This window comes from Carcharhinus amblyrhynchos, unplaced genomic scaffold (genome assembly GCF_965287045.1).
Source record: "Carcharhinus amblyrhynchos unplaced genomic scaffold, sCarAmb.v2.hapA scaffold_89, whole genome shotgun sequence".
Classification (NCBI taxonomy): Eukaryota; Metazoa; Chordata; class Chondrichthyes; order Carcharhiniformes; family Carcharhinidae; genus Carcharhinus; species Carcharhinus amblyrhynchos.
In genome coordinates, this window is record NW_027649829.1 from 106562 (window position 1) to 249757 (window position 143196).

A 143196-nucleotide genomic window follows, 5' to 3' on the forward strand; every position below is an offset into this window, starting at 1 on the left:
CAGACAGAGCCGCGGAGAGAGAGAGATAGACAGAGAGAGACACAGCGAGAGAGAGACAGAGAGAGACACACAGAGGGAGGTGGAGAGGTTTAGGGAGGGAATTCCAGACTTAGGGCCATCAATGGTGGGGCGATGTGGGGGGAGTTACCCTGCCAGCAGTGTCACAGGAGGAATTCAGAGAGGTTTGATGCTTAGCGTTACAGACTAATCAACAGCCCAGCCCCTCCCTGAACCACTCCACTGTGTCACCTTGGTCCTGATGTGGGTATGCCGGCGTTGGACTTTATATGCTCTGTCTGAGGCCAGAACTCTCCATTCACCTGACGAAGAGGCTGTCCCCTCGAAAGCTAGTGAGAATATTATCAAATAAATAGGTTGGACTAAAACCTGGTGTTGTCAGACTTTTTACTGTGTCACCTTGGTCCAGCAGAGGAAGGGTTAACCCTCTTCCCCTCCCAGGGATTTCTCAGCCTCCTGTCCTGAAGCTGTTAACCATTTGTTGGGTTGTGCTGCAGAGGAGACTTTGGACCTTCCAGTAGTGAGGGCAGGGCTCCAGTGACAGTGTTTTCATTACAGACTCTGAAGCAGGCAGGGGAAATATGTGTGATAATGTTCAACTAGCACAGTCCACCAGAGGAATGGCCTCGACTGTGTACCCTCTTCAGTTAGTTCCTGCTTTGTATCAGTTTATCCATTCCCGGGACAGGGGGGTCACTGGCTGGGTCCAGCATTTACCCCCCCTTCCCGAATTGCCCCTTGAGAAAGTGGTGGGTGAACCCGCTGCAGTCCCCGTGTGGTGTAGGTACACCCACAGTGCTGTTAGGGAGGGAGTCCCAGGATTTAGACCCAGCGACAGTGAAGGAACGGCCGATATATTTCCAAGTCGGGACGGTGAGTGACTCAGAGGGGAACCTCCAGGTGGGGGTGTTCCCAGGTATCTGCTGCCCTTGACCTTCTAGATGGTGGGTTTGGAAGGTGCTGCCTAAGGAGCCTTGGTCAGATGCTGCAGTGCATCTTGTAGATGGTACACACGGCTGTCACTGTGCGTCGGGGGTGGAGGGAGTGAGTGTTTGTGGTTAGCGTATCGATCGAGTGGGGCTGCTTTGTCCTGGATGGTGCCGAGCTTCTCGAGTGTTGTTGGAGCTGCACCCATCCAGGCAAGTGGGGAGTATTCCAGCACACTCCTGACTTGTGTCCTTGTAGATGGTGGACAGGCTTTGGGGAGTCAGGAGGTGAGTTACTCTCCGCAGAATTCCCAGCTCTGACCTGCTCTGGGAGCCACAGTATTTATATGGCCGGGTCCAGTTCAGTTTCTGGTCAATGGTAACCCCCAGGATGTTGATAGTGAGAGATTCAGCAATGGTGATGCTGTTGAATGCCACAGTTAGAGTGTTGGTGAGGGTCATGGCCTGGCATTGGCGCGGTGTGTGTGTTATCTGCCACTTTGTCAGCGCAACCCTGGATACTGTTGAATAGATCTGAGTTGCAAGTAGAGAGATGGGAAATTTGAAGAATTCTGAGGCTTTGGTAAACCTGAACTATTTTCTCGGTCACTTACCCCAGCCGAGAGCCACTTCCCGGTTTCACTTCCTGCTCTGGCCTTCCAGCAAGTTCCCAGTCCTGGAAAGGGAAAATCCTTCTCTCTCTCTCAATGTTTCAATCCCTCATTCATGCAACCTGCACACCCTGAAACCAAAATCACCAGAACAGCTGATGATGTATCTGGGATCTTGCTGTGCTTGCGGGCCTCTTCCACATTGCAACAACGACCTCACCACCCCCCTCCCCCAACCCCGAAGAGTTCAGGTGGCCCACATGCTGGGACGCAATGAGACAGGGGACAGAGGCGCTAGGGCAATGCACGCATTCCATTGGACGGTTTGGTAGTTGGACAGTGGTGAGGTTTCATAGAATCACAGCGATATACAGCTCGGAAACAGGCCCTTCGGCCCAACCCATCCATGATGGCCAGGCTTCCGATACTCAACTAGTCCCATTTGTCTGCATTTGCACCCCCCAACCCCGTATCCCCCTAAACCTTTCCCATCGATGCGCCTGCCCAAATATCTTTTAAATGTTGCCACCCACCACCTCCTCTGGCAGCTCATTCCCTACACACACCATGCTCTGTGTGAAAAAGTTGCCCCTCTGGTCCCGTTTCTCACCTTAACCCTCTGCCCTTTAGTTTTGGACTCCCCTACCCTGGGGAAAAGACCCCAGCTCTTCACCTTATCTATGCTCCTCAGGCTTTTATAAATCTCTATAAACCCCTCATTCTCCTGACCCAGGGAAAGAATTCCCAACCTCTCCATGTAATTCAAGCTTTCCAATCCTGGAAACATCCTGTCAATCTTTTCATCCACCCTTTCCAGTTTAGTAACATTCTTCCTGTAGCAGGGTGACCAGAATTGTACACAGTTCTCCGGATGTGACCTTGCTAATGTCTCGTATAGTTGTAACATAACACCCCTGTACTCAATGCTCTGAAGGGAAGTGAACCAAATGCCTTCTCCACCACCCTGTCTATCTGTGACGCCACTTTCCAGGAACGGTATTCCTGCACCCATCAGGCCTCACTATTCAACGACGCTCCTACTGTGCAAGCTTTGACAAAGGATCATCTGGACTCGAAACATCAGCTCTTTTCTCTCCTTACCGACGCTACCAGGCCTGCTGAGATTTTCCAGCAATTTTTCTTTTGGGGGTGGCAAGGTGGCTCAGTTATTCGTCCATCACCATCGATGAGGACCTCGACACCATGAGTCATTTTGAGGCTGGTTGCGATGTGTCCGAAGATGACTGATCAGGGCCAATTCGGGCACGGAATGTCCTGGCACATATTGGACAGACTTGTGTAGACACTGTCGTTGTTGCTCTGGACTTGCGCAGCTCGCAATTAAGTTGTGCTTCAGTAATACACCTTGCTTCGTGAGCTTGACAGCCTTTGTGGATGAGGCAGCACCAGGTAGGGCGGTTTTGTGCCAGCGTTTCCCAGGTGGTCGTGTCAATGTCAAGCGACTTCAGGGAGGCTTTGAGTGTGTCTTTGTAACGTTTCTTCCATGCGAGCGTCTTCCAGCAGAGAGTTCCCCAAAAAGGAGCTGCTTGGGTATGAACAGGACACTGATGATGGTGTCGAAACTAGCGCTTGATTTGGATTAAAGTGAGGGAGAGTTGTGCAGCGTCAGCCTCACTCTCTCTTCCCAATTCCCATCTAGATCCAGTGGCAAGAGTCTAGATGGCTGGAGACAGGACGAGGCGCAGTGGATGACCAGGACGTCTGTGTCGTGTCCTGCTCTTCACGTTCCACGACGCTCGCAGAGACCACCTTCTTGACCATTGGACCTTCCATTGGTCTCGTCCACTCAATCTGCCGGACTCTGTCTTCACATGTTGGGATAGACATCTCCCTATCTCACCGAGGGTTGAGACCCGTTGGTTAACCTCACCTGGTTTAGCCGCCTTGTCGAAACCGTTGCCCGGGGTGTGGCCGCTGTCGCAGCTATGGGGGAGCCATGGGTGAGAGCTGAGTGCCAGGTGAGGACAAAGCGTGGACAAACCGCCCTGAAAGGACACGACATGTTCCCCCACCAGAGGTATTACCCCCTCCCTGACACCCCTGTATAGGCACGGTGGCACAGTGATTAGCACTGCTGCTTCACAGCACCAGGGACCTGGGTTCGACTCCCAGCTTGGGTCACTGTCTGTGTGGAGTCTGCACGTTCTCCCCGTGTCTGTGTGGGTTTCCTCCGGGTGCTCTGGTTCCCTCCCACAGTGCGAAAGATGTTCTGATTAGTCACATTGGCTGTGCTAAATTCTACCTCAGTGTACCCAAACAGAGTGTGACGACTAGAGGATTTTCACAGTAACTTCATTGCAGTGTTAATGTAAGCCTCCTTGTGATACTAATAAATAAATAAACTTTAAACACTTTTGGTTTCAGGTTCCAGCATCCACAGTAATCTGCTTTTATCCTGTGTAAATCCTGCCCTGGCTTCTCTTGCCAAAATGCAAGTCTTCCAACAATTTTGTTTTTCCTCAATATTTTCTGTGACGTTTTATGTTTTGATGCGGAGAAGCCGGCATTGGACTGGGGTGGGCACAGTTAGAAGTCTCACAACACCAGGTTAAAGTCCCAGAGGTTTATTTGGTAGCACAAGCTTTCAGAGCACTGCTCCTTCATCAGGTGCGTCACAGTGAGTCACACCTGATGAAGGAGAGGCACTCTAAAAACTCGTGCTGCCAAATAAACCTGTTGGACTTTAACCTGGTGTTGTAAGTTTTGTCTACAAACTCACTATGCTGTAGAATGTTATGTTGAGGTTGTATAAGACATTGGTGGGGTCGAATTTAGAGTATTGTGTGCAGTTTTAGTCCTTAATTACAGGAAGGATATTAATAAGGTTGGAAGAGTGCAGAGAAGGTTTACAAGGATGTTGCCGGAACTTGAGAAACTGAGTTACAGAGAAAGGTTCAATAAGTTAGGACTTTATTCCCTGGAGCGTAGAAGAATGAGGGGAGATTTGATAGAGGTGTATAAGATTACGACGGGTACAGATAGAGTGGATGCAGGCAGGCTTTCTCCACTGAGGCTAGGGGGAGAAAAAAACCAGAGGGCATGGGTTAAGGGTGAAGGGGGAATACTAGGAGGGCTTCTTCACACAGAGAGTGGTGGGAGTGTGGAATGAGCTGCCAGATAAAGTGGTAAATGCAGGGTCACTTTTAACATTTAAGAAAAGCTTGGACAGTAAATGGATGAGAGGGAGGGATATGGTCCAAGTGCAGGTCAGTGAGACGAGGCAGAAAAATGGTTCGGCACAGACAAGAAGGGCCAAAAGGCCTGTTTCTGAGCTGTAATGTTCTATGGTTCTAAGTCTGTGTGCCCATCTGTAGGTTAACTATAAGTTTGAGAATTATTGACAAATATATAGTAGAGATTTCTCCTCGAAGAGAAATGGGAGGGTGAAGGGGGCGCGGCCGGCGGAAGCCCATGCCTAATATGGTCGGTGACGAAGGTGGGGATTCCCCGCCCTGGATGATGATTTGGAGTGAATCATTTTCCGGAGGCAAATTTCTCGTAATGAGACAGAGTGACAAAAACTCCTTCCTCACTCCGAGCACGTTTTATATTCACATTGGCGAGATCGGCCGTTGGATCCAGCAGCAGAGAGCAACTCTGTAAGTAGTATTTTACAACAAAAAAAAATGAAATTTACATTGAAACTGACCTGGGCAAAAAGTTTAGAAAACTTTTAGAAAAGTTTTTTTCAGAAGTTCGCGCTGAACATTTTCTTAGTAATGAAAATTAGACTGCCAACTATCTTTCAACAATCTCAGAGGAAATATATTCTTCAGGGGGAGAAATATATTTTTCGAAGTTATTTAGAAGTTTGTTTTGTGAATGTTTGTGTCACTTTAGGGAGTGTGATACAGTAACTCGCTCCTTCGCTCTGTTTGAGTGATACATCTCCCCAGAGATGCTCCCCACACTTCTTTAACCTCAACATTTTCTGTTTCTTTATCGTTTTAATTAATAATTAATCTGTAATTAATCCTTGTGTTCAACGGTTTCACAAGAGCCCCCCCCCCCCCCCCACCTCACCCCGTCTCCAGCGGAACCGATGATCCTGTTACAGGAATCATTATAATTTCTGGGACAGGGAGTCACTCAGTGGAGGGAACAATTCATTTTCTCACCCCTTTTAGTTTGGGCCGTGTGATGTTGATGTGACGGTGCCTCATGTAAACCCGGAGGGGGGGGAACAGCACAGGGCGGGAGGGTACGGGGGGGGGGGTCCGGCAGCATTCTTATGATTAATTCATGGATGGAGAGGGGGGGAAAAGAATTTCGAGGATTAATAGAGTTGGACATTGGAGTGGGGACGGGGGGGTATGTGTGTGTGTGGGGGGGGTATGTGTGTCAGTGTCGGGGGTGGGGGGGTTTGTGTCAGTGTCAGAGGTGGGGGGGGGGTTCTGTGTCTGTGTCGGGGGTGGGGGGGGTTCTGTGTCAGTGTCGGGGGTGGGGGGGTTCTGTGTCAGTGTCGGGGGTGGGGGGGTTTGTGTCAGTGTTAGGGGTGGGGGGATTTTGTGTGTCAGTGTCGGGGGTGGGGGGGTTTGTGTCAGTGTCGGGGGTGGGGGGGGTTTTGTGTGTCAGTGTCGGGGGTGGGGGGGTTCTGTGTCAGTGTCGGGGGTGGGGGGGGTTGTGTCAGTGTTAGGGGTGGGGGGGGGTTCTGTGTCTGTGTCGGGGGTGGGGGGGTTTGTGTCAGTGTTAGGGGTGGGGGGATTCTGTGTCAGTGTCGGGGGTGGGGGGGTTTGTGTCAGTGTCGGGGGTGGGGGGGTTTGTGTCAGTGTCGGGGGTGGGGGGATTCTGTGTCAGTGTCGGGGGTGGGGGGGTTTGTGTCAGTGTCGGGGGTGGGGGGGTTTGTGTCAGTGTCGGGGGTGGGGGGGTTTGTGTCAGTGTCGGGGGTGGGGGGATTTGTGTCAGTGTCGGGGGTGGGGGGTTTTGTGTGTCAGTGTCGGGGGTGGGGGGATTTGTGTCAGTGTCGGGGGTGGGGGGATTTGTGTCAGTGTCGGGGGTGGGGGGTTTTGTGTGTCAGTGTCGGGGGTGGGGGGGTTTGTGTCAGTGTCGGGGGTGGGGGGGTTTGTGTCAGTGTTAGGGGTGGGGGGGTTTTGTGTGTCAGTGTCGGGGGTGGGGGGGTTTTGTGTGTCAGTGTCGGGGGTGGGGGGGTTTGTGTCAGTGTTAGGGGTGGGGGGGTTTTGTGTGTCAGTGTCGGGGGTGGGGGGGTTCTGTGTCAGTGTCGGGGGTGGGGGGGTTTTGTGTGTCAGTGTCGGGGGTGGGGGGGTCTGTGTCAGTGTTAGGGGTGGGGGGGTTCTGTGTCAGTGTCGGGGGTGGGGGGGTTTTGTGTGTCAGTGTTGGGGGTGGGGGGTGGTCAGGATAACATTGTCGCCCTCTGCCAAACTGGCTCACAAATAAAGATCCGGTGATGCGGGATGTTACGGCATGGCCCTCTGTGGGATCTTGCTGTGTATCGCAATGTTTACCAGCACGTTTCTGGGATCTTCCTTTGTAAATCTTCTCCGCACCCTCCCCAGTGTTTGGATAATCCTTCAATAAACAAAGCGACCAGAATTGTGTAAAGTTCCCCCCAGTCTGTTCTGAACAAGGTTCAAAACGGGTTTAACATGAAGTACAACCAGGAGTTTTACAGCAAGAACGAGGCCTTTCTGCCCATCAAGTCTGTGCTAGCCCATCAAACAACCAATCTATTCTCATCCCATTTTCCAGCACTTGGTCTGTAGCCTTGTTTACTGTGGAGTTTCAAATGCTTCTGACATGTTGGGGGTTCCTGCCTCTTTCACCCATTCAGGCAGCCAGTTCCAGAGTCCCCAAATCCCCTCCAAATCTCCTCTCCCTTTTCTTAAATCTGTGATTCCTCCGCCCAGGGGAATGATTCCTTCCTATCTATGTCCCTCTTGACTTTTTTTTAACAACTCAAGCAGGTTCCCGCCACCCCCACCCCCTCCACCGAAGTGCCCAACTTGAATTGGGCTTGCCAGCGATGCCACTGCAGTCGAACAGAGGGTCAGTGCTGAGGGAGTGCTGCACTGTCAGAGGGTCAGTGCTGAGGGAGTGCCGCACTGTCAGAGGGTCAGTGCTGAGGGAGTGCTGCACTGTCAGAGGGTCAGTGCTGAGGGAGTGCCGCACTGTCAGAGGGTCAGTGCTGAGGGAGTGCCGCACTGTCAGAGGGTCAGTGCTGAGGGAGTGCTGCACTGTCAGAGGGTCAGTGCTGAGGGAGTGCCGCACTGTCAGAGGGTCAGTGCTGAGGGAATGCCACACTGTCAGAGGGTCAGTGCTGAGGGAGTGCCGCACTGTCAGAGAGTCAGTACTGAGGGAGTGCCACACTGTCAGAGGGTCAGTACTGAGGGAGTGCCGCACTGTCAGAGGGTCACCAGTTCTCTAATACTGGACGGAGAGGCGTGTAAATACGTTCTAACCCCAGTCGATTTCTCACTCAGACACATCGGAGGAGGATGAGGGAGGAGATTGGAGCCGGAGTGGTCTTCCTGGTGCGCTTGGTCCGCAGACGGAGTGAACTGCAGCCGGACAAGATTGAGGAGTTTGGGAAGAAACTGCGCGAGGTGCTACTCCAGAAATACCAGGGACATTGGTACCCAGCCAATCCCAGCAAAGGACAGGCGTACAGGTAACCAAGAGCCACTCACTGTGTTGACCTGTCTCTGTGATGTGATATTCTGGCCATTCGGCCCCTCTGCTCCAGGCTGGCATTCCTGCCCCACACCAGCCTCTTCCCACCCTCCTCTCCAACTCCATATCTATCAAGGGAACAGTTTGGATATTGGGTCAGTGCTGAGGGAGTACCGCACTGTCAGAGGGTCAGTGCTGAGGGAGTGCCGCACTGTCAGAGGGTCAGTGCTGAGGGAGTGCCGCACTGTCAGAGGGTCAGTGCTGAGGGAGTGCCGCACTGTCAGAGGGTCAGTGCTGAGGGAGTGCCGCACTGTCAGAGATGCTGTCTTTCAGGATGATCCATTAAACTAAGGCTCCATCTCCCCTCTCAGGATGGATGTGAAAGAATTATTTGTAAGAACAAGATTGGGGGGAGGGGGGGGAATTGGGGTGGAGTTCTCTTCAGTGTCCAGAGGCCAATGTTTATCCTTCAGTAAAAAAAAACTATCATTGTGCTTTATCATCACATTACTGTCTGTGGGATCTTGCTGTGCACAAGTTGTGTGTTGTTTTTCCCCACAAAGGTGGCCATACTACCCCCCCCCACCCAAAAAAAAACCTCTTTAATTGCCTGAAATACTTTGGGTGGTCCTGTGTGGGGACAGGCGCTATCGAAATGCAGCTCTGCCTTTTGGCACTTGTCCCTGCAATACCGCCATGGCCCACGCAGTGGTGATAGTGCCCTCAGTGCGGTTGCGCTGTGCCATCTACTGGCGGCGCCCGTTATTACAGGAAAAGTAACAACAACTTGCATTTATATAGCACTGAACCAAGAGCAAAATATTGGTCTTGGTTGGGAACCTGAAATTTAAACAGAAAATGCTGCTGAGAATTTTTGCAGCATTTTCTGTCTGTTTTTATACATTGCTATTTATATTGTAAAAATGTTTCTGTGTTTGAGGATTTCGAGTCAGAATGTCAGCCAAATAGTCAGAATTGGAGGAGTGCAGAGATCTGGCAGGAGTAATTTGACAGATTTTGAGTGGAGGTTGGGATTAGGAGCTGCTGTCAGTTGGTGAGTGACTGGGGGGGTGGCGAACGGTTAGTTTGGGGTGAGTTTGGAAATGCAACAGTAATGTTGCTGAATATTCCATCAGTTAATTTTCCCTTCTTTCTGACAGGTGCATTCGGATAAACAGGAACCAGAAAATAGACCCCACACTGCTACTGGCCTGTCAGGACTGTGAGCTGGACTATAATCAGCTGAAACTTCCCAAGGAGATTACACTGTGGATCGATCCCAGAGAGGTGTGGTGTCGGTGAGTCTACACACAAATCAATTTGCAACAGAGACTGACACAGAAGCTTGTCTACAATCAATCCCAGTCTGAGTATTGTGTTCAGTTCTGACCAGTTCCCTTTGGGAAGAATATCAGGACCTTGGAGAGCGTGCGGAGAGAGATTTACCAGAATATTGTCTTTGACAAGGTCCCATATGGGAGCTTAGTTAGGAAGGTTCAGTCGCTAGGTACACATGGAGAGGTAGTAAATTGGATTAGACATTGGCTCAATGGAAGAAGGCAGAGAGTGGTAGTGGAGGATTGCTTCTCTGAGTGGACCCCTGTGAAAAGTGGAGTGCCGCAGGGATCAGTGCTGGGTCCATTGTTGTTTGTCATCTTTATCAATGATCTGGATGATAATGTGGTGAATTTGCTGATGATACAAAGATTGGAGGTGTAGTGGACAGTGAGGAAAGTTTTCAAAGCTTGCAGAGGGATTTGGACCAGCTAGAAAAATGGGCTAAAAAATGGCAGATGGAGTTTAATGCAGACAAGTGTGAGGTATTGCACTTTGGAAGGACAAACCAAGGTAGAACACACAAGGTAAATGGTAGGACACTGAAGAGTGCAGTAGAACAAAGGGTCTGGGAATACAGATACATAATTCCCTAAAAGTGGTGTCACAGGTAGATAGGGTTGTAAAGGCTGATTTTGGTACATTGGCATTTATAAATCAAAGTATTGAGTATAAGAGTTGGAATGTTATGGTGAGGTTGTATAAGACATTGGTGAGGCTGAATTTAGAGTATTGTGTACAGTTTTGGTCACCTAATTACAAGAAAGATATTAATAAGGTTGAAAGAGTGCAGAGAAGGTTTACAAGGATGTTGCCAGGACTTGAGAAGCTGAGTTACAGAGAAAGGTTGATTGGTTAGGACTTTATTCCCTGGAGCGTAGAAGAATGAGGGGAGATTTGATCGAGGTGTATAAAATTATGACGGGTATAGATAGAGTGAATGCAAGCAGGCTTTTTCCACTGAGGTTAGGGGAGAAAAAAACTAGAGGACATGGGTTAAGGGTGAAGAGGGAAAAGTTTAAAGGGAATATTGGGGGGGACTTCTTCACACAGAGAGTGGTGGGAGTGTGGAATGAGCTGCCAGATGAAGTGGTAAATGCGGGCTCACTTTCAACATTTAAGAAAAACTTGGACAGGTTCATAGATGAGAGGGGTGTGGAGGGATATGGTCCAGGTGCAGGTCAGTGGGACTAGGCAGAAAAATGGTTTGGCACAGCCAAGAAGGACCAGAAGGCCTGTTTCTGAGCTGTAACGTTCTATGGTTCTAATATTCCCAGGGATGAGGGGGCTTCAGTTCGTGCAGAGACGGGGAGAGGCTGGGATCGTTCCCCTCGGAGCAGAGAAAGTTCAGGGGGAGATTGAATCGAGGTGTTCAGAATCACGAGAGGGGAGGGGGGATTTGGATGGAGTGAATGAGGAGAAAGTGTTTCCAGTGACAGGAGGCTCAGTAACTAGAGGGGACACAGATTGAAGAGAATCGGGAAAAGAACCAGAGGGTGGGGGGTGATGAGGAGAATTTTATTTTGGACACACAGCGAGTTGTTGTGATCTGGAAGGCGCTGCCTGAAAGGGCAGTGGAAGCAGATTCAATAGAAACTTTCAAAAGTGGGGGGGGATGGGGTCTGGGTGTCTCTCGCCCGTGCGCATGCTGTGCTATGGTTTGGGGGCCAGGCGCGCACACTCTCTCGTTCTCTGTGCAGTGAGTTTCTCAGTGCTGTGTGTGGTGGGTGTGCGGGAGGCTGTTTTGTCACCACCGTGTCTGAGGTTCACACTAGGTCTGGTTTTCTGAATCTCTGTAGGTCTGGAGAGGGCAGTCAGCCCTTCACCGTGGCTGAGTTTGAACAGGACTCCAGGAAGCCGGGATCGCAGGACTCTGAGCACAGCAGTGAAGTGTCGTCGGAGTGCAGCACATCCGATTACCACTCAGACACCTCATCAGACGATGAGGAACATATCAAAGGACAAATGACCAAGGAGCCGATGGCAAAAGCTGCTGCCACTCCTCACAGGGTGAGTGACAGGACTATCGAGTATCTGGACTGGGGGTTAGGGGGAGGTCAGAGTGAACAAACTCTCAGCCACATTCACCACTTGATTAAACCTCCAACTGCCCCCATTACCCAGCCCAAACTGAGACCCATTCAACCATCTCCACTTGTCACTCAATGACCCCACACTGACCTCCCGACTTCAGCAACCCTTTCCCTGTAACCCCCTCCAGCCCCTACACCCCTCCCTATCTCTGTAACCCCCCCTCCAGCCCCTACACCCCTCCCTATCTCTGTAACCCCCCTCCAGCCCCTACACCCCTCCCTATCTCTGTAACCTCCTCCAGTCCCTATACCCCACCTTATCTCTGTAACCTGCTCCAGTCTCTATACCCCTCCCTATCTCTGTAACCTCCTCCAGTCCCTATACCCCTCCCTATCTCTGTAACCTCCTCCAGCCCCTACACACCCCTCCCTATCTCTGTAACCTCCTCCAGCCCCTACAACCCCTCCCTATCTCTGTAACCTCCTCCAGCCCCGACACCCCTCCCTATCTCTGTAACCCCCTCCAGCCCCGACACCCCTCCCTGTCTCTGTAATCCCCTCCAGCCCCTACATCCATCCCTATTTCTGTAACCTCCTCCAGCCCCTATACTCCCTCCCTATCTCTGTAACCTCTTCCAGCCCCAACACCCCTCCCTATCTCTGTAACCTCCTCCAGCCCCACCACCCTTCCCTATCTCTGTAACCCCCCCCCGCCAAGTCCCTACACCCATCTGAATCCCAGTAATCCCCTCCAGCTCCTACACCCCTCCCTATCTCTGTAACCCCCTCCAACCCCGACACCCCTATCTCTGTAACCTCCTCCAGCCCCGACACCCCTCCCTATCACTGTAACCTCCTACAACAGTATGGTGTACTGGCCTTCATTAATCGAGGGATTGAGTTTAGGTATGGTGTACTGGCCTTCATTAATCGAGGGATTGAGTTTAGGAGTCGGGAGGTAATGCTGCAACTTTATAAGACCCTTGTCAGGCCTCATTTGGAGTATTGTGCGAAGTTCTGGTCGCCTCACTATAGGAAAGACGTAGAAGCTATTGAAAGGGTACAGAGGAGATTTACAAGGATGTTGCCTGGACTGGGAGGCATGCCTTATGAAGTTAGGTTGAGGGAGCTGGGTGTCTTTTCCCTGGAGAGACGAAGGTTGAGAGGCGACCTGATAGAAGTTTATAAAATGTTGAGAGGAACAGATAGGGTGGATTCTCAGAGGCTATTTCCCCGGGTTGAAATGGTCGCTACGAGAGGACACAGATTCAAGGTGCGGGGAGGAAAGTACAGAAGTGATGTTAGGGGTAAGTTTTTCACTCAGAGGGTGGTGAGTGAATGGAATCGGCTGCCGTCAGTGGTGGTGGAGGCGAACTTGCTGGGGTCTTTTAAAAGGCTTCTGGATGAGTATATGGGGTTTTATGGGATTGGGGGTTATGGATAGGTCTATAGATTGGTAGGTGTTGATGTGATCGGCGCAACTCGTGGGCTGAAGGGCCTGTTTGTGCTGTAGTGTTCTATGTTCTATGTTCTAACCCTCCCTATCTCAGTATTGTCCTCCAGACCCTATACCTCTTTCTATCTCTCTAATCTCCTCCAGTCCCTACAACCCTCTGAAATCTCTGCGAATCCTCCAATTCCGGCCTCTTGAACATCCCCCAATTTCTGTCACTCCGCAGCCGTGCCTTTAGTTGCCTGGGGGGCCCTAAACTCTGGAATTCTCTCCCCTAAACCTTTCCAACTTTCTCTATCACTCTCATTCTTACTCTCGCTCTGTCTCTCTCTTTCCGGCATTTTAATGCAACATTAATCCAAGGCTCTACCTGCCTTTTTAGGGATCCCACAGTCACTATCTGGAAGAAAGGGAGGGGAGGTCTCCCTGGTATCCTGGGACCAATATTTATCTCTCAAACATCGCTTAAAAAGTGCTCTGGGCCATTGCTGTTTGTGGGATCTTGCTGTTGCAGAGGTGACTGCTGCGTTTTCTACTATTTAGCAGTGATCACACTTCAGATGAATGATTTCATTGGTTGTGAAATCTTTGAAGTGGTGACAGGCCCTGGAGGAATGCAGGTCTGAACACAGGGGACTGGGCTGGGGATGAAAGGGAGTTTGTGTGCTTGGAAATGTTGTTTAGTTACTTCAATTGATTTTCTTAGGTTTCCGGAAGTTTCTCCTTCCCCGCGGCCACCTGGCCTCAGTACCCTCACAAGCTGGTGCAGTACACCACTGCTTTCTACCAACCTGTACCCCTGGTCAGTTACTACCTGATGCCCAGACCGGACAGCGCATTGCGACCTCCGCCAGGCTTTCTCCTGCCTCAGAGGCAGCCACACCGTTCAAAGATGGGCAAAAGGCATAAATGACCAGCGTCCTGGCTGACCAGATGGATCGGATACCTCACCGTCACTGAGCTGTGACCAACCCTGTGCTTGACCACGCTGTACTAATACCTATGGGCAAGTCTGCAATCGTGTGTGCATGTGGGGGGAATATTGCTGTATACAGCACCGTGTGTGTGAGAAATATTGTTGTATACAACATTGTGTGCGTGGGAAATATTGTATACAACATTGTGTGCATGGGGAATATTGTTGTATACAACACCGTGTGCGTGGGGAATATTGTTGTATACAACACCGTGTGCGTACCTGTTCGTGTGTGTGTGTGAATGAGTCAGAGAAATATTGCTGTATGCACTCTGTGAGAGAATGATTGAAGAATATTGCTGTATATAACATTTTGTGTGAACGAGTCAGGAATAATTACTGTGTAATTATTGAGAAGAATAATGCTGTGTACAACACTGCGTGAATGATTGGGAGAGAGGAATATTGCTGTATACAACATTCACTGAGTGAATATTGCTGTGTACAACACTGTGTGTGTGGGTGAATGAGTCAGGAATATTGTTATATATAACACTCAGTGTGTGTGTAAGTCACTGCCTGTATGGTTCATACCATTGCCTGTCTGTATGTAGTTTATACAGAAATTGAGGCAGTTTCTGTATATAAATCTAAACACTCAGGGATATCAGAAAATATCATCTTATGTGTCCACATTGCCTAGCAGCTGTTTGTTATTTATAATATTTCTATTGGAGAGTGTGTGATATTAAATTAAAATAACCCAGAGTCACTGTTCATATGTACCTGTCAAATCATCATCTGTCTAATTTATGGAATATATATCATGTTTGTGTACATTTCTTATATCTCCTGATCACTGTCTACACCCTCCTGTTGAAATCTGAGCTTCTCTCGGGTACGAAGCTTAACTGTGATGCCTGTCATAGTCAAATAGCTCATCCACATCCGCCGAGTGAGGCTCCCGCGGGAGCCTGGTATCAGTGGAACGAACTGGAGTTCAAAAACATTGGGACAAAATCGAGGATTGAAATGGTTTTTAAAAATGAATATTGGGTAGTTTAAATTATATTTGCCAGGGTGGTACAATGGTTAGCACTGCTGCCTCAGTGCCAGGGACCCGGGTTCAATTGGGTAATTTAAATTTGCCAGAAAATGATCTGAAAGATTGGATTTGGGGAACTGTTTCCAGAGGTTGAGAGGCTGAGGAACAAGTTTGGATCTCTGGGAGTTTATTTTTTTTATTTGTTGTTCTCCCTTGATGTGTGACTGGTTATTCCAGGGTCCCTGTATTGTCCTCCCAGGCTGGGGAAGGGTCTCCCAAATCAGCTTGTTGTGTCCATTCATTCCAGAGGCTGTGTTAACACACTGATCCCATGGTCTGCTGCTGCCATTCCCCACTGCCAGCCTCAAACAGGGAGTGCTGTTCCCAGCTCAGTAATCATGATGCCAGTGTTGGACTGGGGTAAACACAGTAAGAAGTCTCACAACACCAGGTTAAGCTCCAACAGGTTTATTTGATAGTAAACCCACAAGCTTTCGGAACAGTGTTCCAAAAGCTTGTGGGTTTACTGTCAAATAAACTTGTTGGACTTTAACCTGGTGTTGTGAGACTTCTTACCCAGCTCAGTAACCCAGGGACAGCAACTCCCCAGTAGGGAGGAGAGGGAGCCCACTACCCACACCCTCATCCACTTCATGTCTCTCCAACTTGTCACAGATGTTAGAGCAAAAGCAGTGTCACTGCTCCTAATTTATGAATGGGGGAGGCTTTTATAAAACTCAGTATTTATTCACTGTCAGCTAACATGTTGAAGTGTTTAGTTAAATGGGGATTGTTAGCAGTTTATTCTCAATGTCTTACCCTTGTGTGTGTGAAGGAAATTGAACCACTACGCTCAAAATCAAATTTACCAGCTGCTGTTTGCATTTCTGTAAAGATTCTCACCGTGTTCATTGGCTGCGAGACCTTTTGGGATTATCGGCTGAGGGAATGTTGGTCAGTCATTGGTGAGAGAGATAAGGCACTGAACTCTCTGATCGCAGAGTGCTCTCCCGTAGCGCCCAACCCCACTGCCAATCTGTGTTAACACGGACAAAATTTAACATTTATTAATGCATGAAATTTAACCTCAAATAAAAACATTTAACTAAAAATTAAAGTTTATTCATTAGTCACCATAAAGCTTACATTAACACTGCAATGAAGTTACTGTGCATTTCTCCTAGTTGCCACACTCCGGTGCCTGTTCGGGTACACTGAGGGAGAATTTAGCATGGCCAACGCACCCTAACCAGCACATCTTTTGAACTGTAGGAGGAAACCAGAGCACCTGGAGGAAACCCACAGACATGGGGAGAATGTGCAAACTCCACACAGACAGTGACCCAAGCCGAGAATCAAACCCGGGTCCCTGCCACTGTGAGGCAGCAGTGCAAACCACTGTGCCACCCACAGACTACTACAAGGACAAACAATATTCATGTAATACAAAGTTAAACTTTGCATTAATGTTTTACTTTGTATTAATCAAACTTTAAATTTTAAGGACAAACAATATTAACACATAGGTTTAACTTTAATAAAGGAAGACCAATATTTCTAAGAGAGAATTAAGTTGGGTCTGTGTTGTTCAGCATAGTCCTGATGTGTTTTAAGGTTGAGATGTTGTATTGTCTGAAGCGGAAGGTTTGAAGTTGTAAGAATGTCTCCATCTGTTATGGCTCTGCAGTCAAGTAAGAAGTCTCACTACACCAGGTTAAAGTCCAATAGGTTTATTTGATAGTAAACGCCACAAGCTTTCAGGTGAGACGACGGAACAACATTCCAAAAGCTTGTGGTGTTTACTATCAAATAAACCTGTTGGACTTTAACCTGGTGTTGTGAGACTTATTACTGTGTTTACCCCAGTCCAACACCAGTATCTCCACATCATGACTGTAGTCAAGATGCCAGATGTTGGTTCAATAGGTTGGCTCAGGTTCACAGGGAGGGGGCGAAGGCTCCTTGTTCAGCTGGACTCACTCCTATCTTATCACAGGATCTAAACACTGGGTGCTGTGGATTTACTGATCTTTCCTGAGACTCTGCGAGTGATGAGGGCTCATGGTCAGCGGGAAGTGATTCTGATCTCAATGCTTCCCTCAATCACCACAAGGAACCACTGAGTAACTCTGTTGTGAATTAATTAACCCTCCCAGCCTCACTCAGTCATTGCTGGACAGTCCTGTTCCCCAGAAGGTTTTGTTCTCCAGCCGCTCCATCCTGATGCTTGGGTGCTGTTGTCACAAGGCCCCATAATTCACATTAACAGGTCTCCCCTGTCAAAAGGTCATCATTAGATGGTTCATATCGATAGATCGTGAATCTATTTTGATTCCTAGGAGAGAACAAACAGCAGAGTTCACAATGAAAATAATCCAACACTTTGGACAAGTGAGTAAAAGAGCTGTTCAGGAGTACAGACCCGTTAAATTCCACTCAACATCCTGGGTACCAATGACAGCTGGAAAATGGGTCACAGAATGATACGGTGATGGAACACAGAGTACAGAGGAAAGGTAGATTATAGGGGAGGCAATAGGCAAGAGCTGGACACTCCACAGGAGCTGTGCTGACCCACAGAGGGAGGGTCAGAGGATAGAGTTAGAGAACCCTGCAATAGTTCCTGCTGCCACTGTGAGGGGGGTGTGTGGGGATGGGTGGTGAGCACGGAGATGTGGATATTGAGTGAAAGAAGGAAATCCGACATGGCTTTCCCAGTGACTGAATCCTCTGATGTCCAGATTAAAAAGTGCAGGAGGAAATTGAACTACAACGTACTGCATTTATATAGCACCTTTTATAGAAAACCCAGAAATGCTTCAGGGGGAGATATCAAAGAATAGTCAGAATTTGGACAGGGAGGTTTAGGGAGGGAATTCCAGAATTATTATTTTTTGTTCACAGAATAGTGTTGCTGGCTAGGCCTGCATTTATTGTTCATCCCTAACGGTAATTAAGAGTCAACCATTGCTGTGGGTCTGGAGTCACATGTAGGCCAGACCAGGTAAGGTCCGCAGGTTTCCTTCCCTAAAGGAAATATAATATACTGCGAGGCCTGGATAAAGTAGACATGGAGCGATGTTTCCACTAGAAGGAGAAACTAGAACCAGAGGGCACAACCTCAGGCTAAAGGGACAATCCTTTAAAACAGAAATGAGGTGGAATTTCTTCAGCCAGAGAGTGGTGAATCTGTGGAACTCTTTGCTACAGAAGGCTGTGGAGGTCTTTTGAGTGTCTTTAAGACAGAGATAGGTGGGTTCTTGATTAATAAGGGGATCAGGGGTTATGGGGAAAAGGTAGAAGAATGGCGATGAGAAAAATATCAGCCATGTTTGAACAGCAGAGCAGACTCGATGGGCTGAGTGGCCTAGTTCTGCTCCTATGTCATATGGTCTTATGAACATTAGCCCAAAGCAGCTGAAAGCACAATGCCAATGGTGGAGCGATGGGGACTGAGGTGTACACAAAGTGGACAGAATTGGAGTGGAGAGATTTGAGGTTTGGGGGGTTGGCTCAGTTACAGAGATAAGGAAGGGGTGAGGTTAGAGATGAATGTGGAAACTAGAATGGGAAGGTTAGAACTGAATCAGTCAGTGAGGACAGGGGTGATATCAGACTAGGATAAATAATGTCATTAATGAGGGTTTCACTAGCCCTTGAGCTGAGGCAAAGACACAAATAAGTGACATGACAGGGGTGGAAGTACACAATCTGGGTGGTAAATATTGATGACAAAGATGCCGGCACTGGACTGGGGTGGACACAGTAAGAAGTCTTAACACCAGGTTAAAGTTCAACAGGTTTATTTGGTAGCACGAGCTTTCGGAATGTCACTCCTTCAGGTGAGTGAGGAGTAAACTCAACTTACAAGATAATGGTTGGAATGCAACTCTTTACAGGTAATCAAGTCTTAAACAGACGATGTGAATGGAGAGTGGGTTAAACACAGGTTAAAGAGTTAGTGGGATTTTGTAAGCCCAGGCAAGTCATGGGGGTTACAGATAATGCGACATGAACCCAAGATCCCAGTTGATGCTGTCCGCATCTGTGTGGAACTTGGCTATCAGTCTCTGCTCAGCGACTCTGCGTTGTCGTGTGTCGTGAAGCCGGCCTTGGAGAACGCTTATCAAAGATCAGAGGCCGAATGCCCGTGACAGCTGAAATGTTCCCTGACATGAAGAGAACGCTCCTGCCTGCTGATTGTCGAGCAGTGTCCTTTCATCTATTGTCATAGTGCCTGCATGATTCCCCCAATATACCATGCCTCGGGACATCCTCTCCTGCAGCGTTTGAGGTAGACAACGTTGGCTGAGTTGCAAGAGTATGTGCAGTGTATGTGTACAGTGTAGTGTACACTGGACATATCGCACTCTCTCTCCTGATCAAAGTCACTGATAGGGATTGTGAATATCTGAGGCTCCAGCACTGATCCCTGCAGCACCAGTTACATCCCGCCAACCAAAAATCACCCATTTGTTCCTCCTCTGTTTCTGTCCATTAACCAATCCTCAATCCATGCTATATTACCCCCAATCCCCTGAGCCTGTATCTTGTGGAACATGATGTGGAGATGCCGGCGTTGAACTGGGGTAAACACAGTAAAAAGTCTGACAACACCAGGTTTAAGTCCAACCGATTTATTTGATAGTAAACTCACAAGCTTTCGGGGTTAGTCCCTTCGTCAGGTGAATGGAGAGTTCTGGCTTCAGACAGAGCATATAAAGCACAGACAGTTTACAGATTCTTGATTAGAATGCGGATCTTTACACCTAACCTGCTGTTCAAGTCCTAAAGTGGCCGACAATGTGAGTGGAAGGAGCACTGATCACAGATTAAAGAGATGTGTATTGTCTCCAGACAGTACAGTAAGTGAGGTTTTGCAAACCCAGGCAAGTCACGGGGGTTACAGATAGTGCGACATGAACCCAAGATCCCTGTTGAGACCGTCCTCATGTGTGCGGAACTTGGCTATCAGTCTCTGCTCAGCGACTCTGCGCTGTCGTGCCTTGGAGAATGCTAACCTGTAGGTCAGAGGCCGAACGCTCGTGACCACTGAAGTGTTCGTCAACAGGAAGGGAACAGTCTTGCCCGGTGATTGTCGAGCGATGTTCATTCATCCGTTGTCGTAGCGTCTGCCAGGTCTCCCCAGTGTACCATGCTTCGGGACATCCTTTCTTGCAACGTATCAGATAGACAACGTTGGCCAAGTTGCAAGAGTATTAACCGTGTACCTGGTGGATGGTATTCTCACGTATGATGATGTCATCCATGTCGATGATCCAGCATGTCTTGCAGAGGTTGCTGTGGCTGGGTTGTGTGGTATTGTGATCACTGTTCTCCTGAAGGCTGGGTAGTTTGCTGCAAACAATGGTCTGTTTGAGGTTGCGCGGTTGTCTGAAACCAAGAAGTGGGGGTGTGGGGATGGCCCTGGTGAGATATTCGTCTTCATCAATGATATGTTGAAGACTCCGGGACTTCTGTAACCCCCGTGACTTGCCTGGGTTTGCAAAACCTCACTTACTGTACTGTCTGGAGACAATACACATCTCTTTAACCTGTGATCAGTGCTCATTCCACTCACATTGTCAGCCACTTTAGGACTTGAACAGCAGGTTAGGTGTAAAGATCTGCATTCTAATCAGTAATCTGTAAACTGTCTGTGCTTTATATGCTCTGTCTGAGGCCAGAACTCTCCATTCACCTGAAGAAGGGACAAAACCCGAAAGCTTGTGAGTTTACTATCAAATAAATCAGTTGGACTTAAACCTCGTGTTGTCAGACTTTTTCTTGTGGAACAACTTGTTGTGTGACACCTTATCAAATACCTTCTGAAATTCCAGATACATTCCTCATCCACTGGTTTTCCCAGTGGGATAAGACTTGCTCCTTTCCAATCCATGGGGACTGTTCAGCAGCGAGAGGATAACAAGCTGGAAGTGACTGGTTAACGCTGCTCAATGATAGGGTGGATTGAAGCATCCTCACAGCTCAGTAAATGGACAGTTCTAGAGTTCAGCAACATCGAACAAACATTATACACTAAAAACAGGATTCAATGGAAACAGTAGAACATTCTGGAACTCACCGTCGCTTTCGGAATATGTAAATCCCAATGCCAGCAACAACAAAAACAGCAACAAGAATTCCGATTCCCAATCCAACTCTTGTTCCAGTAGAGGGTTCAGGACCTAGAGACAGAATTAAGCCATTAACAGACTGGGACACACTCACAAAACTAAAAGCAGAGACTTTCAGTACCGAGTGGGCCAGATGCTCCTGTCCCAAAGTGCACGTTTTTTGATGCTCCCAGTTGGGAGATGCATGTCAGCCATTTCTCCCACAGCTGGAGAGGAGGCGCCATCAGGACAGTACTGGAAACAAGCGGGAAGACAGCTGAGTGACTTATATCTGTTTTTAATCTTATTTAAATGTTATTATTGGGCCCAGGACAGAATTTTCCAGGCCTGATAGCATCTCCCACTCCGCCAGGAGTATTTCACTCCTTTGGCGTTTAAAGTAGCTCCCCACTTGCAGGGAACTAGCCAGGAGACCCTGCCGGAGTGAAGGGGGGGGGGGAATAGGGCAGCGGAAGAGGGTGCCCCCAGGGCATGGACACCCTGGCTGTACCAGCCTATGCCCCCTGGCACTACCATTCGGCAGTGGCAAGAGGATGGGGCCTGCAGGGCAATTGGTGGGGGTGAGGGGTCCTGCTGGCACTCTGCAGATAGGATCAGTCAGGGCTGGAGGCAGGCTTGCAATCGGAGTGGAGGGGGGAATTGTCACTGCTGAGGTGGGGAGGCTGGCGGCTGGAGATTGCAGTGCTCCTGGGTGGGGGAGTCGGTGCTGGCCTGGGAATGCTTGTTTGGACCATGGGGTGTTGTGAGGAGCAGCACTGCAGAGGTCATGGGGCTGGTCAGCCTCAGCGCATGCACAGAGTTCTGGGATTGTCAGGTCAGGCATGAATAGGTCCCCCCCCCACCCCCCGAGCTTTTAATGATATTCACAACTGTGGCCTCTGCATTGCACAGAGTGTGGGAGATTCGAGCCTGAACTCCCACTGAAAAAACAATCGTGAATTACATCATTTTTCCTGCAAATTCAGCACCTAGAATTTTTTTGGGAGAATCGGGCCCACTCTTTCAGAACCATCCCTAATACAAACAGATCCCTGGTTAATTCTAGTCCTGGAGGGATGTAGGAGGTTAGATACCAATAATCACACAGACACCAGGCCATCCCAAAGCTTCTTGCACAGACACTGCTCCATAATGTAATCGATACATGCTTTCCAATAGAGATAACTGGACATTGAACGGCAGCAGCCCCCCTTCAATTCAACCCAACAGCATGCTGAAATAGAGGAGGGAAATGGCAAGATAGCCATTTGATTGCGTGGAGCTCTCAATCAATATTACTGATCTTTGACGCAAAATGGTGATACAGGAGTCTGGGATGTAGGGTTGATTCTGTGAGTATTACTATGTCACACAGCTCTCCCAACTTGGACATCAGTCCCCAGATGTTATTGAGGGGACTTTGCAATGTCAACCAGGCTGGGTGTGTCTGTGTTGTTTCCTGATTCGATACCTGGGTCACAGCCAGTGATCCCTTCAGTTTATTCTGGTTTCTCTGTCTTGTGGTTTCATACAAACTGATTGAAGTGTCTGAGCAAGTCAGAGGGCAGTTAAAAGTCACCCAGGTTAATGTGGGACTGGAGTCATATTTAGACCAGACTGGGAACGGACGACAGGTTTTCTTCGCTAAAGGGACATTAGTGAACCTGTTGGGGTTTTACAACAATTTCATGGTAATTTCTACATTCCCAGGCCTAATTATTAATTTTGAACTAAATACCAGACTGGAATTGAAACCTCTTACCTGTTACAGAGAGAAGGACAAAATTAGTTTGCTCCTGTTGATATCCCGCACCCGTCTCCTCATAAAACTGACACTGATACTCATTCTGGTCTGATTCCCTGAGGTCAGAGAGCAGGACTGACCAGTTTCCTTGTTCCAGTTGATCTTTGAACAGCTTTGTTCTGTCTCTGAACCGTGGATTTTGTTCTGTCAAATCATCGTTTCCATTTATGTACGTGTGTAAAAATTCACGTTTGGGAGTTCCCCAAGTCACCAGTAAGTCCGAGACTGGGACATTCCCTCTATAGGTACAGGGCAACACAGCCTGCTCCCCAGGGAACCCAGAAACTGGGACAGGCGAGAAATCTGGATAAGATTGAAAGTATTTATCCACAGATATAACCTCCCTGCTGGTACATTACATTCCAAGCTTCACATGGTTACACTGCAATGCTTGATTTACAAGAAGCACTGATCAGTACCTCACTGCTTTCATTTCATTAAGTTCAGGAATGTTCCATTTATAATGTTCTGTGCACAATTCAGCATTTTTTTAAGACGAAACGTCTCAACATCAAACTATGAAACAATTAAAACTCAAAATGTTCTGACAACTCTCTTTCTCCACAGGATCGTGTGGAATGCTGGATTACACCTGGGTAAATATTCTCTCGACTGACTTCACCCAGTGTTATACCCAATTTTTATACCCAGTTTTTCAACAGATGGGTTTGGGTAAAATTTTCCACACACAATTCCAGAAACACTAATGCTAGTGGGAATCAGGAATCCTCAGAGTTCTGTATCTGAGGGACAGGAAGGTGAGAAATAACAATTCCCAGTAGTTAAAGGATCAATTACAGGTAAGAGTGACCCACACCACTCACTCTCACACAATCAGTTACAGGTAAGAGTGACCCACACCACTCACTCTCACACAATCAGTTACAGGTAAGAGTGACCCACACCACTCACTCTCACACTATCAGTTACAGGTAACAATGACCCACACCACTCACTCTCACACAATCAGTTACAGGGAAGAGTGACCCACACCACTCACTCTCACCCAATCAGTTACAGGTAACAGTGACCCACACCACTCACTCTCACCCAATCAGTTACAGGTAACAGTGACCCACACCACTCACTCTCACACAATCAGTTACAGGGACGAGTGACCCACACCACTCACTCTCACACAATCATTCTTGGTCGGCATAGTAGCATAATTGTTAGCACTGCTGCCTCTCAGCACCATTGACCCAGGTTCAATTCCCGACTTGGGTCACTGTCTGTGTGAAACATGAACGTTCTCCCCGTGTCTGCATGGGTTCCCTCCAGGTGCTCCAGTTTCCTCCCACAGTCTGAAAGACGTGCTGGTTAGGTGCATTGACCCGAACAGGCACCAGAGTGTGGCAACTAGGGGAATTTCACAGTAATTTCATTGCAGTGTTAATGTAAGCCTTACCTGTGACAAATAAATAAACTTTACAGCATTTCAAACCTTCCAATGTTACTTGCTGTCTATCAGAATGATGCAATGTAAGCGCTGAAAACACATGCAGTAGTTTAGAAACAGATTTACCTGGTTCAATTGTGTTTGGTCCAGGTGTAGGAGGTCGCTCTAAAGAAAACATCATGTGTTTAGTATTGTGAGTGACACAAACTGCAGAAATGATCAAAGAGTCTATCGGGCTTTAGGGAAAAACATCCAGGGAGGAACTGATCAGGAACAGGGTCAGCAGAGTGAAAAGTCCAACGGGATTGCATTAACTGTGATGGGTAGAATGGAAGTTTTCCAGAGTTCCCCCGAGCAGGATCATTCCCAGACCACCACCACCACCACCACCAACCCCCTCCCCTCCCCCCACCACCACCGTTGGAGAGAATACTGGGATACACCTTCAAAGTAAGTGCACTGGCTCTTGTAAAGGCTGCCCAAGAAGTGCTGTAGACCCCACCTCCTGCACCCCGACATCTGGAGACAGATGGAGCACGTTTCTGGAGAGTGAGTGCAGCTTGGTGGCACCGTTAACTCCATCCATCACCCAGTTTGATAGTTCTATCCTCAGGGCTCAGCCAGCTCTGTCAATGGGTTATTACCGACACACCCTTAGTGATGACCAGTGAATTCTCCCTCAGCTGAGAGAGGGCAGTCAGTGATAATCAGCAGGAGGTTTCCAGGCTCATGTTTGACCTGAAATTGTGAAACTTCATGGAGTTCAGAGTCAATGTTGAGGATTCCCAGAGCCACTCCCTCCCGACTGTATATCACTGTGTCCCCACCTCTGGTGGGTCTGTGCTGTAAGTGAGACAAAGTATACACAGAGATGGTGATAGGGGAGTCTGGGATGTAGGGTTGATTCTGTGAGTATTACTATGTCACACAGCTCTCCCAACTTGGACTCCAGTCCCCAGATGTTAGTGAGGGGACTTTGCAATGTCATCCAGGCTGGGTGTGTCTGTCTTGTTTCCTAATTCGATACATTGGTCACAGTCTATGATCCCTTCAATTTTATTCCGGTTTCTCTGTATAGTGGTTTGATACAAACTGATTGAAGTGTCTGAGCAAGTCAGAGGGCAGTTATAAGTCACCCAGGTTAATGTGGGACTGGAGTCACATTTAGACCGGACTGGGTAAGGACGGCGGGTTTCCTTCGTTAAATGGACATTAGTAAACCTGTTGGGGTTTTACAACAATCCAACAGCTTCATGGGCACTTTTATTGGCACCAACTTTATCAGCAGGATTTTACGGCCTCCCTCAAGCAAGACGGAAATTCCTACCCAATGTCAATGGAGATTTCCGTTGTCGGAGGCTCGGCCGCTCCGATTCTGGTAGGCAGGAGTTCCGGCCTGTATTTCCACATTTTTATTCAATAAATTGAAATTGAATTCTGAAAGTGCGACGGTGGGATTTGAATTCACATTCTCTGGGATTATTAGTCCAGGTCTCTGGATTACAAGTCTAGTAGCATAACCACTGCACGACTGAACCCATAAAAATCAGAGGTTAAATACAGAAAACCTGAAACAGAAACCTCTCACCTGTGACAAAGAGATAGACGAGATGAGTTTGCTCCAGTTGATATCCTGCCTGCGTCCTCTTGTAAATCTTACACTGATAATGGGTCTGGTCTGACTCCCTGAGGTCAGAGAGCAGGACTGACCAGTTTCCTTGTTCCAGTTGATCTTTGAACAACTTTGTTCTGTTTCTGAACCATGGCTCTTGTTCTGTCAAATCATCTTTCCCATTGGTGAATTTGTGTAACATCTCAAATGTTGCTGTCCACCAAATCACCATTAAATCAGAGACTGGGACATTTCCTTTGTAGGTACAGGGCAGCACAACCTGCTCCCCAAGGAACCCAGAAACCAGGACAGGCGAGTCACCTGGGAAAGATTGAAAGTATTCATCCACAGATATAACCTCCCTGCTGGTACATTACATCCCAAGCTTCACACGGTTACACTGCGATGCTCAATTTACAAGAAGCACTGATCAGTACCTCACTGCTTTCATTGGCGTGGGAAGGTTAAAGCTCAGACATTGAGAGCCTTTATCTAAAACCAACCTGCACTGGATATTTGTAAGCACGGAGCAGCTGGACAACACTTCGAATCACATGTTTTCCATTTGTACACGTGCTGGGAGAACACATCAGGATATTGGTCACCTCCCCTTGGGAGAAAAATCACAGACTGGGGAGGTGGACAATGTGAGGTGGAACTCAGGAGCTGAAAACTGACCCTGAAATGTAAGTGGGTGGGGGAGGAGGTACCCGAGGATGTGGAATGGGGTTTGGACAGGTTGGGGGGGACAGTGATGGATGGGTACACTGTGTAGGGGCTGAGGCAGCACCTGATGCTCTGAAAGGGGCTGAGGCAATGTGGATCCTCACCTGTCTTCACCACTAACCTGTCAAACCTTGCTCCTCCTCCCAATACAGCCAGACTCTGCCCCCTCCCAGGACTCAAAGCCCACCCCCCAGTCCTGATGACTCCCTACTCCCCACACTCCATCTGATCCCAGGAGTGTCCCAGACTCACGAGTATACAAGAATTAGAAGCAAGACTCAGCCCTCAGGTGCTTCAAGCCTGCTGTGCCATTCAACACTATCACAGCTGATCTATGCCAGCCTCACTTCTGTGCAAAGTGACCACTTATTTTAAATCAGTGACTCCTGGTTCTAGATTCTCCTACAAGAGGAAATATCCTCTCCACATCTACCCTGTCGATACCCCTCAGCAGCTTAAGGGTTTTGATCAAGTTGCCTCATACTCTTCTAAACTCCAGCAGATACAGACCTAACCTCTCCACCCTTTCCTCATAAGACACCCAGCCCCTTCCTTTATGAGTTTAAACCTTCTCAAAGCTGTTTCTAACACATTTACATCTTTCCTTAAAAAAGGAGACACATACTATACACTATACTCTGGATGTGGTCTCACCAATGCCCTATTTAACTGAAGCATAACCTCCCTATTTTACATTCAATTCCTCTTACAAAAAACAATAACAGTCTATTAACTTTCCTAATTTCTTGTTGTACTTGCATATCTGCCTTTTGTGATTCATGCACAACACCCAGATCCCTCTGCAGGACAACAGCTTTTCTTCCCTAATGGGTCATAGAATCCCTACAGTGCAGAAGGGAAGACTACTTGGCCCATGGAGTCTGTACCAACTCTCCAACAGAACACCTTACCCAGGCCCTATCCTCGTAACCCTATACATTTACCCGCTAATCCACCCAACCTTCACATCTGGGGAAACTAAGGGGCGAGTCCAATCCAATTGTTTTCGCTGAAGAGGGTGGGGGATCTCATAGAGACTTATAAAATTCTAACTGGACTAGACAGGGTAGATGCAGGGAGGATGTTCCCAATGATGGGGGAGTCAAAAAACAAAGAAAATTACAGCACAAGAACAGATCCTTCAGCCCTCCAAGCTTGCACCAGCAGTCCAGAAGCAGGGGTCACAGACTGAGGATTCAGGGTAGACCATTTAGGACAGAGATGAGAAGACATTTCTTCACCCAGAGAGTGGTGAGCCTGTGGAATTCATTACCACAGGAAGTAGTTGATGCCAAAACATTGAATGTATTCAAGAGGTGGCTCCCCCATCATCAGTAACATCCTCCCTGCCTCTACCCTGTCTAGTCCAGTTAGAATTTTATAAGTCACTATGAGATCCTCCACCCACTCCAGCGAAAACAATTCTGACCTAGTTAATCTCTCCTCATACACCAGTCCCAGAATCAGCCCGGTATCCCCTGTGGGTGCCTGCTGCACAATGTTGAAAGTATTAGTGAGCAGTGGTATGAGGCAGATGGTCTTGGAGACATTTGTATTTGTAAGTAGCACAGCTCATCTGATGAATTTGGCCCTCTCTGTGTCGTGAACGTTTCAATGACCACTTGGAAGATGGCAAATGGAGTGCTAGTTCCTCCTGCTGATTATTGAACTTGTTTGATTTTCTTTTGCTCCTACAGAGACCATAACTGGAACGCAGCAAGCATAGTCTCTTCAAATGATGAGCAAAACCAATGCAAATTCCAGTGTAATTCTGAATAACAATACTGATAGAGTGTGCACTTCAAGTGAACCAGTTTGGTTTGCAGAAAAATGTCTTCCCCATCAGCTTTTCCCATGAGATATTATAATTTTAAAGTTTATTTATTAGTCACAAGTAAGGCTTCCATTAACACTGCAATGAAGTCACTGTGAAACTCCCCTAGCCGCCAAATTCTGGCACCTGTTCAGGTCAATGCACCCTAAACAGCACGTCTTGCAGTCTGAGAGGAAACGCACGCAGATATGGGGAGAATATGCAAACTCCACACAGACAGTGACCCAAGCCAGGAATTGAACCCGGTTCCCTGGCGCTGTGAGGCAGCAGTGCTAACCATTGTGCCACCATTTATATTCCAAAGTTATTCCTCCACCCCTACAGTTACTGATTGCAAGAAGCCTCCATCTTGCTCTTGCTAAATCGACGTTGACCTTGTTTTTTGACAATCCATGTAATGTCTGTACCACCTGGGAGCCAGATAATGGAAAACTATCTGGGTGAGAGTCAGTAGGTGAATATTTCCACTGGCAGCCACTGTTCCTTTATTCCAGCATTCCTTTAAGCTATTCTGTGTAAGCTGTCTCATCATAATAAATTCAAATGATGGAAGCGATTCTCCCAAAAAGTGCTGAATTGGTGGGAAAACTGGTCTAGATCATGACTGTTTTTTCAGTGCAGCTTGAGACTGAATCTTCCCAGTCTATACACTGCAGAGGTCACAATGGTGAGTCCCATTAAAAACCTGGCCAGGGGCCTATTCACAGCAGAGTCCATTAACTCTAGAACTCTGCGCGTGTGCAGTGGCCCCGATCTGTCAGACTCCCCAATTGCTGGCCTGCTCGGGACCCCCCCAGTGCTGCCCCCCCAGCAACACCCCTCCCACAGCCCAATCACAGTCCCCAGAACAAGTCCCGGGCCAGCCCCGAACCCCTCCCTCTCCCCATTCCAGACCGCCCAGATGTCGAGCCTCCCACAGTGGCGATAACCCCACCTCCCCTCAGAGGCAGACCCCCCCCAACAGGAGGCAGACCAACCCCACTCACCCCCACCCTACCAGGAGGCAGACCCAACCCCACCACCCCCCCCTCCATTCTCCGGGGGGGGGGGGGGGGGGTGTGGGGCAGAACCACCCACCCTCACCCTCTCCCCCCATGGAGTCAGGCCCTCCAACTCCCTTAGCTCCCCCCCCAATCACTGGCCTCCCTCCAGTCCAGGCCAATCCCCAAGTAGAGTGGCAGCGGGACGCCTCCCCACCCCGCCCGCACCAATCATCCCCTAGGTCCCACCCAAAATAGGCCCTGCTCCCTTGGCACTGCCCAATGCCCCATGGTGTCCCCTGGGCATGGGCACTTTGCCCCTTGGGCAGTGCCAGGTAGCACAGGCTGGCACTGCCATGGTGCCCATGCCCAGGGGGCACCACACCGCACCACCCAACCCCTTGGGGAGTTCCAATCGTCCCCCTGCACTCCAAAGGGGTTTCCCACTAGTTCCCCGAATGTGGGGAGCTAGTCTAATCCCCGCCAGAGTGAAATACCCCTGGCGGTGGTGGGAGATTATATCGGACCCAGCACAGAACTTGCTGTGGCCGATAATCACATGTAAAACAGATTTAAAACACATTAAAAAGAGACTGAAATCACTTGTCTTTCTTCCTGCCAGTTTTCAGCGTGGTCCTGACTGCGACTGTTCTCTGGGTCTAGGAGACATGCATAGGTCGGGAAAACGTGCGCGAATCCTATGAAATGGCTGGCATGCGCATCCCCCTACCCGACTGCCAGAAAATTTGCGGGACACGATGGGAGAATCGCCCCGTTTCTCCTTGGCACATCGGATATGGTAGTTTATCTGTCCAATTTAAAACAGGACCCAAATTATGATCAAAAATATCCATGTCTCATCTGTCTCTAATCTCCCTGCTTTGTACCTCCCACGAACTAATGACGAGTGCACAATGAGAAAGGGACATAGTTACATGGCAAGCTGCCCACACCAGCCCATCCGCTTGGCTTGGCCCAAGGTGGACTCAGGGCTGCCACACCTAGGCCCCTAATGGCCAAGTGCGTGCCTCAGGGGCTGGGCACGTAGGCGCCCAACGGGCTGAGGGAGCACACACACACGCACTGGAGGCCCTGTCTCCCCTCTGACTCAGTAAACCAGTTGGGGTTTTACAGATGGGCAGCATGATGGCACAGTGGTTAACACTGCTGCCTCACATCACCGGGGCTCCAGGTTCCGTCCTCAGTTTGGGTTACTGTCTGTGCGGAGTCAGCACATTCTCCCCGTGTCTGCATGTGTTTGCTCCGGTTTCCTCCCAAGTCGAAAGACGTGCTGGTTAGGTGCACTGGCCATGCTAAATTCTCCCTTAGTGTACTCGAACAGGCACCAGAGTGTGGCAACTAGGGAAGTTTCACAATAACTTCATTGCAGTGTTAATGTCAGCCTACTTGTGACACTAATAAATAAACTTTAAACTAAACAATCCAACAGCTTCATAGCTACTTTTATTGGGACCAACTTTATATTTCCAGATTTTTATTTAATAAACTGAATTTAAATTCTGACAGTGCCATGTGGAATTTAAAACAGAAATGAGGAGGAATTACTTCACTCAGCGGGCCCAAAGTGCAGTGGACACCAGAACACGAAACAGATTTCAGGAAATCGATAGGATTTTGATTAGTAGCGGGATGAAAGGTTATGGAGAGTGGACAGGAAGGTGGAGGTTAAGTGCCATGGTGGGATTTGAACTCATGTTCTCAGGATTATTAGTCCAGGTCTCTGGATTACAAGTCTAGTAGCATAACCACTGCACGACTGAACCCATAAAATCAGAGATTAAATACAGAAAACCTGAAACAGAAACCTCTCACCTGTTACAGAGAGATAGACGTGACAACTCTTCTCCCAATGATATCCTGTACTTGTCCTCTTGTAGATCTGACACCGATACTCACCCTGGTCTGACTTTCTGAGGTCAGAGAGCAGAACTGACCAGTTCCCTTGTTCCAGTTGAGCTTCGAACAGCTTTGTTCTGTTTCTGAACCGTAGTTCTTGTCCTGTCAACTTGCTGCCATGGATAAACTTATGCGTAATTTCAAAGATCGATGTGCCCCAGATTACTAGTAAATCTGAGACTGGGACATTCCCTTTGTAGGTACAGGGCAGCACAACCTGCTCCCCGAGGAACCCAGAAACTGGCACAAGCAAATCACCTGGAAACGATTGAAAGTATTTATCCACAGATATATACGCTGATACGTTACATTCCAAGCCTGCTCCTGCCTCCAATACAGCCAGACTCTGCTCCCTCCCAGGACCCAAAGTCAACTCCCCAGTTCTGATGGCCCTACTCCCCACGCTCCTAAAACATTCCCAGCTCAATTTGACGCCAAGGCTGTCTGAGAATCCTGAGTAAGAAGTCTCACAATACCAAGTTAAAATCCAACAGATTTATTTGGCAGCACAAGCTTTCGGAGTCTTGCTCCTTCATGAGGTGAGTCAGCTGTTCACCTGATGTAAGAGCGAGACTCTGAAAGCTAGTGCTGCCAAATAAACCCGTTGGACTTTAACCTGGTGTTGTAAAACTTCTTACTGTGCTAACGCCAGTCCAATGCTGGCATCTCCACAGCATGAAAATCCTGAGCTGAGGACCCCATCCCAGACCCATTGGACCCAATCCCAGTTCTACTTTGATTCCAGTGTCACCCAAGCACCCATCCCAGTGTCACTGAGTGTTGCGCAGTGTCCAGATCCCACTGTTCACATCACAGGGGTTAATGGGAAGCCATTAACTGCCTTCCTTTCAGCCCTGATGATCGTTGTGTGCGATGTGAAACTACCGTGTCCACTCCCTTGTTGGGTCCACTTGCAATACACGCAACACCTTAAAACAAGCTGTATACCTGATCCCCCCAACCCTTTAATCAGTGCTGAAATGTTCCAGCAGTCACAGCTCTTACCTGAAACATCAGCAACAATACTCATCAGCAGCAGCAGCAGGAATAGTCTGTGGAAGTTGTGTCCCTGCAACAAGAAAACTCAGTGACCCCCTTTACAACAGATTCAGTGCAGGGATGGGGGCTGTGGATGGGATTTCACAGCGGCTCCTCGTCAGGGAGTCCAATCCTGGTGAAGATGAAGTTCCCCCCCCTTTCACCCCCCGCTCTGAGACACTGACAGTACCTGCAGCTCCTTTCCATCCATTCCCCCAGATAAAAAGCTGAATCATGGAATCCCTACACTGCAGATGGAGGCCATTCAGCCCATCAAATCTGCACCGATTCTCTGACAGGGCACCAGGCTTCATTCCCTTAACCCCATGTATTTATCTTACTAATCCCCTAAATCTACACATCTTTGGACACCAAGGGGCAATTTATAATGGCCAATCCACCTAACCTGCACATCTTTGGGGTGTGGGAGGAAACTGGAGCACCTGGAGGAATACCACGCAGATATGGGGAGAATATGCAAACTCCACACAGACAGTGATCTGAGGCTTGAATTGAACCTGGTTCCCTGGCGCTGTGAGACAGCGTTTACTACCATGCCACCATTCCACGCTGAATGGGGGTGAGGAGGATGAAGGAAAGTTTCCCCCAGATCCCCCCCTTTCCCCCCAGCTCTGAGGCACTAACAGTGCCTGCAGCTCCTTTCCATCCATTCCCCACACAGGAATCAGCTCGGAGTTTCCACACTGAACTTGCGGCTCAGAAACAAATCTTGATATCAGGGAGTGGAACTTCAGACAAACACAAAATTCCTGCAGATTAAATACCTGGAGAGGTGAGGGCTGGGGGCAGCTCCATGCAGACAGAGAAATCATCCCTGGTCTCTCCTCCCTCTCCCCGCGTGTGACACTCAGATTGTTGTTTCACTCCAATCTCTTCAGGGGAAAAGCAGCTTTTAACCTGGCTTTTCTCGACAGAGGCTGGGACATTATTCCTCACTCCCCTGTCTCAGTTTGGGACAACTCGCATCCATTGACACTTGGAGACACGTGGAAAAGGCTCCAAGTGAGGGCGGATTCCGTAACTGGCCAATGGGTTGATTATGTGTGAGAAACTGTGTCAGTGACCAGTTACTGTGTCTGTAGACTTTGCAAATATAAAATGATGAAATGTCCCTATCGGCTGTAAGCCCAGAAACACAAAAATGCTCAAATCAAGATTAGCACAATGGTTAGCACAACTGCCTCACAGCGCCAGGGAACCAGGTTCAAGGTTGTTCACACAGATAAACTCAGAGTCTGGCTCCTGTATTAAAGGGGTTCAGTCAGATAAACCCAGACCCTGATTCCTGTATTAAAAGGGTTCAGATAGATAAACCCAGAGTCTGCTTTCTGTATTAAAGGGGTTCAGACAGATAAACCCAGAGTCTGGTTCCTGTATTAAAGGGGTTCAGGCAGATTTTGATCTGATTTGATTTGATTTATTATTGTTGCATGTACTAACACACAGTGAAAAGTATTGTTTCTTGTGCACTACACACACGAAGCATACTGTTCATAGCAAAGGAAATGGGAGAATGCAGAATGTAATGTTTCAGTCATAGCTAGGGTGTAGAGAAAGATCAACTTAATGCAAGGTAGATCCATTCGAAGGTCTGATGGCAGCAGGTGAGATGCTGTTCTTGAGTCGGTTGGTACGTGACCCCAGACTTTTGTATCTTTTTCCCGATGGAAGAAGGCGGAAGAGAGAATGTCAGGAGTGCGTGGGGTCCTTAATTATGCTGGCAGCTTTGCCAAGGCAGCAGGAAGTACAGAGTCAATGAATAGGAGGCTGGTCTGTGTTATGGATTGGGCTATAATCACAGCGCTTTGTAGTTCCTTGCGGTTTTGGGCACAGCAGGAGCCATACCAAGCTGTGATACAACCAATAAGAAATCTTTCTATAGTGTATTTGTAAAGGTTGGGGAGAGTCGTAGCTGACATGCCAAATTTCCTTAGTCTTCTGAGAAAGTAGGTGGGCTTTCTTAATTTAGTGTCGGCATGGGAGATGAAGACAGGTTGTTGATGAACTGGGCACCTAAACACTTGAAGCTCTCAACCCTTTCTACTTCGTCCCTATTGATGTAAACACGGCATGTTCTCCTTTATGTTTCCTGAAGTTGACGACAATCTCCTTCATTTTGTTGACATTGAGATAAATGTCAATCTGGAGGAACAAGGCCTGGCTTTGAAATGCTACATGAGGTTTGCAAGGCCTATGTTTGCTTTCTTTGTGTGAGTAACTTCCAAGGCGGCCACTGCCCAGGAACAGAGAGCAGCCTCTGGAGTGGTGATTCTAGCCAATAAAAATGGAACACCATCGCCACCAGGTGAGTGGATGCCGGTATTGGAGGGAGACCCTTGGAGCAACTTTGAAAACAGGGCCTGGATTTATATAATGCCTTTCATGGCAACTGGGCTTCCCAAAATGAATTGCTTGAGATTTAACCTTGTAAAACATTCACTGTAAAAACTCACATGTGAAGATGTCCCTTGAGAAGGTGGTGATGGGGCATCTTCCTGAACGGTTTCAGTGCTGTGTGGTGAAGGTGCTCTCACAGTGCCATTAGGAAGGGAGTTCCAAGATTTTGAGCCAGAGATGATGATGGAATGGCTGATATATCTCCAAGTGGGGATGGTGTGTGTGAGAGACAGAGAGGAGAACTTGGAGATGATGGTGTTCCCCATGTTCCTGTTGCCCTTGTCCTTCTATGGGAGACTGGAGGTTTTATTGAAGAATGTGGCAGCGGGAACAGAAGAGTCATAGAGTCATAGAGGTTTACAGCATGGTACAGCTTTGGCCCAACTTGTCCAAGCTGCCATTTTTTTTAACCCCTAAGCTAATCCCAATTGCCCACATTTGGCCCATATCCTTCTATACCCATCTTATCCATGTAACTATCCAAATGCTTTTTAAAATACAAAATTGTACCCGCCTCTACTACTACCTCTGGCAGCTTGTTCCAAACACTCACCACCTTCTGTGTGAAAAAAATGCCCCTCTGGACATTTTTGTATCTCTCTCCTCTCATCTTAAACCAATGCCCTCTAGTTTTAGACTCCCCTACCTTTGGGAAAAAACATTGACCATCTAGCTGATCTGTGCCCCTCACTATTTTATAGACCTCTATAAGGTCACCCCTCAGCCTTCAACATTCCAGAGAAAAAAGTCCTAGAGTATCCAGCCTCTCCTTATAACTCAAACCATCACGTCCCGGTAGTATCCTAGTAAATCTTTTCTGCGCTCTTTCTAGTTTAATAATATCCTTTCTATAATAGGGTGACCAGAACTGTACACAGTATTCCAAGTGTGGCCTTACCAATGTCTTGTACAACTTCAACAAGACGTCCCCAACTCCTGTATTCAATGTTCTGACCGATGAAACCAAGTATGCTGAATGCCTTCTTCACCACTCTGTCCACCTGGGACTCCACTTTCAAAGAGCTATGAACATGTAGCCCTAGATCTCTTTGTTCTGTAACTCTCCCCAACGCCCTACCATTAACTGAGTAAGTCCTACCCTGATTTAATCTACCAAAATGCATCACCTCATATTTATCTAAATTAAACTCCATCTGCCATTCGTCAGCCCACCAGCCCAATTGATCAAGATCCCGTTGCAACCTGAGTTAACTTTCTTCACTGACCGCTATGCCACCAATCTTGGTGTCATTTGCAAACTTACTAACCATGCTTCCTATTTTCTCATCCAAATCATTAATATAAATGAGAAGTAACAGTGGATCCAGCACTGATTCACAAGGCGCACTGCTGGTCACAGGCCTCCAGTTTGATAATCAACTCTGTGTGGCCTCAATCAAGAAGCCAATTTTGTAACCGTTTAGATACCTCACCCTGGATCTGGTGAGATTTAACCGTACGTAACAACCTACCATGTGGTATCACGTCAAAGGCCTTGCTAAAGTCCATGTAGACAACATCAACTGCACTGCCCTCACCTACCTTCTTGGTTACCCCTTCAAAAAACTCAAATTTGCGTGACTTGTTCTCCAACTGGTTCCCTCACCGTTCTCAAACTCAACTTTGCGAAGTTGGCCATTTGCCTTGACCTTTCACCCCGCGCCCCCACCCAGTTTTCAAATTTTAACCGTTTTTTCTGCCAACGGTTTTTTCTAGTGGCTGGGGCGGGGTCAGAGACAGCTGACCAATCAGGCGCCTGTCCCCAAACTAGCCGACCAGTCAGGTGTAAGCCAGATGGCCCCGCCTCCTCAGCACGCTCTCCTTTTTCCCTCCAGTCTCCCCCGGCTCAGGCCAGTGGTTGTTTGCCCCCCCGGGCAATATCCCAGCGATTGGTGGTTGTTCCGCCCAATCAGGTGTCGGGTCCTCCTGTCAATCACAGCCTCGCTCCGCCCCCAACGCGAGCGGTCCTTTGTTTTGCCTCTCCAACGGCTCCCGCTCGAGGCAGAATCAGCTGGCCAGCCAGGTGGGTACCTGGCCTCTCTCCACCAATTAGCGCTCTTGCGGCCTGTTGATTCCACAGACTGGGATTTCCATTGGTGGACGTTCGGACAATCGGAGCGTTCCCACGTGGCCCACAGTTGTTTGGCTGGCAGTTCAGCCAATGAGAGTGGAGGCCGTGGAACTGGCGCCGCCATTTTGGGAGTCGGTCTCAGTCGTTGTGAAGTGGTGAGTGCTTCTTGAGCTCTGGCGGCGCAAATGTTGGTTTCTGGCTGGGTGCTGATCTCTTTGACTGGTTAGGATCCAGTGTGGAGCGGAAACAGGGGGATTTATACATTAAGTGGAGCTGGTTGTGTTAACACACTGAGCCTATGGTCTGCTCTAATGCTGCCATTTCCCACTGCCAGCCTCAAACAGTGAGTGCTGTTCCCAGCTCAGTAACAGCAGCTCCCCAATGGGGGGAGAGGAAGCCCCTTCCCCACACCCTCGCCCACTTCATGTCTCCTCAGCTCGTCACAGAGATCACAGCAGACCAGTTTAAAGTTGGTTTATTAGTCACAAGTCGGTTTATATTAACACTGCAGTGGAGTTACTGTGAAAATCCCAAAGTCACCACAGTCCGGTGACTGGGTACACTGAGGGAGAATTTAGCATACCCGGTCCACCTAACCAGCACGTCTTTCAGATTGTGGGAGGAAGCTGGAGGAAACCCATGCAGACACAGGGGAAAGTGTGCAGGCTCAGCAGAGACAGTGAATCAAGGCTGGAATCGAACCTGTTCCCTGGTGCTGTGAGGCAGCTATGCTGACCAATTTGTAAATGGAAGAGGCTTCTATAAACTAAGCAATTAATTATTCAGTTAACATTTCTAAGTGTTAGTTGAATAAATGCACTGTATATCTCACTATCTTTTTGCACTGAAAATAAATCACTCAACATTCACAGGGTGATGTGTGTCTATAAAGGAGAGGATTCCTCTGATTAGGCAATTGAAAAAAGGACAGACTGACCCTGGCAGTGGGGCAAGGCATTAATCTTCACCCCCATTGCAGGGCTGGTAGTCCCCATAGTGGAATCCCCTGAATGGGTCATCAGCTGCCCTTGGGACCCAGAGTGTTCAGGTAGTGAAAACCCTGACACTCTTAATTCTCTCAAAGCCACTACACTGAACCCACAAAATAAATGTGAGCATAAGAAACAGGAGGAGACTTTTAAGCCTTTCAAGCCTGTGCCATCATTCAATAAGATTGTGGCTGATCCAACAATCACTTCACTCTCCTGTTTATCTTCATAACCCTTAACTCCCCTACTGATTACTGATCTCTGAAACCTATCCATCTGAATCTTGAAAATGTCTAAGGACACGACCTCCGTAGCTTCCTTGGGCAAAAAAAATTCCAAACAGTTGGGCCAAATGGCCTGTTTCCGTGCTGTATATCTCTGACTATGACTCCACAAAAGAAGAAATTTTTCCTCAAATCTGTCTGCAGTGAGCCCCTTATTCTGCAACTCTGCCCTCTGGTCCTACGCTCTGCCATGAGTGGAAACATCCTCCCATCATTTACCCTGTCTAACCTCCTCAGAATCTTAATGTTTCAATCATATCACCTCTCATTCTTCTGAACTCCAAGGAGTACATATCCAACCTGTTTAATCTTTTCTCATATGCCAGTCCCTCTTTAGCCACAATCATCCGAGTAAACATCCTTTGTACTGCATCCAATGATAATATATCTTTTCTTAAATAAGGGGACCAAATCTGCGCATAGTAAAAGTGGCCTGACTAGAACCTTCTGCAGTTGCAGCAACACCTCTTTAATACTTCACACTCCTTGAAATAAAAACCAGCATGACATTTGGCTTCCCTATTACCTGCTAGCTTCATGAACAAGGACCCCCATTTCTCTTTGTGCTTCAGCTTTCTGCAGTCTCAACTTCAAATCCATCTTATTCTTCCAAAATTAACAATCTCACCTTTTCCCAAATTGAATTCCATTTGCTTATTTTCAGTCCACTCCAAAACCTGTCACTATTTCTCTGGAATCTATTTATATCCTCCTTACCACCTGCCTTCCCTCCCCCTTTGTATCACCTGCAAATTTGGCCTCAGTACACTCTGTTCCTTCCTTGAAATCATTAATATGTATTGTGAAGACCTGTGGTCCCAGCACTGATCCCTGTGGACTACATTTATTATTAGTATACAGTGAAAAGTATTGTTTCTTGCACTATACAGACAAAGCATATCGTTCATAGAGAAGGAAAGAAGTGCTGAATGTAGTATTACATTCATAGCTCGGGTGTAGAGAAATATCAACTTAATGCCAGGTAGGTCCATTCAAAAGCCTGATGGCAGCAGGGAAGAAGCTGTTCTTGAGTCAGCTGGGACATGACCTCAGACTTTGATATTATTTCCTGACACAAGACGGAAGAGAATGTCTGGAGCGCATGGGGTCTTTAATTATGCTGGCTGCTTTGCTGAGAGTCAGTAGATGGGAGGCTGATTTGCATGATGGACTGGGCTTCGTTCGTGACTCTTTGTAGATTAGTGTGGTCTTGGTCAGAGCAGGAGCCATACCAAGCTGTGATACAGCCAGAAAGGATGTTTTCTATGGCATTTGTAAAAGTTAGTCGTAGCAGACATGCCGAATTTCCTCCTTCTTCTGACAGGAGAAGGAACTCCTTTTCGTGGATCTGATGATGATGTGATGCCTTCAGACTAGCCTTAGCACAACATTCCCAAATTTGGCTGGCAAAGTTGAGTTAAAACAAGAAGCCCAGAACAGGGGCCATGAGGTCAGAGACTGGATAGAATCTTTAAGATGGCAGACACGGTCCACGTGAGGAACTTCGCCGATGGCTGTCTGTGGCTTCCGGCAGTTAGCCTTAAAAAAAAAGGACTGGTGTGATATGAGGTGCAAACCAGGGAGAAAATCTTCAAAACACATCAATCTCCTCCATCACAGTGAACGGGTTCTACAGACATTCCACTGTCAGCATCCTTCACACCGGCCTATGGACAGGGAATTCCACCCACTAAAACCTTAAGAGCCAGTCTCCAGGATGCTGATGATTCCGGCTCAGATATGGAGACAGAGGCAGCGGAAACCCAGCCAGTGGTCACCCTGAGAATGAGCCTGTGCACTGGTTCTTCAGCACTCTGCATGAAATAGCTGTTCACCAACCCATTATACGTCTTCTGCCTGCCTCCTGGATTGACCCTACAAGTGGTGGAGACACAGAAGGCCCCACCATCTTGGGTAAGAGGGGTGTGATAACCCCAATGAGTTCTGGGGGAATCTGTGATTGATCTCCCTGTGAAGCTTGTTGAGTTCTCCTGACAACAGGCAATGACTTGCCCAGTTGGATCTCATTACCTAAGCCTTTTGGGTTAGTAAATTTGCAGACGACACTAAAGTCGGTGGAGATGTGGACAGTGCAGATGGATGTTGCAGTTTGCAGACGGACATAGATAAGGCACATTACCAATTAAAAATTTGTCCAACTCCTCCTTAAATTTACTCACAGTCCCAGCACCCACTGCTCTTGGGGAGCAAATTCCACAGATTCACACCCCTTTGGGAGAAGTAGTTTCTCCTCAACTCTGTTTTAAATTTGCTCCCCCGATCCTAAGACTTATGACCTCTCGTCCTAGAATCCCCACAAGAAGAAGCATCCACTCCACATCTATCTTTTATCACCTTGTGGGTGATCTTCTCTCAGTCTTATAAATTGCAGAGAGTATAGGCTTAAATTATTAAATCTCTCTTCGTAAGACAAACCCCTCATCTAGAGATCCAGACTAAAAATCCAGAAAATGTAAGTTCAAATTCCACTGTAGTACTTTCATAATGCAAGTTCACTTTTTATTTAAAAAAAAATGTGGAAATATAAAGTTGGTCCCAATAAAAGTTGTAAAACCCCATCTGGTTCCCTCACGTCCTTTGAGGGAAGGAAACTGTTATGATGACCACAAAGGTTACAAGGTATCGTCAGCCCATCACCCAGTGGGTTTGACGAATATGAGGTGCCTTATTGAGAGTATCCAATAGGAGGAAGGCAGCGTGTGTTTTTAAGCTTGTTCCTCCACTCAGGTCACGTTGTAGGTGCTGAGGTGAAGACTGCCTTGAGTGTAAACCCTATCCTTTGGTGTACAAAGGGTGTGAGAACAGAAGAACTAGCAGCAGGAGTGGGCTATCTGACCTGTCGAGCCTGTTCCGCCATTCAGTAAGATCATAGCTGATCTTTTTGTGGATTTAGTTCCACTTAGCTGCCCACTTGCCATAACCCTTAATTCCTTTACTGTTCAAAAATCTGCCTATCCTTGCCTTAACTGCTTCACTGGGCAGGAAGTTCCACAGATTCACACACAATACTAAACACATGATGTTTTCTTTAGAGTGACCTCCTACACCTGGACTGAACACACCTGTACCATGTAAATCAGTTTCTAAACTACTGCATGTGTTTTCAGCTCTTGCACTGCATCATTCTGGATAGACGGTGTGTAACATTGGAAGGTTTGAAATGCTGTGTGATATTTTACCAAAGAATGATTGAGTGACTGATGTGGGTCACTGTTCCCTGTAACTGGTCCTTAAACTACCGGGAATTGTTATTTCTGTTCCTGAGTCTCGCCATCCTGTCCCTCAGAACTGCTACTTATCTCAATTGAAAGGCATGTATTGATCACGTGTGTAAAGAGCTGTGTGGTAGCCTGGTATGTGTGTGAGATTATTGGTAACTAACCTCCCTGATCCCTCCAGGACTAGAATTAACCAGGTATCTGTTTGTACTGGGGATGATTCTGAAACACTCAGTGCTGAAGATCTCTGCTATTAGTTTTGAGTGTGTGCCAGTCTGTTCATGGCTTCATTCTGTCTCTAAGTCCTGGATTCCTTAATGGAGCAAGAGTTGGATTGGGAATCGGAATTCCTGTTGTTGCTGGAATTGAGGATTACTTAATCCAAAAGCAAAAAAAGGTGAGGTTTGGAATGTTCTGCGGTTCTCATTGTGAATTCTAGTGTTGCTTCATTACATTGGGTATTGTGGGAATGTTGTGTGCAGTGATACACTTTGAGCTGTGTGGGATTATCCAGTCACTTCCAGCTTGCTGTCATCCTTTAGCTGCTGAACTGAAGGTGAAGAGCAGGAATGTGTGGCTCCCTCTATCATACAGTTAACACACACTCACCCTAATCTCTGTCCCAAACAACTCACCAGCCCACAGCTAAAATCCCCTTATCCTTTCTCCTTTGATTTATCTCCACTCATTCAAAAAAGGAACTGGGGAGAGTACAGAACCAACATGCCCCTTCTGGGGGGAAATAGGAGCAGTATGGTCAGGGACCCTGGATCTTGGACAATTCAGGACTGAATGAGGAAGAAGAGAAAGGCTTTAACAAATCCAGAGGGGGTAATTCAGCTGCAGCCCTCGAGGAATATAGGAAGTTCAAGAGGGAAATCAGAAGAGCAAAAAGGGGACATGAGAAAGGACTTGCAAATAAGATTAGGGAGCATCCTAAGATGGTCCCTGTCCCTTCGTCAGGTGAGTGAACATTCACTCACCTCATGAAGGGGCAGCTAGCGCTCTGAAAGCTAGTGGCATTTGCTACCAAATAAACCTGTTGGACTTTAACCTGGTGTTGTGAGTCTTCCTATGGGGGAAGTGCCAGAGGACTGAGGACAGCGGATGTGGTTCCACTTTTCAAGAAGGGTGGCAGAGATGAACGAGGAAATTATACACCGGTGGAAGGGAAATATTGGAGAAAATTCTGAAGGAGAGAATTAATCTCCATTTGGAAAGACATGGGTTGATTAGGGATAGTCAGTATGGCTTTCTCGGAGTTCATGCCTAACAAATTTGATATGGGTGGCACAGTGGTTAGCACTGCTGCCTCACAGGTTCAATTCCTGGCTTGGATCACTGTCTGTGTGGAGCTTGCACCTTCTCCCCGTGTCTGCATGGTTTTCCTCCAGTTTCCTCCCACAGTCCAAAAATGTGCAGGCTAGGGTGATTGGCTATGGTTAATTGCCCCATGGTGTCAGGGGGATTAGCAGGGTAAATGCGTGGGGTTAGGGAAATATGGCCTGAGTGAGATTGTGGTTGGTGCAGACTTGGTGGCCTCCTCCTGCACTGTAGGGATTCCATGATAGAATTTGAAAATGTGATTGAGTTTGTGGATGAGGGAAGTGCAGTTGATGTCGTTCAGATGGAATTTAGGAAAGCTTTTGACAAGGCCCCACATGGGAGACTGATTGAGAAAATTAAAGCGCGTGGAATTCAGGGAACCTTGGCGAGATGGATCCAAAACTGGCTCAGTGATAAGAGACAGTGCAATGGTAGAAGGCTGCTTGAGTGACTGGAGGCTGGAGTCCAGTGGCATTCCACAAGGTTCAGTGCTGGGCCCCTTATTGCTTATTATATCCATAAATGTTAGAGATGATAATGTGGGAGGAATGATAAGCAGATGACACCAAGATTGGTAAGCTGGTTAATAGCGAAGGAGAAGGTTATAGGAACAAGGGCAGAGCAATGGCAGATGGTATTTAATCCTGTTAAGCACAAGGTGATGCACTTTGGGAAGAGTACAAGACAAGGGAGTATTTAATGAATGGCAGGACCCTAGGAAGCTCAGAGGAACTGATGAACCTTGGGATACTTATTCACAAATCCATGAAGGCAACAGAGCTGGTGATTTGATTTGATTTATTACTGTCTCATACATTGGGATACAGTGAAAAGTATTGTTTCTTGAGCACTATGCAGACAAATCACACCATCCATAGAGTAGATAGGGGAGAAGGAAAGAAGAGAGTGCGAATATAGTGTTCCAGTCATAGCTAGAATGTAGAGAAAGATAAACTTAATGCAAGATAGGTCCATTTGAAAAGTCTGACAGCAGCAGGGAAGAAGCTGTTCTTGAGTCAGTTGGTACGTGACTTAAGACTTTTGTATCTTTTTCCTGCCGGAAGAAGGTGGAAGAGAGAATGTCAGGTCCTTAATTATGCTGGTTGCGTTGCCGAGGCAGTGGGAAGTGTAGACAGTCAATGGGAGGCTGGTTTGCATGATGGACTGGGATACATTCATGACCTTTTGTTCTTGCGTTCTTGAGCACAGGAGCCATACCAAGCTGTGGTACAACCAGAAAGAATGCTTTCTGTGGTGTACTGTAAAAGTTGGTGAGAGTCGTAGCTAACTTGCCAAATTTCCTTAGTCCTCTGAGAAAGTAGAGGCATTAATGGGCTTTCTTAACTATAGTGTTGGCATGGGGGGGGGGGGCACCAGTACAGATTGGTGATCTGAACACTTAAAAACTTGAAGCTCTCGACCTTTTCTACTTTGTCCCAGTTGATGTAGACAGGGGCATATTCTCCTTTACGCTTCCTGAAGTCGATGACAATCTCCTTCATTTTGTGACATTGAGGGAGAGATTATTGTCGCTGCACCAGTTCTTCAGATTCTCTATCTCATCCCTGTACTCTGTCTCATTATTGTTTGAGATCTGACCCACTACTGTGGTCAGCAAACTTGAAAATTGAATTTGAGGGGAATTTGGCCAGTCATAGGTGTATAAGGAGTATAGTAGGGGGACTGAGAACACAGCCTTGTGGGGTACCGGTGTTGAGGATGATCGTGGGGGAGATGTTGTTGCCTATCCTTACTGATTGTGTGGTCTGTGAGTTAGGAAGTTCAGGATTCAGTTGCAGAGGTAGGAACCAAGGCCCAGGCCATGGAGTTTGGAGATGAGTTTCATCAGAATAATGGTGTTGAAAGCTGAGCTGTAATCAATAAATAGGAGTCTGACATAGGTGTCTTTGTTAGCTTGGTGTTCCAGGATTGAGTACAGGGCCAGGGAGATAGCATCTGCTGTGGACCTGTTGCAGCGATAGGCAAACTGTAGTGGATCCAGGTAGTCCGGGAGGCTGGAATTGATTCGTGCCATGACTAGCCTTTCGAAGCACTTCATAATGATGGATGTCAGAGCCACTGACTGAGTCATTAGGCATTAAGGCACGCTGCTTGGTTTTTCTTTGGTACCAGGATGATGGTCACCTTCTTAAAGCAGATAGGGACCTCAGATTGTTGTAAAGAGAGGTTGAAGATATCTGTGAATACCGCCACCAGCTGATCCATGCAGGATCTGAGCGCTCGTCCGGGTATCCCATCCGGGCCAGTCACTTTCCGTGGGTTGACCTTGAAAAAAGTTGCTCTGCAAAGTGACTTCAGATACAGATTCATCCAGGACTCTGTATCTAATGGTCTTTGCAAATTTGGGGACTGGATGGGATTGTGTGATCTGTATTTCACTATTCTGTGTGAGTGAACTTGGAACAACTCTGAAAACAGACACCTCAAAATATGTTGCAGCCAATTTCACTCGGGTTTTGAAGTGTAGTCATTACTGCAAAAATGGCAGCATCAGAAGAATAAAATGGGGTTTTTTTTGTGACATTTGTTGAGTGATAAATGTCCCAGAATACCAAGGAAGCTTCTCTGATCTGCACCAAAATAGTTTTGGGACTCTGTCATCCATCTCACTGGGCACTGTCCAGTCCACAGGTTGGTGCTGAGGGAGCACCACCCAGTCCCAGTCATTTCACTGACACATTGAACTGAGGCCCCATCAACCCAAAGAGATTTTAAAAATCCCACTTCGTTTACAATGAATCCATAGAATTCCTACAGTGCGGAGGCCATTCAGCCCATTGAGATTTCTCCTATCCCTGTAACCCTGTGCATTGATTATCCATCTAACCTGCTCATCTTTGGAGTGAGAGCACCAGAGGAAACCCACACAGACACAGGGAGAACATGCAGGATCCACAGTCAGTCACCCGAGACTAAAATTGAACCTGGGTCACTAGCACTGTGAAGCAGCGGCGCTAATCACCCTATCACCATGCCAGCTATGCACTCCTCCTGTGAATTCGATTTAAGGACCATCAGGAGACTTACTGCCTGTAGACAGCATTCACTGTGTTAGTGCAGTGATGGGCAGAGTCATTCAACATCTGACTGCAGATCCACTAATATCCACCAGTATCAGCACCGGCTTCTCTTTAATCACAGCTCAGAGTGAAAACTACACAGAAATAGAAACCCCCAAATGTCTGCACAGATGTCCCAGATGGCACAGTTAGCACTGCTGCCTCACAGCACCAGAGATCCAGGTTCGATTCCAACCTTGGGTCACTGTGTGGAGTTTACACATTCTCCCCATGTCTGCATGGGTTTCCTCCAGATGCTCCCTCAGTCTGAAAAACAGGCTGATTAGGTGCATTGATCTGAACAGGCACCGGAATGTGCCGACTTGGGGATTTTAACACTGCAATGGAGTTACTGTGAAAGTAATAAAGTTTATTAAAATTTAAAATCAATAAAATATTTACAACAGATTCTGAACATACACGACAACCACTGTTGGAGTAAAAACTTCAACTGCCTGGAATAAAGATATCGGGGTTATAACAGCTGACCTATTGCTGTTTGGAGGAAAGGGCAGAATTTTCCAGCCATTCACATGGGCAGGATTTTCCAAACCTGCTGCAGTGGCTCCAACTCCTCTGTCCTCACTTGCAGCAGCAGTGGGGATATGAACAGCCAGAAAATTCCAGCCAAGATTTCAGTGCTATAACAAGTCAGATCATTTGACTTCGATCCTGTATATTTAAATGCTGTTTTTCCATGTATCTGTATCAAAACATTGCTTGTGACATTGTGGAATCCTCCGTATGTGTTACATAACTGCCCCATGTGACTGGTGTTGTGAGAGAATGTATTCAACTCTGGACAGATTGATGTTGAGAACATCATTTGTTGTGTAATGGCTCAAACAGGTTTCAGCATGAACAGGCTGAGGTGAGGGTAGGTTCTGCTAAGTTTTTTGACTCTTCAGAGTAGAAAGAATGCCAGGCAGGATGTTGGAATGCTCCTCCTGCAGGATGTGGGAAGTTAGGGAGATCTCCAGTGTCCCCGACAACAACACCTGCAAGAGGTGCATCCAGCTGCAGCTCCTAACAAACTGCATTAGGGAACTGGAGCAGGAGCTGGATAATCTCCATATCATTTGGGAGAATGAGAAATGTATAGATAGTAGCTTCAGGGAGGTAGTTACGCCAAAGGCACAGAACACAGGTAATTGGGTTACCGTTAGGTGAGGCAAAGGGCAGGCAGAGCAGGGCTCCCCTGTGGCCATTCCCCTCCACAATAGGTATGCTGCTTTGGATACTGTTGTGAAGGATGCCTTACCTGGAACAAGCTGCGGCAGCTGGATCTCTGGCACTGAGTCTGGTTCTGCAGCGCAGAAGGGAAGGGGGAAGAAGAGGAGAGAGGTAGTGATAGGGGACTTGATAGTCAGAGGTACAGACAGGAGGTTCTGTGGTTGTGACAAAGATTCTCTGACGGTTTGTTGCCTCTCAGGTGCCAGGGTGAGGGATGTCTCTGATCGCGTGCACAGCATTCTGAAGTGGGAGGGTGATCAGCCAGATGTCATTGTACACATCGGTACCAATGACGTAGGAAGAAGAGTGTGGAGGTCCTGAAGACTGAGTATAGAGAGCTTTGGTAGGAAGTTAAAAAGCAGGACCCTGAGCATAGTAATCTCAGGATTGTTACCTGTGCCAGTGAGGGTAAGAGTAGGATGCTCAGGCCGATGAATACGTGGCTGAGGAACTGGTGTCGGGGGCAGGGTTTCAGATTTCCAGATCATTGGGACCTCTTCTGGGGCAGGTGCAACCTGTACAAGAGAGACACGTTATACCTGAACTATAAGGGGACCAATATACTTGCAGGGAGGTTTGCTAGTGTTATTGGGGAGGGTTTAAACTAGATTTGCAGGGGAACCAGAATGCCAGAACAGATAGTGAAGTGGGGGTGAAAAGAAATGATGTTAATAGTTCATGCAAAATCACAAATAGAAGGGTTGTGTGTGTTGGTAATAATCTTGAGGTCTGTCTATTTCAATGCCAGGAGTATTGTGGGGAAGGCAGATGAGCTGAGGGTGTGGATTGACACATAGAATTATGACATTATAGCCATTAGTGAAACATGGCTACAGGGGGTGCAGGACTGGCAGTTCAATGCTCCTGGGTTCCAATGTTTCAGATGTGATAGAGGGAGAGGGATATGGCATTGCTAGTCAGGGAAAATGTTGCAGCAGTGCTCAGGCAGGACAGATTAGACGGCTAATACAGGCCATACAGGTGGAGCTGAGAAACAGGAAAGGTATGACCACATTCATGGGGTTGTATTATAGACCACCCAATAGTCAGCGAGAATTGGAGGAGCAAATCAGCAGAGAGATAGCTGACAACAGTCAAAAACAAAGTTGTGATAGTTGGGGATTTTAATTTTCCACGTACAGATTGGGACTCCCGTACTGTTAAAGGTCTAGACGGGGTGGAGTTTGTAAAATGTGTTCAGGAAAATTTTCTCAATCTATATATAGAGGTACCAACTAGAGGGGATGCAATATTAGATCTCCTATTGGGAAATGAGTTCGGGCAAGTCTCGGAAGTGTGTGTAGGGGAACACTTTGGTTCCAGTGATCATAACGCCATTAGTTTCAACTTGATCATGGATAAGATAGATCTGGTCCTCGGGTTGAGGCTCTGAACTGGAAAAAGGCCAAATTTGAAGAAATGAGAAAGGATGGAAAAAGCGTGGATTGGGACAGACTTTTCTCTGGCAAGGATGTGACTGATAAGTGGGAGGCCTTCAAAGGAGAAATTTTGAGAATGCAGAGTTTGTATGTTCTTGTCAGGATTAAAGGCAAAGTGAATAGGAATAAGGAACCTTGGTTCTCAAGGGATATTGCAACTCTGATAAAGAAGAGGAGAGAGATGTATGACATGTAGAGGCAACAGGGAACAAATAAGATGCTTGAGGAGTACAAAATGTGCAAGAAACTACTTGAGGAGGAAATCAGGGGGGCTAGAAAAAGATATGAGGTTGCTTTGGCAGTCAAGGTGAAGGATAATCCTAAGAGCTTCTACAGGTATATTAAGAGCAGAAGGATAGTCAGGGATAAAATTGGTGCTCTTGAAGATCAGATGGTCGGCTTTGTATGGAACCAAAAGAAATGGGGGGGCATATTAAATGGGTTTTTTGCATCCGTATTTACTAAGGAAACTGGCATGGAGTCTACGGAAATAAGGCAAACAAGTGGAGAGGTTATGGAACCGATACACATTAAAGGGGAGGAGGTGCTTACTGTCTTGAGGCAAGTCAGAGTAGATAAATCTAAAATCTAAGAGTAGAGGTTGTATGAGACATTGGTGGGGTCAAATTTAGAGTATTGTGTGCAGTTTTGGTCACCTAATTACAAGAAAGATATTAATAAGGTTGAAAGAGTGCAGAGAAGGTTTACAAGGATGGTGCCAGGACTTGAGAAACTGAGTTACAGAGAAAGGTTGAATAGGTTAGGACTTTATTCCCTGGAGCAGAGAAGAATGAGGGAAGATTTGATAGAGATGTATAAAATTATGATGGGTATAGATAGAGTGAATGCAAGCAGGCTTTCTCCACTGAAGCTAGGGGGAAAAAAACTAGAGGACATGGGTTAAGGGTGAAAAGTTGAAAGGGAATATTGGGGGTGGGGGGAGGAAGAGTGGTGAGAATGTGGAATGAGCTGCAGATAAAGTGGTAAATGCGGGCTCACATTAACATTTCAGAAAAACTTGGACAGGTATATGGATGAGAGGGGTCTGGAGGGATGTGGGACTTGGCAGAAAAATGGTTCAGCACAGACAAGAAGGGCCAAAAGGCCTGATTCTGTGCTGTCATGTTCTACGGTTCTAGTCTTGCCGTCTGCTGTTCATCATGGATCGAGGGCAGTGTTGATGGAAGCTCGCCATTTGTTTTCTGTACAGAACCCATCATTCTGACCCACACAAGAGGGCAGTAATGACAATCTCTCTGTATACCCGAGTTCTATTAGACACGGGTAGTGAATGGTTTCACCAAACACAGTTCAAGAGGTGGCCAAAGGAGCTGTTGGCCTTGGACAGTCGATTGTCGATGTCCTCATCAACAGTAATACTGAGATGCTGTAAATAAATGCTGATTGGAAACAATTACAGAAGGGATTTTGGTATCAGTTTTCCTGAGCCTATGCTGGTTACCCAGACCTGTGCAAAGTGATCCATGGCAGTGAAAACTCAATGCTGCACAGTCCTGTTCCTCAGAAGGTTTTGTTCTCCAGCTGCTCCATCCTGACGTTCAGGTGCTGTCACAAGGTCCCGTGTTTCACCTGGACAGGTCACCTCTGTCAAAAGGACACTGTTAGAAGCTTCATTTTGATCGATCGTGAAGCTATTTGGTTTCCTGGAAGAGAACAAACAGCAGAGTTCAGAATGAAAAGAATCCAACACTTTGGACAAGTGAGTAAAGGAGCTGTTCAGGAGCACAGACCCATTAAATTCCACTCAACATCCTGGGTATGGGTCACAGGAGCTGCACAGTGATGGAACACAGAGTGTAGAGTAGAGGAGGTTTATAGGAGAGGCAATGGGCAAGGGCTGGACACTCCACAGGAGCCATGCTGACCCACAGAGGGATGGTGAGAGGAAGAGTTATTGTGTACAGTTCTGGTCACCTCACTAAGGATGTGGAAGCATTGAAGAGAGTGCAGAGGAGATTTACCAGGATGCTGCCTGGTTTGGAGAGAAGGTCTTATGAGGAAAGGTTGAGGGAGCTGGAGACTTTCTCTTTAGAGCAGAGGAGGATGAGAGGCAACTTAGAGGTTTATAAGATGAGGGAGATAGAGTGGACATGCAGAGGCTATTTCCTCGGATGGATGTAGCTGTTACTAGGGGGCATAACTATAAAGGTTCATGGCGGGAGATAGAGATCAATGAGGGAGATTCTTTACTCAGTAGTTGGGAAGTGGAATGCACTGCTAGCTATGATAATGGAGTCGGACACTTTAGGAACTTTCAAGCGGTTATTGGATAAGCACATGGAGTACGCCAGAATGATAGGGAGTGGGAAAGCTTGATCTTGGGTTTGGACATAGCTCAGCACAACATCAAGGGTTGAGAGAACAGTACCGTACAGGCTCATGTTCTAACTCTGCAATAGTTCCTGCTGCCACTGAGGGGTGTGTGTGGGGATAGACAGAGCACAGAGGAGGATATTGAGTGAAAGAAGGAAATCTGAGATGACATTCCCAGTGACTGAATCCTCTGATCTCCGGGTTAAGGGGGAGTTTTGAAAAGTGCAGAAAGAGATTGAGCAACTACTGACATTTATAGAGTGTCTTTAACAGAAATCACAGCAATTGCTTCACAGGTGCAATAAAGCAAAACACCAAAACTCACCTCAGAAATTCAGGCAGGAGGGAGGTTTTTAAGGAGCCTCTTAAAGTTTAGAGGGTGGGACAGGCTGTGTGGACAGTGAAGGGGGAGAGGTAAATTTATCCTGCATTAGACATACAAGGAGATGGTCCGTTATAAGCAAACAAATTCTTATCAGAGACTCTTGGAGTGAAATGTATTGGTGAAGGAGAGTGTAAATTGTAAAATAAGCATTAATTCTGTGAAATTAAATGGGAGGTCAGAATGTTGGCTAACAAGTAAAGAATGATTTTTAAAATGTGGAGGGAGGAATTCGAGTACGAGAGAAAGCTAACTGGAAATATAAAACAGATAGGAAGAGTTTCTGCAATTATTTAAAAATAACAAGTGTGACTAAAGTAATCATGGGTCCTCTGGAGAGACAATTTGGGATAATGGGAAACAATCAAATGGTGTCTGTCTTCACATGAATAACACCCCAGAAATAATTGTAAATCAAGAAGTGAATGGGTGGGAGGAACTGAAAACAAATACTTTCATCAGGGAAAGAATACTGAGAAAATGACTAGAACTAAAGACAGACAATAAATAAACTTAATTTAGACAGTCTGCAGGACTTGATGGGCTTCATCCCAGGATCCTAAAAGAAATGGCTGCTGAGATATAGATTCATTGGTTTTAATCTTCCAAAATCTCTCGATTCTGGAAAGGTTCTATCAGATTGCAAATTAGGGATTGTGACCCCTCTCCAAGAAAAGATAGAGACAGAAAGCAGGAAGCTACAGTTGAGCTAGCTTAATATCTATCACAGGGAGAACCTATTATTGAGGAGGTTTTGGCAAGGCACTTCGATATCTTTCTGTAACCAAGGCAGTCAGTGTGGGCTTGTGAAAGGGAAATCCTATGTGACTGATTTATGAGAGTTTTTGAGAAAGGATAAAGCAAGGTGGATTAAGGAGAACCTATAGATGCGGTGTTCCTGCATTTCCAAAAGGCAGTTGATAAGGTGCCACAAAAATGCTCATAAAAAGTGTTCCTGGTGTAATAGGTAACATATCAGCATGGATAAAAGGGCATTGGGCTGAGCAGGCAGTAGAGACAACTGGGTCATTTTCTACCAGTGGAGTGTCACAAGGATCAACACTGGGCCTCAACTATTCACTATTTATACAAAGAAGTTGTATGGAAGGACATAATGTATAGTTGCTTAATTTCTTGATGACAGCATATGTCCAACAAAGCAAATTGTAAGGAGGATATAAAGAGTTTACAAAATGATGTAGATCGGTGAAGTGTGTGTATAAATTGGTTCAAGTATAATGCGGGAAAATGTAATTTCATGCACTTTGGTAAGAATATTCAAACAGCAAGTTACTTGCAGAATTCTGGCACAGAGGGATCTGAATGTTCTTGTAAATGAATCACAAAAAGGCAGTTTCAGGTGTAGCAAGTGATTAGAAAGGCAAAAGTGGATTGAAGAGAAAATAAAGTTGTGTTACAATTGTACAGTATGTTGGTGAGACTACATGGAGAGAACTCTGTACAGTTTTGGTGTCTTTCACTCAAAAAGGATAATAATAGCATTAGAAACAGTTCAGAGAAGGTTCACAGGACCCATTCCATGGATGAAAGGATTATCATCTAATGGGGAAAGGTTTGACAGGTTTGGGCTGCATTCATTGGAGTTTAGAAACACGAGATATGATCTTACTGAAAGATACAATATCCTGAGGTGATTTGACAGGGAGGTTTTCTCTTGAGGGGGAGACCAGGACTAGGGGACAGTGACCAAGAATAAGCAGTCACCTCAGACAGTTGTTAGTTTGAATTATTTTCCCCAGAAACAAAACTAGCAAATGGGGGAGGGGGCAGGTGGAGGGAAGGGTAAATTATGGGAAGTCTAATCATTAATGGGAAGCAAAATAGCAGGTTAGCATGTGAGGAGATGGGTTCAACAACATGGAAAATTATAAAAAAAGTTAAAAGGAAGGAGGATTCAGGAAAGGTTAGTAAAGTATCTGGAACAAATAATAGGACAGTATGTTTGGGAAGGGTTAGGAATCGAACTTCAGGCACAGCAGATCAAGGGACAACAATGCGAAGGGGGACAGTTAATGAAGGACTAAGGGTGTTGTATTTGAATATATGCAGTATACAGAATAAGGTAAATGAGCTGGCACTGCAGATTGAAATTGGTATGATGTTGTGGGCATCACAGACGTGGCTGCAGAGGGATCAGGGCTGGGAGCTAAATATCCAAGGATATATCCCATTGAAAAGACAGGCAGCTGGGCAGAGAAGGCAGGGTTGACTTGTTAGTAAGAAAGGTTTAGGTCCATCAGCCATATTAAATTCTCCATCAGTGTACCCAAACAGGTGCCGATGTGTGGCAACTAGGGATTTTCACAGGAATTTCATTGCAGTGTTAATGTAAGCCTACTTGTGACTAATAAATAAACTTCAAGTGAAATTAAATTGATAGCAAGAAAAGATGGAGGGTCAGAAGATGTAGAACTCGTGAGGGTAGAGTTGAGGAATTGCGGAACTGCAATGGGAGTTACAGGAACAGAGAAATTAGGAGCAGAAGTAGCAAATTGAGCCCTTCAAACCTGCTCTGCCGTTCGATCAGATCACAGCTGATCTCTCCCTGATCACAAATCCACCTCCCCACCAGTTCCCCATGTCCCCTTATCCCTTTAAGATTAGAAATATATCTATCTCCTTCTTGAAACCATTCAATGATTCAGACTCCACTGCGCCATGGGGCAGCAAGCTCCACAAATTCACCACCCTCTGCGAGAAGTAATTATACAACGATCTCAGTTGTAAATTATCAGTTGTAAAGTATCTCAGTTGAGGCACTCCACTCGGGTCGGTGCTGGGGCCTCAGCTATTTACCATTTATATAGATGACCTGGAGGAGGGAACCGAGTGTACGGTGTCGAAATTTGCTGATGACACCAAGATTGGTGGAACGGCAAATTGCGCGGAGGGTGTGGAGAGTCTGCAGAAGGATCTAGATAGGCTGGGCGAATGGGCCAGGAACTGGCAAATGGAATTTAATGTTGGCAAGTGCGAGGTGGTCCACTTTGGTAGGAATAATGGTAAGAAGGATTATTACTTACGTGGAGAAAAACTGCAGCAGGCGACGGTGCAGAGGGACCTCGGGGTCCTTGTGCATGAGTCGCAAAAACCCAGCTTGCAGATGCAGCAGGTGGTCAGGAAGGCAAATGGGATGCTGGCCTTCATAGCGAGGGGGATTGAATATAAAAGTAGGGAGGTCTTGCTGCGGCTGTATAGAGCATTGGTGAGGCCGCAGCTAGAGTACTGTGTGCAGTTTTGGGCGCTGTACTTACGCAAGGATATTTTGGCCTTGGAGGGAGTGCAGAGGAGGTTTACTAGGCTGATGCCGGAGTTGAGGGGGTTGAGCTATGAGGAGAGGCTGAATAAACTAGGCTTGTACTTGTTAGAGTTTAGAAGAATGAGGGGAGATCTCATTGAGACGTATAAGATGATGAATGGGATGGATAGGATAGAGGTGGAGAGACTCTTCCCGCTCAGAAAGGACAGTAGGACTAGGGGGCACAGCCTCAAGATAAAGGGGGGGCGGTTTAGAACGGAGTTGAGGAAGAACTTCTTCACTCAAAGGGTGGTGAATCTCTGGAATTCTCTGCCCGTTGAAGTGGTGGAGGCTGCCTCGCTAAATATTTTTAAGACGCGGGTTGATGGGTTTTTGATAAGAGAGGGAATTAAGGGTTATGGGGAGAGGGCGGGAATGTGGAACTGAGCCACGACAGATCAGCCATGATCTTATTGAATGGCGGGGCAGGCTCGAAGGGCCAGATGGTCTACTCCTGCTCCTATTTCTTATGTTCTTATGTAAATCTACAGCCTTTACCTGTGACCTCTTGTTCGAGATTGTCCCATAAGGGAAACATTTGGTTGACATTTACTTTATCAATCCCTTACACCTCAATCAGATCCCCTTTCATCCTTCTCAACTCCAGCAAGTACAAGCCCAAACTCTTTAATCTCTCCTCACACATCAACCCTTTCATCCCCAGAATCATCTGGTGAACTTCCTCTGAACTGTCTCTAACGCCACCACATCCTCCCTCAGATAAGGAGGCCAGAATTGGACACAATACTCCAGATGTCACACCAACACCCAATACAATGGCAACAACACTTCTCTACTTTTATGCTCCATTCCCTTTGCAATAAATACCAACATCCCATTTGCCTTTTTTTATTACATGCTGCACCTGCACACCGACTTTCTCTGATCCATGAACACAGACATCCAGATCCCTCTGTCAGGATGCATTTTGAATCTGCTTTCCATTTATAATAATTTGCCTTTCTATTTTTTCTGCCAAAATGAATAACCTCACACTTATCCACATTAAACTCCATCTGCCACATTTTGGCCCATTCCCTGAGCCTATCTCCATCTCCAGGCCTCCAAGCAGTCGTCAGAATGTGGGGCACAAGACAGACCAGGAGATAAAAAAGCTGTGCAAGAAAGGCAAGCTTACAGTGATCACGGGGGACTTCAATATGCAGGTGAACTGGGAAAATCAGGTTGGGAGTGAATCCCAAGAAAAAGGAATTTGTGGAATGTCTACGAGATGGTTCTAAAGAACAGTGTGTGTGGAACCCATAGGGAACAGGCAATTCTGGATTTGCAGATGTGTAATGAGGCAAACTTGATAAGGGAGCTTAAGGTGAAAGAACCCTTAGGAGGCAGTGACCATAATATGATAGAACTCACCCTGCAGGTTGAAGGAGAAGCTGGAATCAGATGTAACAGTATTCCAGTTGATAAAGGGAACTATGGAGGCAGGAGATAGCCAGCGTTGATTGGGAGAGAAGTCTAGCAGGAAAAACGGTGGCACAGGAATGGCAGGAGCTTCTGGGAATAATTGGGGAGAGACAGCAAAAATTAATCCAAGGACGAAGCAGCATATAAAGCGGAGGACGAGGCATCCATGGCTGGTGTGGGAAGTCAAGGATAACATTAAAGCAAAAGAAAAAGCATACAATGTGGCAAAGATTAGTGGGAAGATTTTAAAGACCAACAGAGGACAACTAAAACAGAAAGGAGGGTAAAGCTAGCCAGGAATATAAATGAAGGTTGCAAGAGTTGTTTTTAGATAAAGGGTAAGAGAGAGGCAAGAGTGGACATTAGACTGCTGGAGTAGTAGTAGTGGGGAACAAAGAAATGGTGGAGGAACTGAATAGGTATTTTGCATCAGTCTTCATGCTGGAAAACACCAGTAACACACCAAAAATTCAAGAGAGTCAGGTAGAGGTGAGTTGGTGCTAGGAAAGCTGAAAGGTCTGAAGGTAGATAAATCACCTGGGGCAGGTGGACTTGACACCAGAGTTCTGAAGGAGATAGCTGAAGAATTAATGGAGGTATTGGTGGTGATCTTTCGGGAATCACTGGTGTCGGGGGGTGTCCCAGAAGACTGGAAAATTGGTTTTATGGAGGGAGGGAGGCAAAAGGTGGGAAATGACAGGCTAGTTAGCCTGACCTCGGTCGTTGGTAAGAGTTGAGAATCTGTTATTAAGGATGAGATTTTGGAATACTTGGAAGAGCATGGTAAAATAGGACAAAGTCAGCATGGTTTCATTAAGGAGAGGTCAAACCAGATGAAGCTGTTATAATTCTTTGAGGAGATAAAAAGCAGGTTAGACAAAAGGAGAGCCAGCGGACATTATCTACTTGAATTTCTAGAAGGCCTTTGACAAGGTGCCACACAGGATGCTGGTAACTAAGATAGAATCCCGATTGTACAGAGAAAGGCCATTCAGCCCATCAAGTCTGCACTGACCACAATCCTACCCAGGAACTACCCCCGTCTTCCTACATAATTACTCACTAATCTCTCAAACCTACGCATCTCAGAACACTAAGGGCAATTTTTTAAGCACGGCCAATCAACCTAACTGGCACATCTTTGGACTGTGGGAGGAAATTGGAGCACCCAGAGGAAATCCACGAAGACACGAGGAGAATGTGCAAACTCCACGCAGTAACCCCAGCCAGGAATCGAACCCAGGTCCCTGGAGCTGTGAAGCACCAATGCTAACCACTGTGCTACTATGCCTTTTATAAGGCTCTAGTCAGACCACTTATACAATATTGCGAGCAATTTTGGGCCCCGTATCTAAGCAAAGATGTGCTGGCTGTAGAGGGTTCAGAGGAGGTTCACGAGAATGATCCCGGGAATGAAAAGCTTAATGTACAAGGAGCATCTGAGGACTGTGGGTCACTACTCGATGGAGTTTAGAAAGCTGAGGAGGTGAATCTCATTGAAACTTGCAGAATAATGGAAGACATGGATAGAGTGGACATGGGGGAAGATGTTTCCATTAGTGGGAGAGACTAGGATCCAAAGGCACAGCCTCAGAGTAGAGCGGCGACCCTTTAGAACTGAGATCAGGAGGAATTTCTTCAGCAAGAGGATTGAGAGTCTATGGAATTCATTGCCACAGAAGGCTGTGGAGGCCAGGTCACTGAGTGCATTTAAGACAGAGACAGACAGGTTCTTGATTGGTAAAAGGATCACGAGGAAAAAGCGGGAGAATGGAGTTGAGAAACTTATCAGTCATGATGGCATGCCGGAGCAGTCTCAATGGGCTAAATTACCTAATTCTGCTCCTATATCCTGTGGTCTTATAGAGGACAGTGGAGGTAGGGTCATGGAATACTTCAATTTGGAGTTAAACAGATTTTTATTGATAAGAAAGTCATAGGGTTTTGAGGGCGGGTAGTAGTGTGAAGAAACAGGAAAATAAAATTGAGGCCACTGTCAAGTCGGCCATTATCCGGTCAAACGGTGAGGCAGGGTTGAGGAGCTGAATGGCCTACTCCTGTTCCTAATTTCTAAGCTCCTGTGTCTTGCATTAGCAGAACAAACTGTACACAGTACTCAATGTTTGGTCTGGCCCATGCTCCACTTAGATTTCAGCAAGACTTTTTTCCTCTTATTTTCCTAGCAAATTGCAATGAAGGCCAACATCCCATTTACCTTGTTGACTGTTTGCAGTACCTGGGTGTTAACTTGGTGATTTGGGTACAAATCTCTCCAAATGCCATTCACTGGCCTCTCAGCTTTTCCATTCTTCCAAACCATTTCCCACATTATATTCCATCTGCCACCATTATTTCCTGATGTGGAGATGCTGGTGTTGGACTGGTGTGGGAGATTCTCTCCAGCCGGTGCTGTGCAGTGTCAGTGGTACACACCAGTTCGACAGCTACCACCGACACTGCAAACTGCTGGCTCAAAGTGGAGAGGATCTCCAAGAAGATCGTGTATATCACCACTCACCTGATGAAGGAGCAGCACTCCGAAAGCTCGTGATTCCAAATAAACCTGTTGGATTTTAATCTGCTGTTGTGTGACTTCTTATTGTACCCATTATTTCCCGATTACTGAACTGGCCAAGATCTGTTTGCAACCTCAGTGTCCTCCTCACAGCTTACTCTCCCACTTTCTATCATCAGTAAACTTGGACATATCGCACTCTCTCCCCTTATCAAAGTCACTGATAAGGATTGTGAATATCTGAGGCTCCAGCACTGATCCCTGCAGCACCAGTTACATCCCACCAACCAAAAATCACCCATTTGTTCCTCCTCTGTTTCTGTCCATTAACCAATCCTCAATCCATGCTATATTACCCCCAATCCCCTGAGCCTCTATCTTGTGGAACAACCTGTTGTGTGGCACCTTATCAAATACCTTCTGAAATTCCAGATACATTCCTCATCCACTGGTTCTCCCAGTGGGATAATATTTGCTCCTTTCCAAGCCACGGGGACTGTTCAGCAGCGAGAGGATAACAAGCTGGAAGTGACTGGTTAATGCTGCTTAATGATAGGGTGGATTGAAGCATCCTCACAGCTCAGTAAATGGACAGTTCGAGAGTTCAGCAACATTGAACAAACATTATAAACTAAAAACAGGATTCAATGGAAACAGTGGAACATTCTGGAACTCACCGTCTGTAGCACTTTCGGAATATGTAAATCCCAATTCCAGCAACAACAAAAATAGCAACAAGAATTCCGATTCCCAATCCAACTCTTGTTCCAGTAGAGGATCCAGGACCTAGAGACAGAATGAAGCCATTAACAGACTGGGACACACTCACAAAACTAACAGCAGAGACTTTCAGCACCGAGTGTTTCAGAACCATCCCCAGTACAAACAGATCCCTGGTTAATTCTAGTCCTGGAAGGATGTGGGAGGTTAGTTACCAATAACCTCACACACACCAGGCCTCCCCACAGCTCCTTGCACACACACACTGCCCCATAATGTGACCGATACATGCTTTCCAACAGGCATAACTGGTCATGAAGCAGCAATCGCCCCCTCGCCCCCACACCCCGGCCCCACCCCCCACCATTTTCACTCCCCCTTAAACCCAAACACTCCACTAAAATAGAACAAGAACCTCCAACTAAAATCCGGTGGAAAATCTCGGGATTAGGTGGAACATCCGGCACCGTAACATTGACATGTCTGCCCTGAGCGAGACACGACAGGCAGGGGAAGGCCAGCTTAAAGACCAAGGTGGTGGATATACCTTCTTCCAAAATAAAAATGTTGTCTCTATGGTGTTGGCTTTGCCATAAAAAAACAGATGGGTCAGACGTCTCAATAGACCCACCGGGGAAGGAAACACCTCATGACTTTATGGCTCACTCTGCCCCAGAAACAGCTCATCACAGCCGTCTGTGCCTCCACCCCAACCCTAGACTTAAGGGACAAGACAAAAGAAAGAGTCCACTCCAGCCTTGACCAATCGCTGTCCCACATCCCAAAAGGAGACAAGCTGATTCTCTTCAGTGATGTCAGTGTTCGAGTCGGGAGGGGAACAAACATTTAGAAATGCGCGCTGGGTGGGGAAGGCGCTCCGAAGACAAACGCCATCTTCAGGAAAGCAGACGGGTCTGACTGTGGAAATTACAGAGGGATTTTCCTCCTCTCCACCATGGGAAAGGTCATTGCAACAATCCTCCTCAACGATTCCTCCCGGTGTCTGTACAGCTGCTCCCTGACCCTCAGTGTGGCTTCGCCTGTTAAGAGACACAATGGACATGATCTTCAGCACGCGACAAATCCAGGTAAAGTGCAGGGAGCAGCATCAATCTCCGTACATGGCCTTCTTCCATCTCACAAAGGCTTCTGATTCTGTCAACCGTGAGGGATCGTGGAACATCCTCCTCAAATCCGGCTTCCCACGGAAATTTGTCACCATTCTCCACCTGTTCCACAATGATAATGCAAACTGTGATCCTCACCAGTGGAGCCACCACATACCCAATACGTCCACAAACTGGGATCAAACAGGACTGCATCACTGCACCAACATATTCCTCGCAGCAACACTCCATCCCATCACCTTGAAGCTTCCCGCTGGAGTGGAACGAAGCAGGAAACTGTTCAAACTCCGACACCTCTAGTGTCTGCAGAGCCACAACCAAGAGGCCGAGCTACAAACCATCGTCAACACATTCACTGAGGCATATAAGAGAACGGACCTCAGACTAAACATCTGGAAAACACAGGTTCTCTACCAACCCGCTCTTCCTGTATTAAACTGCCCCCACCCCCCAACCATCAGGATCCACAGTGAGCCCCTGGACAATGTGGATCATTTCCCACATCTCCTCCGGCACGAGTAGATATCAACAATGAAATCCAGCATCAACTCCAATGTGCCAGTGCAGCCTTCAGACATCCGAGCAACAGAGTGTTCGAAGCCTGAGACCTCCAATCCAGCTCATGGTTACAGTGCACCCTCCTGTATGCATCAGAAACATGGACAATGCACAGCAGACACCTCAAATCCCTGGAGAGATATCACCAACACTGCCTCTGCAAAACCCTGCAAATCCACTGGCAGGATAGGTGAATCAATGTGAAAATCGCCTCCCGGGCTGATATCCCCAGTATTCAGGCATTAGTCACACTGCTGCGATGGACAAGCCACATTGTCCGCACACCCGACACAAGACCTGCTGAAACGAGTGCTCTGAGCTCTGCAATTATTAGTCTAGTAACATAACCACTGCACAACTGAACCCATAAAAATTAGAGATTAAATACAGAAAACCTGAAACAGAAATCTCTCACCCGTTACAGAGAGATGGACGAGATCAAATTGCTCCCAATAATAGCTTGTCTCCAGCCTCTTGTAAATCTGACACTGATAATCATTCTGGTCTGAGTCCCTGAGGTCAGAGAGCAGGACTGACCAGTTTCCTTGTTCCAGTTGATCTTTGAATAACTTTGTTCGGTTTCTGAACCGTGGATCTTGTTCTGTCAAATCATCGTTTCCGTTGACCACTCTGTGTAAGATATCACCCTTGGTGGTTCGCCAGATTCCCAGTAAATCTGAGATGGTAACATTCCCTTTGTAGGTACAGGGCAGCACAACCTGCTCCCCAAGGAACCCAGAAACTGGGACAGGCGAGTCACCTGGAAAAGATTGGAAGTATTTATAAATGGATAGAATCTCCTTGTTGAACTCCATATCTGAGGGACAGGAAGGTGAGACTCAGGAACAGAAATAACAATTCCAGGTAATTTAAGGACCAGTTACAGGTAACAGTGACTCACACCACTCACTTTCACACAATCATTCTTTGTTAAAATATCACACAACATTTCAAACCTTCCAATGTTACTCACTGTCTATCCAGTGAAACAACTGCAGAAACGTTCAAAAGACTCTAAATCATTTTAATATAATCACCATATCATAAATATGGAACATCTGAAATAGAAATCTCTCACCTGTTACAAAGAGATCGACTGAATCAGTTTTCTCCCAATGAATTTGTTTATTAATCTTGTAGATCTGACACTCGTACTGGCTCCGGTCTGACTCCCTGAGGTCAGAGAGCAGGACTGACCAGTTTCCTTGTTCCAGTTGATCTTTGAACAGCTTTGTTCTGTTTCTGAACCGTGGATCTTGTTCCCTCAAATCATCGTTTCCATTGATAAACTTGTGCAAAAATTCACGTTTGGGTGTCCCCCAGATTACAAGTAAATCTGAGACTGGGACATTCCCTTTGTAGGTACAGGGCAGCACAACCTGCTTCCCAAGGAACCCAGAAACTGGGAAATGTGAAAAACCTGGAAAAGATTGGAAGTATTTATCCACAGATATAACCTCCCTGCTGGTACATTACATCCCAAGCTTCACACGGTTACACTGCGATGCTCGATTTACAAGAAGCACTGATCAGTACCTCACTGCTTTCACTTGTGGGAAGGTTAAAGCTCAGACATTGAGGGCCTTTAACTAAAACCAGCTTGTGCTGGATATTTGTAAGCACAGAGCAGCTGGACAACACTTTGAATCACATGTTTTCCATTTGTACACATGCTGGGAGAACACATCAGGATATTGCTCACCTCCCCTTGGGAGAAAAATCACAGACTGGGGGGTGGACAATGTGAGATGGAACTCAGGAGCTGAAAACTGACCCTGAAATGTAAAGGTCGGATTTACTAACGTCGATCTGATCTCAGGACAGTCCCAGACTCCTGATTCCAGAGCTCAGGATCTCATCCCAGTCCTTTTCGATTCCCATCTGAGACCCGCTGGCTCTCAGGCACCCATCCCAGTGTTATCCAGTCACACATCCCAGTGTCACTGAGTGTTGCTCAGTGTCCAGATCCCACTGTTCACATCACAGGGGTTAATGTGAAAACATTAACTTCCTTCCTTTCAGTTCTGATGATCATTGTGTGTGATGTGAAACTACCGTGTCCACTCCCTCAATGGCTCCACTGGCAGGACACACAGCACCTTAAAGCTAGATGTATTCCTGATCCCCCCACCCTGTGATCAGTGCTGAAATGTTCCAGCAGTCACAGCTCTTACCTGAAACAGCAGCAACAACACTCAGCAGCAGCAGCAGGAGTCTGTGGAAGTTGTGTCCCTGCAACAAGAAAACACAGTGACCCCCTTTACAACAGGTTCACCCACTGTTCAGACTGATGATTGGACTGCCTCAAACTTCCAGTGCAAAGAATTGTCCCCTTGCCCAGGATTACGTGCTGAGAGACACATTCAAGCTTGGAACAGCCGCTGCCAGGGCACGATGGGGAAAGGTCACTTTGTAAAGCCTTTCAGCCAAGTCACTGAAGCGCTGTTAAAGATCTATAAACCCCGAGACTGTGAGTTTAATCCCAGTCTCGTGTCGGATGGCACGTGGGATGAGATTGTGGATTCTTGTGAAGAGTATCTCTGCTGGATTTAATATTTCAGTGAGGATTCCACCTGTGCCAGAGGCCTTGCTGTTTTTCAGCTTTCGGATGGTTTTTTTGCCCTCACGTTGAGCTGGGGTTGTGCTGAGATGATGGTGGGTAGTGTGTTGCAAGATGGTGTCAATGGCATTGTGTCAAATGCTGGATCCTGGTTACAGAGATCCTAAAGTGCTCTCCCCAGTGGGTGTTAACTGCCTCTCTGCGCTGCATTATTAGTGAGTATTGAAGTGCCCCAAAGTGCAACATGACCGATCGTTTGAAAAGAATTGTACTCTCTGTAACGAAAAGATAGAAATGTTTCTGATATCGTCAGCTCTCTGGAGAGAATGTAAATATCACTGCGATTTACAGTCTGACATGTTTTGTAATGTGTCTTCCAGATTTTAGATGAATAAATTATATTATTACAAATAAAAACAACTTTGTTTCTCCCTCTTTCTGGTTTTAATGAAGGGTGATTAATGTGAAACATTAACTCTGATGTGGATGTGCCGGCGTTGGACTTGGGTAAACACAGTAAAAAGTCTGACAACACCAGGTTTTAGTCCCACCGACTTATTTGATAGTACACTCACAAGCTTTCAAGGGGACTCCCTCCTCGTCGGGTGAATGGAGAGTTCTGGCCTCAGACAGAGCATATAAAGCACAGACAGTTTAGAGATTACTGATTGGAATGCGAATCTTTACACCTAACCTGCTGTTCAAGTCCTAAAGTGGCCGACAATGTGAGTGGAATGAGCACTGATCACAGATTAAAGAGATGTGTATTGTCTCCAGACAGTACAGTAAGTGAAGTTTTGCAAACCCAGGCAAGTCACGGGGGTTACAGATAGTGTGACATGAACCCAAGATCCCTGTTGAGACCGTCCTCATGTGTGCGGAACTTGGCTATCAGTCTCTGTTCAGCGACTCTGCGCTGTCGTGTGTCGTGAAGGCCGCCTTGGAGAATGCTTACCCGAAGATTAGAGGCTAAATGCCCGTGACCACTGAAGTGTTCGCCAACAGGAAGGGAACAGTCTTGCCTGGCGATTGTCGAGCGATGTTCATTCATCCGTTGTCGTAGCGTCTGCATGGTCTCCCCAATGTACCATGCTTCGGGACATCCTTTCTTGCAACGTATCAGGTAGACAGCATTGGCCGAGTTGCAAGAGTATTTACCATGTACCTGGTGGATGGTATTCTCACGTGTGATGATGGTATCCATGTCGATGATCCGGCATGTCTTGCAGAGGTTGCTGTGGCTGTGTTGTGTGGTGTTGTGGTCACTGTTTTCCTGAAGACTGGGTAGTTTGCTGCGAACAATGGTCTGTTTGAGGCTGTGTGGTTGTCTGAAAGCAAGAAGTGGGGGTGTGGGAATGGCCCTGGCGAGATGTTCGTCTTCATCAATGATATGTTGAAGACTCCGGAGAAGATGTCGTAGCTTCTCCGCTCCGGGGAAGTACTGGACGACGAAGGATACTCTGTCCACCGTGTCCCGTGTTTGTCTTCTGAGGAGATCGGTGCGGTTTTTCGCTGTGGCGCATCGGAACTGTCGATCTATGAGTCGAGCGCCATATCCTGTTCTTATGAGGGCAGCTTTCAGCGTCTGGAGGTGTCTGTCACGATCCTCCTCAACTGAGCAAATCCTGTGTATACGGAGGGCTTGTCCAGAACTCTCCATTCACCTGACGAAGAGGGAGTCCCCTCGAAAGCTTGTGAGTTTACTATCAAATAAGTCGGTTGGACTAAAATCTGGTGTTGTCAGACTTTTTACTGTGTTTACCCCAGTCCAACGCTGGCACATCCACATCATGATTAGAAGGAATAGCCAGTTCCAAAAGCTAGTGGCATTTGCTGCAAATAAATCTGTTGGACTTTGACCTGCTGTTGTGAGATACATCCAGACAAGAGTGGGATGAGATTGTGGATTCTTGTGAAGAGTATCTCTCTGCCGGATTTAATATTTCAATGAAGATTCCACCTGTGCCAGAGGCCTTCTTGTTTTTCAGCTGTCAGATGGCTTTTCCACCGTCGCCTTGAGCTGGGGTTGCGCTGAGGTTATTGCGGGTAACGTGTTGCGAGATGGTGTCAATGGCACTTACGGCAAAGGCTGGATCCTAGTTACGGAGATCCTCAAAGTGCTCTCCCCAGTGGGTGTTAACTCCTCTCTGCACTGCATTATTAGTGAGTCAGTGCTGAGGGAGTGCCGCACTGTCAGAGGGTCAGTACTGAGGGAGTGCCGCACTGTCAAGGGTCAGTACTGAGGGAGTGCCACACTGTCAGGGGGTCAGTACTGAGGGAGTGCCTCACTGTCAGGGGGTCAGTGCTGAGGGAGTGCCTCACTGTCAGGGGGTCAGTGCTGAGGGAGTGCCGCACTGTCAGAGGGTCAGTACTGAGGGAGTGCCGCACTGTCAGAGGGTCAGTACTGAGGGAGTGCCGCACTGTCAGAGGGTCAGTACTGAGGGAGTGCCGCACTGTCAGAGGGTCAGTACTGAGGGAGTGCCGCACTGTCAGAGGGTCAGTACTGAGGGAGTGCCGCACTGTCAGAGGGTCAGTACTGAGGGAGTGCCGCACTGTCAGAGGGTCAGTGCTGAGGGAGTGCTACACTGGGCGTTTATCTGACTGAGCTCCAGAGTATCCCCTTTAACTGATTTATAATTTAAGTGTAATTAGAGGATTAAATAGAAATTATTACTCTGTTATGTGTTTTGAGACAGTCGCTGGGATTTTACCAGCACGCCCTGCCCATCGATAGGCAGAACGAGCCGGTAAAATCGCACAGGAACTGAAAAATCAGGATCACACCCAATTTCTCAGCTCTCGTGAGTTTATGAGATGCGGATTTCTGGCGGGGTCAGCCTCTCACCGGAAATGGGCGTGGGGCTGGATAAATTATGGTCATATTTATTTGCATGTATTTGCCTTTGTGGCCTTGCTAGGCGAGGTTCTCTCCCTGGGCAGTGGCAGCCTGGTAGTGCCACCCTGGCACATTGGCACTGCCATCCTGGCACCTGGCCAATGCTCACCGGCCACTGTCCCCCAGCCAGTGCTAAGGAATGGAGCCTATGGAGGTGGGACCAGGTGCAGGGCCTATGGTGCAGGGGTGGAGCCAATGGGTGCATAGCCAGGGGCAGGGCCTGATCAGGGAGGGAGCGGGGTCTGCTGCGCACTCTGCATTGCTATTGGATCAGGGGGGAGAGGACATGATCAGTCTGGACAGAGAGGTCTGCATTTTGAGCATCGTGGGGCTTATGATCAAGTGCGGGCCCCCATGATTGCAAGGGGTTGGGGGTAATGGAGTTTGTTTAAGTTGCCTGCAGCAGCAGCAGCCTGACAGCCCTCTGTCTGTCAGACCCCTGCTGTTCAAATTGTGCATGTGCAGAATCAGAGGTCTGCACATGCACAGTAGCTCCTTCTGCAGGCTAGCTGCTGAATTAAGCCCAACCCAGTGCCTGCAGCAGCAGCAAGTAACAAACCATTTTTTTCTGTAAGATTGGGTGTGAAAACTCACCCAAGAAACGGATCAGGAACTCTCTCATTTTCACACTCGCTGGGCACTTAGAATCATTCATGTAAAATTCCGCTCAATGTGTCAATGATGAAATTCTATGTTAACTCTGAAATGAATTCAATGGGCTGAGGGAATTGAGATCTGATGCCAAGGTTGTAGTTGGTGAGGTTTCTGGATATGTTGACCATGGTTTCTTCACCCTGTCTACTGCTGTAAAATTGAGATGGATGCTCTGAATCACAGAAACTGTCACTGGCTATTTTTTTGCAGTGAGGGTTGGGAATGTAACTGATTACCGCACTGAGTCAGCAGGTAGAAAAGCTGGGTTAAACTTCAAATATTAATTCTGTTTCTCTCTCCACAGATTCTCTGTCTGGACTGCTGAGGAATTGCAGCATTTTCTCTATTTATCTCAGATTTCCAGGATCCTCAGGAGTTTATTTTGAATAAAGAGCTGAATGGGGGTGAGGATGAAGGAAAGTTTCCCCCAGTGACACTGACAGTCCCTGCAGCTCCTATTCACTCATCCCAGTCAATACAGGGATTAACACTGAGCCCAACACCAGAGGCACATTCACAGTCACCTATCCATCAGAAGTAGCCAGAAGAAACAAAGGTGCAAAGCACAGGCTGGGTGGCCCTATGTCCCAGGGACAATTCCTTCACCTTGTACCAGAGGGGATTGGTGGAGCTGGATCACTCCTGGTCTCCAGTTCCTCACCTTCCAGGTCAGAAGTGAAGTTTCCCAGGAATGCGCTTGGATCGAGATTAGAACAGTCTGGACCCACCCAGTGGAGAAAAGTAGAGAGGCTATTAACTTAGCAAGTCAGGAAGGGCTAATATGGAAAAAAGGGTGTCCCTTTTTAGCAATGTGATATACAAGGAAACCTCTAACAAAATGTTTTAACTCATTTACAGGACGGGGTGTCAGTGGCGAGACCAGCATTTATTGCCCATCTCTATTTGCCCCTTGAGAAGGTGGTGGGTGAGCCGCCTTCTTGAACCTGCTGCAGTCCCTGAGGTGTAGGTACACCCACCATGCTGTGAGGAAAATTGGAAATCATGAGGTACTTGGCAACATGGGGAATTTTTAAAAAGAGAGATTTTTAAGGCTGGGGATTCTTAACAATAAATGGCTGATAATCGCAATCTGTTATTGAGAAGTATGAGACAGAGTCTTATTCACTATTTACAAAGCATAACCTTTGAAAGGAACAGAACTGAATTAGCCGGAACCAGATTGCCCTGGTTGTTATTATTAACTGAAATGCAAATAAAAGCAGCTGCTGTCCACAATGTAAAAACCAGGCAGCTTGCTGAACCGGTCTGTTTCTGCTTTAAGTAAAATGTAAATAGAATCATCCTCCCAGTACAGGGAATAAGAGACAGACACTGATCTCATCCTCCAACCATCACCACTCTTTTTCCATCCATTTCCCATTGCCCCCACCCCATTCCCCCGGGTCCCCCACCCTCACACCCTTTCCCCCACTCTCCCTCGTACCAATATTGCTGTCCCTCTAGACTCTGCTGACAGTCCCTGCAGCTCCTTTCCATCCATTCCCCCGGATAAGGAGCTGAATGGGGGTGAAGATGAAGGAAAGTTTCCCCCAGCCTGGATCTGTTCTGGGATCTTTCTCTCAGGTATAACATCAACTGGGATCGCAACAAAGGGAATGGCTGGAACTGTCAGTGTCTCAGACCCCAAAGGAAAAGAGGTGGATCAGGGGAAGCTGTCTTTGATCTTCACCAGGATTCAGCTCTTTACTGCCTGTCTCTCTCTAAATTGGTTCCATCTCGGCAAGGATCCCGAAATCAGTCCCATTTCCAGACTTAAACACTAAATCCAAGACTGACATGTCTCTTGTAGCAGAGAGTCCATTTCAGAAAGTATTTCATTGACTCTGAAGCACTTTGAGAAATCTGGTGTTCCTGAAAATAGCAACATAAAACTGAGGAACAGAAATGTGCTGGAATGAACATTCACCACTGTATTATTAACTGACTTTTCCTCTCTGTCTGACCTGCTGTGTGTCAGCTTTATTTTAGATTTCCATTATCTCTAATATTTTGCTTTTCTGTTCAATGTTTTGCCTCAAACAATCACCAGACAGTGTGTTACATTAACAACAACCAGTGGCTGTTGATCACAGCTCCACTGGAACCTGTGCGGTTCTCCCTTCAATAATCCCCATTTCTCAGGAGCTGTACCTGAAACTCCCAGTGATCCGGAATCACACTGGATCCTCACAGTAAACACTGCACTCTTTAACTGTCTCAATTCCCGGGAAAAAATATCCACAGGTATCTTGTTCCCGCTCAGTTACGGTTATCCCTTTCAGTGTCCTTGAGTACCCTGTATTGCAAGTGATCCTTGTGGTGGATGGAAAGGAGCTGCAGGTTCTGTCAATAACTCAGATATTGGTGGGGAGGGAAGCAGGGGATGTTTAGGGAAAACGTTCCTTCACCTTCTGCAGGGTTTAACTCTATTAAATTAAAAGCAAAATACTGCGGATGCTGGAAATTTGAAATAGAAACAGAAAATGCTGCATAAACTCAGAGGAGCCGACGAGGGAGCGAGCTACCTTGCATCTGGTGTTATGTAATGAGGCGGGTAGAATCAGGGACCTTGTGGTGAAGGATCCTCTTGGGGAGAGTGATCACTGTATGGTGGAGTTTCTGGTGCAGATGGAGGAGGAGAAAGTGGGTTCCCGGACACGCGTCCTTTGTTTGAACAGAGGGGAGTACGGTAGGATGAGAGAGGAATTGGCGAATGTGGACTGGGGGAGCGCGTTGGAAGGTAGGTCTGCTGAGGAGCAGTGGAAGATTTTTAAGGAGATCTTTCTTGGTGCTCAGCAGAAATTTATTCCAATGGTCAAAAAGGACCGTAGGAGGAGAGGTAATAAGCCGTGTATAACGAAGGAGGTGAAGGAAAGTGTTAAATTAAAAGTGGAGGTGTTTAGAGTAGCTAAGAGTAGTGGGCGAGAAGAGGATTGGGAAAGGTTTAAATGTCAACAAAGATTGACAAAGAAATTGATAAAGAAGGGTAGGAGAAACTATGAAGCTGGGCTAGCGCTTAATATAAAAAAGGATAGCAAGAGTTTTTATAAGTATATGAAAAGGAAGAGGCTGGCTAGGGTGAACGTTGGACCCTTAGAGGATGAGAAGGGGGACTTAGTGGTAGGGGATGGGGAAATGGCTGAGGTCTTGAACAATTTTTTTGTTTCGGTCTTCACGGAGGAGGACGTGAATAATTTGCCAGGTGTTAGAGATGGAAAGGTGGTAGGACTGGAGGGTCTCAATGACATTACTGTTACTAGAGAGGTGGTGCTCGAGAGACAGGAGGGGCTGATTGTGGACAAGTCCCCAGGACCGGATGGAATGCATCCGAGGGTTCTGAAAGAAATGGCGGAGGTGATAGTGGATGCCTTGGTGGTTATTTTCCAGACGTCGCTGGATTCCGGGGAAGTGCCGGAAGATTGGAAAGCGGCTAATGTTACGCCGTTGTTTAAGAAGGGTGCCAGGCAAAAGGCAGGGAATTATAGGCCAGTTAGTTTAACGTCTGTTGTTGGTAAAATGTTAGAATCCGTCATCAAGGAGGAAATAGCGAGGCATCTTGAGGGGAATTGCTTGATAGAGCAGACGCAGCACGGTTTCGTTAAGGGGAAGTCGTGTCTGACAAATTTACTGGAGTTCTATGAGGATGTGTCTAGGGCGGTGGATAGAGGAGAGCCGGTGGATGTGGTCTTTCTGGATTTTCAGAAGGCGTTTGACAAGGTACCTCACAAGCGGTTATTGCAGAAGGTCAGGGGACATGGAGTTGGGGGTAGGGTGTGAGCGTGGATAGAGGACTGGTTGTCAAATAGGAGGCAGAGAGTGGGGGTCAATGGGTGCTATTCGGATTGGCGGTTGGTGACTAGTGGAGTGCCCCAGGGGTCGGTGCTGGGGCCTCAGCTATTTACCATTTATATAGATGATCTGGAGGAGGGAACCGAGTGTATGGTGTCGAAATTTGCTGATGACACCAAGATTGGTGGAAAGGCAAATTGCGTGGAGGGTGTGGAGAGTCTGCAGAAGGATCTAGATAGGCTGGGCGAATGGGCCATGAACTGGCAAATGGAATTTAATGTTGGCAAGTGCGAGGTGGTCCACTTTGGTAGGAATAATGGAAGGAAGGATTATTACTTACGTGGAGAAAAACTGCAGCAGGCGACGGTGCAGAGGGACCTCGGGGTCCTTGTGCATGAGTCGCAAAAACCCAGCCTGCAGGTGCAGCAGGTGGTCAGGAAAGCAAATGGGATGCTGGCCTTCATAGCGAAGGGGATTGAATATAAAAGTAGTGAGGTCTTGCTGCAACTGTACAGGGCACTGGTGAGGCCGCAGCTGGAGTACTGTGTGCAGTTTTGGGCGCCGTACTTACGCAAGAATATTTTGGCCTTGGAGGGAGTGCAGAGGAGGTTTACTAGGCTGATGCCGGAGTTGAGGGGGTTGAGCTATGAGGAGAGGCTGAATAAACTAGGCTTGTACTCGTTGGAGTTTAGAAGAATGAGGGGAGATCTCATTGAGACGTATAAGATGATGAATGGGTTGGATAGGATAGAGGTGGAGAGACTCTTCCCGCTCAGAAAGGACAGTAGGACTAGGGGGCACAGCCTCAAGATAAAGGGGGGGCGGTTTTGAACGGAGTTGAGGAAGAACTTCTTCACTCAAAGGGTGGTAAATCTCTGGAATTCTCTGCCCGTTGAAGTGGTGGAGGCTGCCTCGCTAAATATTTTTAAGACGCGGGTTGATGGGTTTTTGATAAGAGAGGGGATTAAGGGTTATGGGGAGAGGGCGGGAATGTGGAACTGAGCCACGACAGATCAGCCATGATCTTATTGAATGGCGGGGCAGGCTCGAAGGGCCAGATGGCCTACTCCTGCTCCTATTTCTTATGTTTCTTATAAGGCAGCATCTGTAGAGAGAGAGAAACATTTAACATTTTGAGTCTGTATGAGTCTTCCTCAGAGTTGGGCTTCAGAATTTAATTCTTTGCTGTTTTCCCAAAACATGATTGGGGGGAATGATCCTTTCTAGAACAATGGTTGTGGCCTTTGGAGACAGTGATCTCAGGTCCAGGATATCTCTGCAGGAGTTCCTCAGGATAATGTCCTCACCCCAACCATCTTCAGCTGCTTCATCAATGACCTTCTGTCAGAAGATGGAGATGTTCACTGATGACTGCACAATGTTCAGCACCAATTGAAACTCCTCAGATACTAAAGCAGTGCAGAAAGACCTGGATAATATCTAGGCTTGGGCTAACAAGTGGCAAGTAATATCCACGCCACACAACATCTGCAACAAAGAGAATCTAACCATTGTCCCTTGACATTCAATGGCGTTATTATTGCTGAATCTCCCACTATCAACATCTTGCGGGTTACCCTTAATAAGAAATTAAACTGGACTAGCAATATAAATACTGAGGTTTAAAGAGTAAATCAGAGGCCGGGAATCCGAAGTAACTCACCTCCTGAATCCTTAAAGTTTGTTCACCTTTTACAAGGCACAAGTCGGGAGTGTGATGGAATACTGTCCATTTGCTTGAATGAATGCAGTTCCAACAACACTCGAGAAGCTCGACACCATCCAGCATAAAGCAGCCCCACTTAATCAACATGCTAACCACAAACATTTACTCCCTCCAACCCCGACGCACAGTGACGGCCGTCTGTACCGTCTACAAGATGCACTGCAGCATCTCACCAAGGCTCCTTAGGCAGCACCTTCCAGACCCGTGACCGCTACCATCTAGGACAAGGGCAGCAGACGACGTGGTTTACTGATATCCAAGAAACCTGGGTATCTGACCTTTCATCCTTTACCTATGATTATTCCATGTTGAATTGTCCATTGACTGTTCTTTGATATCCCACGATAGTTCCCAGGCTATATTCCAACTGGGATTGGAGGAGCGTGCAGAAATAACCTTTCCATGTATACCTTGACATTTTGACAAATGTTTCAATTAGCTTCATCCCTCATCTTTTTCTTTCCTGTGATTTCTGTAATATTTTTAAGTGAGAGAGGCCTTTTTTCTGTTGTGAAATGTTTGGATGAAGCTCAGTATTAACGCCGGGGACATCAGGCCAGCTCTGTCAGGATGGGAAAGGAAAGCAAAGATTTCCTCCACCCACAGCTCTGCAACAAAAAAAACCTACAAACTGAACAAACTCTTTCTGGGTGTCACTGGCTAGACCAGCATTTATTGCCCATCTCTAATTGCCCCTTGAGAAAGTGGTGGTGAGCTGCCTTCCTGAACTGCTGCCGGTGCTGTAGGGATACCCACAATGCTGTTAGGGAAGTGGGAATCATGGAATACTTAGCAACATGGGGAGCTGGGGGCTTTTGTAAGGGCTGGCAAGTTTTAAGAGTAAATAGCTGATAATCGCAACTTCATATTGAGAAGTATGAGACAGATGTTCAATATTAACAGAATAAACAAACAAATTGTGGTAGGGCATTGAATCAACCTCAGCCAGATGGCCAATACGTCATTCAATAACGGATAAGCAAATAAAAGAGGCAGGTGTACAGGATATAAAACCAGGCAGCCACTGAACAGCTGCAAGAACAATACATTTATTCATTCAATCCAATTTCAGCCCAGTTCTCTTCCAGGCACAGACAGATGCTCATCTCACCCCCCCCACCCACACTGATCCCCCCACACCCAGAGGGGAAAGATACCCACACTGATCCCCTCACCTCCAGAGGGGGAAGACACCCATACTGATTATCCCCACCCACACTGATTACCCCCCCCCACCGTCACGGGGAAAGATACCCACACTGATCCCCCCACACCCAGAGGGGAAAGATACCCACACTGATCCCCTCACCTCCAGAGGGGGAAGACACCCATACTGATTATCCCCACCCACACTGATCCTCCCACCCACACTGATCCCCCCACACCCAGAGGGGGAAGACACCCACACTGATCCCCCCACCCACACTGATCCCCCCAGCCCCCAGGAGGGGGAAGACACCCATACTGATTATCCCCACCCAACTGACCTCCCCCCCCCCCACACCCAGGGGGGGAAAACACCCACACTGGTGCCCCCATACGCGTTATTTCCCCACCCCCCTCCCACACCCTGTTGGACTTAAACCTGGTGTTGTGAGACTTCTTACTGTGTTTACCCCAGTCCAGGAGCGGCATCTCCACATCATCACCCCCAACCTCACAGGGGAATGAGAGCCACAAAGATCAATCCCAATTTCACTCCTCCGGAGGGAGCAGAGACCCACACAGATCCCCCACCTTTCCACCACCAACCCCCCACCCCCCGGCTCTGAGACACTGACAGTCCCTGCAGCTCCTTTCCATCCATTCCCCCGGATAAGGAGCTGAATGGGGGTGAGGATGAAGGAAAGTTTCCCCCAGATCCCCCCCTTTCCCCCCCGGCTCTGAGACACTGACAGTACCTGCAGCTCCTTTCCATCCATTCCCCACACAGGGATCAGCTCGGAGACTCCACACTGACAACAGGAGGGAGAAACACATTCACTGTCACTCTGAGCATGAATGGTTTTCACGGGGCGGGACCTGAGTTAATTCACAGAGAGGGGGGGGTGCTGACCATCCCCGCTCTCTCCTCCCTCTCCCCGGGTGTGGGCTGAACAGTTTCCCGGGAGCCGGCACTCGGATTGTTGTTTCACTCCAATCCCTTCAGGGGAAAAGCAGCTTTTAACCCGGTTTTTCCTGACAGAGGCTGGGACATTAATCCTCACTCCCCGCCCCCCCTCTCCCCGTGTCTCTCTCTCTGAAGGGACTGATGCTTCTTCCCAGGTGCATCTCCCGTTCCCTCTCTGTCTCCCGGACTCCGAGCTGATCCCTGTGTGGCTTGATCTCCATGATCCAAGCTGACTGGAGTCGGTGTAGCTCAACTATTTTCCGTTAACATGCAATCTATCCACAAACCCCCAGCTTTATCAGACAGATACACTTGTTTTTTTTAGTGTGGGTTGAGTTCAGTTAAACGGTTCAATAGTTTCAGTTCACATTTAACCATTTCACTCGCCCCAGTTCTGACTATCAGTCGCACACATCCACAGTTCTCTTACACTGAAACACTGCAATATCATTTCTGCTCAGTTTCAATTCTGGGTTGGCTGTTCACTGGGGTGGGTGATTGATAACTGGAGAATAGAATCCCCCTAGGGGGTGTAAGGAGAATCCTGAGTGCCGGGTGATTTATTGATATGAAGAAACGAATGCAGTGGGGATATAGTTCCGAGTCAGGATGATTCAGAGTGGAAATTGCGGGTGATGGAAGGTGCCTGCTGGCATATTGGTGGTCACAGCTTTGGAAGGCGCTGGTAAAGGAGCTTTGGAGAGTTGTGTGTGTGGATGGTACAGACTATCTTTACCTTGCTTGCCATAGCCCCGTGACTGCCATGAGGTCAGCACTTTAGACTGCCAGCTGAGGGAGACAATAATCTCTCTCTCAAATGTCAACAAAATGAAAGAGATTGTCATCGACTTCAGGAAGTTCAGTGAAGAACATGCCCCGATCTCCATCAATGGGAACGAAGTAGAAATGGTCAAGAGCTTCAGGTTTTTAGGTGTCCAGATCACCAACAACCTGTCCTGGTCCTCCCCATGCTGACACAGTTGTTAAGAAAGCCCACCAACACCTCTATTTTCTCAGAAGACTAAGGAAATTTGGCATGTCTGCTACGACTGTCTCCAACTTTTACAAATGCACCGTAGAAAGCAATCTTTCTCATTGTATCACAGTTTGGTATGGCCAAGACCGCAAGAAACTACAAAAAGCCATGAATGTAGCCCAGTCCATCACGCAAACCAGCCTCCCATCCGTTAACTCTGTCCACACTTCCTGCTGCCTCGGAAAAGCAGCCAGCATAATTAAGGACCGCATGCACCCTGGACACTCTCTCTCCCAACTTCTTCCATCAGGAAAAAGATACAAAAATCTGAGGTCACGTACCAACTGACTCAAGAACAGCTTCTTCCCTGCTGTTGTCAGACTTTTGAATGGACTTACCTTGCATTAAACTGATCTTTCTCTGTGCCCTAGCCCTGACTGTACCGCTACATTCTGCACCCTCTCCTTTCCTTCTCTGTGAACAGTATGCTTTGAATGTATGTACAGTGTCAAAGGAACAATACTTTTCACTGTATACTAATACATGTGACAATAATAAATCAAATCATCTCTGAACAGTTCAATGAAGCCTCTCATTAAGACAGATACTAATGAATAGTATCAAAAATGAAAAATTGTGTCAGGAAGTGGAGAAAAATAGTTTTTTGAACCTTGGAAATTATGTAGAGGAGACACAGAACCCAGGGTCACAGATTTTCACTTACAATGGCAGAACGATGAGATTGCAACAGGCTCAATTAACAAGCCTGAACCAATAAGAGTAGCCATACTTTTAACACTGCTTTTCCCACTGTTGGTGAGGGACAACTAAAATGTGTACACCACCTTAATCTGAGTGATGAGCAGAGAAAACAGACTGTAGAGAATTTGAAAATCTTAAAATCACATTTTGAACATCGAGTGAATGCGACAAATGAACGATATGTATTCAACACTCAGGTTCAGAGTGAAAATGAGGAGTGTGTCCAGTACTTGAATGCAATAATGGAGAATCATGTGAATTCAAATAGTTAAAAGGTGATCTAAATAGAGGCAGACTAACTTAGACATGCAAGACCTCTTGGTGAGAAACCGACCTAAGGAAAGCAACAGACCTTTGTTGAAATGTGGAAGTTGTGAAATATCAGTTAGAGCACATGTATTTTGGAGCAAACCAGGAGATAAATTACGCTGAGAGACACTCCAAGCAGAAAAAGGGCAGGATGCAAATACTGCAGAGCATGGCAGACACAGGAAAAGGATTAGAGCAGAATAATTTCACACAAGTGTTTGGTACGAAAAAAGCAAAATGAACCAATTGAGTTGGTGGCCACCGGAGAGACATCAGCAGAAGAGTCTGATGAAGAAATATAGACAATAAAACTGATTATTTTTATATAGTCAACTCTAAAGGAGAAATGTTTCACAATGACGGCCGCAAAGGGAGAGTATCAAATGTACAAGAAATGTCAGGTAGACACTGAGGCATCGTGTAACATAATGACCTGCACAAATCTGTGTGAAGTGGTTCAATATGGCCATATGAGAATAAAGCCCTCAAGAGTAAGATTGAGGCATTATGATGATGTGATACATATAACCGAGAGGGCAAAAGTAATTTGGCAGGGGGCATGGATCTCAGTGTGGGGTGACGCACGGCCAATATAGAAGAAAACGTAAGTTAGTCTGGAAGGCAGCGCGAAGAGAGACACGTTAAGGCACAAGGGATTATGGCAAGGCTGGCTGGCATTTACTTTAATGCAATGAGTCTTCTGGGTAAGGCAAACTGAAGGTGTTGATTAACACACATTCGTGTGATATTGTTATCACAGAGACATGGTTGAGAAGGGGCGGGACTGACAGCTCAGTTTTCTGGGGTATGGAATCTCTGGGCAAGAAGAAGGGGGGTAAAAGAGGAGGTGGTATTGCAACACTGAAGAGTCAATTACTGCCGTGAGTAGGGGTGATACCTTATCAGGTTCCTCAATTGAGGCCATATGGGTGGAACTTAAAATCAAAAAAGAGGGCAATCATGTTGTTGGCTGTAGACAATAGACCCCCAAACAGTCAGAGACAGCTAGAAGAGTAGATATGTAGACAAAGCGAAGAGAAATATAAAAATTATAGGGCAATAATAGTAGGAATTTCAACTCCTCCAATATTCACCGGGATAGGCAGAGTACGAAAGGCTTAAAGGGATTGGAATTCTTAAGATGCATCCAAGAGAATTTTGAGCCATCACGTAGATAGTCCTACAAGAGAGGTATAAGCATATTGAGGGCAAGAGGATAATAATAGATGAAGCAGGACCCATTAGGGACCAAAGTAACAGTCTCTATGGAGTTGGTCGGCGTCAGTGAGGTACTATATGAATACTTTGCATTTTGAAAACAGGGAGGGGACTGTGATATAATTGAACAGATTAACATTGGGAGGGAGGAGGTGTTAGCAGTTCTAGTGGGGGTAAAACTGGATAAACCCCCAAGCCAAGGTATCTTAGGCTGCTTTGTGAGGTAAGGGAGGAGATTGCAGGAGCTCTGAGGCTAATTTTCAAATTCTTAAGGCCACTACTTTTATATGTCATTCCCACTGCAGTAAACACCAGGAGAGATTGTAGCAGTACCTTGTCTGGAAGCAGGTGGAGTGTCCAATTGCCCCTTAGAGAAATCCCCGATATCGTTCTTGTCCATGACAGATTGTGCATTTTCAGCAATCTTCAGTGTCTGGTGTCTGTTTATTAAATATACAACTTGGGTCCTTTTTAACGTCCAATATTTCTGTGTGTGGTTCCAAGATTTTTCTCCATCATAATTGAGCTGAAAGGAGGGCAGTCAATGTCTTCACATTAACCCCAGTGATGTGAACAGTGGGATCGGGACACTGAGCAACACTCAGTGACACTGGGATGGGTGACTGCGATCCAGTGGGACTGGGATGGGGTCCTGAGCTCCGTGATCAGGAGTCTGGGATGATCCTGGGATCAAATAGAGCTGGGAATTGTCTTGGAGTGTAGGGAATAGGGTCATCAGGGAGCTGGGAAGTGGGCTTTGAGTCCTGGGGGAGGGCAGGGTCAAGCTGTATTGGGAGGAGGAGCAAGGTTTGACAGGTTAGTGGTGGAGGGAGGTGAGGATCCACATTGCCTCAGCCCCTTTCAGACCATCAGATGCTGCCTCAGCCCCTACACAGTGTACCCATCCATCACTGTCCCCCCCAACCTGTCCAAACCCCATTCCACATCCTCGGGTACCCCCTGCCCCCACCCGTTCCTGTCATTACATTTCAGGGTCAGTTTTCACCTCCTGAGTTCCATCTCACATTGTCCACCCCCCAATATCCTGATGTGTTCTCCCAGCATGTGTACAAATGGAAAACATGTGATTCAAAGTGTTGTCCAGCTGCACCTGAGCATCAGGATGGAGCAGCTGGAGAACAAAACCTTCTGAGGAACGGAATGTGCAGCACTGAGTTTTCAATCCACCGTCCAAGGCCAACAGCTCCTTTGGCCACCTCTTGAACTGTGTTTGGTGAAACCATTCACTACCCGTGTCTAATAGAACTCAGGTATACAGAGAGATTGTCATTACTGCCCTCTTGTGTGGGTCAGAATGATGGGTTCTGTACAGAAAACAAATGGAGAGCTTCCATCAACACGGCCCTCGATCCATCCAGGACTACATCACAAACAATGATGTTCTCAACAGCACCAATCTGTCCAGAGTTGAATACATTCTCTCACAACACCAGTCACACTGGGCAAAGTGTGGCACACACGGAGGGTAAACACAGTAAAAAGTCTGACAACACCAGGTTTAAGTCCAACTGATTTATTTGATAGTAAACTCACTAGCTTTCGGGTTTGTCTGACTTTTTACTGTGTTTACCCCAGTCCAACGCCAGCATATCCACATCATGACACACGGAGGGTTCCAGAATGTCAAAAGCAGAACTTGATGAAGATATATTCTGCTGACTTTCACAGAGACAAGACTTTGCATGATCTTTGCAGGTGAAGAACCTGCCATTATCAGCATTCCTGTGACAGACTGTGTCCAAACCCACTGACAGGAACATACAGAAACACCTTTAGCCTTGATCACTTCCTGTGTGAAATGGCAACTCACAAAATATCCTGTTGATGAGTGAATGGGACCATCAGAGTTATTATGAAGTTATTAATTTGTTTTCAGTGTGGGTGATGCTGCCAGGGCCCCATTTATTGTCCATCTCTGCTTGAGCCACTGCAGACCTGGACGTGATGGAGCTCCCAGTGATGAACATGGAAGAGGTTTCACACAAACTCCCTTTCCAGCAGCATCTCCATGTGCACTCTCTCCATGAGCTTGACATCTTTCTTAATGTGTGGTGCCTTGAATTGGACACCATTCTGGTGCTAATGACTAACTAGTGATTTATAACTGTTCAGAACAGCCTCCTTGCATTTGCGCTGTTTTTGTATTTAGAAACCTCTCTCTGGGTGAGTGTAACTGCGACCCAGCATCATTTCATCAATTTATGAATCTTGTAGTTACAAATTTTCACTCTGCAATCCTTCACTTTCACAGCATTGTGTGCATAATTTATAGTCTACATTCTGTGTAATACTCAGTACAAATTAAGTGTCTACAAATGTTATATTCTTACAGTGGGATCTCTATCATGTATTCAATGTTATGTTTTTATGATGTGCATAAATAGTTAGTGTTAATGAGTAGATACGCTCTCTGTTTCTGTTTTAATGATGCAGGTAAGTGTGTGCCTTAAAGATTGGTGTGGGTGAAGTGGGATTGAATTCATGGGACATTGGCACTTGTACTGGGGAAGAAGGGACCTGTTCCAATGGGACAGTCTTCAGCTGAATCATGCTGGGAACCAGAGTCCTAGCGAATCGCATAACTAACTAGGGCTTTAAACTGAATCGGGGGGAGGGTTCAGTTGTAGGAGAAATGAGAAAACCCAAATTGAAGGAGGAGGTAAGGGTGCAGGTTAGTGATGTGACAGATAGTTACCAGACAATAAAAAAGGACAGAACGAGTGAATGCCTTTGTGCACCAAGGAAATCTAAAAGAGTTGGGAAATTTACCAGTAGAACAAAATGAAAAGGTTTGTATCTAAATGCACAAAGCATTCGGAACAAAATTCATGAGTTAACGGTGCAAATAGGAGCAGAAGGGTATGATTTGGTGGCAATTACTGAGACGTGGTTACAAGGAGACCAGGCCCGGGAACTGAATATCCAAGGGTACTCAGCATTTCAGAAAGTAGACGGAAAGAAAAGGAGGTGGTGTAGCTCTTTTACTAAACGAAGGGATCAGTGCTGTAATGAGAAATGACATAAGCACAGGAGATTTTTCAATTATTATTGTCACATGTATTAGCATAGTGACAGGTATTGTTTCTTGCACGCTATACAGACAAAACATATCATTCAGAGAGAAGGAAAGGAGCAAGTGCAGAATATAGTGTTACAGTCATAGCTGGGGTGCAGAGAAAGATCAACTTAATGCAAGGTAGGTCCATTCAAAAGTCTGACAGCAGCAGGGAAGAAGCTGTTCTTGAGTCGGTTGGTACAGGACCTCAGACTTTTGTATCTTTTTCCCGATAGAAGAAGGTGGTAGAGAGAGTGTGCGGGACACGTGGCGTACCCAATTATGCTGGCTCCTTTTCCGAGGCAGTGGGAAGTGTCGACAGAGTCAATGGATGGGAGGCTGGTTTGGGTGATGGATTGGGCTGCATTTTGTAGTTTCTTGCGGTCTTGGGCAGAGAAGGAGCCATACCCAGCTGTGATACTGCCAGAAAGAATGCTTCCCATGGTGCATTTGTAAAAGTTGGTGAGGGTCATAGCGGACATGCCAAATTTCCTTAGTCTTGTGCAAAAGTTGGGGCACTGGTGGGCTTTCTTTTAACTATCGTGTCGGCATGGGGGGACCAGGACAAGAGATTAGTAGTGATCTGGACACCTGAAAACGTGAAGCTGTTGACCCTTTCTACTTTGTCCTGTTGATGTAGACAGGGGTACGTTCTTCCCTACGCTTCCTGAAGTCGATGACAATCTCCTTCGTTTTGTTGACGTTGAGGGAGAGATTATGGTCGTTGCACCAGTTCACCAGATTCTTTGTCTCATTCCTGTACTGTCTTATCGTTGTTTAAGATTCGACCCACTACAGCAGTGTTATCAGCAAACTCAAAAATCAAATTGGAGGGGAATTTGTCCACACGGTCGTGGGTATATAAGGAATATAGTCAGGGGCTGAGAACACAGCCTTGTGGGGCAGCGGTGTTGAGGATGATCGTGGAGGAGATGTTGTTACCTATCCTTACTGAATATGGTCTGTGAATTAGGAAGTTTACGATCCAGTCGCAGAGGGAGGAGCCGAGGCCCAGGTCCAGAATTTGGAGATGAGTTTCATCAGAATAATGGTGTTGAAAGCTGAGCTGTAGTCAATAAAGAAGAGTCTGACATCGGTGTCTTTGTTATCTCGGTGTTCCAGGATTGAGTGCAGGGCCAGGGATTGGCGTCTGCTGTGGACCTGTTGTGGCGGTAGGCAAACTGTAGTGGATCCAGGTAGTCCGGGAGGCTGGAATTAATTCATGCTGTGATTAGCCTTTTGAAACATTTCATAATGACGGATGTCAGAGCCACTGGTTGAGGCACACTGCTTGGTTTTTCATAGATACCTGGATGATGGTCGCCTTCTTAAAGCGGATGGGGACTTCAGATTGTTGTAAAGAGAGGTTGAAGATGTCTGCGAATACTGCCGCCAACTGATCCGTGCAGGATCTGAGCGCACATCCGGGACCCTCACCCAGGCCAGTTGCTTTCCGTGGGTGGACCTTTGAGAAAGCTGCTGTGACATCTGCACTGGTGAGCCCAGATACAGGTTCTTCCAGGGTGGAGGGCATGCTGTCACGACCTCTTGCTCAAAACGGTCATAGACTGCATTGAGCTCATCAGGGAGGGGTATGTTGGAGCCGGTGATTTTACATGCCTTCATCCTGTAGCTTGTTATGTCTTGCAGACCTTGCCATAGTCGGCGGGGGTCAGTGTGGCCAGCCTGGGACTCTCACTTGGTCCAGTACTGTCTTTTGGCATCTTTGATGGATCTCCTTGGATCATATCTGGTTTTCTTGTAAAGGTCAGGGTCGCCTGACTTGAACGCCTCAGACCTGGACTTCAGCGAGCAGTGGATATCCCTGTTCATCCATGATTTCCGGTTGGGGAATGTGTGGATTTGCTTCTTTGAATTGGATTGAATTGGATTGGATCGGATTGGAATAAAGATTAAAAAAACCATCACCTCCAAGTTCCCCTCCCAGTCTCTCTCACACCGTCCCCACTTGGAGATATATCGGCCGTTCCTTCATCGTCACTGGGTCAAAATCCTGGAGCTCCCTCCCTAACGGCACCGTGGGAGCACCTTCACCACACGGGACTGAAACTCTTCAAGAAGAAACCCCATCACCACCTTCTCAAGGGACAACTTCACATGTCAGTTTTCACTGTGAAGGTTTATTTTGACGAGGTGAAATCTCAAGTGATACATTTTGGGAATTCCTGTCTGGAAGGCGCTAGACAAATGCAGCTCCGCTTTTCAAATTTGTTCCACGGTTCCCTGCAATACCGTCAGCTGGTCACCTGGTGGCGCTGTTGGTTGGACAGAGCGCCATCTGCTGCCGGGACCCCTTTAATACAGGAGCCAGACTCTGGGTTTATCTGTGTGAACCCCTTTAATACAGGAGCCAGACTCTGGGTTTATCTGTGTGAACCCCTTTAATACAGGAGCCAGACTCTGGGTTTATCTGTGTGAACCCCTTTAATACAGGAGCCAGACTCTGGGTTTATCTGTGTGAACCCCTTTAATACGGGAGCCAGACTCTGGGTTTATCTGTGTGAACCCCTTTAATACAGGAGCCAGACTCTGGGTTTATCTGTGTGAACCCCTTTAATACGGGAGCCAGACTCTGGGTTTATCTGTGTGAACCCCTTTAATACAGGAGCCAGACTCTGGGTTTATCTGTGTGAACCCCTTTAATACAGGAGCCAGACTCTGGGTTTATCTGTGTGAACCCCTTTAATACAGGAGCCAGACTCTGGGTTTATCTGTGTGAACCCCTTTAATACAGGAGCCAGACTCTGGGTTTATCTGTGTGAACCCCTTTAATACAGGAGCCAGACTCTGGGTTTATCTGTGTGAACCCCTTTAATACAGGAGCCAGACTCTGGGTTTATCTGTGTGAACCCCTTTAATACAGGAGCCAGACTCTGGGTTTATCTGTGTGAACCCCTTTAATACAGGAGCCAGACTCTGGGTTTATCTGTGTGAACCCCTTTAATACAGGAGCCAGACTCTGGGTTTATCTGTGTGAACCCCTTTAATACAGGAGCCAGACTCTGGGTTTATCTGTGTGAACCCCTTTAATACAGGAGCCAGACTCTGGGTTTATCTGTGTGAACCCCTTTAATACAGGAGCCAGACTCTGGGTTTATCTGTGTGAACCCCTTTAATACAGGAGCCAGACTCTGGGTTTATCTGTGTGAACCCCTTTAATACAGGAGCCAGACTCTGGGTTTATCTGACGGTTTATTCTTAATTTATTCCATGTTGTTTAATCTCTGCGGCGCTGCCAATCTAATACTGAAACCCGATTGTCCTGATCTTGTTCAGCACAACTTTGTGATTCACATTTCTGTGGGTGGTATCAAGCTGACACACCACGAACTTTTTGAGTCACTGAAACTTTCCGCTGAGCCCGGGACCCCCCCCGGCCCCCGGCCCTGCCAGATTATGAGAACAATTGAGGGTAAAGGTGTCTCTGCTGCTGAGGAGACAACGTGATGTTTTCTGTCCCTCCTGTTGTCAGTGTGGAGTCTCCGAGCTGATCCCTGTGTGGGGAATGGATGGAAAGGAGCTGCAGGTACTGTCAGTGTCTCAGAGCCGGGGGGGAAAGGGGAGGATCTGGGGGAAACTTTCCTCCATCCTCACCCCCATTCAGCTCCTTATCCGGGGGAATGGATGGAAAGGAGCTGCAGGGACTGTCAGCAGGGTCTAGAGGGACAGCAGTGGGGGGGTGGGGAAGGTAAGGGTGGGGGACCCGGGGGAATGGGGTGGGGGCAATGGGAAATGGATGGAAAAAGAGTGGTGATGGTTGGAGGATGAGATCAGTGTCTGTCTCTTATTCCCTGGACTGGGAGGATGATTCTATTTACATTTTACTTAAAGCAGAAACAGACCGGTTCAGCAAGCTGCCTGGTTTTTACACTGTGGACAGCAGCTGCTTTTATTTGCGTTTCATTTAATAATAACCAGGGCAATAGGTTGCGATTGATTCAGTTCAGGTCCTTTCAATGGTCATGCTTTGTAAATAGTGAATAAGACTCTGCCTCATACTTCTCGATAACAGGTTGCGATTATCAGCCATTTATTGTTAAGAATCCCCAGCCTTAAAAATCTCTCTTTTTAAAAATTCCCCAGGTTGCCAAGTACCTCATGATTTCCAATTTTCCTCACAGCATGGTGGGTGTACCTACACCTCAGGGACTGCAGTAGGTTCAAGAAGGCGGCTCACCCACCACCTTCTCAAGGGGCAATTAGAGATGGGCAATAAATGCTGGTCTAGCCAGTGACACCCCATCCTGTAAATGAGTTAAAACATTTTATTAGAGGTTTCCTTGTTTATCACATTGCTAAAAAGGGACACCCTTTTTTCCATATTAGCCCTTCCTGACTTGCTAAGTTAATAGCCTCTCTACTTTTCTCCACAATATGTTTCACTGGGTGGGTCCAGACTGTTCTCATCTCGATCCAGGCACATTCCTGGGAAACTTCACTTCTGACCTGGAAGGTGAGGAACTGGAGACCAGGAGTGATCCAGCTCCACCAATCCCCTCTGGTACAAGGTGAAGGAATTATCCCTGGGACATAGGGCCACCCAGCCTGTGCTTTGCACCTCTGTTTCTTCTGGCTACTTCTGATGGATAGGTGACTGTGAATGTGCCTCTGGTGTTGGGCTCAGTGTTAATCCCTGTATTGACTGGGATGAGTGAATAGGAGCTGCAGGGACTGTCAGTGTCACTGGGGGAAACTTTCCTTCATCCTCACCCCCATTCAGCTCTTTATTCAAAATAAACTCCTGAGGATCCTGGAAATCTGAGATAAATAGAGAAAATGCTGGAATTCCTCAGCAGTCCAGACAGAGAATCTGTGGAGAGAGAAACAGAATTAATATTTGAAGTTTAACCCAGCTTTTCTACCTGCTGACTCAGTGCGGTAATCAGTTACATTCCCAACCCTCACTGCAAAAAAATAGCCAGTGACAGTTTCTGTGATTCAGAGCATCCATCTCAATTTTACAGCAGTAAACAGGGTGAAGAAACCATGGTCAACATATCCAGAAACCTCACCAACTACACCCTTGGCATCAGATCTCAATTCCCTCAGCCCATTGAATTCATTTCAGAGTTAACACAGAATCTCATCATAGAGACATTGAGCAGAATTTTACATGAATAATTCTAAATGCCCAGCATGTGTGAAAATGAGAGAGTTCCTGATCTGTTTCTTGGGTGAGTTTTCACGCCCGATCTTACAGAAAAAAATGGTTTGTTACTTGCTGCTGCTGCAGGCACTGGGTTGGGCTTAATTCGGCAGCTAGCCTGCAAAGGGAGCTACTGTGCATGTGCAGACCTCTGATTCTGCACATGCACAAGTTGAACAGCAGGGGTCTGACAGACAGAGGGCTGTCAGGCTGCTGCTGCTGCAGGCAACTTAAACAAATCCCACCCCCTAATTTGCAATCATGGGGACCCGCGGCTGATGATAAGCCCCACAACACTCAAATGCAGACCTCGCTGCCCAGACTGATCATGTCCTCTCCTCCTGATCTAATAGCAATGCAGAGTGCACAACACACCCCCTCCCCCCCGATCAGGCCCTGCCCCTGGCTATGCACCCATTGGCTCCACCCCTGCCCCATAGGCCCTGCACCTGGTCCCATCTCCATAGTCTTCGCTCCTTAGCACTGGCTGGGGGACAGTGGCTGGTGAGCATTGCCTGGGTGCCAGGTTGGTGGTGCCAATGTGTCAGGGTGGCACTACCCGGTTGCCACTGCCCAAGGAGAGAACCTTGCCCAGCAAGGCCACAAAGGCAAGTACATGCAAATAAATATTACCATAATTTATCCAGCCCCACGCCCATTTCCGGTGAGAGGCTGACCCCACCAGAAATCCGCATCTCATAAACTCATGAGAGCTGAGAAATTGGGTGTGATCCTGATTTTTCAGCTCCTGTGCGATTTTACCGGCTCATTCTGCCTATCGATGGGCAGGGCGTGCTGGTAAAATCCCAGCTACTGTCTCAAAACACATAACAGAGCAATAATTTCTATTTAATCCTCTAATTACATTTCAATTACAAAAAAGTGTTGTGGGATATTCTGGAACTAAGTCAGACAAACGCCCAGCGCAGCGCTCCCTCAGCACTGACCCTCTGACGGTGCGGCGCTCCCTCGGCGCTGACCCTCTGACGGTGCGGTGCTCCCTCGGCGCTGACCCTCTGACGGCGCGGCACTCCCTCGGCGCTGACCCTCTGACGGTGCGGCGCTCCCTCGGCGCTGACCCTCTGACTGCGTGGCACTCCCTCGGCGCTGACCCTCTGACGGTGCGGTGCTCCCTCGGCGCTGACCCTCTGACTGCGTGGCACTCCCTCGGCGCTGACCCTCTGACGGTGCGGTGCTCCCTCGGCGCTGACCCTCTGACGGCGTGGCACTCCCTCGGCGCTGACCCTCTGACGGTGCGACGCTCCCTCGGCGCTGACCCTCTGACGGCGTGGCACTCCCTCGGCGCTGACCCTCTGGCGGTGCAGCGCTCCCTCGGCGCTGACCCTCTGGCGGTGCGGCACTCCCTCAGCACTGACCCTCTGATGGTGCGGCGCTCCCTCAGCGCTGACCCTTTGGCGGTGCAGCGCTCCCTCGGCGCTGACCCTCTGACGGTGCGGCGCGGCGCTCCCTCAGCGGTGACCCTCTGACGGCACAGTGCTCCCTCGGCGCTGACCCTCTGACGGCGTGGCGCTCCCTCGGCGCTGACCCTCTGACGGCGCAGTGCTCCCTCGGCGCTGACCCTCTGACAGTGCGGCGCTCCCTCGGCGCTGACCCTCTAACGGTGCGGCGCTCCCTCGGCGCTGACCCTCTGACAGTGCGGCGCTCCCTCGGCGCTGACCCTCTGACGGTGCGGCGCTCCCTCGGCGCTGACCCTCTGACGGTGCGGCACTCCCTCAGCGCTGACCCTCTGACAGTGCGGCGCTCCCTCGGCGCTGACCCTCTGACGGCGCTCCCTCGGCGCTCCCTGTAACGAGGATCCAGCCTTTGCCGCAAGTGCCATTGACACCACCTCGCAACACGTTACCCACCATCATCTCAGTTCTACCGCAGCTCAACGTGAGGGCAAAACAGCCGTCCAACAAGGCCTCTGGCGCAGGTGGAATCCTCACTGAGATATTAAATCCGGCAGAGAGATACTCTTCACAAGAATCCCCAATTTCATCCCACGAGCCAGGTTAAAATCCAACAGATTTATTTGTAACAAATGCCACTGGCTTTTGGAACTGGCTGTTCCTTCTCGGGCAGCATGTCAGCAGATTTCAGAGATGCCTTAATTGTGGCCGTCTTCAGGAAAGGAGACGGGTCCGACTGTGGAAATTACAGAGGGATTTTCCTACTCTCCACCATGGGAAAGGTCATTGCAACAATCCTCCTCAACGATTCCTCCCGGTGTCTGTACAGCTGCTCCCTGACCCTCAGTGTGGCTTCGCCTGTTAAGAGACACAATGGACATGATCTTCAGCACACGGCAAATCCAGGTAAAGTGCAGGGAGCAGCATCAATCTCCGTACATGGCCTTCTTCCATCTCACAAAGGCTTCCGATTCTGTCAACCGTGAGGGATTGTGGAACATCCTCCTCAAATCCGGCTTCCCACGGAAATTCGTCACCATTCTCCACCTGTTCCACAATGACATACACACAGTGATCCTCAGCAGTACTGACCCTCTGATAGAGTTAATGTTTCACATTAATCACCCTTCATTAAAACCAGAAAGAGGGAGAAACAATGTTGTTTATATTTGTAATAATATACTTTATTCATCTAAAATCTGGAAGACACATTACAAAACATGTCAGACTGTAAATCGCAGTGATATTCACATTCTCTCCAGAGATCTGACGATCTCAGAAACATTTCTATCTTTTCGTTACAGAGAGTACAATTCTTTTCAAACGATCGGTCATGTTGCACTTTGGGGCACTTCAATACTCACTAATAATGCAGCGCAGAGAGGCAGTTAACACCCACTGGGGAGAGCACTTTAGGATCTCTGTAACCAGGATCCAGCCTTTGACACAATGCCATTGACACCATCTTGCAACACACTACCCACCATCATCTCAGCACAACCCCAGCTCAATGTGAGGGCAAAAGAACCATCCGAAAGCTGAAAAACAGCAAGGCCTCTGGCGCAGGTGGAATCCTCACTGAAACATTAAATCCAGCAGAGATACTCTTCACAAGAATCCACAATCTCATCCCACGTGCCATCCGACACGAGACTGGGATTAAACTCACAGTCTCGGGGTTTATAGATCTTTAACAGCTCTTCAGTGACTTGGCTGAAAGGCTTTACAAAGTGACCTTTCCCCATCGTGCCCTGGCAGCGGCTGTTCCAAGCCTGAATGTGTCTCTCAGCACGTAATCCTGGGCAAGGGGACAATTCTTTGCACTGGAAGTTTGAGGCAGTCCAATCATCAGTCTGAACAGTGGGTGAACCTGTTGTAAAGGGGGTCACTGTGTTTTCTTGTTGCGGGGACACAACTTCCACAGACTCCTGCTGCTGCTGCTGAGTGTTGTTGCTGCTGTTTCAGGTAAGAGCTGTGACTGCTGGAACATTGCAGCACTGATCACAGGGTGGGGGGATCAGGAATACATCTAGCTTTAAGGTGCTGTGTGTCCTGCCAGTGGAGCCATTGAGGGAGTGGACACGGTAGTTTCACATCACACACAATGATCATCAGAACTGAAAGGAAGGAAGTTAATGTCTTCACATTAACCCCTGTGATGTGAACAGTGAGATCTGGACACTGAGCAACACTCAGTGACACTGGGATGGGTGACTGGATAACACTGGGATGGGTGCCTGAGATCCGGTGGGTCTTGGATGGGAATCGAAAGGGACTGGGATGAGATCCTGAGCTCTGGAATCAGGAGTCTGGGACTGTCCTGAGATCAGATCGACGTTAGTAAATCCGACCTTCACATTTCAGGGTCAGTTTTCAGCTCCTGAGTTCCATCTCACATTGTCCACCCCCCCAGTCTGTGATTTTTCTCCCAAGGGGAGGTGACCAATATCCTGATGTGTTCTCCCAGCACGTGTACAAATGGAAAACATGTGATTCAAAGTGTTGTCCAGCTGCTCCGTGCTTACAAATATCCAGCACAAGCTGGTTTTAGTTAAAGGCTCTCAATGTCTGAGCTTTAACCTTCCCACACAAATGAAAGCAGTGAGTTACTGATAAGTGCTTCTTGTAAATCGAGCATGGCAGTGTAACCATGTGAAGCTTGGGATGTAATGTACCAGCAGGGAGGTTATATCTGTGGATAAATACTTCCAATCTTTTCCAGGTTTTTCACATTTCCCAGTTTCTGGGTTCCTTGGGAAGCAGGTTGTGCTGCCCTGTACCTACAAAGGGAATGTCCCAGTCTCAGATTTACAGGTAATCTGGGGGACACCCAAACGTGAACTTTTGCACAAGTTTATCAATGGAAACAATGATTTGACAGAACAAGATCCACGGTTCAGAAACAGAACAAAGCTGTTCAAAGATCACCTGGAACAAGGAAACTGGTCAGTCCTGCTCTCTGACCTCAGGGAATCAGACCGGAGCCAGTACGAGTGTCAGATCTACAAGATTGATAAACAAATTCATTTGGAGAAAGTTGATTCAGTCGATCTCTTTGTAACAGGTGAGAGATTTCTATTTCAGATATTCCACATTTATGATACAGTGATTATATTAAAATAATTTAGAGTCTTTTGAACATTTCTGCAGTTGTTTCACTGGATAGACAGTGAGTAACATTGGAAGGTTTGAAATATTGTGTGATATTTTAACAAAGAATGATTGTGTGAGAGTGAGTGGTGTGAGTCACTGTTACCTGTAACTGGTCCTTAAATTACCTGGAATTGTTATTTCTGTTCCTGAGTCTCACCTTCCTGTCCCTCAGATATGGAGTTCAACAAGGAGATTCGATCCATTTATAAATACTTCCAATCTTTTCCAGGTGACTCGCCTGTCCCAGTTTCTGGGTTCCTTGGGGAGCAGGTTGTGCTGCCCTGTACCTACAAAGGGAATGTTACCATCTCAGATTTACTGGTAATCTGGGGAACCACCAAGGGTGATATCTTACACAGAGTGGTCAGTGGAAACGATGATTTGACACAACAAGATCCACGGTTCAGAAACCGAACAAAGGTGTTCAAAGATCAACTGGAACAAGGAAACTGGTCAGTCCTGCTCTCTGACCTCAGGGACTCAGACCAGAATGATTATCAGTGTCAGATTTACAAGAGGCTGGAGACAGGCTATTATTGGGAGCAATTTGATCTCGTCCATCTCTCTATAACAGGTGAGAGATTTCTGTTTCAGGTTTTCTGTATTTAATCTCTAATTTTTATGGGTTCAGTCGTGCCGTGGTTATGTTACTAGACTAATAATCCAGAGAGCTGGACTAATAATCCAGAGAATGTGAGTTCAAATCCCACTGTCTCAGTTTCAGAATTTAAATTCAGTTTATTTAATAAAAATCTGGAAATATAAAATTGGTCCCACTAAAAGTGACCCTGAAGCTATTGCATTGTTATAAAACCCCACCTGGTTCACTAATCTTCTCCTTCTATGACAGTCCCTCAGGGTCGAGGATGACTTGCTTCTCCTGCAGAGAGGTGGGTTCTGCAGCTGGCTGAATAGACCAATCCTGGAGCCGCAGATTCTGCCCCGGGTTTGGTAGCTGGTGGTTGATGAGATGGGCGGGTGGATGGCTCGCTCTGGGTTCTGTGCTCTATTCCCGATGTTTACACTTATCCTCTGCGTGCTCTACTCACTGACACTCGAGGTGATTGGTGCCTTCACAGATGTGTTGTCTCCAGTTAGTGCATTCTAAGACCACTGATTTGCACGTGTCAATGGGGATGTTACATTTATTTAGGGAGGTTTTCAGAGTGTCCTTGTAGCTTTTTCTCTGTGTGTCCTATTGCTTACCATTGCAGAGCTCAGAGCACTCGTTTCAGCAGGTCTTGTGTCAGGCGTGCGGACAATGTGGCCTGTCCATCGCAGCAGTGTGACTAATGCCTGAATACTGGGGATATCAGCCTGGGAGGCGATTTTCACATTGATTCGCCTATCCTGCCAGTGGATTTGCAGGGTTTTGCAGAGGCAGTGTTGGTGATATCTGTCCAGGGATTTGAGGTGTCTGCTGTGCATTGTCCATGTTTCTGATGCATACAGGAGGGTGCACTGTAACCATGAGCTGGATTGGAGGTCTCAGGCTTCGAACACTCTGTTGCTCGGATGTCTGAAGGCTGCACTGGCACATTGGAGTTGATGCTGGATTTCATTGTCGATATCTGCTCGTGCCGGAGGAGATGTGGGAAATGATCCACATTGTCCAGGGGCTCACTGTGGATCCTGATGGTTGGGGGGTGGGGGCAGTTTAATACAGGAAGAGCGGGTTGGTAGAGAACCTGTGTTTTCCAGATGTTTAGTCTGAGGTCCGTTCTCTTATATGCCTCAGTGAATGTGTTGATGATGGTTTGTAGCTCGGCCTCTTGGTTGTGGCTCTGCAGACACTAGAGGTGTCGGAGTTTGAACAGTTTCCTGCTTCGTTCCACTCCAGCGGGAAGCTTCAAGGTGATGGGATGGAGTGTTGCTGTGAGGAATATGTTGGTGCAGTGATGCAGTCCTGTTTGATCCCAGTTTGTGGACGTATTGGGTGTGTGGTGGCTCCACTGGTGAGGATCACAGTTTGCATTATCATTGTGGAACAGGTGGAGAATGGTGACGAATTTCTGTGGGAAGCCGGATTTGAGGAGGATGTTCCACAATCCCTCACGGTTGACAGAATCAGAAGCCTTTGTGAGATGGAAGAAGGCCATGTACGGAGATTGATGCTGCTCCCTGCACTTTACCTGGATTTGCCGTGTGCTGAAGATCATGTCCATTGTGTCTCTTAACAGGCGAAGCCACACTGAGGGTCAGGGAGCAGCTGTACAGACACTGGGAGGAATCGTTGAGGAGGATTGTTGCAATGACCTTTCCCATGGTGGAGAGTAGGAAAATCCCTCTGTAATTTCCACAGTCGGACCCGTCTGCTTTCCTGAAGATGGCGTTTGTCTTCGGAGCGCCTTCCCCACCCAGCGCGCATTTCTAAATGTTTGTTCCCCTCCCGACTCGAACACTGACATCACTGAAGAGAATCAGCTTGTCTCCTTTTGGGATGTGGGACAGCGATTGGTCAAGGCTGGAGTGGACTCTTTCTTTTGTCTTGTCCCTTAAGTCTAGGGTTGGGGTGGAGGCACAGACGGCTGTGATGAGCTGTTTCTGGGGCAGAGTGAGCCATAAAGTCATGAGGTGTTTCCTCCCCAGGTGGGTCCATTGAGACGTCTGACCCATCTGTTTTTTATGGCAAAGCCAACACCGTAGAGACAACATTTTTCTTTCGGAAGAAGGTATATCCACCACCTTGGTCTTTAAGCTGGCCTTCCCCTGCCCGTCGTGTCTCGCTCAGGGCAGACATGTCAATGTTACGGTGCCGGATGGTCCACCTAATCCCGAGATTTTCCACCGGATTTTAGTTGGAGGTTCTTGTTCTATTTTAGTGGAGTGTTTGGGTTTAAGGGGGAGTGAAGAGGGTGGGGCGGGGGGGGGTGTGGGGGGCTATTGCTGCTCAATGACCAGTTATCTCTATTGGAAAGCAGGTATCGATCACATTATGGGGCAGTGTGTGTGTGCAAGGAGCTGTGGAGCGGCCTGGTGTGTGAGATTATTGGTAACTCACCTCCCACATCCCTCCAGGACTAGAATTAACCAGGGATCTGTTTGTACTGGGGATGGTTCTGAAACACTCGGTGCTGAAAGTCTCTGCTGTTAGTTTTGTGAGTGTGTCCCAGTCTGTTAATGGCTTCATTCTATCTCTAGGTCCTGGACTCTCTACTGGAACAAGAGTTGGATTGGGAATCGGAATTTTTGTTGCTATTTTTGTTGCTGGAATTGGGATTTATATATTCCGAAAGTGCTAACGATGGTGAGTTCCAGAATGTTCCACTATTTCCATTGAATCCTGTTTTTAGTTTATAATGTTTGTTCAATGTTGCTGAACTCTAGAACTGTCCATTTACTGAGCTGTGAGGATGCTTCAATCCACCCTATCATTGAGCAGCGTTAACCAGTCACTTCCAGCTTGTTATCCTCTCGCCGCTGAACAGTCCCCGTGGATTGGAAAGGAGCAAATATTATCCCACTGGGAGAACCAGTGGATGAGGAATGTATCTGGAATTTCAGAAGGTGTTTGATAAGGTGTCACACAACAGGTTGTTCCACAAGATACAGGCTCAGGGGACTGGGGGTAATATAGCACGGATTGAGGATTGGTTACTGGACAGAAACAGAGGAGGAACAAATGGGTGATTTTTGGTTGGCGGGATGTAACTGGTGCTGCAGGGATCAGTGCTGGAGTCTCAGATATTCACAATCCCTATCAGTGACTTTGATCAGGGGAGAGAGTGCGATATGTCCAAGTTTACTGATGATAGAAAGTGGGAGAGTAAGCTGTGAGGAGGACACTGAGGCTGGAAACAGATCTTGGCCAGTTCAGTAATTGGGAAATAATGGGTACAATAAGAAGTCACACAACAACAGATTAAAATCCAACAGGTTTATTTGGAATCACGAGCTTTCGGAGTGCTGCTCCTGCATCAGGTGAGTGGTGATATCCACGATCTTCTTGGAGATCCTCTCCACTTTGAGCCAGCAGTTTGCAGTGTCGGTGGTAGCTGTGGAACTGGTGTGTACCACTGACACTGCACAGCACCGGCTGGAGAGAACCTCCCACACCAGCCCAACACCAGCATCTCCACATCAGGAAATAATGGTGGCAGATGGAATATAATGTGGGAAATGGTTTGGAAGAATGGAAAAGCTGAGAGGCCAGTGAATGGCATTTGGAGAGATTTGTACCCAAATCACCAAGTTAACACCCAGGTACTGCAAACAGTCAACAAGGTAAATGGGATGTTGGCCTTCATTGCAATTTGCTCGGAGAATAAGAGGAAAAAAGTCTTGCTGAAATGTAAGTGGAGCATGGGCCAGACCAAACATTGAGTACTGTGTACAGTTTGTTCTGCTAATGCAAGACACAGGAACTTAGAAATTAGGAACAGGAGTAGGCCATTCAGCTCCTCAACCCTGCATCACCGTTTGACCGGATAATGGCCGACTTGACAGTGGCCTCAATTTTATTTTCCTGTTTTCTCACACTACTACCCACCCTCAAAACCCTATGAGTTTCTCATCAATAAAAATCTGTTTAACTCCAAATTAAAGTATTCCATGACCCTACCTCCACTGTCCTCTATAAGACCACAGGATATAGGAGCAGAATTAGGTAATTTGGCCCATTGAGACTGCTCCAGCATGACATCATGGCTGATAAGTTTCTCAACTCCATTCTCCCGCTTTTTCCTAGTGATCGTTTTACCAATCAAGAACCTGTCTGTCTCTGTCTTAAATGCACTCAGTGACCTGGCCTCCACAGCCTTCTGTGGCAATGAATTCCATAGACTCTCAATCCTCTTGCTGAAGAAATTCCTCCTGATCTCAGTTCTAAAGGGTCGCCGCTCTGCTCTGAGGCTGTGCCTTTGGATCCTAGTCTCTCCCACTAATGGAAGCATCTTTCCCCATGTCCACTCTATCCATGTCTTCCATTATTCTGTAAGTTTCAATGAGATTCCCCTCCTCAGCTTTCTAAACTCCATCGAGTACTGACCCAGAGTCCTCAGACGCTCCTTGTACATTAAGCTTTTCATTCCCGGGATCATTCTCGTGAACTTCCTCTGAACCCTCTACAGCCAGCACATCTTTCCTTCGATACTGGGCCCGAAATTGCTCGTAATATTCTAAATGTGGTCTGACTAGAGCCTTATAGAGCCTGAGCAGTACATCCCTGCTTTTATATTCTAGTCCTAAGACTGAACCTGCAAATTAACCTCAAGGGAATCCTGAATTAAGACTCCCAGATCCCTTTGCGCTTCCAATTTCTGAATTCTCTCTCCATTTAGAAAATAGTCTATGCCTCTATTCTTCCTACCAAAGTTCACAATCTCACACATTGTATTCTGTCTGCAACTTCTTTGCTCATTCTCCAAACCTGTCCTTCCGCCTCTTCGATATTACCTGTCCCTCCACCTATCTTTGTTTCGTTTGTAATCTTAGCCACAGTGCCTTCAATTCCTTCACCTAGATCATTGATATATAAAGTAAAAAGTTGTGGACCCTATGGAACTCCACTAGTCACTGACTGCCATCCTGAAAAAGACCCCTTTACCCCACTCTCTGCCTTCGCCCAGTCAACCAATCTTCTATCCATGCTGGTATCTTGCCTCCTACACCACGGGCTCTTAAGGGCGGCACAGTAGCACAGTGGTTAGCACTGCTGCTTCGCAGCTCCAGGGACCTGGGTTCGATTCCTGGCTCGGGTCACTGTCTGTGTCGAGTCTACATGTTCTTCCCATGTCTGCGTGGGTTTCTTCTGGGTGCTCCGATTTTCTCCCACAGTCTGAAAGACGTGCTGGTTAAGGGCATTGACCATCTCTCAGTGTATCCAAACATGCACCAGAGTGTGGAGACTGGGAGATTTTCACAATAACTTAATTGCAGTGTTAATGTAAGCCTACTTGTGACAATAATAAATAAATGAAGAGAAATTGGTTTCCTATCGAGTATAAGCTGACTGGTGGAAGCATGTAAATTTGGTTTAATGAGATGCTTACAGAACTCCTGGTTTGCGGGATTAAAAATGGAACTATTCAAAAATATCTATTAACTGAAGCTTAACTTGACTTCACACAGGTGCTATAGCCTTACATTGGCCTCACCATTGGAAAATGCTGCTAGCGGAGCGTATGAGTTGCAAGATATCCCGATGGAAGTGGACACCCCACGCCGGTTTGACTGAGTTCGGGGACCACAATTTGAACACAGGCGATTACATAGCCTCACTCAGGAAGCATCCAGATACACAAACCTTCAGGTCTGTCCACAGCACATCCCCAAAACAAAGGCAAACTGCAATCAATCAGTCTCATGTCCCTTCAGAATCCCGCCTGGTGGTGCATTGTAATTGTTTCTGGTATGTGGAGCCAAAACAGCAAAGGAGCCCTACAAGACATAGATTTAGAAAAACACAGCCCCATAACATTTAAAAAAATGGCCATCTTAGTGAAGTCCTGCTTAAATACCCTGAAGTTTTCCAGGAGGGCCTAGGGACTATCAAAGGAGCCAAGGCAACCTTACAAATTGATCAGGAAGCAATTCTGCAATTTTGCAAGGCCCGCCCAGTACCATTTACCTTCCGAGAAAACATTGAAACTTAAATCTGGAGACTGGAGCGTGAAGGGATCATCAAACCAGCACAGCACCATATGGACCAGTTCTGAATCTAGATGGATCAGTCCTCCTTTACGGGGATTTTAAACAAATGGTAAACCATTTCTCGCAGCTGGATAAATACCCGATCCCTCAGATCAAGGACTTGTATGTGAAGTTGGCAGGAGGACTCTTGGAAACTTGATGAGCCACACTTACTTACAAGTACAACTGGACGAGAATTCCCAGCAACATTCAGCAATTCATACCCATAAAGGCCTTTACCAGTACACTAGATTATTATTTGGGGTATCGTTAGCCTGCATGATTTTCCAGCAGACGATGGAAAACATCTTATATCGTCTGCCTCAGGTAGCTGTTTATCTGGATGATGTCGTCATAACAGGAAAAACGAATGAGGAGTTTCCTCCGGTTTCCTCCCGCAGTCCGAAAGACGCGCTGGTTAGGTACATTGGCCGTGCTAAATTCTCCCTCAGTGTACATGAACAGGCGCCAGAGTGTGGCGACTGGGGGATTTTCACAGTAACTTCATTGCAGTGTTAATGTAAGTTGACTTGTGACACTAATGAATAAACTTTAACTTTAAAAAAGGTTTAGAGAACCTTGAGGAATTTCAAAGTCAATTTTCCACAATAGGCGTACACCTAAGAAAGGAGAATTGTGTACCTCAAGTACCCCAAGTGACCCAACTGGGCAACAGATTGGACAAGTCTGATGTACACTCCTTGGAAGACAAGATACGGGCAATCAAAGGCGCCCCATGTCCATTCAAGAGCTAAGATCATTTTTGGAGTTGGTAACCCAATTTGGGAAATTTATACCCAATTTGCCTCCATCCTGGCCCCGTTACACCAACTACTAAAAAAAGATCAGCCTTGGGAGTGGGCTTCCACTCAATCCTTGGCTTTCCAACAGCTTTCCTTGTTGAATGTTCTTGCATATTACGATCCCAAGAAAGAACTATTACTGACCTGCAATGCAACCCCATACAGAATCGGGGTGGTATTAGTACATGGGTGGCCAATTGAAGATGTACACCCAATCGTGTACACTTCCATGACCTTGGTGATCTCAGAACACAAATACTCCACATTGAAAAAGAAGGGTTCGCGGGAATATTCGGGGTTGAGATAGTCCACCAGGAGCTGTAAGGGTGAAAGTTAATCATTGTCACAGACCACAAACCACTACTAGGATTGCTAAAGGATGACAAGGTGGTGTCACCCGTGGCATCAGCCTGAATCCAATGATGAACTTCATTCTTGGCTGCCTCTAATTATCAACTGGACCACCGTCCAGGAGGCTGAATCCCTAACACAGATGTCTGGAGTTACTACAGGTCGACACTCCACTTGTACCCCCAATGGAAGAGATGGTGATGACAATTAACTTTTTGGAAACTCTCCCAGTGGCAGCAAATACAATTTGGCTGTGGACTCAAAAAGATCCGGCTCTGGCAAAATTGAAACAGTTCGTATGACGGGGAAACTGAAAAAGCCATTCCAGCTGACATTCCACACATACTGGAGCTGGAGCCAGCAGCTGGCCATGGAAGATGGCAGGCATAATCTGATTATTGTCTTGTGTTTCTTAGTGCTGCAGACATTGGAAAACTTTCTGAAGGAAACACAATAAAGCTTTTGAATCAAGTCTTGAAAGGTGCAGCTCTGAGTCTGTCTATGTCTGTACTCACAGATGTGCAGACACAGCTGTGTGTGTGCGCGCATGTCCACATGCATACATGTTGTGTATATAGCTATGTGTACTCAAGTGTGTGTGCCTGTAACAGATGTGTGCGTGCACGCAGTTGGGTGAATGTGTGTAGGTGTGCGTTGCACAGGTGTGCAAATGCATGCCTGTGTACATACGCTCAGGCGTGTGTTTGTATGTGTGCGTATGTGCCCACAAACATGTGCTCGTGCATGCATGAACATGTGTGTGCGCTTGCACCAGGTATGTGTTTGCATGTGTGTGTGCATGCACACACGTGTGTTTGCGTGTGTGTGCATGCACACAGGTGTTTTGCGTGTGTGTGCATGCACACAGGTGTGTGTTTGCGTGTGTGTGTCTGTGTATGCTTGTGCATATATGTGTGCGTGCACTCAGGTGTGTTCCTGTGTGTTTGCGTGTAGCAGCATGCACAGCTCTTACCCAGCGCACAGAATATTTACGGCACATTTAAGATTCCGAGTTGAATTCTGTTTGCCCCCAGCACTTTGAACCAATGTGATTTGCATGTCTGGATAACTCCACAGATGCTTTAGTTGGGAGATATTTGGATGTTGAAAGTAATGTTGTGGGCGGGGAAATGACAACATGCTGAAGTGCTGAGGGGTGACTTGTGATGTTGTTGCGATCGAACCAGATTCCGAGTTGCCTCTTGTTCTGGAATGATTACATTGTGTGGCTACCTCTCTCTCAATCAGCTGAAACAGGTCTTTTGTTTGCAGAACTTTCCATTATTGACACACAGTTGAAATTCCTGAAATATTGAAAGCTTCACTGCTCTCAAATCCCTATTCTTGCCTGTGTGTCGATGCAGTGGATAGTGTGCGGGAATTCATTTCTTTAATCCTGTCCCCGTGAGAGATTGAAACACTGGCACTTTCCAGCAGCGTTTAGAACAAAGAGACTTGAATTTCTATCAATCCTTCCTTTCCGTTCTCGTTACACTCTCAATATCTGGTACTGATACTGGGTAAATTTAGTATTGGGGCTAAATCTATTACTGGACTGACGCAGTCTGAGACTCCCCGGCGAAATTAGTTTGGGCTTTTGTGCTCAGTTTACCTCTGGGCTTCCTTGTGATTCTACCAACACTCACCGCATGGGGCAAAAATACACAGTCAGCAATGTTTTTCAAGTTCCATGTTAATCATTGCTTTTCTGTCTAATTTACCCACACGACAGTCATACAGAAAATGATGTGCTGGCTTTGGAGTCACCCATTAAACCTTGTGAATCTGCTTCAATATTCAGTGCCCCCTTGATAGATTGTCTGTCTGCCTATCTATCCAGTTACAATATCATCATAGAATCCCTACAGTGCAGAAGAGGCCATTTAGACAGAGTATCTTACTTTCCCCTCTTTCCCCTACCCTGGATTGGATTGTATTTATTATGTATCTCATATGTATTAGTATACAGTGAAAAGTATTGTTTCTTGCACGCTGTATAGACAAAGCATGCCGTATGTAGAGAAGGAAATGAGTGAGTGCAGAATGTAGTGTAACAGTCACAGCTCGGGTGTAGAGAAAGATTGAGACTCCACACATGACTGATCCACCGAACCTACACATCTTTGGACACTAATGGGGTAATTTAGTAGGGCCAATCCATTTAACTTACACATCCTGGGACATTAAGGGGCAATTTAGCATGGCCAATGAACCCATTCCAGCACATCTTTTGGACTGTGGGAGGAAACCTGGAACACCCGGAGGAAACCCACACAGACACGGGGAAGAATGTGCAGACTTTATTTAGGGGATAGGTAGAGCAGATGTGCAAAGACTATTTCTTCAGGTAGATGTAGCTGTTACTAGGGGCATAACTATAAGGTTCATAGTGGGAGATATAGGAGGGATGTACGAGGTAGATTCTTTACTCAGAGAGTAGTTGGGGTGTGGAATGCACCGCCTGCTGTGATAATGGAGTCGGACACTTTAGGAACTTTCAAGCGGTTATTGGATAAGCACATGGAGCGCACCAGAATGATAGAGAGTGCGATAGTTTAATCTTGGGCTTGACATAGCTTGGCACAACATCGAGGGCCGAAGGGCCTGTATTGTGCTGTAATGTTCTATGTACTCCTATGGGGCTCCAGAGTTGTTATTCCATGCCAGGGCCACTGTCCCATCCTGGCCAAACATCACCAGGGCTGCCCAGGAGTAACAAAAATTAAAATGCTCGCAAGGTGCTCTGTCTGGTGGCCAGGAATGGATACGGACATAGCCACGCTCGTGGGTCATATCGAGAGTCTCAGAAGAAACTCTGGAACCTGCCAGCTCCCATTCTCTGTCCCTAACCTTGGATTTGAGATGGACGTGCTGGACTTGGCTGCATCAACTCGCTTGCTGCCCGATGAAGAGACTGAACCCAGGCCTCGATGCTCAAGGCGAAAGCAGCAACCTCCGGTCCGCTGCAACCCACCTACTTCTGACACCAAGCTGGAGGAAGCAGAACTGACATTGAAATGCCGCAAGAGGTTTGCAAGGATATTTGCCTTCTTTGTGTGAGTGCCTTTCAAGGAGGCCATTGCCCAGGAGCAGAGGGCAGCCTCTGGAGCGGTGATTCCAGCCACTAGAAATGGAACATCATTGCTGCCAGGTTAATGGATGCCGGTATTGGAGGGAGACCTTGGAGCAACTTTGAAAACAGGGCTTGCATTTATGTAGCACCTTTCATGACAACGTGGCTTCCCAAAATGAACTGCTTGAAATTTAATCTTCTAAAATTAAACATTCACTGTGAAAACTGACATGTGAAGATGTCCCTTGAGAAGGTGGTGATGGGGTTTCTTCTTGAAGAGTTTCAGTCCCGTGTGGTGAAGGTGCTCCCACGGTGCCGTTAGGGAGGGAGCTCCAGGATTTTAACCCAGTGACGATGAAGGAACGGCCGATATATCTCCAAGTGGGGACGGTGTGAGAGACTGGGAGGGGAACTTGGAGGTGATGGTGTTCCCCATGTTCCTGCTGCCCTTGTCCTTCTAGAGGAGGCTGGAGGTTGTGGCTTTGGGAGGTTTTACTGAAGAATGTGGCAGTGGGAACAGAAGAGAAAGATATAACTACATCATCATTGTCTGTAGTTTTTAGGTTAAAACAGAACATATTTCAGTTGCTCGAAATTGGAGCTAAAAACAGAACAGTTCTGAAGAGAAATGGGTGGCATGGTAGCACAGTGATTAGCACTGCTGCTTCACAGCTCCAGGGACCTGGGTTCAATTCCCAGCTTGGGTCACTGTCTGTATGGAGTCTGCACATTTTCCCCGTGTCTGCGTGGGTTTCCTCTGGGTGCTTCTGTTTCCACACTCCAAAGATGTGCGGGTTGGGTTGATTGGCTATGCTAAATTAACATAAGAACATAAGAAATAGGAGCAGGAGTCAGCCAACTAGCCCTTCGAGCCTGCCCCGCCATTCAATAAGATCATGGCTGATCTGTCGTGGCTCAGTTCCACTTTCCCACCCTCTCCCCATAACCCTTAATCCCCTCTCTTATCAAAAACCCATCAACCCGCGTCTTAAAAATATTTAGCGAGGTAGCCTCCACCACTTCAACGGGTAGAGAATTCCAGAGATTCACCACCCTTTGAGTGAAGAAGTTCCTCCTCAACTCCATTCTAAACCACCCCCCCTTTATCTTGAGGCTGTGCCCCCGAGTCCTTTCTGAGCGGGAAGAGTCTCTCCACCTCTATCCTATCCATCCCATTCATCATCTTATATGTCTCAATGAGATCTCCCCTCATTCTTCTAAACTCCAACGAGTACAAGCCTAATTTATTCAGCCTCTCCTCATAGCCCAACCCCCTCAACTCCGGCATCAGCCTAGTAAACCTCCTCTGCACTCCCTCCAAGGCCAAAATATCCTTGCGTAAGTGCGGCGCCCAAAACTGCACACAGTACTCCAGCTGCGGCCTCACCAATGCCCTATATAGCCGCAGCAAGACCTCCCTACTTTTATATTCAATCCCCCTCGCTATGAAGGCCAGCATCCCATTCGCCTTCCTGATCACCTGCTGCACCTGCAAGCTAGGTTTTTGCGACTCATGCACAAGGACCCCGAGGTCCCTCTGCACCGTCACCTGCTGCAGTTTTTCGCCATGTAAGTAATAATCCTTCCTACCATTATTCCCACCAAAGTGGACCACCTCGCACTTGCCAACATTAAATTCCATTTGCCAGTTCCTGGCCCATTCACCCAGCCTATCTAGATCCTTCTGTAGACTCTCCACACCCTCCGCGCAATTTGCATTGCACCAATCTTGGTGTCATCAGCAAATTTCAACACCATACACTCGGTTCCCTCCTCCAGATCATCTATATAAATGGTAAATAGCTGAGGCCCCAGCACCGACCCCTGGGGCACTCCACTAGTCACCAACCGCCAATCCAAATAGCACCCATTGACCCCCACTCTCTGCCTCCTATTTCACAACCAATCCTCTATCTACGCTAACACCCTACCCCCAACTCCATGTCCCCTGACCTTCTGCAATAACCTCTTGAGGTACTTTGTCAAACGCCTTCTGAAAATCTAGAAAGACCACATCCACCGGCTCTCCTCTATCCACTGCCCTAGACACATCCTCATAGAACTCCAGTAAATTTGTCAGACACGACTTCCCCTTAACGAAACCGTGCTGCGTCTGCTCTATCAAGCAATTCCCCTCAAGATGCCTCGCTATTTCCTCCTTGATGACGGATTCTAACATTTTACCTACAACGGACATTAAACTAACCGGCCTATAATTCCCTGCCTTTTGCCTGGCACCCTTCTTAAACAACGGCGTAACATTAGCCGTTTTCCAATCTTCCGGCACATCCCCGGAATCCAGTGACGTTTGGAAAATAACCACCAAGGCATCCACTATCACCTCCGCCATTTCTTTCAGAACCCTCGGATGCATTCCATCCGGTCCTGGGGACTTGTCCACAATCAGCCCCTCCAGTCTGTCGAGCACCGCCTCTCTAGTAACAGTAATGTCATTGAGACCCTCCAGTCCTACCACCTTTCCACCTCTAACATCCGGCAAATTATTCACGTCCTCCTCCGTAAAGACCGAAACAAAAAAGTTATTCAAGACCTCAGCCATTTCCCCATCCCCTACCGCTAAGTCCCCCTTCTCATCCTCTAAGGGTCCAACGTTTACCCTAGCCAGCCTCTTCCTTTTTATATATTTATAAAAACTCTTGCTATCCTTTTTTATATTAAGCACTAGCCCAGCTTCATGGTTTCTCCTACCCTTCTTTATCAACTTCTTTGTCAGTCTTTGTTGATATTTAAACCTCTCCCAATCCTCTTCTTGCCCACTACTCTTACCTACTCTAAACGCCTCCGCTTTTAATTTAACACTTTCCTTCACCTCCTTCGTTATCCACGGCTTATTACCTCTCCTCCTACGGTCCTTCTTAACCATCGGAATAAATTTCTGCTGAGCACCAAGAAAGATCTCCTCAAAGATCCTCCACTGCTCCTCAGCAGACCTACCTTCCAACGCGCTCCCCCAGTCCACATTCACCAATTCTTCTCTCATCCTACTGTACTCCCCTCTGTTCAAACAAAGGACGCGTGTCCGGGAACCCACTTTCTCCTCCTCCATCTGCACCTGAAACTCCACCATACAATGATCACTCTCCCCAAGAGGATCCTTCACCGCAAGGTCCCTAATTCTACCCGCCTCATTATGTTGCCTATCCTTACTGATTGTGGTCTGTGAGTTAGGAAGTTCTGGATTCAGGCGCAGAGGGAGGAACCGAGGCCCAGGCCACGGAGTTTGGAGATGAGTTTCATTGGAATAATGGTGTTGAAAGCTGAGCTGCAATCAATAAACAGGAGTCTGACATAGGTGTCTTTGTTAGCTAGGTGTTCCAGGATTGAGTACAGGGCCAGGGAGATGACGTTTGCTGTGGACCTGTTGCGCCGACAGGCAAACTGTAGTGGATCCTGGTAGTCCGGGAGGCTGGAATTGATTCGTGCCATGACTAACCTTTCGAAGCACTTCATAATGGTGGATGTCAGAGCCACTGACTGAGTCATTAAGGCATTAAGGCACGCTGCTTGGTTTTTCTTTGGTACTAGGATGATGGTCACCTTCTTAAAGCAGATAGGGACTCAGATTGTTGTAAAGAGAGGTTGAAGATATCTGTGAATACCGCCACCAGCTGATCCGTGCAGGATCTGAGCGCTCATCCGGGTATCCCATCCGGGCCAGTCACTTTCTGTGGGTTGACCTTGAAGAAAGTTGCTCTGCAATGGTGACTTCAGATACAGATTCATCCAGGACTCTGTATCTAATGGTCTTTGCAAATTTGGGGATTGGATGGGATTGTGTGATCTGTATTTTACTATTCTGTGTGAGTGAACTTGGAACAAGTCTGAAAACAGACACCTCAAAATATGTTGCAGCCAATTTAACTCGGGTTTTGAAGTGTGGTCATTACTGCAAAAATGGCAGCATCAGAAGAATAAAATGGGTTTTTTTGGTGACATTGGTTGAGTGATAAATGTCCCAGAATACCAAGGAAGCTTCTCTGATCTGCACCAAAATAGTTTTGGGACTCTTTCATCCATCTCACTGGGCACTGTCCAGTCCACAGGTCGGTGCTGAGGGAGCACCACCCAGTCCGAGTCATTTCACTGACACATTGAACTGAGGCCCCATCAACTCTCCCAAATAGATTTTAAAAATCCCACTTCGTTTACAATGAATCCATAGAATTCCTACAGTGCGGAGGCCATTCAGCCCATTGAGATTTCTCCTATCCCCGTAACCCTGCGCATTGATTATCCATCGAACCTGCTCATCTTTGGAGTGAGAGCACCAGAGGAAACCCACACAGACACAGGGAGAACGTGCAGGATCCACAGTCAGTCACCCGAGACTAAAATTGAACCTGGGTCACTAGCACTGTGAAGCAGCAGTGCTAATCACCCTGTCACCATGCCAGCCATGCACTCCTCCTGCTAATTCGATTTAAGGACCATCAGGAGACTTACTGCCTGTAGACAGCATTCACTGTGTTAGTGCAGTGATGGGCAGAGTCTTCAAACATCTGACTGCAGATCCACTAGTATCAGCACCGGCTTCTCTTTAATCACAGCTCAGAGTGAAAATTACACAGAAATAGAAACCCCCAAATGTCTGCACAAATTTCCCAGATGGCACAGTTAGCACTGCTGCCTCACAGCACCAGAGATCTGGGTTCGATTCAAACCTTGGGCCGCTGTGTGGAGTTTACACATTCTCCCCATGTCTGCGTGGGTTTCCTCCAGATGCTCCCTCAGTCTGAAAAACAGGCTGATTAGGTGTATTGATCTGAACAGGCACCGGAATGTGCCGACTTGGGGATTTTAACACTGCAATGGAGTTACTGTGGAAGTAATAAAGTTTATTAAAGTTTAAAATCAATAAAATACTTACAACAGATTCTGAACATACACGACAACCACTGTTGGAGTAAAAACTTCAACTGCCTGGAATAAAGATATCGGAGTTATAACATCTGACCTATTGCTGTTTGGAGGAAAGGGCAGAATTTTCCAGCCATTCACACGGGCAGGATTTTCCGAACCTGCTGCAGTGGCTCCAACTCCTCTGTCCTCACTTGCAGCGGCAGTGGGGATATGAACAGCCAGAAAATTCCAGCCACGATTTCAGTGCTAGAACAAGTCAGATTATTTGACTTCGATCCTGTATATTTAAATGCTGTTTTTCCACATATCTGCATCAAAACATTGCTTGTGACATTGTGGAATCCTCCGTGTGTGTTACATAACTGCCCAATGTGACTGGTGTTGTGAGAGAATGTATTCAACTCTGGACAGATTGAGAACATCGTTTGTTGTGTAGTGGCTCAAACAGGTTTCAGCATGAACAGGCTGAGGCGAGAGTAGGTTCTGCTAAGTTTTTTGACTCTTCAGAGTAGAAAGAATGCCAGGCAGGATGTTGGAATGCTCCTCCCGCAGGATGTGGGAAGTTAGGGAGCTCTCCAGTGTCCCCGACAACAACACCTGTAAGAGGTGCATCCAGCTGCAGCTCCTAACAAACTGCATTAGGGAACTGGAGCAGGAGCTGGATAATCTCCATATCATTTGGGAGAATGAGAAATGTATAGATAGTAGCTTCAGGGAGGTAGTTACGCCAAAGGCACAGAACACAGGTAATTGGGTGACCGTTAGGTGAGGGAAAGGGCAAAGGGCAGGCAGAGCAGGGCTCCCCTGTGGCCATTCCCCTCCACAATAGGTATACTGCTTTGGATACTGTTGTGAAGGATGCCTTACCTGGAACAAGCTGCAGCAGCTGGATCTCTGGCACTGACTCTGGTTCTGTAGCGCAGAAGGGAAGGGGGAAGAAGAGGAGAGAGGTAGTGATAGGGGACTTGATAGTCAGAGGTACAGACAGGAGGTTCTGTGGTTGTGACAAAGACTCTCAGATGGTTTGTTGCCTCTCAGGTGCCAGGGTGAGGGATGGCTCTGATCGCGCACACAGCATTCTGAAGTGGGAGGGTGATCAGCCAGATGTCATTGTACACATCGGTACCAATGACGTAGGAAGAAGAGTGTGGAGGTCCTGAAGACTGAGTATAGAGAGCTTTGGTAGGAAGTTAAAAAGCAGGACCCTGAGGGTAGTAATCTCAGGATTGCTACCTGTGCCAGTGAGGGTAAGAGTAGGATGCTCAGACCGATGAATACGTGGCTGAGGAATTGGTGTCGGGGACAGGGTTTCAGATTTCCAGATCATTGGGACCTCTTCTGGGACAGGTGCAACCTGTACAAGAGAGACAGGTTATACCTGAACGATAAGGGGACCAATAGACTTGCAGGGAGGTTTGCTAGTGTTATTGGGGGAGGGTTTAAACTAGATTTGCAGGGGAACCAGAATGCCAGAACAGATAGTGAAGCGGGGGTGAAAAGTATGATGTTAATAGTTCATGCAAAATCACAAATAGAAGGGTTGTGTGTGTTGGTAATAATCTTGAGGTCTGTCTATTTCAATGCCAGGAGTGTTGTGGGGAAGGCAGATGAGTTGAGGGCGTGGATTGACACATAGAATTATGACATTATAGCCATTAGTGAAACATGGCTACAGGAGGGGCAGGACTGGCAGTTCAATGTTCCTGGGTTCCAATGTTTCAGATGTGATAGAGGGAGAGGGGTGTGGCATTGCTAGTCAGGGAAAATGTTGCAGTAGTGCTCAGGCAGGACAGATTAGAGGGCTTGTCTACCGAGGCCATACAGGTGGAGCTGAGAAACAGGAAAGGTATGACCACATTGATGGGATTGTATTATAGACCACCCAATAGTCAGCGAGAATTGGAGGAGCAAATCAGCAGAGAGATAGCTGACAACTGTCAGAAACAGAAAGTTGTGATAGTTGGGGATTTTAATTTTCCACGTATAGATTGGGACTCCTGTACTGTTAAAGGTCTAGACGGGGTGGAGTTTGTAAAATGTGTTCAGGAAAATTTCTGAATCTATATATAGAGATACCAACTAGAGAGGATGCAATATTAGATCTCCTATTGGGAAATGAGTTCGGGCAAGTGATGGAAGTGTGTGTAGGGGAACACTTTGGTTCCAGTGATCATAACACCATTAGTTTCAACTTGATCATGGATAAGATAGATCTGGTCGTCGGGTTGAGGCTCTGAACTGGAAAAAGGCCAAATTTGAAGAAATGAGAAAGGATGGAAAAAGCGTGGATTGGGACAGACTGTTCTCTGGCAAGGATGTGATTGATAAGTGGGAGGCCTTCAAAGGAGAAATTTTGAGAATGCAGAGTTTGTATGTTCCTGTCAGGATTAAAGGCAAAGTGAATGGGAATAAGGAACCTTGGTTCTCAAGGGATATTGCAACTCTGATAAAGAAGAGGAGAGAGATGTATGACATGTAGAGGCAACAGGGAACAAATAAGATGCTTGAGGAGTATAAAATGTGCAAGAAACTACTTGAGGAGGAAATCAGGGGGGCTAGAAAAAGATATGAGGTTGCTTTGGCAGTCAAGGTGAAGGATAATCCTAAGAGCTTCTACAGGTATATTAAGAGCAGAAGGATAGTCAGGGATAAAATTGGTGCTCTTGAAGATCAGATGGTCGGCTTTGTATGGAACCAAAAGTAATGGGGGGGGATATTAAATGGGTTTTTTGCATCCGTATTTACTAAGGAAACTGGCATGGAGTCTACGGAAATAAGGCAAACAAGTGGAGAAGTTATGGAACCGATACACATTAAAGGGGAGGAGGTGCTTACTGTCTTGAGGCAAGTCAGAGTAGATAAATCTAAAATCTAAGAGTAGAGGTTGTATAAGACATTGGTGGGGTTGAATTTCGAGTATTGTGTGCAGTTTTGGTCGCCTAATTACAAGAAAGATATTAATAAGGTTGAAAGAGTGCAGAGAAGGTTTACAAGGATGGTGCCAGGACTTGAGAAACTGAGTTACAGAGAAAGGTTGAATAGGTTAGGACTTTATTCCCTGGAGCAGAGAAGAATGAGGGAAGATTTGATAGAGGTGTATAAAATTATGATGGGTATAGATAGAGTGAATGCAAGCAGGCTTTCTCCACTGAGGCTAGGGGGGAAAAAACTAGAGGACATGGGTTAAGGGTGAAAAGTTGAAAGGGAATATTGGGAGTGGGGGGAGGAAGAGTGGTGAGAATGTGGAATGAGCTGCAGATAAAGTGGTAAATGCAGGCTCACTTTTAACATTTCAGAAAAACTTGGACAGGTACATGGATGAGAGGGGTCTGGAGGGATGTGGGACTAGGCAGAAAAATGGTTTGGCAGAGACAAGAAGGGCCAAAAGGCCTGATTCTGTGCTGTAATGTTCTACGGTTCTAGTCTTGCCATCTGCTGTTCATCATGGATTGAGTGCCATGTTGATGGAAGCTCTCCATTTGTTTTCTGTACAGAACCCATCATTCTGACCCACACAAGAGGGCAGTAATGACAATCTCTCTGTATACCCGAGTTCTATTAGACACGGGTAGTGAATGGTTTCACCAAACACAGTTCAAGAGGTGGCCAAAGGAGCTGTTGGCCTTGGACAGTCAAATGTCGATGTCCTCATCAACAGTAATACTGAGATGCAGTAAATAAATACTGATTGGAAACAATTCCAGAAGGGATTTTGGTATCAGTTTTCCTGAGCTTATGCTGGTTACCCAGGCCTGTGCAAAGTGATCCATGGCAGTGAAAACTGAATGCTGCACAGTCCCGTTCCTCAGAAGGTTTTGTTCTCCAGCTGCTCCATCCTGATGCTCAGGTGCTGTCACAAGGTCCCGTGTTTCACCTGGACAGGTCACCTCTGTCAAAAGGACACCGTTAGAGGCTTCATTTTGATCAATCTTGCATCTATTTGGTTTCCTGGAAGGGAACAAACAGCAGAGTTCAGAATGAAAAGAATCCAACACTTTGGACAAGTGAGTAAAGGAGCTGTTCAGGAGCACAAACCCATTAAATTCCACTCCACATCCTGGGTATGGGTCACAGGAGCTGCACAGTGATGGAACACAGAGTGTAGAGGAGAGGAGGTTTATAGGAGAGGCAATGGGCAAGGGCTGGACACTCCACAGGAGCCACGCTGACCCACAGAGGGATGGTGAGAGGAAGAGTTATTGTGTACAGTTCTGGTCACCTCACTGTAAGGAGGATGTGGAAGCATTGGAGAGAGTGCAGAGGAGATTTATCAGGATGCTGCCTGGTTTGGAGAGAAGGTCTTATGAGGAAAGGCTGAGGGAGCTGGAGATTTTCTCTTTAGAGCAGAGGAGGATGAGGGGTGAATTAATAGAGGTTTATGAGATGATGAGGGAGATAGATAGAGTGGATGTGCAGAGGCTATTTCCTCGGATGGATGCAGCTTTGATCTACGAGATGGTTCGAAAGAACACCTTGTGTGGAACCCATAGGGAACAGGCAATTCTGGATTTGCAGATGTGTAATGAGGCAGACTTGATAAAGGAGCTTAAGGTGAAAGAACCCTTAGGAGGCAGTGACCATAACATGATAGAACTCACCCTGCAGGTTGAAGGAGAAGCTGGAATCAGATGTAACAGTATTCCAGTTGATAAAGGGAACTATGGAGGCAGGAGGCAGGAGATAGCCAGAGTTGATTGGGAGAGAAGCCTAGCAGGAAAAACGGTGGCACAGGAATGGCAGGAGCTTCTGGGAATAATAATTGGGGAGACACAGCAAAAATTAATCCAAGGAAGAAGCAGCATATAAAGCGGAGGACGAGGCATCCATGGCTGGTGTGGGAAGTCAAGGATAACATTAAAGCAAAAGAAAAAGCACACAATGTGGCAAAGATTAGTGGGAAGATTTTAAAGACCAACAGAGTGCAACTAAAACAGAAAGGAGGGTAAAGCTAGCCAGGAATATAAATGAAGGTTGCAAGACGTTTTTTTTAGATAGATAAAGGGTAAGAGAGAGGCAAGAGTGGACATTAGACTGCTGGAGTAGTCGTAGTGGGGAACGAAGAAATGGTGGAGGAACTGAATAGGTATTTTGCATCAGTCTTCATGCTGGAAAACACCAGTAACATATCAAAGATTCAAGAGAGTCAGGTAGAGGTGAGTTGGTGCTCGGAAAGCTGAAAGGTCTGAAGGTGGATAAATCACCTGGGGCAGGTGGACTTGACACCAGAGTTCTGAAGGAGATAGCTGAAGAGATAATGGAGGTATTGGTGGTGATCTTTCAGGAATCACTGGTGTCGGGGGGGTTGTCCCAGAAGACTGGAAAATTGGTTTTATGGAGGGAGGCAAAAGATGGGAAATGACAGGCTAGTTAGCCTGACCTCAGTCGTTGGTAAGATTTGAGAATCTGTTATTAAGGATGAGATTTTGGAATACTTGGAAAAGCATGGTAAAATAGGACAAAGTCAGCATGGTTTCATTAAGGGGAGGTCAAACCAGATGAAGCTGTTATAATTCTTTGAGGAGATAACAAGCAGGTTAGACAAAAGGAGAGCCAGTGGACATTATCTACTTGAATTTCGAGAAGGCCTTTTACAAGGTGCCACACAGGATGCTGGTAAGTAAGAGAGAATCCCTACAGTACAGAGAAAGGCCATTCAGCCCATCAAGTCTGCACCGACCACAATCCTACCCAGGAACTACCCCCATCTCCCTACATATTTACTCACTAATCCCTCAAAACTACGCATCTCAGAACACTAAGGGCAATTTTTTAGCATGGCCAATCAACCTAACCTGCACATCTTTGGACTGTGGGAGGAAACCGGAGCACCCAGAGGAAACCCACGCAGACACGAGGAGAATGTGCAAACTCCACACAGACAGTGACCCGAGGCAGGGATCGAACCCAGGTCCCCGGAGCTGTGAAGCACCAATGCTAACCACTGTGTTGCTATGCCTTTTATAAGGCTCTAGTCAGACCACGTTTAGAATATTGTGAGCAATTTTGGGCCCCGTATCGAAGGAAAGATGTGCTGGCTGTAGAGGGTTCAGAGGAGGTGCATGAGAATGATCCCGGGAATGAAAAGCTTAATGTACAAGGAGCATCTGAGGACTCTGGGTCAGTATTCGATGGAGTTTAGAAAGCTGAGGAGGGGAATCTCATTGAAACTTACAGAATAATGAAAGACATGGATAGAGTGGACATGGGGAAAGATGTTTCCATTAGTGGGAGAGACTAGGATCCAAAGGCACAGCCTCAGAGTAGAGCGGCGACCCTTTAGAACTGAGATCAGGAGGAATTTCTTCAGCAAGAGGATTGTGAGTCAATGGAATTCATTGCCACAGAAGGCTGTGGACGCCAGGTCACTGAGTGCATTTAAGACAGAGACAGACAGGTTCTTGATTGGTAAAAGGATCACTGGGAAAAAGCGGGAGAATGGAGTTGAGAAACTTATCAGCCATGATGTCATGCTGGAGCAGTCTCAATGGGCTAAATTACCTAATTCTGCTCCTATATCCTGTGGTCTTATAGAGGACAGTGGAGGTAGGGTCATGGAATACTTTAATTTGGAGTTAAACAGATTTTTATTGATGAGAAACTCATAGGGTTTTGAGGGTGGGTAGTAGTGTGAGAAAACAGGAAAATAAAATTGAGGCCACAGTCAAGTCGGCCATTATCCGGTCAAATGGTGATGCAGGGTTGAGGAGCTGAATGGCCTACTCCTGTTCCTAATTTCTAAGCTCCTGTGTCTTGCATTAGCAGAACAAACTGTACACAGTACTCAATGTTTGGTCTGGCCCATGCTCCACCTACATTTCAGCAAGACTTTTTTCCTCTTATTCTCCTGGCAAATTGCATTGAAGGCCAACATCCCATTTACCTTGTTGACTGTTTGCAGTACCTGGGTGTTAACTTGGTGATTTGGGTACAAATCTCTCCAAATGCCATTCACTGGCCTCTCAGCTTTTCCATTCTTCCAAACCATTTCCCACATTATATTCCATCTGCCACCATTATTTCCTGATGTGGAGATGCTGGTGTTGGACTGGTGTGGGAGGTTCTCTCCAGCCGGTGCTGTGCAGTGTCAGTGGTACACACCAGTTCCACAGCTACCACCGACACTGCAAACTGCTGGCTCAAAGTGGAGAGGATCTCCAAGAAGATCGTGGATATCACCACTCACCTGATGAAGGAGCAGCACTCTGAAAGCTCGTGATTCCAAATAAACCTGTTGGATTTTAATCTGCTGTTGTGTGACTTCTTATTGTACCCATTATTTCCCGATTACTGAACTGGCCAAGATCTGTTTGCAGCCTCAGTGTCCTCCTCACAGCTTACTCTCCCACTTTCTATCATCAGTAAACTTGGACATATCGCACTCTCTCCCCTGATCAAAGTCACTGATACGGATTGTGAATATCTGAGACTCCAGCACTGATCCCTGCAGCACCAGTTACATCCCACCAACCAAAAATCACCCATTTGTTCCTCCTCTGTTTCTGTCCATTAACCAATCCTCAATCCATGCTATATTACCCCCAATCCCCTGAGCCTGTATCTTGTGGAACAACTTGTTGTGTGACACCTTATCAAACACCTTCTGAAATTCCAGATACATTCCTCATCCACTGGTTCTCCCAGTGGGATAATATTTGCTCCTTTCCAATCCACGGGGACTGTTCAGCGGCGAGAGGATAACAAGCTGGAAGTGACTGGTTAACGCTGCTCAATGATAGGGTGGATTGAAGCATCCTCACAGCTCAGTAAATGGACAGTTCTAGAGGTCAGCAACATTGAACAAACATTATAAACCAAAAACAGGATTCAATGGAAACAGTGGAACATTCTGGAACTCACCGTCGCTTTCGGAATATGTAAACCCCAATTCCAGCGACAACAAAAGCAGCAACAAGAATTCCGATTCCCAATCCAACTCTTGTTCCAGTAGAGGGTTCAGGACCTAGAGACAGAATGAAGCCATTAATAGTCTGGGACACACTCACAAAACTAAACAGCAGAGACCTTCAGCACCGAGTATTTCAGAACCATTCCCAGTACAAACAGATCCCTGGTTAATTCTAGTCCTGGAGGGATGTGGGAGGTGAGTTACCAATAATCTCACACACACCAGGCCGCTCCACAGCTTCTTGCACACACACACGGCCCCATAATGTGACCGATACATGCTTTCCAATAGAGATAACTGGTCATCGAGCAGCAATAGCCCCCCCTACCCCTCTGCCCACCTCTTCACTCCCCCTGAAACCCAAACACTCCACTAAAATAGAACAAGAACCTCAAACTAACATCCGGTGGAAAATCTCGGGATGAGGTGGAACATCCGGCACCGTAACATTGACATGTCTGCCCTGAGCGAGACACGACGGGCAGGGGAAGGCCAGCTTAAAGACCAAGGTGGTGGATATACCTTCTTCCGAAAGAAGAATGTTGTCTCTACGGTGTTGGCTTTGCCATAAAAAACAGATGGGTCAGACGTCTCAATGAACCCACCGGGGAAGGAAACACCTCATGACTTTATGGCTCACTCTGCCCCAGAAACAGCTCATCACAGCCGTCTGTGCCTCCACCCCAACCCTAGACTTAAGGGACAAGACAAAAGAAAGAGTCCACTCCAGCCTTGACCAATCGCTGTCCCACATCCCAAAAGGAGACAAGCTGATTCTCTTCAGTGATGTCAGTGTTCGAGTCGGGAGGGGAACAAACATTTAGAAATGCGCGCTGGGTGGGGAAGGCGCTCCGAAGACAAACGCCATCTTCAGGAAAGCAGACGGGTCTGACTGTGGAAATTACAGACGGATTTTCCTACTCTCCACCATGGGAAAGGTCATTGCAACAATCCTCCTCAACGGTTCCTCCCAGTGTCTGTACAGCTGCTCCCTGACCCTCAGTGTGGCTTCGCCTGTTAAGAGACACAATGGACATGATCTTCAGCACGCGGCAAATCCAGGTAAAGTGCAGGGAGCAGCATCAATCTCCGTACATGGCCTTCTTCCATCTCACAAAGGCTTCCGATTCTGTCAACCGTGAGGGATTGTGGAACATCCTCCTCAAATCCGGCTTCCCACAGAAATTCGTCACCATTCTCCACCTGTTCCACAATGATAATGCAAACTGTGATCCTCACCAGTGGAGCCACCACATACCCAATACGTCCACAAACTGGGATCAAACAGGACTGCATCACTGCACCAACATATTCCTCACAGCAACACTCCATCCCATCACCTTCAAGTTTCCCACTGGAGTGGAACGAAGCAGGAAACTGTTCACACTCTGACACCTCTAGTGTCTGCAGATCCACAACCAAGAGACCGAGCTACAAACCATCGTCAACACATTCACTGAGGCATATAAGAGAACGGACCTCAGACTAATCATCTGGAAAACACAGGTTCTCTACCAACCTGCTCTTCCTGTATTAAACTGCCCCCACCCCCCAACCATCAGGATCCACAGTGAGCCCCTGGACAATGTGGATCATTTCCCACATCTCCTCCGGCACGAGCAGATATCGACAATGAAATCCAGCATCAACTCCAATGTGCCAGTGCAGCCTTCAGACATCCGAGCAACAGAGTGTTCGAAGCCTGAGACCTCCAATCCAGCTCATGGTTACAGTGCACCCTCCTGTATGCATCAGAAACATGGACAATGCACAGCAGACACCTCAAATCCCTGGAGAGATATCACCAACACTGCCTCTGCAAAACCCTGCAAATCCACTGGCAGGATAGGTGAATCAATGTGAAAATCGCCTCCCAGGCTGATATCCCCAGTATTCAGGCATTAGTCACACTGCTGCGATGGACAGGCCACATTGTCCGCACACCCGACACAAGACCTGCTGAAATGAGTGCTCTGAGCTCTGCAATGGTAAGCAATAGGACACACAGAGAAAAAGCTACAAGGACGCTCTGAAAACCTCCCTAAATAAATGTAACATCCCCACTGACACGTGCAAATCAGTGGTCTTAGAATGCACTAACTGGAGACAACACATCTGTGAAGGCACCAATCACCTCGAGTGTCAGTGAGTAGAGCACGCAGAGGACAAGTGTAAACATTGGGAATAGAGCACAGAACCCAGAGCGAGCCACCCACCCGCCCATCTCATCAACCACCAGCTACCAAACCCAGGGCAGAATCTGCGGCTCCAGGATTGGTCTATTCAGCCAGCTGCAGAACCCACCTCTCTGCAGGAGAAGCAAGTCATCCTCGACCCTGAGGGACTGTCATAGAAGGAGAAGATTAGTGAACTAGGTGGGGTTTTATAACAATGCAATAGCTTCAGGGTCACTTTTAGTGGGACCAATTTTATATTTCCAGATTTTTATTAAATAAACTGAATTTAAATTCTGAAACTGAGACAGTGGGATTTGAACTCACATTCTCTGGATTATTAGTCCAGGTCTCTGGATTATTAGTCTAGTCACATAACCACTGCACAACTGAACCCATAAAAATTAGAGATTAAATACAGAAAACCTGAAACAGAAATCTCTCACCTGTTACAGAGAAATGGACGAGATCAAATTGCTCCCAATAATAGCCTGTCTCCAGCCTCTTGTAAATCTGACACTGATAATCATTCTGGTCCGAGTCCCTGAGGTCAGAGAGCAGGACTGACCAGTTTCCTTGTTCCAGTTGATCTTTGAACAGCTTTGTTCGGTTTCTGAACCGTGGATCTTGTTGTGTCAAATCATCGTTTCCACTGACCACTCTGTGTAAGATATCACCCTTGGTAGTTCCCCAGATTCCCAGTAAATCTGAGATGGTAACATTCCCTTTGTAGGTACAGGGCAGCACAACCTGCTCCCCAAGGAACCCAGAAACTGGGACAGGCGAGTCACCTGGAAAAGATTGGAAGTATTTATAAATGGATAGAATCTCCTTGTTGAACTCCATATCTGAGGGACAGGAAGGTGAGACTCAGGAACAGAAATAACAATTCCAGGTAATTTAAGGACCAGTTACAGGTAACAGTGACTCACACCACTCACTCTCACACAATCATTCTTTGTTAAAATGTCACACATTTCAAACCTTCCAATGTTACTCACTGTCTATCCAGTGAAACAACTGCACAAACGTTCAAAAGACTCTAAATAATTTTAATATAATCACTGCATCATAAATGTGGAACATCTGAAATAGAAACCTCTCACCTGTTACAAAGAGATCGACTGAATCAACTTTCTCCCAATGAATTTGTTTATCAATCTTGTAGATCCGACACTGGTACTGGCTCCGGTCTGACTCCCCGAGGTCAGAGAGCAGGACTGACCAGTTTCCTTGTTCCAGTTGACCTTTGAACAGCTTTGTTCTGTTTCTGAACTGTGGATCTTGTTCTGTCAAATCATCGTTTCCATTGATAAACTTGTGCAAAAACTCACGTTTGGGTGTCGTCCAGATTACCAGTAAATCTGAGACTGGGACATTCCCTTTGTAGGTACAGGGCAGCACAACCTGCTTCCCAAGGAACCCAGAAACTGGGAAATGTGAAAAACCTGGAAAAGATTGAAAGTATTTATCCACAGATATAACCTCCCTGCTGCTACATTACACCCCAAGCTTCACATGGTTACACTGCCATGCTCGATTTACAAGAAGCACTGATCAGTACCTCACTGCTTTCATTTGTGTGGGAAGGTTAAAGCTCAGACATTGAGGGCCTTTAACTAAAACCAGCTTGTGCTGGATATTTGTAAGCACAGAGCAGCTGGACAACACTTTGAATCACATGTTTTCCATTTGTACACGTGCTGGGAGAACACATCAGGATATTGGTCACCTTCCCTTGGGAGAAAAATCACAGACTGGGGGGGTGGACAATGTGAGATGGAACTCAGGAGCTGAAAACTGACCCTGAAATGTAAAGATCAGATTTACTAACGTCGATCTGATCTCAGGACAGTCCCAGACTCCTGATTCCAGAGCTCAGGATCTCATCCCAGTCCCTTTCGATTCCCATCTGAGACCCACTGGATCTCAGGCACCCATCCCAGTGTTATCCAGTTACCCATCCCAGTGTCACTGAGTGTTGCTCAATGTCCAGATCCCACTGTTCACATCACAGGGGTTAATGTGAAAACATTAACTTCCTTCCTTTCAGTTCTGATGATCATTGTGTGTGATGTGAAACTACTGTGTCCACTCCCTCAATGGCTCCACTGGCAGGACACACAGCACCTTAAAGCTAGATGTATTCCTGATCCCCCCACCCTGTGATCAGTGCTGAAATGTTCCAGCAGTCACAGCTCTTACCTGAAACAGCAGCAACAACACTCAGCAGCAGCAGCAGGAGTCTGTGGAAGTTGTGTCCCTGCAACAAGAAAACACAGTGACCCCCTTTACAACAGGTTCACCCACTGTTCAGACTGATGATTGGACTGCCTCAAACTTCCAGTGCAAAGAATTGTCCCCTTGCCCAGGATTACGTGCTGAGAGACACATTCAAGCTTGGAACAGCCGCTGCCAGGGCACGATGGGGAAAGGTCACTTTGTAAAGCCTTTCAGCCAAGTCACTGAAGCGCTGTTAAAGATCTATAAACCCCGAGACTGTGAGTTTAATCCCAGTCTTGTGTCGGATGGCACGTGGGATGAGATTGTGGATTCTTGTGAAGAGTATCTCTGCTGGATTTAATATTTCAGTGAGGATTCCACCTGCGCCAGAGGCCTTGCTGTTTTTCAGCTTTCGGATGTTTTTTTTGCCCTCACATTGAGCTGGGGTTGTGCTGAGATGATGGTGGGTAGCGTGTTGCAAGATGGTGTCAATGGCATTGTGTCAAAGGCTGGATCCTGGTTACAGAGATCCTAAAGTGCTCTCCCCAGTGGGTGTTAACTGCCTTGCCGCACTGCATTGTCAGAGGGTCAGGGCTGAGGGAGCGCTATCAAATAAATTGGTTGGACTTTAACCTGGTGTTGAGAGACTTCTTACTGTGTTTACCCCAGTCCAACGCCAGCATCTCCACAATATTACAGGTGTTCACACAGATAAACCCAGAGTCTGGCTCCTGTTTTAAAGGGGTTCAGACAGCAGGTGGCGCTCTGTCCAACCAACAGCACCACCAGGTGCCCAGCTGATGGTATTGCAGGGAACCGTGGAACAAATTTGAAAAGCGGAGCTGCATTTGTCTAGCGCCTTCCAGACAGGAATTCCCAAAATGTATCACTTGAGATTTCACCTCGTCAACATAAACCTTCACAGAAAAAACTGACATGTGAAGATACATGTGATGGGGCTTCTTCTTGAACAGTTTCAGTCCCGTGTGGTGAAGGTGCTCCCACGGTGCCGTTCGGGAGTGAGCTCCAGGATTTTGACCCAGTGACGATGAAGGAACGGCCAATATATCTCCAAGTGGGGACAGTGTGAGAGAGACTGGGGGGGAACCTTGGAGGTGATGGTGTTCCCCATGTTCCTGCTGCCATTGTCCTTCTAGAGGAGGCTGGAGGTTGTGGCTTTGGAAGGTTTTATTGAAGAATGCGGCAGTGGGAACAGGAGAGAAAGATATAACTACATTATCATTTGGTCGCCACACTTACGCAACGATATTTTGGCCTTGGAGGGAGTGCAGAGGAGTTTTACTAGGCTGATACCGGAGTTGAGGGGGTTGAGCTATGAGGAGAGGCTGAATAAATTAGGCTTGTACTCGTTAAGAGTTTAGAAGGATGAGGGGAGATCTCATTGAGACGTACAAGATGATGAATGGGATGGATAGGATAGAGGTGGAGAGGCTCTTCCTGCTCAGAAAGGACAGTAGGACTAGAGGGCACAGCCTCAAGATAAGGGGGGTGTGATTTAGAACGGAGTTGAGGAGGAACTTCTTCACTCAAAGGGTGGTGAATCTCTGGAATTCTCTGCCCGTTGAAGTGGTGGAGGCTGCCTCGCTAAATATTTTTAAGACACGGGTTGATGGGTTTTTGATAGGCAAGGGGATTAAGGGTTATGGGGAGAGGGCGGGAATGTGGAACTGAGCCACAACAGATCAGCTATGATCTTATTGAATGGCAGGGCAGGCTCGAAAGGCTGGATGGCCTACTCCTGCTCCTACTTCTTGGGTTCTTATTATGTTATCATTGTCTGTATGGAGTCTGCACATTTTCCCCATGTCTGCGTGGGTTTCCTCTGGGTGCTCCTGTTTCCACACTCCAAAGATGTGCGGGTTAGGTTGATTGGCCATGCTAAATTGCCCCTTAGTGTCCAGGGATGTGTAGATTAGAGACATTGGCGGGTAAAATGTACAGGGATATGGGGGTAGAGCCTGGGTGGGATTGTGGTCGGTGCAGACTCGATGGGCCAAATGGCCTCTTTCTGCACTGTAGGGATTCTATGATCCCTATGACATTGAATTTTAAATTTTAATTCTGAGCTGGGAATTTACACAACTTTCCTACTGGATAAAGAGTCAGAGGGCGAGTCAATCAGATTCTACATCTGCTTATCAATCAAAGGCACTGCAATTTTCTTCATTTATTTTTCAATGGCTCTAAATCATCAGGAGCCGCTCCAGCTGCCTCTTCACTGCCGCCACCCCTTCCCCTCTCTCCCCATCAACTCTCCCTCCATTTCTCCCCTCAGCCCCCTCCTCCGCTCCTGTTTTTACTGACAGTCCCTGCAGCTCCTTTCCATCCATTCCCCCGGATAAGGAGCTGAATGGGGGTGAGGATGGAGGAAAGTTTCCCCCAGATCCCCCCCTTTCCCCCCCGGCTCTGAGACACTGACAGTACCTGCAGCTCCTTTCCATCCATTCCCCACACAGGGATCAGCTCGGAGGCTCCACACTGACAACAGGAGGGACAGAAAACATCAGATTCTCCACTGAGCGGGAAAAGAGGCGCGTTTACCCGTTAGAGAACAATTTCAAACTTCAGCGGGGGGGCGGGGAAACCTGGGTTCATTCACACAGAGAGAGGGGGTGCTGACCATCCCCGCTCTCTCCTCCCTCTCCCCGGGTGTGGGCTGAACAGTTTCCCGGGAGCCGACACTCGGATTGTTGTTTCACTCCAATCCCTTCAGGGGAAAAGCAGCTTTTAACCCGGGTTTTCCTGACAGAGGCTGGGACATTAATCCTCACTCCCCCCCCCAGTGTGTCTCACAATGGTACAGTCCAGACTCCGCCCCCCCAGCCCAGGCCCCGCCCCCCAGCCCAGGCTCCGCCCTCAGCGGGAAATTTGAGTTTGAAAATTGATCAACCAATGAAACAGCTCAGAGTATCACAACAGCAAACACAGGAATACAAACCACAGAGTTTTCCTGAGGAAGGTCAGAACAATCGGGTTTCGGTGTCAGATTGGCAGCGCCGCAGAGATTAAACAATATTGAATAAATTAAAAATAAACAGAATAAAACATCAGATAAACCCAGAGTCTGGCTCCTGTATTAAAGGGGTTCAGACAGATAAACCCAGAGTCTGGCTCCTGTATTAAAGGGGTTACATAAGAACATAAGAAATAGGAGCAGGAGTAGGCCATCTGGCCCTTCGAGCCTGCCCCACCATTCAATAAGATCATGGCTGATCTGTCGTGTCTCAGTTCCACTTTCCGGCCCTCTCCCCATAACCCTTAATCCCCTCTCTTATCAAAAACCCATCAACCCGCGTCTTAAAAATATTTAGCGAGGCAGCCTCCACCACTTCAACGGGCAGAGAATTCCAGAGATTCACCACCCTTTGAGTGAAGAAGTTCCTCCTCAACTCCGTTCTAAACCGCCCCCCTTTATCTTGAGGCTGTGCCCCCTAGTCCTACTGTTCTTTCTGAGCGGGAAGAGTCTCTCCACCTCTATCCTATCCATCCCATTCATCATCTTATATGTCTCAATGAGATCTCCCCTCATTCTTCTAAACTCCAACGAGTACAAGCCTAATTTATTCAGCCTCTCCTCATAGCTCAACCCCCTCAACTCCGGTATCAGCCTAGTAAACCTCCTCTGCACTCCCTCCAAGGCCAAAATATCTTTGCGCAGGTGCGGCGCCCAAAACTGCACACAGTACTCCAGCTGCGGCCTCACCAATGCCCTATACAGCCGCAGCAAGACCTCCCTACTTTTATATCCAATCCCCCCTCGCGATGAAGGCCAGCATCCCATTCACCTTCCTGACCATCTGCTGCACCTGCAAGCCGGGGTTTTGCGACTCATGCACACGGACCCCGAGGTCCCTCTGCACCGTCGCCTGCTGCAGTTTTTCGCCACGTAAGTAATAATCCTTCCTACCATTATTCCTACCAAAGTGGACCACCTCACACTTGCCAACATTAAATTCCATTTGCCATTTCCTGGCCCATTCGCCCAGCCTATCTAGATCCTTCTGCAGACTCTCCACACCCTCCGCACAATTTGCCGTTCCCCCAATCTTGGTGTCATTAGCAAATTTCGACACCCTACACTTGGTTCCCTCCTCCAGATCATCTATATCAATGGTAAAAAGCTGAGGCCCCAGCACCGACCCCTGGGGCACTCCACTAGTCACCATCCGCCAATCCGAATAGCACCCGTTGACCTCCACTCTCTGCCTCCTATTTGACAACCAATCCTCTATCCACGCTAACACCCTACCCCCAACTCCATGTCCCCGTCCTTCTGCAATAACCTCTTGCGAGGTAGTTTGTCAAACGCCTTCTGAAAATCCAGAAAGACCACATCCACTGGCTCTCCTCTATCCACTGCCCTAGACACATCCTTATAGAACTCCAGTAAATTTGTCAGACACGACTTCCCTTTAATGAAACCGTGCTGCGTCTGCTCTATCAAGCAATTCCCTTCAAGATGCCTCGCAATTTCCTCCTTAATGACAGATTCTAACATTTTACCTACCACAGACGTTAAACTAACCGGCCTATAATTCCCCGCCTTTTGCCTGGCACTCTTCTTAAACAACGGCGTAACATTAGCCGATAAACCCAGAGTCTGGCTCCTGTATTAAAAGGGTTCACACAGATAAACCCAGAGTCTGGCTCCTGGATTAAAGGGGTTCACACAGATAAACCCAGAGTCTGGCTCCTGGATTAAAGGGGCCCAGACAGCAAATGGCGATGTTGTCAAGCTCATGTGGTGAACACAAACTGATCAAGAGCGGCACGGTAGCACAGTGGTTAGCACTGCTGCTTCACAGCTCCAGTGACCCAGGTTCGATTCCCAGCTTGGGTCACTGTCTGTATGGAGTTTGCACATTCTACCTGTGTCTGCATGGGTTTCCTCCCACAGTCCAAAGATGTGCAGGTTAGGTTAATTGGCCGTGCTAAAATTGACCCTTTGAGTCCCAACATGTGTAGGTTAGAGGGATTAGCATGTAAATATGTCAGGATACGAGGATAAAACCTGGGTGGGGTCGCAGTCAGTGCAGACTCGATGGGCTGATTGGCCTCTTTCCGCACTGTAGGCTATGATTCTATTAGCACTATCAGGTGAAATAGCTCAGTATTGCAGGGGTATATTCAATTTAAAATGGCACCCTGTTGACTTTCATAGCACCCTGCACAGCTGGTACAGCGCTTAGTATTGCTGCCTCACAGCACCAGGGACCCAGGTAACTTGTGTGGAGATTGCAGTTTCTCCCCACATTGTGTGGGTTTCCTCCACGTCCCAAACATGTGCAGGTTCGGTTGATTTACTCTGTTAAATTACTCCTTTGTGTCAGGGGATTAGCAGGGTAAAACCATGGGGGTTATGGGGGTAGGGCCTGGCTGGGATTGTAGTCGGTGCAGGCTCGATGGGTCAAATGGCTCCTTCTGCACTGTAGGGACTCTATGGTTTCCACCATGAGAGATTTAAGGTCAATAAAATACATCTTTGGAAGTCTAGTCACAGCTGCGAGGTAGAAAATAATGCAATAATATAATCACAGCAAACTCTCACAAAGGACAAAATCAGAAACAGACTCAACTGTTTATCAGAAATGTCAGGCTGGAATAGCACGGCAGCACCACCTCCCCCCCAGGGCCCACCCTCCCACGGCACGGCAACCCCCTCAGGGCCCACCCTCCCAGGGCATGGCAGCACCCCCCAGTGTGAATACATCCTACAAGGCGAATGTAGTGAGAGAAACAGCTCAAAGACAGCAGGTCAAATATTCCAACCCTCACTTACCCTGAATAAGGATCCAACCATGTAAAATTAAACCATCATTGTCACTCACATGAAGAATGGGTATTTATGCGAGGTAGCAGAGGCTGCAGGAATCCACATGTCAGGCGTGACTCAATGGCTAACATTCTCACCCCAGAATCAGCAGTTTGTGGGTTCAAACCCCACTCCTTTGAGTGGAGTTCAGAGTAAATGCTGACAATACCACTGCAGTGCTGAGGGTCTGTATTTCAAAGACATTAAACTGAGGAATCTCTCAGGGATCCCACACCCACTATTGGAAATGGAATTGCTGAGTTGTTACTAGTTTATTTGCAGTATTTATCCACCAGTCTCCACCTCAAACAGGTGATAATTGTTAAATAAACCGCTATAAAACTCAGATCATTCTTTAACATTAGAACAATGTTCAAATGAGGAAAACAAAACGGAAACTGACCTTAGAGACACATCGAACTGTTGGCTGCGGGGGTCTCTCCTCATGTTGCTGTGATTTGGAACATGTTTTACTGTCCATGTGGCCTCAAAAGTCACAATGTTTAATAACATCCACGCTTCAGAAAAAAAACAGACATTCCTCATTGTTGTGATTGAGTTGATGTCAGTGCCCAAAACACATTGATCATTCCATTTAGTTGCTGTTGGTCTTGTTTTAGTGTCCAAGGTGGTGATGGGGCTTTTTCATGAAGAGTTTCAGTCCCATGTGGTGAAGGTGCTCCCACGGTGCCGTTAGGGAGGGAGCTCCAGGATTTTAACCCAGTGACTATGAAGGAGTGGCCGATATACCTCCAAGTGGGGACGGTGTGAGAGAGACTGGGAGGGGAATTTGGAGGTGATGGTGTTCCCCATGTTCCTGCTGCCCTTGTCGTTCTAGAGGAGGATGGAGGTTGTGGCTTTGGGAGGTTTTATTGAAGAATGCGGCAGTGGGAACAGAAGAGAAAAATAATAATTATAATTACTCTCAATAGGAATGAACTAAAGATACTTGACCTGCTGGAAATTGATCTAAAGACAGAAGTTCTGAAGAGAAATGTCATTGGAAAGCTCAACTCTGAGAATTTCCAGCACTTTATTGAATGAAGACACAGTGGGTCAGCCAATCAGATACCAATCCTGCTGTCAATCAGAAACAGATATGGAGTTGCCAGCATTGGACAGGGGTAAACACAGTAAGAAGTCTCACAACACCAGGTTAAGGTCCAACCAATTTATTTGATAGGAAACCCACAAGCTTTCGGAAACACTATTCCTTCGTCAGGTGTGTGGAAGGTTCTGATCAGAGACGGGCATGTAGAGGTACAGAATCCTGATTAGAATGTGAGTCTTTCCAGCTAACATGCTATTCAAGTCTTAAAGATGCAGACAACGTGAGTGGAGATAGCATTAGACATTGGTTAAAGAGATGTGTATTGTCTCCAGGTAGGACAGTAAGTGAGATGTTGCAATTTCAGGCAAGTCACGGGAGTTACAGACAGTGTGACATGAACCGAAGATCCCGGTTGAGGCCATCCTCATGTACGAGGAACTTGGTAATCAGTCTCTGCTCAGCGACTCTGCGCTGTCGTGTGTCGTGAAGGCCGCCTTGGAGAACACTGACCCAAAGATCAGAGGCTGAATGCCCATGACCGCTGAAATGTTCGCCAACAGGAAAGGAACTTGCAAAATCTCACTTACTGTCCTGTCTGGAGACAATACACATCTCTTTAACCTGTGCCTGATGCTATCTCCACACACACTGTCTGCATCTTTAAGACCTGAATATCAGGTTAGCTGTAAAGACTCACATTCTAATCAGTAATCTGTAAACTGTGTGTGTGTTATATGCCTTTCTCTGATCAGAACCTTCCAAACACCAGACGAAGGAACTGCGTTTCTGAAAACTTGTGGGATTACTATCAAATAAACTGGTTGGACATTAACCTGGTGTTGTGAGACTTTTTAACTATAATCAGAAACAGCCCCGCGGCCCTCCTGTTATTTACCGTTAAAAATAATCAAATTCCCCGCACTCCCCCGCCCCAACCACCCCCTCCCCACATTAACAGAGCGGATCTCACCCCCCAGATCCAGTAGAATGGTGAAGGAAAGATTTCTCCCTCAGGGTGAGGAACACAAACTCCTGAAATAAACAAACTCTCTCCCCCCCCCCCCCCGCCCCGGCTCAGAGACACAGAGAATAAGGAGCTGAATGGGGGTGAGGATGAAGGAAAGTTTCCCCCAGATCCCCCCCTTTCCCCCCCGGCTCTGAGACACTGACAGTACCTGCAGCTCCTTTCCATCCATTCCCCACACAGGGATCAGCTCGGAGACTCCACACTGACAACAGGAGGGACAGAAAGGGTCAGATTCTCCACTGAGCAGGAACAGAGAAACACTTTCCCATTAGAGAACAATCTCTACAGCAAGGTGTAGCACAGTACAGGGGTGGGACCTGTGTTCATTAACACAGAGAGGGGGTGCTGGCCATAAGGGTATCAAAACTCAGGGTATCAAAACCACAAAGACACAGGAATGCAAACCACAAAGTTGTGCCAAGGAAGATCAGGTCAATCGGTTTTCAGTATCAGATTTGCACTGCCGCAGAGATTAAACAATATTGAATAAATTAAAACTAAACAGAATAAAACATCAGATAAACCCAGAGTCTGGCTCCTGTATTAAAGGGGTTCACACAGATAAACCCAGAGTCTGGCTCCTGTATTAAAGGGGTTCACACAGATAAACCCAGAGTCTGGCTCCTGTATTAAAGGGGTTCACACGGATAAACCCAGAGTCTGGCTCCTGTATTAAAGGGGTTCACACAGATAAACCCAGAGTCTGGCTCCTGTATTAAAGGGGTTCACACAGATAAACCCAGAGTCTGGCTCCTGTATTAAAGGGGTTCACACAGATAAACCCAGAGTCTGGCTCCTGTATTAAAGGGGTTCACACAGATAAACCCAGAGTCTGGCTCCTGTATTAAAGGGGTTCACACAGATAAACCCAGAGTCTGGCTCCTGTATTAAAGGGGTTCACACAGATAAACCCAGAGTCTGGCTCCTGTATTAAAGGGGTTCACACAGATAAACCCAGAGTCTGGCTCCTGTATTAAAGGGGTTCACACAGATAAACCCAGAGTCTGGCTCCTGTATTAAAGGGGTTCACACAGATAAACCCAGAGTCTGGCTCCTGTATTAAAGGGGTTCACACAGATAAACCCAGAGTCTGGCTCCTGTATTAAAGGGGTTCACACAGATAAACCCAGAGTCTGGCTCCTGTATTAAAGGGGTTCACACAGATAAACCCAGAGTCTGGCTCCTGTATTAAAGGGGTCCCGGCAGCAGATGGCGCTCTGTCCAAGCAACAGCGCCACCAGGTGACCAGCTGATGGTATTGCAGGGAACCGTGGAACAAATTTGAAAATCGGAGCTGCATTTGTCTAGCGCCTTCCAGACAGGAATTCCCAAAATGTATCACTGAAGATTTCACCTCGTCAAAATAAACCTTCACAGTGAAAACTGACATCTGAAGATGTCCCTTGAGAAGGTGGGGATGGGGTTTCTTCTTGAAGAGTTTCAGTCCCGTGTGGTGAAGGTGCTCCCACGGTGCCGTTAGGGAGGGAGCTCCAGGATTTTGACCCAGTGACGATGAAGGAACGGCCGATATATCTCCAAGTGGGGACGGTGTGAGAGAGACTGGGAGGGGAACTTGGAGGTGATGGTGTTCCCCATGTTCCTGCTGCCCTTGTCCTTCTAGAGGAGGCTGGAGGTTGTGGCTTTGGGAGGTTTTATTGAAGAATGTGGCAGTGGGAACAGAAGAGAAAGATATAACTACATCATCAGTGTCTGTAGTTTTTAGGTTAAAACGGAACATATTTCAGTTGCTCTAAATTGGAGCTAAAAACAGAACAGTTCTGAAGAGAAATGGGTGGCACGGTAGCACAGTGATTCGCACTGCTGCTTCACAGCTCCAGGGACCTGGGTTCGATTCCCAGCTTGGGTCACTGTCTGTATGGAGCCTGCACATTTTCCCCGTGTCTGCGTGGGTTTCCTCTGGGTGCTCCTGTTTCCACACTCCAAAGATGTGCGGGCTAGATTGATTGGCCATGCTAAATTGCCCCTTAGTGTCCAGGGATGTGTAGATTAGAGGCATTGGCGGGTTAAATGTACAGGGATATGGGGGTAGAGCCTGGGTGGGATTGTGGTCGGTGCAGACTCGATGGGCCAAATGGCCTCTTTCTGCACTGTAGGGATTCTATGATCCCTATGACATTGAATTTTAAATTTTAATTCTGAGCTGGGAATTTACACAACTTTCCTACTGGATAAAGAGTCAGAGGGCGAGTCAATCAGATTCTACATCTGCTTATCAATCAAAGGCACTGCAATTTTCTTCATTTAATTTTCAATGGCTCTAAATCATCAGGAGCCGCTCCAGCTGCCTCTTCACTGCCGCCACCCCTTCCCCTCTCTCCCCATCAACTCTCCCCTCTCCCTCCATTTCTCCCCTCAGCCCCCTCCCCCGCTCCTGTTTTTACTGACAGTCCCTGCAGCTCCTTTCCATCCATTCCCCCGGATAAGGAGCTGAATGGGGGTGAGGATGGAGGAAAGTTTCCCCCAGATCCCCCCCCTTTCCCCCCCGGCTCTGAGACACTGACAGTACCTGCAGCTCCTTTCCATTCATTCCCCACACAGGGATCAGCTCCGGGAGACAGAGAGGGAACGGGAGATGAACTTGGGAAGAAGCATCAGTCCCTTCAGAGAGAGAGACACACAGTGGGGGAGAGTGAGGATTAATGTCCCAGCCTCTCTCAGGAAAAACCGGGTTAAAAGCTGCTTTTCCCCTGAAGGGATTGGAGTGAAACAATAATCCGAGTGCCGGCTCCCGGGAAACTGTTCAGCCCACACCCGGGGAGAGGGAGGAGAGAGCGGGGATGGTCAGCACCCCCCCTCTCTGTGTGAATAAACCCAGGTCCCGCCCCCCCCCTGTATTTCAGAACTATAAAAACATCTCCGCCCCCGGCTCGTGCAGAGAAAGTTTCTTTTCCCGCTCAGTGGAGAATCTGATGTTTTCTGTCCCCCCTGTTGTCAGTGTGGAGTCTCCGAGCTGATCCCTGTGTGGGGAATGGATGGAAAGGAGCTGCAGGTACTGTCAGTGTCTCAGAGCCGGGGGGGAAAGGGGGGGATCTGGGGGAAACTTTCCTTCATCCTCACCCCCATTCAGCTCCTTATTCACAATAAACTCCGGGGGATGGTGGGAATTTGAGACGCTGGAATTTCTCAGCCCTGATGTGGCGTTGGACGGGGGTAAACACAGGAAGAAGTCTCCCGACACCAGGCTAAAGTCCAACAGGTGGATTTGGAAGCACAGGTCACTAAGTTTCCGAGCACTGCTCCTTCATCAGGTGAGTGGGAGTTTTGATCACAAACAGGGCAAAGAAAGACACAAACTCACATTACAAAATAATGGCTGGAATGTGAGTCTTTACAGATTATCAAGTCTTAAAGGTACAGACAATGTGAGTGGAGAGAGGGTTGAGCACAGATTAAAGAGATGGGTATTGTCTCCAGACAGTACAGTAAGTGAGGTTTTGCAAATCCAGGCAAGTCACGGGGGTTACAGATAGTGCGACATGAACCCAAGATCCCTGTTGAGGCCGTCCTCATGTGTGCATAACTTGGCTATCAGTCTCTGCTCAGCGACTCTGCGCTGTCGTGTGTCGTGAAGGCCGCCTTGGAGAACGTTTACCCGAAGATCAGAGGCTGAATGCCCGTGACTGCTGAAGTGTTCCCTGACAGGGAGAGAATACTCCTTCCTGGTGATTGTCAAGCGGTGTTCATTCATCTGTTGTAGCGTCTGCATGGTCTCCCCAATGTACCATGCCTTGGGACATCCTTTCCTGCATACACTGATATCTGATGCACCTGATACACTGTAGGAAAGCACTGAATTGAAGGGAAAACTGTTCTAAATCCTGAGTGTTTTCTCAGTTCAGCTTCTTACCCGAATCTCTGCGCTCTGTGCACTGCAGAGGTCCCAGTTGTGAATATCATTAAATGCTGGACGGTGTGGGGGTGGCCAATTCATGCCAAAGAGCCTGAAATCAGTGGGATGGGCAGGAACCCATGTTTGCATACATTGCTGGGAAATCGCGGAAAAGACCTCCCAGCATCCAGATCACTGTCAAACCCCCACAGACATCATTGGCCTCATTGCTGGCTTGCACAACCCCCCCACAGAGATATCGCTGAACTTACTGCTGCCCCCTCTCCTGTCTACCCCCGCACACACACATAGATGCCCACTCACCTCATTGTCCTCAAACAGCAAGGGTGAGTGAGCATCCCACTTGGAAACCTGCACATGCTTGGCATGGATCTCCAACTCTGTTCAGATACCTGAAGGGCGTTCAACAGGTTATCCTTCCCCAAGGAACAGAATCCAACCCCTTTTCCTCACCCATCAACGAGCATCCTTGAATAGTGATCACATTCCCTGAAACTGACCCTCTGTCTGACAGTGCAGCACTCCCTCAGCACTGACCCTCTGATAGTGCGGCACTCCCTCAGCACTGACCCTCTGACAGTGCGGCACTCCCTCAGCACTGACCCTCTGACAGTGCGGCACTCCCTCAGCACTGACCCTCTGACAGTGCAGCACTCCCTCAGCACTGACCCTCTGACAGTGCGGCACTCCCTCAGCACTGACCCTCTGACAGTGCAGCACTCCTTCAGCACTGACCCTCTGACAGTGCAGCACTCCCTCAGCACTGACCCTCTGACAGTGCGGCTCTCCCTCAGCACTGACCCTCTGACAGTGCAGCACTCCTTCAGCACTGACCCTCTGACAGTGCAGCACTCCCTCAGCACTGACCCTCTGACAGTGCAGCACTCCTTCAGCACTGACCCTCTGACAGTGCGGCACACACTCAGTACTGATCCTCTGACAGTGTGGCGCTCCCTCAGTTGTTGTTTTTTCAATATCTGAGACACATTGAACATTCTCATTGCTGTGGCTTTTTCACCAGACATGGTTTCCCCTCTTTATTACAATCGCTACTTGTTCTCTCTCGCCTGGTGAGCAGAGATGAGAATCCCAGTCTCTGAAAACTAGGTTGGCATCCAGCGGGGAACTAATGCCTGATGGGAGCAGAGAGTGAACCCACCACCCATGGTATCCAGTCGGACCCTCCTGGTTGGGGTGTTGTTAGTCAGGCTCTGGATCTGTCCGGATAAAAAGGGTTTTCCTTGTGGAGCACAAACTACTGGATGTAAAAGCAGCAGAAAGAATGACTTGCTTCATCTTTACAACGATATGTTCATTCTCAGGATGTGGGTATCTCTGGCAAGGCTGATATTTATTATTCATCCTGAGACCTCCCTTGAGAAGGTGGTGATGGGGTTTCTTCTTGAACAGTTTCAGTCCCGTGTGGTGAAGGTGCTCCCACGGTGCCGTTAGGGAGGGAGCTCCAGGATTTTAACCCAGTGACGATGAAGGATTTCTCTCCAAGTTCGACTGTGTGTCAGTATGATGGGATGTGGGATATTGGGACCTGCCCCAGCAGTAAAGAATAAATAGGCTGGTTTGTGGAAACTGGAGTGGAAATGATCTGTGAAGGAGTAGGTCGAGCGAGCTCTTGATGGACAGATTCCATCTACGTCTGATGTTTGTCACAGTAACGAATCACTGATGGCGAATGAATGCATGGATGGCAGGGTCAACCCCTGTCATTTGCAAACTGCTCATTTCCATCAACGTTTAAAGGTCATAAAGTGTCAGAAATAACATAAGAACATAAGAAATAGGAGCAGGAGTAGGCCATCTGGCCCTTCGAGCCTGCCCCGCCATTCAATAAGATCATGGCTGATCTGTCGTGGCTCAGTTCCACTTTCCCGCCCTCTCCCCATAACCCTTAATCCCCTCTCTTATCAAAAACCCATCAACCCGCGTCTTAAAAATATTTAGCGAGGTAGCCTCCACCACTTCAACGGGCAAAGAATTCCAGAGATTCACCACCCTTTGAGTGAAGACGTTCTTCCTCAACTCTGTTCTAAACCGCCCCCCCCTTTATCTTGAGGCTGTGCCCCCGAGTCCTATTGTCCTTTCTGAGCGGGAAGAGTCTCTCCACCTCTATCCTATCCATCCCATTCATCATATTATACGTCTCAATGAGATCTCCCCTCATTCTTCTAAACTCTAACGAGTACAAGCCTAGTTTATTCAGCCTCTCCTCATAGCTCAACCCCCTCAACTCCGGCATCAGCCTAGTAAACCTCCTCTGCACTCCCTCCAAGGCCAAAATATCCTTGCGTAAGTACGGTGCCCAAACTCTGCGGGTGAGTTTCTCAGCCTCGGTGCTGCATCGACATCTAAATTTGTTGTTGTTCTAGATTCCATGCAAAATTTGTAGCAGTTAAAGATAGTCATGAAACCACAAAGGAAATGGAAATCAAGATAGCAGTGAGCGTTGAATATAAAGTAGAACATTTAACAGCACCACACCTGCCCCACCCCTCCCCAACTTCCCCAAGCTCTATCAGAGCAACATCCGCGCTGTCTTCTTTTTTTTGTTGTTTGCTTTATTCCAATCCAATCAAGTAAAATTAAAGCCAATTCAGAGTCCCAACAAGTTGGGACATTCCCGACCCAGCTGACAAGACAGGCCTCTCACCTCCTGTCTTGGGCTTGGTCTGCATGATCCAAGCTGACTGGAGTCGGTGTAGCTCAACTATTTTCCATTAACATTCAATCTATCCACAAACCCCCAGCTTTATCAGACAGATACACTCGTTTTTTTAGTGTGGGCTGAGTTCAGTTAAACGGTTCAATAGTTTCAGTTGACATTTAACCATTTCACTCACTCCAGTTCTGACTATCAGTCGCACACATCCACAGTTCTCTTACACAGAAACACTGCAATATCATTTCTGCTCAGTATCAATTCTGGGTTGGCTGTTCACTGGGGTGGGTGATTGATAACTGGAGAATAGAATCCCCCTAGGGGGTGTAAGGAGAATCCTGAGTGCCGGGTGATTATTGATATGAAGAAACGAATGCAGTGGGGATATAGTTCCAAGTCAGGATGACTCAGAGTGGAAATTGCGGGTGATGGGAGGTGCCTGCTGGCATATTTCTTGGTGGCCACAGCTTTGGAAGGTGCTGGTAAAGGAGCTTTGGAGAGTTGTGTGTGTGGATGGTACAGACTATCTTTACCTTGCTTGCCATAGCCCCGTGACTGCCATGAGGTCAGCACTTTAGACTGCCAGCTGAGAGAGACAATAATCTCTCCCTCAAATGTCAACAAAATGAAAGAGATTGTCATCGACTTCAGGAAGTTCAGTGAAGAACATGCCCCGATCTCCATCAATGGGAACGAAGTAGAAATGGTCAAGAGCTTCAGGTTTTTAGGTGTCCAGATCACCAACAACCTGTCCTGGTCCTCCCCATGCTGACACAGTTGTTAAGAAAGCCCACCAACACCTCTATTTTCTCAGAAGACTAAGGAAATTTGGCATGTCTGCTACGACTGTCTCCAACTTTTACAAATGCACCGTAGAAAGCAATCTTTCTCATTGTATCACAGTTTGGTCTGGCCAAGACCGCAAGAAACTACAAAAAGCCATGAATGTAGCCCAGTCCATCACGCAAACCAGCCTCCCGTCCGTTAACTCTGTCCACACTTCCTGCTGCCTCAGAAAAGCAGCCAGCATAATTAAGGACCGCATGCACCCTGGACACTCTCTCTCCCAACTTCTTCCATCAGGAAAAAGATACAAAAATCTGAGGTCACGTACCAACTGACTCAAGAACAGCTTCTTCCCTGCTGTTGTCAGACTTTTGAATGGACCTACCTTGTATTAAACTGATCTTTCTCTGTGCCCTAGCCCTGACTGTAACGCTACATTCTGCACCCTCTCCTTTCCTTCTCTGTGAACAGTATGCTTTGAATGTGTGTTTCGTGTCAAAGGAGCAATACTTTTCACTGTATACTAATACATGTGACAATAATAAATCAAATCATCTCTGAACAGTTCAATGAAGCCTCTCATTAAGACAGATACTAATGAATAGTATCAAAAATGAAAAATTGTGTCAGGAAGTGGAGAAAAATAGTTTTTTGAACCTTGGAAATTATGTAGAGAAGACACAGAACCCAGGGTCACAGATTTTCACTTACAATGGCAGAACTATGAGATTGCAACAGGCTCAATTAACAAGCCTGAACCAATAAGAGAAGCCATACTTTTAACACTGCTTTTCACACTGTTGGTGAGGGACAACTGAAATGTGTACACCACCTTAATCTGAGTGATGAGCAGAGAAAACAGACCGTAGAGAATTTGAAAACCTTAAAATCACATTTTGAACTTCGAGTGAACGCGACAAACGAACGATATGTATTCAACACTCAGGTTCAGAGTGAAAATGAGGAGTGTGTCCAGTACTTGAATGCAATAATGGAGAATCATGTGAATTCAAATAGTTAAAAGATGATCAAAATAGAGACAGACTAACTTAGACATGCAAGACCTCTTGGTGAGAAACTGACCTACGGAAAGAAACAGACCTTTGTTGAAATGTGGAAGTTGTGAAATATCACTTAGAGCACATGTATTTTGGAGCAAACCAGGAGATAAATTACGCTGAGAAACACTCGAAGCAGAAAAAGGGCAGGATGCAAATACTGCAGAGCATGGCAGACACAGGAAAAGGATTACAGCAGAATAATTTCACACAAGTGTTTGGTACGAAAGAAGCAAAATGAACCAATTGAGTTGGTGGCCACTGGAGAGACATCAGCAGAAGAGTCTGATGAAGAAATATAGACAATAAAACTGATTATTTTTATATAGTCAACTCTAAAGGAGAAATGTTTCACAATGATGGCCGCAAAGGAAGAGTATCAAATGTACAAGAAATGTTAGGTAGACACTGAGGCATCGTGTAACATAATGACCTGCACAAATCTGTGTGAAGTGGTTCAATATGGCCATATGAAAATAAAGCCCTCAAGAGTAAGATTGAGACATTATGATGTGATACATATACTGAGAGGGCAAAAGTAATTTGGCAGGGGCATGGATCTCAGTGTGGGGTGACGCACGGCCAATATAGAAGAAAACGTAAGTTAGTCTGGAAGGCAGCGCAAAGAGAGACACGTTAAGGCACAAGGGAATATGGCAAGGCTGGCTGGCATTTACTTTAATGCAATGAGTCTTCTGGGTAAGGCAAACTGAAGGTGTTGATTAACACACATTCGTGTGATATTGTTATCACAGAGACATGGTTGAGAAGGGGCGGGACTGACAGCTCAGTTTTCTGGGGTATGGAATCTCTGGGCAAGAAGGAGGGGGGTAAAAGAGGAGGTGGTATTGCAACATCAAAGAGTCAATTACTGCCGTGAGTAGGGGTGATACCTTATCAGGTTCCTCAATTGAGGCCATATGGGTGGAACTTAAAATCAAAAAGAGGGCAATCATGTTGTTGGCTGTGTACAATAGGCCCCCAAACAGTCAGAGACAGCTAGAAGAGTAGATATGTAGACAAAGCGAAGAGAAATATAAAAATTATAGGGCAATAATAGTAGGAATTTCAACTCCTCCAATATTCACCGGGATAGGCAGAGTATGAAAGGCTTAAAGGGATTGGAATTCTTAAGATGCATCCAAGAGAATTTTGAGCCATCACGTAGATAGTCCTACAAGAGAGGGGGCAATATTTGACAACATTTTAGGGAATGAACAGGGTAGGTTCTAGATGTGTCAATGGGGAGCAATTTGGTGATAGTGACCATAACTTGGTAAGATTTAAAGAAAAAGACAAAGATGGACCGGAAATAAGGTTTCTGAACTAGTGGGGGAAAATCGATTTCAATATGATGAGTTGAGGTCGAGCAAAAGTGGACTGGGAGCAGCTATTTGTGGGAAGATCCACATCAGAGCAGTCAGAGTCTTTCAAAAAGGAAATAAAGAGAGAATATAGGCCAACATGTTCTCGTAAAGGTAAAGGGCGGAACCAAAAAGTCCAGAGAAGCTGGATATCAAGGGATATGCAGGATTCAATATGGAAAAGGGGAGACTTGTAACAGATACAGGGGGCTCAACGCAGTGGAAGCCCTAGAAGAGTGTAAAAGGTTCAGGGGGTACTTAAAAAAAATTAGAGAGCAAAAAGGGAGCATAAAAAAGCACCGGTGGACAAAATAAAGGAAAATCACAAGGTGTTTTATAAGTATATTGAGGGCAAGAGGATAATAATAGATGAAGCAGGACCCATTAGGGACCAAAGTAACAGTCTCTATGGAGTTGGAAGGCGTCAGTGAGGTACTATATGAATACTTTGCATTTTGAAAACAGGGCAGGGACTGTGATATAATTGAACAGATTAACATTGGGAGGGAGGAGGTGTTAGCAGTTCTAGTGGGGGTAAAACTGGATAAACCCCCAAGCCAAGGTATCTTAGGCTGCTTTGTGAGGTAAGGGAGGAGATTGCAGGAGCTCTGAGGCTAATTTTCAAATTCTTAAGGCCACTACTTTTATATGCCATTCCCACTGCAGTAAACACCAGGAGAGATTGTAGCAGTACCTTGTCTGGAAGCAGGTGGAGTGTCCAATTGCCCCTTAGAGAAATCCCCGATATCATTCTTGTCCATGACAGGTTGTGCATTTTCAGCAATCTTCAGTGTCTGGTGTCTGTTTTTTAAATATACAACTTGGGTCCTTTTTAATGTCCAATATTTCTGTGTGTGGTTCCAAGATTTTTCTCCATCATAATTGAGCTGAAAGGAGGGCAGTCAATGTCTTCACATTAACCCCAGTGATGTGAACAGTGGGATCGGGACACTGAGCAACACTCAGTGACACTGGGATGGGTGACTGCGATCCAGTGGGACTGGGATGGGGTCCTGAGCTCCGTGATCAGGAGTCTGGGATGATCCTGGGATCAAATAGAGCTGGGAATTGTCTTGGAGTGTAGGGAATAGGGTCATCAGGGAGCTGGGAAGTGGGCTTTGAGTCCTGGGGGAGGGCAGGGTCAAGCTGTATTGGGAGGAGGAGCAAGGTTTGACAGGTTAGTGGTGGAGGGAGGTGAGGATCCACATTGCCTCAGCCCCTTTCAGACCATCAGATGCTGCCTCAGCCCCTACACAGTGTACCCGTCCATCACTGTCCCCCCCAACCTGTCCAAACCCCATTCCACATCCTCGGGTACCCCCTGCCCCCACCCGTTCCTGTCATGACATTTCAGGGTCAGTTTTCACCTCCTGAGTTCCATCTCACATTGTCCACCCCCCAATATCCTGATGTGTTCTCCCAGCACGTGTACAAATGGAAAACATGTGATTCAAAGTGTTGTCCAGCTGCACCTGAGCATCAGGATGGAGCAGCTGGAGAACAAAACCTTCTGAGGAACGGAATGTGCAGCACTGAGTTTTCAATCCACCGTCCAAGGCCAACAGCTCCTTTGGCCACCTCTTGAACTGTGTTTGGTGAAACCATTCACTACCCGTGTCTAATAGAACTCAGGTATACAGAGAGATTGTCATTACTGCCCTCTTGTGCGGGTCAGAATGATGGGTTCTGTACAGAAAACAAATGGAGAGCTTCCATCAACACTGCCCTCGATCCACCCAGGACTACATCACAAACAATGATGTTCTCAACAGCACCAATCTGTCCAGAGTTGAATACATTCTCTCACACCAGTCACACTGGGCAAAGTGTGGCACACACGGAGGGTAAACACAGTAAAAAGTCTGACAACACCAGGTTTAAGTCCAACTGATTTATTTGATAGTAAACTCACTAGCTTTCGGGTTTGTCTGACTTTTTACTGTGTTTACCCCAGTCCAACGCCAGCATATCCACATCATGACACACGGAGGGTTCCAGAATGTCAAAAGCAGAACTTGATGAAGATATATTCTGCTGACTTTCACAGAGACAAGACTTTGCATGATCTTTGCAGGTGAAGAACCTGCCATTATCAACATTCCTGTGACAGACTGTGTCCAAACCCACTGACAGGAACATACAGAAACACCTTTAGCCTTGATCACTTCCTGTGTGAAATGGTAACTCACAAAATATCCTGTTGATGAGTGAATGGGACCATCAGAGTTATTATGAAGTTATTAATTTGTTTTCAGTGTGGGTGATGCTGCCAGGGCCCCATTTATTGTCCATCTCTGCTTGAGCCACTGCAGTCCTGGACGTGATGGAGCTCCCAGTGATGAACATGGAAGAGGTTTCACACAAACTCCCTTTCCAGCAGCATCTCCATGTGCACTCTCTCCATGAGCTTGACATCTTTCTTAACGTGTGGTGCCTTGAATTGGACACCATTCTGGTGCTAATGTCTAACTAGTGATTTATAACTGTTCAGAACAGCCTCCTTGCATTTGCGCTGTTTTTGTATTTAGAAACCTCTCTCTGCGTGAGTGTAACTGCGACCCAGCATCATTTCATCAATTTATGAATCTTGTAGTTACAAATTTTCACTCTGCAATCCTTCACTTTCACAGCATTGTGTGCATTATTTATAGTCTACATTCTGTGTAATACTCAGTACAAATTAAGTGTATACAAATGTTATATTCTTACAGTGGGATCTCTGTCATGTATTCAATGTTATGTTTTTATGATGTGCATAAACAGTTAGTGTTAATGAGTAGATACGCTCTCTGTTTCTGTTTTAATGATGCAGGTAAGTGTGTGCCTTAAAGATTGGTGTGGGTGAAGTGGGATTGAATTCATGGGACATTGGCACTTGTACTGGGGAAGAAGGGACCTGTTCCGATGGGACAGTCTTCAGCTGAACATTGCTGGGAACCAGAGTCCTAGCGAATCGCATAACTAACTAGGGCTTTAAACTGAATCGGGGGGAGGGTTCAGTTGTAGGAGAAATGAGAAAACCCAAATTGAAGGAGGAGGTAAGAGTGCAGGTTAGTGATGTGACAGATAGTTACCAGACAATAAAAAAGGACAGAACGAGTGAATGCCTTTGTGCACCAAGGAAATCTAAAAGAGTTGGGAAATTTACCAGTAGAACAAAATGAAAAGGTTTGTATCTAAATGCACAAAGCATTCGGAACAAAATTCATGAGTTAACGGTGCAAATAGGAGCAGAAGGGTATGATTTGGTGGCAATTACTGAGACATGGTTACAAGGAGACCAGGCCCGGGAACTGAATATCCAAGGGTACTCAGCATTTCAGAAGGTAGACGGAAAGAAAAGGAGGTGGTGTAGCTCTTTTAGTAAAGGAAGGGATCAGTGCTGTAATGAGAAATGACATAAGCATTTAAAAGAGATTTTTCAATTATTATTGTCACATGTATTAGCATAGTGACAGGTATTGTTTCTTGCACGCTATACAGACAAAACATACCATTCATAGAGAAGGAAAGGAGCAAGTGCAGAATATAGTGTTACAGTCATAGCTGGGGTGCAGAGAAAGATCAACTTAATGCAAGGTAGGTCCATTCAAAAGTCTGACAGCAGCAGGGAAGAAGCTGTTCTTGAGTCGGTTGGTACAGGACCTCAGACTTTTGTATCTTTTTCCCGATGGAAGAAGGTGGTAGAGAGAGTGTGCGGGACACGTGGCGTACCCAATTATGCTGGCTCCTTTTCCGAGGCAGTGGGAAGTGTCAACAGAGTCAATGGATGGGAGGCTGGTTTGGGTGATGGATTGGGCTGCATTTTGTAGTTTCTTGCGGTCTTGGGCAGAGAAGGAGCCATACCCAGCTGTGATACAGCCAGAAAGAATGCTTCCCATGGTGCATTTGTAAAAGTTGGTGAGGGTCATAGCAGACATGCCAAATTTCCTTAGTCTTGTGCAAAAGTTGGGGCACTGGTGGGCTTTCTTTTAACTATCGTGTCGGCATGGGGGGACCAGGACAAGAGATTAGTAGTGATCTGGACACCTGAAAACGTGAAGCTGTTGACCCTTTCTACTTTGTCCTGTTGATGTAGACAGGGGTATGTTCTTCCCTACGCTTCCTGAAGTCGATGACAATCTCCTTCGTTTTGTTGACGTTGAGGGAGAGATTATGGTCGTTGCACCAGTTCACCAGATTCTTTGTCTCATTCCTGTACTGTCTTATCGTTGTTTAAGATTCGACCCACTACAGCAGTGTTATCAGCAAACTCAAAAATCAAATTGGAGGGGAATTTGTCCACACGGTCGTGGGTATATAAGGAATATAGTCAGGGGCTGAGAACACAGCCTTGTGGGGTAGCGGTGTTGAGGATGATCGTGGAGGAGATGTTGTTACCTATCCTTACTGAATATGGTCTGTGAATTAGGAAGTTTACGATCCAGTCGCAGAGGGAGGAGCTGAGGCCCAGGTCCAGAATTTGGAGATGAGTTTCATCAGAATAATGGTGTTGAAAGCTGAGCTGTAGTCAATAAAGAAGAGTCTGACATCAGTGTCTTTGTTATCTCGGTGTTCCAGGATTGAGTGCAGGGCCAGGGATTGGCGTCTGCTGTGGACCTGTTGTGGCGGTAGGCAAACTGTAGTGGATCCAGGTAGTCCGGGAGGCTGGAATTAATTCATGCTGTGATTAGCCTTTTGAAACATTTCATAATGACGGATGTCAGAGCCACTGGTTGAGGCACACTGCTTGGTTTTTCATAGATACCTGGATGATGGTCGCCTTCTTAAAGCGGATGGGGACTTCAGATTGTTGTAAAGAGAGGTTGAAGATGTCTGTGAATACTGCCGCCAACTGATCCGTGCAGGATCTGAGCGCACATCCGGGTCCCTCACCCAGGCCAGTTGCTTTCCGTGGGTGGACCTTTGAGAAAGCTGCTGTGACATCTGCACTGGTTAGCCCAGATACAGGTTCTTCCAGGGTGGAGGACATGCTGTCACGACCTCTTGCTCAAAATGGTCATAGACTGCATTGGGCTCATCAGGGAGGGGTATGGTGGAGCCGGTGATTTTACATGCCTTCATCCTGTAGCCTGTTATGTCTTGCAGACCTTACCATAGTCGGCAGGGGTCGGTGTGGCTAGCCTGGGACTCTAGCTTGGTCCAGTACTGTCTTTTGGCATCTTTTATGGATCTCCTTGGATCATATCTGGTTTTCTTGTAAAGGTCAGGGTCGCCTGACTTGAACGCCTCAGACCTGGACTTCAGCGAGCAGTGGATATCCCTGTTCATCCATGATTTCCGGTTGGGGAATGTGTGGATTTGCTTCTTTGAATTGGATTTAATTCGATTGGATCGGATTGGAATAAAGATTAAAAAAAACCATCACCTCCAAGTTCCCCTCCCAGTCTCTCTCACACCGTCCCCACTTGGAGATATATCAGCCGTTCCTTCATCGTCACTGGGTCAAAATCCTGGAGCTCCCTCCCTAACGGCACCGTGGGAGCACCTTCACCACACGGGACTGAAACTCTTCAAGAAGAAACCCCATCACCACCTTCTCAAGGGACATCTTCACATGTCAGTTTTCACTGTGAAGGTTTATTTTGACGAGGTGAAATCTCAAGTGATTCATTTTGGGAATTCCTGTCTGGAAGGCGCTAGACAAATGCAGCTCCGATTTTCAAATTTGTTCCACGGTTCCCTGCAATACCATCAGTTGGTCACTTGGTGGCGCTGTTGGTTGGACAGAGCGCCATCTGCTGCCGGGACCCCTTTAATACAGGAGCCAGACTCTGGGTTTATCTGTCTGAACCCCTTTAATACAGGAGCCAGACTCTGGGTTTATCTGTCTGAACCCCTTTAATACAGGAGCCAGACTCTGGGTTTATCTGTCTGAACCCCTTTAATACAGGAGCCAAACTCTGGGTTTATCTGTCAGAACCCCTTTAATACAGGAGCCAGACTCTGGGTTTATCCGTGTGAACCCCTTTAATACAGGAGCCAGACTCTGGGTTTATCTGTGTGAACCCCTTAAATACAGGAGCCAGACTCTGGGTTTATCTGTCTGAACCCCTTTAATACACGTGTCCTTTGTTTGAATAGAGGGGAGTACGGTAGGATGAGAGAAGAATTGGCGAATGTGGACTGGGGGAGCGCGTTGGAAGGTAGGTCTGCTGAGGAGCAGTGGAGGATCTTTAAGGAGATCTTTCTTGGTGCTCAGCAGAAATTTATTCCGATGGTTAAAAAGGACAGTAGGAAGAGAGGTAATAAGCCGTGGATAACGAAGGAGGTGAAGGAAAGTGTTAAATTAAAAGCGGAGGAATTTAGAGTAGCTAAGAGCAGTGGGCGAGAAGAGGATTGGGAAAGGTTTAAATGTCAACAAAGATTGACAAAAAAGTTGATAAAGGAGGGTAGAAGAAGCTATGAAGCTGGGCTAGCACTTAATATAAAAAAGGATAGCAAGAGTTTTTATAAATATATAAAAAGGAAGAGGCTGGCTAGGGTGAACGTTGGTCCCTTAGCGGATGAGAAAGGGGACCTAGTGGTAGGGGATGGGGATATGGCTAAGGTCTTGAATAACTTTTTTGTTTCTGTCTTCACGGAGGAGGACGTGAATAATTTGCCGGGTGTTAGCGATGGAAAGGTGGTAGGACTGGAGGGTCTTAATGACATTACTGTTACTAGAGAGGTGGTGCGCGACAGACTGGAGGGGCTGATTGTGGACAAGTCCCCAGGACCGGATGGAATGCATCCGAGGGTTCTGAAAGAAATGGCGGAGGTGATAGTGGATGCCTTGGTGGTTATTTTCCAGACGTCGCTGGATTCCGGGGA

At 47.1% G+C, this 143196-nt stretch overlaps 5 protein-coding genes across 6 annotated transcripts; 2 read left to right on the forward strand and 3 right to left on the reverse strand.

Annotated features, from left to right (window-relative positions):
* The first annotated feature begins 5077 nt into the window (after positions 1 to 5077).
* On the forward strand, positions 5078 to 15424 carry LOC145338016 (maternal B9.10 protein-like). Its single transcript, XM_080182785.1, has 5 exons — positions 5078 to 5175; positions 8014 to 8201; positions 9364 to 9501; positions 11338 to 11548; positions 13731 to 15424. The coding sequence occupies exons 2-5, from the start codon at positions 8029 to 8031 to the stop codon at positions 13935 to 13937; spliced, it is 729 nt and encodes a 242-aa protein (XP_080038911.1). The 5' UTR covers positions 5078 to 5175; positions 8014 to 8028; the 3' UTR covers positions 13938 to 15424.
* Positions 14848 to 32622, reverse strand: LOC145338022 (uncharacterized). The gene is made up of 8 exons (XM_080182793.1): positions 32602 to 32622; positions 30060 to 30115; positions 25893 to 26278; positions 24431 to 24469; positions 22864 to 23208; positions 21071 to 21173; positions 17253 to 17320; positions 14848 to 14933 (listed from the first exon to the last, which is right to left on the reverse strand). Exons 1-8 carry the CDS (start codon positions 32620 to 32622, stop codon positions 14848 to 14850), a joined length of 1104 nt encoding a protein of 367 aa, XP_080038919.1.
* A 17476-nt stretch (positions 32623 to 50098) lies between these two features.
* On the reverse strand, positions 50099 to 74650 carry LOC145338023 (CD276 antigen homolog). Its single transcript, XM_080182794.1, has 8 exons — positions 74397 to 74650; positions 63045 to 63102; positions 61949 to 62290; positions 61286 to 61630; positions 60307 to 60485; positions 59143 to 59251; positions 55900 to 56040; positions 50099 to 50154 (listed from the first exon to the last, which is right to left on the reverse strand). The coding sequence occupies exons 1-8, from the start codon at positions 74415 to 74417 to the stop codon at positions 50099 to 50101; spliced, it is 1251 nt and encodes a 416-aa protein (XP_080038920.1). The 5' UTR covers positions 74418 to 74650.
* Positions 74651 to 88199: 13549 nt separating this feature from the next.
* On the forward strand, positions 88200 to 92280 carry LOC145338024 (junctional adhesion molecule-like). Its single transcript, XM_080182795.1, has 5 exons — positions 88200 to 88431; positions 89407 to 89490; positions 90248 to 90589; positions 90908 to 91252; positions 92204 to 92280. The coding sequence occupies exons 1-5, from the start codon at positions 88200 to 88202 to the stop codon at positions 92278 to 92280; spliced, it is 1080 nt and encodes a 359-aa protein (XP_080038921.1).
* Positions 92281 to 116857: 24577 nt separating this feature from the next.
* On the reverse strand, positions 116858 to 126841 carry LOC145338014 (polymeric immunoglobulin receptor-like). 2 transcript variants are annotated; one of them, XM_080182782.1, is made up of 4 exons: positions 126779 to 126841; positions 118702 to 118759; positions 117603 to 117944; positions 116858 to 117287 (listed from the first exon to the last, which is right to left on the reverse strand). In XM_080182782.1, exons 1-4 carry the CDS (start codon positions 126797 to 126799, stop codon positions 116908 to 116910), a joined length of 801 nt encoding a protein of 266 aa, XP_080038908.1. In that variant the 5' UTR covers positions 126800 to 126841; the 3' UTR covers positions 116858 to 116907. The 2 variants fall into 2 exon arrangements, with proteins under 2 accessions (XP_080038908.1, XP_080038907.1); XM_080182781.1 differs by lacking the exon at positions 126779 to 126841 and adding an exon at positions 121165 to 121255.
* Between the last annotated feature and the right edge of the window lie 16355 nt (positions 126842 to 143196).

Bases quoted from the DNA above. Each gene is read 5' to 3' on its own strand.
- LOC145338016 (XM_080182785.1), top strand. From the start codon at position 8,029: ATGAGGGAGGAGATTGGAGCCGGAGTGGTCTTCCTGGTGCGCTTGGTC. The intron at 8,202-9,363 runs GTAACCAAGAGC...TCTTTCTGACAG, and splicing joins AGCAAAGGACAGGCGTACAG to GTGCATTCGGATAAACAGGA. The intron at 11,549-13,730 runs GTGAGTGACAGG...TGATTTTCTTAG, and splicing joins CTGCTGCCACTCCTCACAGG to GTTTCCGGAAGTTTCTCCTT.
- LOC145338022 (XM_080182793.1), bottom strand. From the start codon at position 32,622: ATGGATGGAAAGGAGCTGCAG. The intron at 30,116-32,601 runs GTACTGTCAGTG...CATGTCTCCTAG, and splicing joins TGGATGGAAAGGAGCTGCAG to ACCCAGAGAACAGTCGCAGT. The intron at 24,470-25,892 runs GTGAGAGGTTTC...TGTTTTCTTTAG, and splicing joins CGTCTATCTCTTTGTCACAG to AGCGACCTCCTACACCTGGA.
- LOC145338023 (XM_080182794.1), bottom strand. From the start codon at position 74,417: ATGGATGGAAAGGAGCTGCAG. The intron at 61,631-61,948 runs GTGAGAGATTTC...AATCTTTTCCAG, and splicing joins AGTCGATCTCTTTGTAACAG to GTGACTCGCCTGTCCCAGTT. The intron at 60,486-61,285 runs GTGAGAGATTTC...GTTTGATCCCAG, and splicing joins CGTCCATCTCTCTGTAACGG to TTTGTGGACGTATTGGGTAT.
- LOC145338024 (XM_080182795.1), top strand. From the start codon at position 88,200: ATGTCAGCAGATTTCAGAGATGCCTTAATTGTGGCCGTCTTCAGGAAA. The intron at 88,432-89,406 runs GTAAAGTGCAGG...CCTGTTGTAAAG, and splicing joins TCAGCACACGGCAAATCCAG to GGGGTCACTGTGTTTTCTTG. The intron at 90,590-90,907 runs GTGAGAGATTTC...AATCTTTTCCAG, and splicing joins AGTCGATCTCTTTGTAACAG to GTGACTCGCCTGTCCCAGTT.
- LOC145338014 (XM_080182782.1), bottom strand. From the start codon at position 126,799: ATGGATGGAAAGGAGCTGCAG. The intron at 117,945-118,701 runs GTAAGAGCTGTG...AATCTTTTCCAG, and splicing joins TGTTGTTGCTGCTGTTTCAG to GTTTTTCACATTTCCCAGTT. The intron at 117,288-117,602 runs GTGAGAGGTTTC...AATCTTTTCCAG, and splicing joins AGTCGATCTCTTTGTAACAG to GTGACTCGCCTGTCCCAGTT.